Source organism: Ciconia boyciana, chromosome 7, assembly GCF_034638445.1.
Source record: "Ciconia boyciana chromosome 7, ASM3463844v1, whole genome shotgun sequence".
Taxonomy (NCBI): Eukaryota; Metazoa; Chordata; class Aves; order Ciconiiformes; family Ciconiidae; genus Ciconia; species Ciconia boyciana.
In genome coordinates, this window is record NC_132940.1 from 16,796,012 (window position 1) to 16,899,278 (window position 103,267).

Genomic DNA, 103,267 nt, shown 5'->3' on the forward strand with positions numbered 1-103,267 from the left:
TAAAAAAAACAAAAACCACCTTGCAGGCAGCGAGGACTCGAGGTCAGTGGCAGTGCAAGCAGAAGAGCGCTGCTGTGATGGCAGATTAAATGCAACAATGCTTGTATTCAGTGTCTCAAAATTATAACAGTATATCACCAAACCACTGCACTATCACAGTGACACCGTGAACCGTAACACTCCTCAAAATAAGGGTCGTCCCTGGGGGCTGTGCGGGCTGTGCCTGGCTGCAAGGGCAGGGTCTCCCCGATGCCCCCATCACCCCAGCCCAGAGCTTGCAGGGTCTCACCCCCGTCCCCACCACTTTGGGCAGCAAATGCTCCATCCCTGGTCACCCCGTCCGTGCTGCTGCCACGGGGCATGATCATCTGTGCTTCTGCTCCAGGTGTAGGCAAAATCTGCTGGTGAGGGCTTTGCCTTTGGGGGTTTCTTTATAGAACTGAACCCTCTTATTTTCTAGATCATTTCTCCAGTACATCAAGAACAATTTCAACTCCCAGCCTGTCCCCCCAAACACTCACAGCCCTTTCACACTTCGTATTTCTCCGAAGGATATAACCTGAATTAAAAAGAGAAAGGAAAAAAAAATCCTAAGAAAATTGTGAGGGTGACGAACAACTTTGCTGTGCCCAGGGCCTCCCCTGGACAGCATTTCCTCCAAGCTGTGCTCGGCTCTCTGCAATGGCGGTGGGGGAGAGAGGCAGAGGCTGGCTGAGGCCTCCCTGCAGCCCTTCGTGAGGTGGACACCCACAGCCCCCATCCCCCCGCAGTCCCACAGCTGCCATGGTGGTCGGGTGATGCTCACCCACAGGTCTCCTGCCAGGGCGTTACTGCTGAGCATACCGTACCTCCGCACCTGAGCACGGGAGCTGGAAGACAAGAGTCCCCCCAGAGCTGTGCTCCAGCCTCAGCAGGCTGGGGAGAGAGGAGCCCCATGGGCTGGACCCACTGGAGTGGGGGGCTTATACCAGAGCCCCCTGGGGAGCCCAGCTCCGGGGGTCATGCAAAGCCCCGGCTTCTGCTGGATTTGGCCTCAGGGGTTACCCGAGAAGTCTGTGCTTCCCATCGCTGCTCCGTGTGACTTCCAGGCAAGCAGCAAACCCACCAGCTCCCCGCTTTGCTGCTGCCGCCGGGTCGTGCCCAAACACTGCCTGCTGTCAGCTCCCCGTCACTTTGCAGCGCAAGGTACCAGGACAGCATTTAAACTGTATATTACATTTATGCCTGTCTTTCAAACGTATTCCTTTTGGTACTAAGGACATTACCTTTCCAAACTATAAAACTCATACATGTGCATCCATTGAAGGTACCAAAGCTGCTGGGGAAAGCAAAACAACACAGTTTTTACAGAATGTTCTCAAGTGTTTTCAAAAAATAGCCAGCGATTACCACTCTACCCCGCGTGGTCATAGGTAAGTGCCATTTTTCTTCATTGGCTTCTACTGATTTTAAGAACCAAAGCACTTGTTTCTCTTTTAATTAATTTACTGTCGATCTACATTTTTAACAACTCGGTAGGATCACATTCTGCTTTGCATTAACAAACCTAAATATAAAAATGAATGTATGGTCAGTCAGTAATAAAAATGGCTGGATGTCTGTGTATTAATTGGGAGGACTCTGATGAATTAAGGCAGGTAAACTGAGTGCAATACTATTTCTATTGAAATTTGTGCAAAACTCCTGATGACTTAAGGTGCCAACAATCTCATTGACATCAATGGTGATGTCTGCATCGTCTCCTAAGGCAGTTCTCTGAAAAGCAAATTCACCCAGCACGCATACTCGGTCTGCAAGCACAGCCTTAGGGACAAGCAGAAAACATCTTCCAGATCGGCTGGAATCCTTTGGGCTCCAGCGCTCACGGCAGATGAGCACGTCCCTCGCCGTGCCCACACAGACCTGCAGAGGGTGGGCTGGAGGCAGAGCCCACCTGCTGATGGTGGCCGCAGTGAGGGCTCATGCTGGGCGCGGAGGCTGGGGCATCTCACCCGAAGTGCAAAGGTCTGGCTCTGCTTCGGACCCTTTGGCAGGTGGTGTATTTGGGTCACTCCACCACGTCCTCTTCAAAGACCCCTCATTCACACCAGCTTCTCCGTGTGGTGCATCAGGAACATAACGTGTTCTAGACTCCCTCAGAGCAGCCTTGTCCAGTGGCATGAGGTTCAGGCTAATTCCCTGATCTTGGTGTTCCCTATGGCAGCTGGCACATCATTACTGCAGAGCACCACGGTGCTGCATCACACAGGGGTGATTGGTTCCTGCTCTGGCTGCACGGGATCCCAGCACCAGGGAAGAAAGCCCTGGGGGAAACAAGCAGGACCCTGGTACCACAGGTACCCAACCCATGTCCCCAGTGGGGCCTGACACAGCCACGTGCCTGGTGCACAGAAGACTGTCATAGACTCAAGAAGTCTATGAAACGGGGAGTGAGGAGCAGCAACCCAGGCCGCCTCTTTCCATAACCAGTGAAATAAGGAAGCCTTCATCAATTTTTCCATGCATGGATTTATTACGAAATCAGGTATTTATGGGCAATCACAACAGTTTCTACAATAATAAAGTTTAATACTTTAAATTACTTGGGAAGATTCCACACGTCCTTAAACAGTTAATTTAGTATCTCTATTATTCCTTAAGATGAGTTTTCTTACACCACACAATAAAAACATTAAAGTGTTTCTGTTTTTTCCTGTGCTGCAATGTACAGCTTCATGTACTGCAGTCTTCGTTCTCACAAGAACATGCTATGTGTGCTTCAACAGTGTCCTGCATATCCTCTGACTTCTGGTCGAACTTCGTCTGTTTGTCCGTCAGGCTGGTAGCCGAATCTGATAGGGAACAAGAAATGAAAAGTAAACAGTATACTTCAGAAGTAGGTTTGCAAGGTACAGTATTTACCATGCACTAGACATTAATTACAGCAGGCTTGGCTTCTCCCCACTGGCTTACATATTTATATTTGTCTAAGTCACGCAGAGATGTTCCAGAAAACCCACTTAATTAATAAGCCAGTTCTACATTGAAAACTACTATTTCCATGTAGAATTTTATTAGCAATATATTTTAGGAAAGGATATTTTGGTCTTAAAGGAAAAACAAACTTGGAAAACAGACACAAACCTATCATCTTTTTAATCTATATCTATCTTATCTAATCTCTTATAATCTACAATATAGCTATAAAAAAGACATCCTCCTATATCACTGCACCTGTGTGCAGGAATCCCGTCCACACCTGCCCTTCTATTGCCTAAGTCAGCTCAGTGAACTAGGATCACACCCAAAGGCAGCGATATATAAAAATACACAAGGCGAGGATCCCCGTTTCAGGGTGCTGCACATGATCAGCTGTGGCTGAATCCTCACAGACTGCAATACACAGGTTTTCAGCTGAATCACAGCGCTGACTGTGCTGTTATCCTGCCCTTACCCTGTTAGCTCATAGCACCATGAAGAGGAGTTCAGTTTAGATTTGAAATGCTGGTATCATGAAAAATATAGTAAAATTACAACAGCAAAACACCTCTCTTGCTAAAGAAAGTTTTACATATTAATGAAAACAGGGAAAGGTCTTCAGTCAATCCCCCAGTAAGTCCATCCCTACCTGTGGATATGTTAGATTATTCATACATTTCAAGTGGAATAACTGAGTCAAGGCACAATCTATTTAGACTTTTGTGCAGCTCCTATTCAGTAGGCTTTCTGTTGACTTACCAGCTGGGAGGCAGTGGAAACCAACAGTGACTGGAGTAGTCTTGGTGGCGGAGCATCCTTTCATACAGCGCAGCACGGGCTCTGTAGAATAGCACTTGGACTCTACACCCACAAGCTGAACTGTCTTCTCAAGCTTCACAAATGAGCGTCGCAGTTTGCAGGCTGTAACACAATCATTGGCGATAGTTTATGTGCTTTTGTACAAAATCTTCAGATCTCCCCAGACTGACCCGTCTGCCAATGCTGCCAATTTGCAGACAGATTTCCTCTATGAAAACTATATTTTGATCATAAGCAAAGCAGCATCCCTGACTGATAAACTTTTCAAGTCAGCTAATTAGATACGGAGCTACGGACAGTTAATTTCCAATGCAACTGGTTTGTTTCTAGATTAGCATGTAGAAACATAGTCTGATATACTTTCTAATAAACATTTTTCTAAGTAAACTGGCTCACAGAATAGCTGCAAACCCACATTCAGAAGCTTTGAATATTCAGCAGTGGAAAGAAAGTGGGGGATTTCTGAACAAGTAAAAATAGTCACTAAAGAATTACACTATTACCACTATCATTCAGAGTCAAAATTGCTGCGGAGAGAGACCAAAAGTCATTGCTGCCAGCCAGTAATATCGATCTTGTTTTGGATTCCCAGTACAAGCAGCTACAAGTGTGTGAGAAGCTAAACGGACCACCATTTATTCCTGACTATAAGCTTTATTCTCTAAAATTCCACCCATGTCCACCATATGTGAAATGGAAATACAACATGTGGTCACTACCAACCATATGAATATTATTGTGTACATGCATGTGGACTCCATATCCATCTAAAGCAAGTTTGACGCCCAGTATTCTTTACAAAGACATAGCAGAATAACAGTTGATGTACAGCTAAATGTGTAGAAGCCATCTCCAGGGACTGAGGAAGTCCTTCCCACCAGGACAAGTCTTCTTTACGAAGGCAACCTGCCTCTTCTCCTGGCAGCACTGTGGTATGCTGTTGCATCATAACCTCAGCTGAGAGCACCGAGCACACCACAAGATCCTAATCTACTGAAACACTTTACATACAGCTTTTTTATTTCAGCCATGTAATTAAGTCCTGGAATTGCTCACACGCTTGAATGCTTTGCTTGACAGGTTGCACTGGTTCAAAAATCAGGTGGTCAGCCAAGGTAAAATAATTACTAATCCCCATCTGATTTTTTGATGGATCAAATACTGGCTGGAAAATGGGGTTGTGTGTAAATCAAAGCATTCCATCTGAATTTGTCCTCTTACTTCTTTTTCTGATCTCCTTCTAAGACGCTTCAAAACTGAAACAAAGATTTTGTTTCAGCTTGGTTATTTAATTTCAACTGACTTGTGTTTTTTGGCTTGTTTGTTTAACTTGTAATTTCTTATTCCTTTCTAAACTGACAAATACTTTTTATACTTAATATAACTTAATAATGAGCCCTTTTAAAATGCTTTTTTCAAAATGTTTACAGATTTAAGATTTTCTAAGTAAATTCTACATTTTCTGTACAACTGCAATAGTATTATATTAAATTTATCAGAGCTTGCATACCTCCTGTGCAAGGCTTTTCTTCCAAAATCCAAGAATGCCCAAAGCTCACTGCATCTTTAGCTAGATATCCATTGGGCATCCGATATTCCTGTTCACATTCTGCATCATATTTTCCACATATTCCACACATTTTCCCTGCCATCCATAAAGCAACTTGAATCTTCAAGAAAAAAAATCAAAACCATTTCAAGTTAAAAAAAATAATACCTATGGAGCAGATTTTTGCTATGTAGGTCCCTTTCAGTGTAAGTTAATGCACAAACATTTAAAATCTCTTTGCTAAGAATTCAAAAGGGTCTGACAGTCAGATCCCAAACTCCCGTGGTGCTGCAGCATCTTTAACTGTTACAGCCTTTAAAACCTACTGTGCTAGTCCAGTATGTTACGTTATTAATAGTCTAGACTATTAATATGCTGAAGCTTTTGTCTGATGGATGTTTTCATAGTTTAGGTGACAGATACAGTATGGTTTACTGATTTCTTACATTCCTGTTTCACATGATTTTTAGTGCAGCCTTTGAAGCATTCATTCGTCTTAAAAGAATGGCTGCATTTTTGCTGATCTGAAGAACTATACAGCTGTAAGAACAGTGGACAGGAGCTGAAAACTCATTTTTCTTGCAAATGCACTGCTGACTCAGTGTGCGTACGCTCACAGGCCCATTTCCCAACACACACCTGTACTGCAAGAATAAGGTATTTTCATCAGTGAAAGATTTGCACTTCTCTCACTCAGAAGTAAAGAGCAGGACTGTGCAACCCTGCAGTGTCATCTTCCCTTTTGGGTTTTTTTGGGCCCTGCACACATTTGGTTTTGCCACTGTGTACTCTTGCATTATACATACAGATTTCAGGGAATCCTATGGCAATTTCTCAACACCCAAGCTTATGAAGAGGAAGAACGATACCCTGAACGTGTATCCATCAAAGTACAATTTATCAATGCCATAGGCTGGGGCAACAAGTACAAGCCCTTGCTTTTCACTGTGGATCCACAGAGAAGCACCTAGAAAAACACAAAATAAAACAAAGCAAAACCAAAACAGACACAATCTAGCTTCTTTAAGAAAGAAAAAAGCAACTGTCCTGGTTCTAACATGTTCTTTTCCTTGAAATTCCTCAACTGTACTATTCAAGAAACAAAACATACAGCAAAATAATGTAGAAGGGTGTATGCGTAGAAAATAGGTGTTTGTAAAAAGTTGGAAAACAATCTTTCTGATCAAAGATATATTCATTTTTCTCTGGGTTATTTTTCTTTGGGTTATTAACATAGTCATATCTATTTCTAGAAATGATTACAGAGCTGTCTATAATATCTGTATAGTTGTGCAGCTATACAAGACTACACTATGATACAGGACTACACCTGACTACACTATGATGGAGTAAGGAAATACAGAGGACACCGTGACTGTCACCGGAGCCATTTCTAGCACAATTATCACTTCCCAAGTACGTAACAAATAGGACCGAGCTCAGCACTGGCAGATGCTAACCCAATTTCAGCAAGACTTGGCCTGATTGGTATACTACAGCTCTACAGCCAGGAAACACCTGCATTGTGTGCAGCCCCTGGCTGTGTAGCACAGAATGAAACAAGCTCCTCCTGCGTCCTTTCGCGGAAAAAACCTATTCCTGCTTTGAGAGAAGCAAGCAGGCTATTTACCAGTTCTCCATATTTATTCCTAGCACATTTCAGAATGCTAGCCAAATTTATGACTCCAAATCAAATTAGGAAAAACATTGATATACAAGTGTGGTGAATTTTAGAAAAGCTCTACTTCAAAATGTTTTAATCAAGCAAGATTTTATAGTGTAACCGAAGCACTTCTCAAATTTGGAACTCCAGCAGGAGCTGCAGTAATGTATGAAAAGGAGGGATCTTCGTGTTAGTTATATCTTGCTTAGTTTGGCCACTTCAAGAGCTTCACACTCTAATCAGTCTTTTTAAATGTTCCTATGCAAGGGAGTACAATACATGTTCTTAAATATTAACCTACAACCAAAGGTAGAAATACATATTGAATACAAACTGGTGGAATCTCTTTGATAGATTTTTTTTTTTTTTGTCTTTCTTTCTCCTAAGACATACATGAAAATGAAACAACAGATGCTGCATCACTTACCAGCAGATATGTATGAAACATTCCTCGTGGGGCTTTCAACCCCATCTACCAGCAGTTTCACCTGTCCGTTCGCAGGATGCATATCAATTTCGCTGTTAAAGAGAAGAGCATTCATACCCTGTATCGCATTCACACACATACAATGACACAGGCACTTTCCTGCTCACTAAATATCACTGGTCACAGCATAAGCTCATTTCAACTACTTAAATTACATCGGGGTATTCTTGTCACCTAAGATGCAGGATAACATCATCGGCATCACATTCAATATGCATGGAAAGTACATAAGGGAAATGCTGAAATCCCATGGGCTGCTAACCATTGCAGTCAAGCTCAGATCTAAGCTCCTCTCATGTTAAATGTGGACGATGTAGTCCCTCACGCTCCCAGCATCTGGCAGGAGTTACTTACTGACTGCCAAGCTTGATGTTGATTGCTTTCAGGTTCATAGCTTCTTCAGCATTCCTCATCATCACCAGGAACTTAAGGTCAGAGCTGCAATCCTGAGCCAAGATGTGGTAGCAGTTTGCCGGCATTGTGTAGTTAAACTGAACTTCGTTAAAGGTTGCGATCATGTTGTGGGAAACTGAGCAGCGAGCTGGTTAAATAAAACACCAGTGAGTATTTTCTTTTCCATAAAAGAAAGTCATTAAATGGCAGATTTTATTTTTTGTGCTATATTATTTTAGCTTTATATTTTTTCCACTATGTGATATTTTTGTATGGATTACAGGGGCTTTTGGCTACTAAGCACTTATAAATTCTAAAAAAAGCATGGAAAATATACTCCTCTATCTAACAAAAAATAATTGCCAGAAAGTTTAAATGTTAACTTCAAATGTTTCAACTCCCAGTTGAACCATCCTCGCATTATTACAGCGCATTTCCCAATTAACTGGAGACGAGTAATCCCAGAAAAAATTCAGAAGGCGCTCAAGTAATTCGGAAGACTGAGGATATCATGCTTCTGAACCAGATTAGACCCTGACCTTTCAAATTCTCCAGCACTGCAGAGGGGGCTTCAGCAAAGACATTCCAGATGGGAGGCTGCAGCTCTGAAGCTGGTATCCTTGGACCTACAGGGAGTGACAGGGGAAGCCTCATGGCTTTTTCATAGAGGATCATCTGAAAAGGAATTCAAAAGCACATTCAAAACACATTTGTGCCAGCTGTTCATAGCAAACAGCTCACATCAGCTTTTTCTCCTATTTGGGAATTAATTTCAAATTCTTCTGCTTTGGTTGACAAAGAATTTGTGTGAACATAATTCATCTGACTCACCCTCTATGAGCTTTTTGTTTCTGCTTACAGTTTTCTCTCATGGTGTGGGTCATCATTCAGGTATTATTTGGGCGAGAATGAATTACTCCCCTTCAAAGGGGGTTAGGTGAACACTTATGGAGCTACTACAGATGGAAACGCATGTCATTATGAGTACCCACGGCACTCTCTTTTTCCATGAACAAAATCACTCTATGAATATTCTTGAATGTAATATAAAAAGGTTGAAAATAAACAAAAGTTGTTTTCATAATTTGCACACAAACTGATGCTTACTTAGTTTTTCTTTCTCAGAATTGACTACTGTAATTAAAATGCAACAGGCTCACTTTTCTACTAGGAAGAAATAGGAGAGTGATAATAATACTTCATAATTACATCAGGAAGCTTGATAACAACATCACATGTCCTTGGAGAAGTTAGAGCCACAATCATCCTGGCTTGTCGAGAAGGATTCTTGTCCGTTTTTTCAGAGAACCCCAGCATAAACGCAGCCCCCGGGACAAACTTGTAAAACCTTCAGAAATTCAAATCAGAAAGATCTGGTGAAATAGAGAAGCAAAAAGCAGCACACATCCCAACCAGGCCTTCTCACATCTTTGTGTAAGTAGCATACAGAGTCTTCAGGGTCCCTGGTTAGGTCCCCATGACCACTCCCTGCTTTCCTGATCAAGCCTTCAGTGAAAGGATCTGTTCCTCAGTTTTCAGTAATTATGTCAGTACAAAGAATTACTGTGCATTACAATAGGATGGCTATGATCTCCCACTCAGCTTTTATGTCCGAAGGCAGTACTCAGATCAGAGAATAAAATAATAGCCGGTACTTTAGCTGCTAGAACCTCATGGGTGGATGCTGATTTTTCCCAGTTGACTGATATCAGGAACGAGTGTCACTAAAGACTAAAATCTCACCATTCTGCTATGGATCTGACACTTGAAGGAACTTTAGGCCACTCCAGTTTCAGTTGTACAGCAGGGTGGGCAGCAAACCGCCCAGTTACCAGCTCAGTCGAAATCTTGTAGTCCTGGCAATTCCGGCCCCATTTCAGGTAAGCCTGAAGAGGTAATGGAGAGAGAAATGGCCCATTTTTAAATGCATGGAACATGGTTTTTCTGTGATGCATACAGCTTTATATAACTATTTTTGAGCCTTACCGCTGCCTTGTGAGCATTGAGGACTGAAGCATCAGCACAGAGCTTCCACTTGCTTGAATCTGTGAGGTTTGATACAAATACCTGCACCCGGGGCCTGATGGAGTCAATATCAGCATATACCACGAGCTGGAGGCCTCCTATCTTCTTATCGTTACGAATGCCATGAAGAAAAACAGCTAATACTGGTGTTTTAACATCTCCCAAAAACTTAGGCTAGGAAGAAGGGAGAGAAAGTATGAAAAGAATATCATTATAAAAGAGTTACCATGGAACATTTTAGATGCAAGATCTAGATGAATAAATGCAAAATAAGCAACTGAACTGCAAATATATATCAGCATATGTACCACACATATATACACGCCTATAAACTCTTATGCATATGTCTTTAATGTGCATGTGCCTCTGCATGCATAGATGGATTTTATCATTCACTGTATTTTATACGAGCCAAAATTTGTGCCATTTCCTGAGCTACAGCTGATACCATAGAAATATTCATATCATTAGGATACAGTATCATAGAATACCAGGTTGGAAAGGACCTCAAGGATCATCTGGTCCAACCTTTCTTGGCAAAAGCATGGTCTAGACAAGATAGCCCAGCACCCGGTCCACCTGAATCTTCAAAGTGTCCAATGTTGGGAAATCCATCACTTCCCCGGGGAGATCATTCCAATGGCTGATCGTGAAAAATTTTCCTCTTGTGTCCAATCGGAATCTCCCCAGGAGCAACTTGTACCCATTACCCCTTTTCTTTTCCAATAATGGCTATATGATTTGGGCTTCATTGTTAACACCCATATATTTGCCTGTGAATGAAAGAAAGTGGTTCAATCTGACTAACAACATCAGCTGTCAGTTGTACTCATCACTCATTCTCACAATAAGAACATCCCCCAGTCAGTGTCCTCCTATTTATCTGTCTGGTTGGTCTGTTGGCTTTCACCTCACACTTCAGCTGTGAGCTCTGTGGGGCAGGCAGGTTTTGTGTTTGCGCAGCACCCTAGCACAAAATATAATCCAGGACATTGTCTTCAACATCAAGAAGCTCCCCCTCCTGACAGCAGGGCCTTAAGTGCGGTATGACCTGCAATTCCTTCACTCCATTGTTAGACTTCATGACTTGCCCCAGAGAGCAAGCCTGCATGCATCAGACCGGGTTCTGGTGAGGAGCCAAGCTTCTCTACATGTCACCTCTGGAGCGTGCCTTCTGCTGAGGCTCCTCTTAGCCTCAGCCTCCACTACCAATGTCCTTGCACTGGCACCGCAACACCTCAACTTCCCTCCTGGTTGCAGAGGTCACAAGATCAGTCTCTGCAGGCATCTGTTGGGTGGGATTGCCATGAGGGAAGGGTCGTGGTGCAAGAAGGATCCTCACGTCACTGCAGAGGAAAGTGTGTGTGGGAACTATGGTGTGTGTCGCACTCTTGATTGATACCTGAGACTTGTGAGGTTGGTATTTCTCTCTTCCCATTATCCTGGCTGTACAATTACTGCAAGTGTACGGCCACTCTGCTGTTCTTCCAAGCTGTCAAAAACCCCTAAAAATGATGCAACTAACCCGGGAAGCAGCTCGAGATGAGGCATGACTGGATCTACTAGAGGAGTAACTGCTGCTAAGTCGGTCAGCTGGGAGTTTCCTTTTTGGGAACTGCAACAAGAAAACACATCATGCCTAAGAGAGTAACTTAAAAGCATGCTTGAAGAAATTGCATTAGGCAGTGCTGCAGAATACTCTCTGTCATGGCACTTGGTGTTGGCAAACTTGTGTTCCAACACTGAGCAGCTCCATGACTGGCAATATAATACACTTTGTCCTGCTTAGTACATGTGATCTGGCTCTGAAAAATCTTGTTCACCCAAATATATCTGACCCCTCATAAGAAACAAATAAGGAACATGTCTAGATGAGACTTTCCTGTGTGAAAAACAATGGACCAGAGCAAGTCAAATTGAACCAGCCTCTCAATTCAATATGAAAGACCAGAACTGATTCATTTTACTTCTGGAAGGGTCTGATCAATTGGAGGACATAGTGAATGGACCAACTGAATGGTAAGGATCAACTGAATGGACACACACAGCTGAATTTTTTTACTTTTTGAGGAACACTAATAACAAGTACACTGCTCCTGGCTGGATCACACCCTAGTAAGAATCTTCTGCTGAACTAAATTACCATAAAATAAGGTATCCTCCCACATTTGTCAACATAGCTATTCCAGTGTGTATCAACAGTGATTCCAACTCAAGAAACCAAGTGATCAAAGCCAGTCAAATGACCCAGGCTCTTGATGGTAAGATCTTTGTTCCTCTAAAGTGTGTGTCCCCAGTCCCTTGTACTGCTTTGGTGGAGCTTTGCATCTACTTTGCAGAGCCACAAATGGCACCATGCGCACAACACAAAGGACAACATAGCTCTCTGTATTTATGCATCTCAGAAGAACCACCACAGTTGATTTGGTGTTCTGAATGTTATCAGTACTGTAATTTTCCTCAACAAAGACAACAAGTTGCCTTTAAGGTTTCCATTTGACTCATGACAGATTCCATACTTAATTTACTGAGGAAAGAAAAACTCACCTCTTGTCTATGCGCTGATCTAAAGCGATGCTGATAAATCTCATGATCTCCCTTTGAAAATGATAAAAACAAGAAGATTAAAAGCCTCAGAAGAAAATAAATGTTGCAATTGCTTTGAAATCTGAGCACTGGGAATTAAGTAAGGATTTTACTAATTATCATTCATACATAGTTCTGTATGCTTAGTCACAAGCACGTAATGCAAGATGAAGTAGTTTATAAAAGCATTAATGTTCCTACCACAAAATTAAGACAGAAACATGCAATGTATATTGATGGAAAGTATTAAATTGGCGAAAAGTGGTTCCCTTCATATAACAAAAGTTTCAACAAACTTGTGGAAACTTTTGAGGTGCTTTGAAGTAGACATCTGAGCCAATGATTGCAGGTGTGTTTGCAGAATAAATTTTGCAATTTTATGCTGCTAAAATTTACTGTGTCAACTCATAATTTCCTGATTTATGATGCAAAGCCAGCTGCCATCAGGAATGTGATTCACAAACATTAGCAGCATCAGTCAATTTACTGACAAAGTTACCCATATTTTGGAATATGTGCTGCTGCTGCTGCTGCTGCTGCTGCTGCTACCTTCCAGATGTCCTGAATGATGCCCATGGCTATGGTGACTCAGTGACTTGCTGCTGCTGCTGCTGCTACTGCTGCCATTCAGATACCTTGAGTGATGCCCATGGCTATGGTGACTCAATGACTTCCTGCTGCTGCTGCTGCTGCTACTGCTCCTACTACTACTGCTGCTACTCTTGCTGCTGCTACTGCTACTGCTGCTCTTGCTACTGCTACTGCTGCTACTGCTGCTGCTACTGCTGCTTCTGCCGCTGCTACTGCTGCTTCTGCCGCTGCTACTGCTGCTGCTTCTGCCGCTGCTGCTCCTGCTGCTTCTGCCGCTGCTGCTCTTGCTGCTTCTGCCGCTGCTGCTCTTGCTGCTTCTGCCGCTGCTGCTGCTGCTCTTGCTGCTTGCATCTTTGTTTCTCACTTGCTTTACTTGATCATTCTCATTTTCATCCACAGCCTTTTTACGATCAGGAGAAGCAGCAGATGATGAGGAAGAAGAGGAGACAGTTGAGGAGGCAGAAGATGAGCTGGAGGGATTTTTTGCATTGGGGTCTGTCCCAAGCTCTGTTAGCATAGTGTTTCCTTTCTTAGAAGGTTGCTTCTTCGGATGTCGTGTTTTATTTGCAACCTGCAAAAGCAGTTCAAAGAGAAGTGCAAGAGAGGGGATACATCTGGTTCTGTATTTACAAAGTAAAACCTCTTTGGGTGTCAGACAAGCTGCTCACATCAGCCTTTCAAGGAACAACCACCTCCCTGCCTCACTCACTGCAGAACTCCCTTGGATCCACTTTGCCCAGCTGAAATCTAGCCCAGCACGAGGACCAGCCCCAGCTGGATGCACCCCATAGGATCAGTCCCTCCAGATGGGGCACTGGCTGACAGGGCTGGCCCTGGCACCTTTCAAACTAGCACCATCCTTGCTTTCCCGTGCCAGCTTTCCACACTGAACTTCAAACCCTTGGCTTCATCTATGGGAAAATATCCCCCCCTCCCATGCTCAAAGTCTCTTACCTTGAACACATTTTCAATGCCTAGAATCTTCTTCAGTTTAGCTTGAATGTCCTCATACGGAGATGACTCATCCTCTTCCTCAGACTCCGAGTTTACCACATGAATTATTTTGGAAGCTGCTCTGGATCCTGCCTGAATCTCCAGCTGAATTTTGTCAATATCAGCATCTGTTTGAACTACACACCAATTGCACACATTAGAAGGTTATACTGCTTCAAATAGCACCGACAAACCTAAGATGGCAAGGCTTGTGCTCAATATTGTACCTGGCATCAAGACTATTTTAGCTTCATGTTCTCCAATTAATCTGTGCAAATATGTATTTTTTAGGAAACTGGCATCTTGTGACCTTCTGGAAAAGCAGAGCTGACAACCAAGACGATGCAGTTTGACACAAATGTCTCGTTTATGAGTTTTTCTTCCTGTGCCACGGCGAGGATCCTCTTGAGAGCTAGAAGCATGTTTCCTTGGCATGCTGTCAGCTCCTTGCTGCATTGGAGATGAGTATGTGAATACCACTGGGAGCATATCATACACACGAGTAAAGCTGCAGACATGTGCATCACGGAGAGGGTAAATATTACTATATGAGCAAAAAGGAATAGATTACCATTGTGAAACCTTCACTGGAAGCTCTTTCTGATGGTTTGAAAGGTTCTTCCACAATATTTGACGAAGCACCTTCTGGGAGAATTGAGGTCCTCTTTTCAACACCTAGTTCTCCTATATTTCTTGATACAGCAGAAGCCTTATGTCTGTTGAGATATGCACAAAAAATGGTAGATTATTCCAACCCCTTGTCTTTGGATTAAATGAAATATGTCCCTGTCAGTATCATGTGACAGCACAGAGGTATGTTGTTTGAACGTAGGGATTGTATATGCAACTATAATTATTATTAAAGATAAATAAAAGTTCATGACAAACATCAGTTCCTTATATCACAGGAAGTTTTCAAAATCTGGATAAATTTAAACAAATGTCCAAAACATGAAAGGCATTCATTTAAAAATAAAAATTAAAACCCCTAAAAGACAATAAAATAATAAACAAATAAAAATTAAAACCACAAAATAATACTAAATAATAAACAAATTAAAATAAAAACTAAGCTCCTAAACAATTTAGGTATCTTTTAACTCCCCTATTTCTCTTACTTGCTCTTTATCCCAAAGGTTGTGCTACACACTGAAAAGTCACCCTGCCTATCTAGAAGCCTCCATAAGAAGTCAGTGAATAGTGAACTTGATAAGGTTTCAGCAACAGAAAGTATTCTGAAGTAATGCTACCGTACCTTCCAACCACTATCTCAGTTTCCTCATGGCATGGATTTGTTTCAATCTTAATATTTTTCAGTTTCATGTCTATCTTGGCATCAAACTTCATTGGCACTCTTGTCAGGACCTTGCCTTGAATTTCAACAGCATGTTGAAAGTATTCTGTGTTGACACCCATTGTTGCAATTGTATGTACGTATAAGCTGAAACAGAGTGAAGCGGTCAGATGTAAGAAAGGTGCTCTCTTTTAACATGGGGTTCTGCCTTTTCATAAATAACCTCCATCGTATGTAAAGCCTTAGAAACCTGCCATACCTTGGGTTTATGTCAGACCGAATCTGCATGGTGGATTCAAGAAACTGGGAAGGTCTAAAATCTCCAGTTAAAGGGGGTGTCATCTTTCCATCAACTGCAAAGGACAGAACAACATTTAAAAATGGTAGAAGTCAAAGAAAGGATTTGAATTCAAGCAAGACACAGTTTTCAGGAAGAGGTAATATTTTTGTTAATACAAAAAATATGGCTGGAAAACAAGACAGACTTTGGACTGCATGAGATCTTTTATGAGTCTGAAAAATACTGAAAATATACAGAAAGCTTGTTCTGTAGGCAAAGGTTCTGATGCAACATATTCAAAATGGAAATTAAAATACAATAAGAAAATAAAGAGCTGACCCAAATCGAAAGTTTGTTAATTAGTATAACATTAAAATTTCAGAAACGGATGAAGCCAGAAGACAGAGTGAAAGGTGCGCAACCAGGCTGAACAAGCCCAGCTCTCCAATCTTTCCTCATATCAAGTGTGAACATCTTTCTCGTACTGCAGACCCAAAACTGGACACTGTACTCCAGATGCAGCCTCAGATGTGCTAAATGGAGGGAGAAAATAATTTCCATGCTAGCTCTGCTCTTGCTGTTGCAGCCAGTGATGCAGTTGGCCTTCATCACCACAAGAGCACACTGCTGATTCACTATGCCAGCTTGTCCTCCAGGCCCTTTTCTGCAAAGCTGCTTTCTGTCTGGGCGATGCCCAGCCTACACAGTTGCATGGGTTACTCCATCCCAGGTGAAGGACTTGGCATTGCCTTTGTCAAATTTCACCATACTTCTGTCAGGCCATCCGCTCCCGCCTGTCAGGGTCCCCCGGGGTGGCAGCCTGACCCCCCAGTGCAGTGACTGCTCCCACCAATGCAATGTCATCACTGATGCAGATTTGCTGAGGGTGCCTTCTTTTCCAAAATTCAGATTGTTAAAAGAGACAATGAACAAGTGCTAATGATGGAAGAACGTTGCTCATAACAAGCCACCAATTAGACTTTCATCTGTTGACTGCTCTTGAAGATCAGCAGTCCAGACAGCCTTCACTCACTTTGTAGCCCATCCATCCAATCCATACCTCCCCAACTTGGCTACAAGGATGTTATTTAAAATAAATTTAAAAAAAGAAATTAAAAACACCCACAAAGCAAGGGGCAGGGGTTCAAAGATGTTATTAAAACAAACTAACAAACCAAAAACCAAGAGCAGCAAAGAGTGGGTACATACGAGACTTCTATAAAGAGCATGAGTACATGTAGTTCACCCTTCATTCCTTATGTGGTGTCAGCAAAAGGAAGGGTCAGTTTTGCCTAAATTAAAAGTCTGCTGCACAACAAACAGTATGATCACTGAACTAACTTCTTGAGTCTGAGTCGCACTTACATATTTATTCTTTTAAAATAGAACTCTCTGTCTCTTTTCACAAGCCCGCTTCTCTTCCTGCCTTCTCTAACGTTACTGGTAGTTCTCTTTTGATTGTCTTCTATTTTCGTCTCTGTTTAAATCACCATTGAATCTTGCTTAGCTTGTGTGTGCATCTCTGAGGAGCCACCCCATTCTGCCCATGTCTGCAGTCAGGTCCCCATGCAGCTCTTGTTGTTTCTGGCCTTGAATGCTGTGACCTTTCTCTCTCTGGTTTCCCAGATTCTCACCTCACCTTCCCTGTCTTCAGTCCATTCAAAGATGAGGCAGAAATCAGCTGTGTCCAGCTTCTCTACAAACATCTTCACTACCTCCCCTCCACTACAAAAATTAGTTCTTTTTCTAACTTTCTGGTTTTTCACTTCTTTCTCCAGCCCCTCTTAGCCTGTCCCTCTCATCCCCTGCTCAGAGCGCATGCAGCTGATCTCATGCGTCCCAACTCACTGTTGAGTGCCGCACGTGCCAGCGCGGTAGTGTATGACCCATACTCCAGTGGCAGACCGGTGCAGGTAGGAACGACGTATCGCAGCTCTCCCAGCCACACCGGCTGTGTCCATTGTCCTGCAATGCCATTGCGGATTTGGCTGGCGATTCTCTTCATCACTGTGTTCCTGTCAGCAGGTTCTAGCACAGTCTGCAGTAAAAGAGATCCAAGAGGTTGGGATAGAAAAGTAAGATGGTGTCAAATTTTGCAAAGAAAAGTAGAGGTCCCTGGTACCTTCATAGCCTGATGGAGGACTTCCTTATTGATGTTGATGTAGGCCAGCTCTTGGCCAAATAGTTTCCAGTAGGCTGATATCAAGGGGGTTTCTGTTGGTACTTCCTTCCATCCCAGCAGCTAGGGAACAGATAAAGAAACAAGCAAAGTTCCTTAACGCAACACTTTACAAATGGTAATTCAGCAAGATGATCAAATGCATCACTGACCAAGCTGCAACTTTCTGTTGCTGCTTGTGCTTCTTTGCTGCTTTGTAAATAGCACAGTGTCACTAATGCAGGCTCACTCCCCGTCACTGAGGTGCCCACGAGCAGCCTCCTGTCCAGTGTTTTGTACTCCGATGCAATAACATTTACACAGAGGGTCTGGGCCATTAGTACCACTAGACCCAGTTTGAAAGTAGAGCAACAAATCACCTTTTCTCTTGAAAACAAAGGTATATTCTTGTAAACTAAGTGAGGTAGATGAAAGGAGGGAGGAGGAAGCCTGCCAGGCATGAGACACACACCGTGCTGTGATGCCTGTCTCCCCACTCTCCTCCCGCGCTCCTTCTGCAGCCATACACGAGGTGGGGAGGAGGCAGGGCCAGAGCGAGAATTTGCAGAAGCTATCGCAACCATCGCAGGAGTGATGTCCCCTTCAGTCCCACTGCAGATCTCTCTTTCACAGAAATACTCGAGCTGACTGCTAGGTGGGTAGTTCACCTTCTGAGACAGGGCTTAACTAGTCCGAGAAGCCTCACTAAATACCCCTTCATATAACCCACACATTGCATTACTGAAAATACCTACAGCTTTTCCAATCTCCTTTATCTTTTTGTATGTGGGATATTCAGCAAACGGTGTATTTCGTTTCATGATGAGGTCTGTGAGGCCTTCCACGCGGACACCAACCTACCAAAACAGCATGAGAAGGAGCAGTCTGAAACATACTTATAGAAAGAAAACTTTGTGGTCAATTTTAATTTTCATTTGCTTTACTGTTGATTTAGGTAAATATTTACCTCCACCAAATCAGCCACTGACCCTGCAGAATATGCCATCAGCTTGGAAATTATGGCTGATGGGAACATTGTTCCCGGGCTGTTCATAACAAAGACTTCTCCAGCAGCACCAACTTTGTAGTTATCTATGGCAGAAGTAAACAAAAGACATGTCTTTTTTCTAACCATTCTGCTTATCATTCAAGATCATATTTCTGCAGCTTTTTCCATTACTGACTCTAAGATACATCATTACATAAATTTTAACTGTTTAGGCCCAAATTAATAAATAGTTACTCATGCACTTTTAAATATGCGACTGTCACATTGAATTCAATTTCTTATTGAAATGCAGAATGCCGTATTTCTCCAAAGGACTTCATGTCTCTTAAGAATGGATTTCTGAAGGGAAAGTTTCCTGGTCACTGAAACGCTTTTACTCACCAAAGTAACCACCAATACGCATGACCTTGCTATACCGATAGCTCAGCCTGTCCAATTTGGGGGCCAGCAGCTTAAGGGCGATATTGCAAGCAGAAGATCTAGACAAAATGAGAAAGGTAATGATATCCAGAAATAAGCTGCACCCCAGAATATAAACTGGATTCAGTTTGTCAGCACATGCAGTGCTCACTAACAAGAATGTAACAGAACTTACTATTTGCAGAAGATCTCCCACTTCGTTCCTGTCTCTACTTACATGTTGTACATGTACGGCAAACTGCTCTTTGACAAAGCCTTCATGTGGGAATACACGAAACTGGCCACTTGCAAATTGCTCTCCTTCATTGCCACATTAGCTATCGTTGTTATTAAAGGAAGGGCAGGCCTTGTCTCAAAGATAACAGCACAAGCCATCATTCGCACTTCGGGGGGAAGCGATTGGTCTGCAAGGATCTGGATGAGATATCCCTGCACCTGCAGAGAGAAAACACAGTGTCTGGAATTACCAATAATTGAGACTTTTTTGCAGACTCGATCCACACGTAACCCACAAGAAATATGGGAGAGGGGGTCATTATCCCTGCAGAAATGATCTTTTGATCTATCAAAAAAGATCTATCCCTGATCTTTTTTTACTTCATGGTTCCACACCATTTTATTAAGACAGCTGAAGGGGCCATGGAGGAACAGCCCCATGGAGAAGGGCTGGCATGGAATCTGAAATAAATGTCCATGTATCAATGTACTGGGTCAACCCACCACAATCAAAAAGACATCAGCATAGCTTTTTGCATTACTGACATTCAAAGATCAGTGAATAACTTCAGAAGAAACAACGGCAGATAATAAGATAGATTCATCCTTTGGAGTACCTCCACTGACTCGGTGAGCACGCTTCACTATTTTAGACCACTTTTAAAAGGGCAGTTTCAGCAGCTCACCAAAAACAGACTGAGTGGATGCTGTCTCATAGAGCTCCTATATCAAAACCATCTGAAAGGCAGGAGTCTTGCCCAGGCTCACCATATCAGAAACCTCAGCAGGAGGTCAGTGGTGACTTGTCCAACCTTAAGGGAAGGGTCTAAAAGAGACAGAGCAATGTCGACATTTTGCCTAGGAGGTCAATAGAAAGTCTCTCTCTCTCTCTCCTCTTCACTATCGAAGCAGGTTAAATTATATGTCTGACTTTAGGTGGCTAAATTTCCACCATATATAGCTAGCACAGGACTTAATTGGTTATGACAGATGACTAAAGAAACACAGCTGATATCCTTCTGGAATCTTCCTACTGACTAACAATTATTACAGCTTAGCAGAAAACACCAGCTGAAATATAAAATTGTATTGTGTCATTCTTAAAAATAATCCTTTTTTTAAAACATGCTGAATCCACAGACATGATACCATTAAATTCATTACCCTTTACAGTATGTATTCTCTAATTCACTAAAGAAATCTCTGACAGATCATACTTACTGTTTTGGGGTCCTTCCAAGCTATTTTTCTCAAGGCCATTATGGCATCAATCTGAATGTGGATGGGGATATCAGAAGCACTGGATGAAGATATGGGAAGGAACTTCAAGACGCGCTTGATGCTGGCTGGTTCTCCCATGTTACCAATGCACTTCAGAGCTAATTTCATTTTGTCTTCACGGCCCCTACTGATAGCTTCATCTGCCAGGTCATGGATGGGCTATAGGCAAAGCACAGTTCAGTCTTTTCTTCCTAATCTATAGATTGTCCACAGTGTCCCGTTTTAATAAAATTACTCAGTAATGGCTTCTCTCAGGATTTTACCTTACAATGTGAAAACTGTGTTTTCAATGACGAAGCAAATATCTACATTAGTAAAATGATTCATTGCCTTTGTTCTGAAGGAAACCTATGAAATGTGTATTTGTAAGTCCAATTGCCATTTTAATACTGTATCTTAAAAGAATTAAGCTAATGCAATGAACATTACTAAGCTATTAAGAACAACCTGAGAAAAAGCTGCTCACCTGAAGAGCTTCTTTAGGACAAGCTGAGGTCTGAGAACAGTATCTATTGACCACAGAACTGTATCCCAAGCAGGCAACTTGCTGAAGCGTGGGACTTTTCTGAATTCGAGAACTGGTCATTAAATCCTGTGGGAGAAAAAGGGGAAAAAAAATAATTTGGTATTTAATACAGTGCTTTACATAGCTTTCAGAGCAGGAAAATCATCAGAGCTTATCTCAGGGGAACAGTTTCAGAATGATTATTGTTCACATCCAAACAAATTAAATCAGCCTGTAGACATTTTATTTGCAAGCTTCACTTAGGAGCTTAATTCCCCACTAGTTTCAATATAAATAAGCATATATATAAGTTTACATAGCACCATTTTGATTTTCCTCAACTGAGCATAACACTGAACATACAAAGATTATGGGTAAACATCAATCTATAAATGGAATATCCTTAGAACAATGTGTAACTCAATTATATTAATGACGCATTCTCACATCATATCCTTTTTTCCTATTTGAGAAGAATATTGACTAGAGATGGGAAAAATCCTGCTCAGAATAAATGAGTCATTATAGTGTCAAAATATTTGATGTTTGCACTAATACTTTCACTTGCAGCGCTTTCCAGTTTATAGGAATAGCTTGCAATTAAAAGAGCTATTCAAATGACATAACACACAAATCTCCATTTGTTTCAGAAGTGAGAGATTGAAGTGAACAAAGTTTTGTCTGTAGAAGGCGTGACGTGATCCCAGCAAACTAAAATGGGAATTACTCTCAGAAGCTGTCATGGGAGAATGGCTTTTATATCCACGTAGCAAAATGAAGACATAGGACTGTGTCTCATCTCATGTATGTAGTGCCAGAAGAAATTAATGGTTCAACATTTGCACAAAACTGGTATACATGAGAGGAGAATCCAGTCTCTAATGTGCTTTATAATCAAAGGTTGTCATCAAGTATCATTCCTTTTGTTGTCAGATAGGAAAGATTCACACGGATTTACTCACTGCTGCTATTGGAACCGTGTGTTCATCAGCTTTCATTAAATGGAGAGCAAAAGAAACACTTAGAAGAGTCTGAAGGTAGTTAAGGTCATCATTGCGAATTCTGGTCTTAATGAATTTGAGTGCTTCTGTGGTGCCTGACGCAGAAACTGCACTCAGCAGCCATCGCCTGCAAGCAGGTTAAAAAAAAATCCTTAAGTTCAGCTCTCAATTCTCAAAAAAAGGAAAAGTTTCTTATAAGTTGATTTAACGAAATACCTGTAGCGGGATTTATCTGAAAATTGTCTCCAGATGGACTCAAGGCTATCAGCGCTTGCTATCCGGCAGAGCTGGACGAGCTCCAAGAATCTGTATGGAACATCGTCGTGGAAATCTTGTTGGTTATTCAGGACTATGTGTTGCAGTGTTTCTACTATCTATTACAAAACACAAGAGAGAGGGCGTACATAATTAAATCCTTTGGAATTTATGATCATTATTCTTTTATTAATTTTTTTATTAGGAAAGCAATTTGAAGACCTAAAAATACTATACCCGTTGCTCGGGGTTTTTCGTCTTGATTAGCTGCAGTGGCATCTGTGGCAATGCTGATGGGAAGTGGTAACGAAGGCTTCCGTAGCTCTGCATGGAAATGTCCGGGGCGCTCCCCCGTTCGCTTCTTACTTCAAGCAAGGTGAGTTGTTGTCTGTCAAGAGGCAAGCGTCATGGGAGGAATGAATTAGCTCTCTTCTTTCATCTGCCTTGGCTTTTTGTTGGTTCAGTGATACTGCGATGGTATCAGTTTAACTCTTTAATCATTTTTCTTATGACAGTAAAATCTTACAGTTTGCTAATGGATAAAGCCTTCCAACTGGAACAAAATAGTATTAGTTATCTATAATGAAATTTCTGAGGAGCTAAACCACTGTCTTCTGAATGAGAGCTACCAACACTGTAATCAATGATCTTGTTTCTATGTGCACCATCTTCCTCCTGACACTATAAATTAGCCCTTTTTCAGGACAGCGTAGTAAAGTTGCATTCGTATGGTATAAGCAAGCAAAAGAGCTTTTCTCCTTTTCTTCCATGTAATTGTAGTGCTAAGTTCACCAGGGTACACATAAAGAATGGTTCACTGAATTTTTAGGAGTGTGGAAACCCCAAGTATGAGTACTCACAGCTTTACTCAACTGCTGTGGAGCTCAATTCTCAATTCACTTCAACTGGGGGTGAAAGGGACTGCCAGAATCTATAATTATTCTCACTTTGTGAACCAAGCCCATGTCCCACCTACCTTGCTTCCATGACAGCAACACCGGTAGGTTCACTGAGTGGTGAGATCTGATACACCTGCTGCGACACCACTTCTGTGATCAAGGTACCACTGTCTGACTGCTTCAGTTTGTAGGAGAAAGCCGCGGTCCCTTTTATGAGCCTTCTCTTCTGGAGGAGGACAGAGAGACACAAAGAGTGAATGGGAACAGAATGGCCGTGCTTGTAATTAGGAAGATCTTTTCACATCTCACGTACCATCATGTCAACAGGACAAGGATAGATGTAAGCCATTCCAACACTCTTCATCACTTTTTCCTGGCAATTATTTTGGTCTATGGTTTTGGTAATAGAGACTCGGCTGTTCTTCCTGTCTTCCTGGATGACGTACCTTGTATGGCAAACACCTCCAATTCCAGCCTGTGCACATCAACAGAGATAGTGAGACTTCCCAATTATATCAGGATTTCACTGCATGAGAAGTTTTATTGAATGAAGATTCTGAAGGAGCAGTAGGACCTACTGAGGGACTTACTGAACAGTCTTAATTATGTTTTGAAACCTGTTACCACTACTCACAATTAATCCTATTGAACTGAAAAATAGACATGTGAACAATACTCAGTCAGGGGACTGAGTTTAAAATGAAAAAGTAATCAATTAATTAATATCAACAATGAAAAAATAAAATGGATCAAGCAGCTGTATCAGGGAAGCCATATAACAAATACATTCATAGCTAATAATTCTTTTTCTTCGAAGGATTGCATTTCCAGTCTTAAAGACAGGAGTCATAAAAAGAATCCAGCTCAGATAATTTGTTCAACACATATGCACACATTTTCTTCTATGTGAATGAAAATTTTGTTGATGAACATTTGAAAGTAGATGCAAACAAACAGAAATTTGAAGGAAGAGCATCTAAACAGAACACATCCCTTCAGTAAAGTAGTTTTAGAATGGAAAAAAACAAACCTCTTGCAATTCGTACACATTCTGTGATTTTTTAATGGTTATCTGCATCATGTTCAGTATTCCTCTCACTATGTTAATACACATATCGGGGCAGTCTTCTGGGCCATAAATGTTTCCAATCCGTCCACTGTTGTATTCAAACTTGAAGGGCCGGGTAAAACATGAAGAAACCATTTGGGTGATTTTGGAAGATCGAGTAAATGAGTCCCTGGGCCAGATGCCATTGTATTCCTCGAATTGTGGAGAGCGGATCTGAGAGGAAATTAAGAAGAGATAGTTATGCAAATAAAATTACTTTGGTACTAAATATGCAAACCGTTTGGAAAAAATTAACATAATCAGTAGTTTGATATGCTTTCCTTCCAAATATAGGCTTAGCAATTCATACAGCAGTTTATTCTTTTGTCTCTTGCTTACGCTATAGTAAAACCAGTATAAACTCTGTGAGCTCAGCGGTGTTATTTTCTCTTACAGAAGCAGTTAACATATTGCTAAACCTCCCAGGGACATTTTAAACGTTTTACTTGCATTAACCCTGAGGGAGAAAGGCTGATTCAAAAAGTAATTAAAAAATTTCAAATAAAATTCTCCCTATTTTTTCAACCTTAAAATAAATATTCTGCTTTTGGTGAAATTTAGCATTTAAAAAGTTTTATCATTCTAAATGTAAAAAAAATATAGTTTTAGAATGTTTCATTTTAACTCGTCCCCTTCCAAAATTTTTTTTTTTTTACTAAACTGGTTGCTGTATTTGATTCATATTTGTGAATTACTTAAATCAACCCTTTTTTTTTTTTTAAATAATGAACAATGTATTTATAAACCCTTTCTTTTTTTCCCCATACTGAGACACAATGTAAATCAGAAGCAACTTCAGTAACTTTGGCAAAGTTACTGCCGGTTTAGGTGCCTCAGAGCACAGCCTGGTGCACACCACGTAAGAATTTCAGCATGAAGACTATAGTGAGAAATGCAATCCCTAGCCCATAATTTTGACATCTTGCCCTCATCAATGAAAGATCTACAGCTCGACTACAACCAGTAAGAGCTCTGTCACTGAACTCTGCGCCCAAAAAGCAGCTCTGATTTGTAACTAAATTAAACAGACAAATAAAAATATTTTTCTGAAACTTATTTGTTTTGGATGGGTCAGGTCCTATCTCTATTGACGTCATTAGAGGCACGATTTCACACATATAGATCTTTTACTGCATTATCCAAACACTAAATATTATTACATGCTCCTTTTTGATGCCTTTCATTTCTTTAATCTTTCTTTTATCACTTATCACTTTTTATCTTTAGCTTTTATCACTTTTTTAAGTCTACGTTCATTAATTACCTGCATGACAATGATTTTACATACTCAAGTCCTGGCTTCCCGCAGAAGTTGTAAATGCATGTTAAGACTAGAATCAAATCTTAAAATCAGAGCAGGCTTGAGTGCCTTGAGTTGGAAATAAATGCTTTCTAACAGAACCCCTGATTTTGGCACCTCTATTTCTGGTACAAAGTCTTGAGGAACACCTGCTACGAATGATTTCCACAACAAACACCTTTGAGTGACTGGATGCCAAATCACTCATCACTTCTGAAACTTTAGCTTGCAGATCGTTCTCTGACATCTACAGCGCTAAGTCTCCAGTTTTGTTTCCTACAGCTTTCCTAAACCACAAATTAGCCAGATGCAATTATATGACTGTGATTTATAGTTCAGTATTGTATTGTATGTTTGGAAGAAGGCATGGTACCTTGAGGAGGTAAGCGTTCTCTGACAGCCCACTGATCTCTAGTTTGCTGCTCAAGCGCACGCCGACTTTGGCTAAATTCTTTTCTTGAAGCCCATTCAACACCCAGCCTTCGTAGCTGTACAAGTGGCTCTTTCTGCCACTGAATCCAGGGTCTGTGGGGAATATCAGCCATTTTCACAATACTATAAGCGTGTTCTAATAAATAAGCATCACAGCAAAGTCACTGAAAGGAGTTTACAAAAGGACGTTTACTTACCAATGTCAAATTTCTGGCTACCTGCAAAAAGAGATGGAAAACCAGATGAGTAACATTCAGTCTAGATCCAATTGTTTCCACTGAACTTAAGGACATTTTGGTAAACAGAGGTGAAGAAGGGATATGTAGGCTTACCTACAAGGGTGAGCGCTAGTGCAAGTATGATTCCCCTCATAGTGAAGGTGAATGGGGCTCTGCCGGACATGGTGAGACTTTTATGGAAGAAAGCTCAGGAACACGTGGCTGTGTTCTGCTGAATTCTCAAGTTTTTTATCAGTTTATGTAAACACTTCCCTTTTTGCAATCATACTTTCTCTTCAGATGGAATAATGGAAATCAAGTCATACCTTGACATCCCACTGATTTTCTCCTATAAGCCTTTTGCTGGATTGTTTAAAAGTTTCTACTTATCCTAGTAAAACAATTTTGCTAGGCTGTTTACAATAAATATACAATAAACACATTACTTAATTTCCTAGATTGTGTCACAGCTGGCTGCTGGTATTTGGTCCTGCCACAGATTAGGTTGATTTTGCCCAGGTTATGCTGACCTGGCATCTGGCCCAAACTGTTATCTAACTGATAGTGGCCCAATTAACAAAGTAGAGTCAGCGTCACACACGTTAACGGTGTTCTTTCTCTTCCCTCAGCATTAGTTTACAGCCACGCCTGTAGACAGGAGACAAGGACAGCTAAACTCTTCATATGTGCACCAAAGGACATTTAACATCCTACTGAAAACCTCTATATATGGAATATAGCTATTTATTTATATAAATCAGAGGCTCAGTGTGTCCTTTCATCTCCGGTCACACTGACCAGGAATATTTTTTTAATGAACAAAGATTTCATAAGCAATCTGTAAATATTTTATCTTCCAAGGTAAATGACAGCTAAATGTGAACAATTAAAACCCCCAGAGACTCTTAGCAGCAAAGCAGGGGGAATGGGAGTGCAGGTCAGCTAGAACTTTCGCATCTCCTAAGGAGCCAAATACAAAATGCAGCCAAGTACCTGAACTGATGTAGGCTTGCAGCCAGCTTCATCACTGATTTACACTGACAGCCCAAGAACACATTCACACAAGCGTTCTGTTCTAGAAATGTCGGGGGCATGGAGGCAAGTGGCGATGCACAAAACACGCTTGCCCTTTTTGAGCACGGTAATAGATTGATAATCACAAAACAGGAGGAGTGAGTTCTGGCCAAGCCCCGCAAAAAATTACACAGTCTTCCAAAGTGAGCTGGGTGGCAGCTGCAACAAAAAAAGGCAAGAAAAAGGCACAGGGGCTTCTGAATTGGAGGGTATTTCTGGAGGGGTAACTTCAGGTAATGCAATAAACTGTGGGCTTTAAGTCACACAAAAAACATGAATCCTATCCTAATTCAACATCTACGACATACTGGTTATTCAGTCGCTTTATTTCTGTTCCCACAATACCTGTGGCTCTAAGATTAACCACAGGAGCGTGACTTGGGGCAAACACTCTTTTAACGACCACAAATGAACATTTATTTTCTATTCCAGCAGTTTTGAGTGTCTCCTGCTAGCAGCTGCTCTTCCTGGGTTGTCAGTCCCACAAGTCTTGACTTTTTCAAATAGATTTCATCTGGGTGTAATTCCACCTGGGGTTGTGCAACCTCTATTTTGGGAACTGCCACCCAGCTCACTGCAGAAGACTACATGTGGGGGGGACATTAGCAAGAAATGTCTCCTTTTTCATGATTATCAATCTATTATTATGCTAAAGGGAATAAGCATGTTTTGTGCCTCAGGTGACAAACTTTTCACTATGAAGTTGGCAAGCTCTTTCATACAATTGTAATTAATTTTTTATCCTTGAACATTTCTTTAAAACAAACTTACCTGTTATGCATTCCAGATAGTTGCACATCCTGTAGAACTCAAAACTTGAATAAAGGAACATGAGTACTGTGTCAGTGTAAAAACTACAAACATGTAGACAGTGGGATTTTTTATTTTATTTTTTTAATGACAGTGCAACTTGCTGGGCATAATGAACATTAGAGGTCAGATGTATTGTCTGAAAGCAATAAATAAATCATCAGATATATGAACATTTCTTTTGGGACCAGTTTTTAGACCCAATTTTATCAACCTTTCATATCTTGTCATCTACTTCTCTCACAAATTAGATGGTGGAGGTGGAAGGGAAGAAGGTAAAAGCAAGATGTCTTACATGTCTTCACACACAAAAGCTTTGTGGTAACTGCAAATTAAAAGAAAAAGAAAAAAGCACAAGTAGTAGCTAAGCTAATTCAACATACACAGCATTGCCATTACCCTGCAAATACTTCTGTTTTCCTTTCAAGAACAACCTGTTTAATTGATGTTATCTTGGGGATTCATTAGTTACCTTAGCCCAGTTGAAGTGTACATAGAATAATCCCTGAGAAAAAGCTAGGATAGGGTCTGGTTTTTTTCATACACATGGGAATATTTTTGTCCTGCTGCAACTGAAATAGAGCAAGTCTGCAGAAGCGGGTGGAAGCAGTCCTTCAAATTAGGAAGAGGGCTGTTTTGTAGGGAGAAAGTTTACTTAAGTAAAGTTTTCATTTATTAATTTTTTGCTATACAGTCTGTTTTGCAAAAGCTATATTGTATGATCCTCAACCACTGGGGATGAAAGGGAAAAAAATTAACAGCTGTAATCTAATCCTGGAAAGTAAGTTCTCATACCTAATCAGACTGATATTTATGGTAAAAGCAGTCTCTCATCACGTAGGCTGAAAAAGCAGCAATGCATATTATATCTAAAGATTTTGTGAAATAAAACACCGTAGTTTAAGAGAACCACTCATCTTTTCAGTATCATGCATAGGTAGCTAACAATAGCTGTATGCTAATCAGTCACAAGTGACAAGAAGGAACTTCTTGTTCCTTAAGTAGGCCACTTGTTCCATTATCTCAACCATGCACCTGTGCATAGTGACACACCTGTATCACATTCCTGCAAACAGTCTCCCCCTTTGCTCTCCAACAGTTTGAGTAAGAAAGATCCTGAAGTTATTTCCACCACAGTGAAGTATTACAATGTCAGCATACTACCAACCAGACCATCTGCAGTATTCATACCATTATTAGCAGTAGCTTCAGATTTAAAAGCTTCCTGATCACTGCATATAGAGCAATCCAAAAAACTCTAGGCATGTTTTCTTTCTTTACAGGGACAGGACTGAATCTATACGCCAGACTTCCAGACCAGGTCTAAGAGGTCAGCTCAGGACTCAACTGCATACACACTTCTAGCACAGTTGGTTCTTCCACGGAGGCACTCAAATGAATTTCCACTTCTATAAGACAGGTTACAGAATGTTAAAGGAAAAAATGGGTACAAAATGTTTATTAACTGCTAATCATTCAATAGGCACAAACAAAAGATTAAATAGCTAAATTACTTCATTCTTCAAAGGCATTATTATCCTAAAAGTTACTGTCATGAAGAAAAACTGTCTAGTAAAGAAGTCCAACTAAACTGAATACATTTAAGTGTCCCAATAAAGCACCAGGGAGCACACCTTAATTACTTCAGAAGAGCAGCAGCCCCTAGTGGCATACTGGTACTGCCTCAGCTATGGACTTACAGGCCTGGAATAACCTACTAGCTTGAAAATAAGAATCCTACATGTAAAATACTGTTCTCCCACTTAATTGCCGATATATTAAAGTCTCCACTTGACATCTTTAAACATGTCTTTTGAATATTTATACTTATTCTTCCATAACTAAAATTCAGGCAAGAGCTGTCCAACACATTGTGGGGAAGGTGTAAGCCCAACAGGAACTATACATTGCTAAACCCTTTCAGTAAATGACATGACTGATCACCCATTTATTGAGGCGGAACTGGAGAAATATATTTTAAAAGAAATATGGTTTTATTTGTATTGTATTTCCAACATGACTACCTATGGAGCAGAAAGCTGACCAAGAATATCATTATATACACTTCTGCTTCTTTAAGGGTGCTATGCAAGAACCATACTACAAGTATCCTCTGCAGTTTGCATTGGCTACTACTTCATCTTAAGCTGTAACTCAATGTACTGAACTAATCAGCAGAAACTGCAGTTTTCTGTCTTAACTTCATGGAGAACTCCAGTTTTTCTTCCCTATGTTATTCTGTTGCTATTTTTCCAGGTAGTCCAATCACTCCATTACATCCAATTCTGAAGATAACAGGCAGAGCAGCAAGGCATTTTCAGTGAAGGATTCTAAACTTCAGAGCTAATTTCCTTCCTATGACCCTGAGAAAGGCAGAAGTTTCTTAGACTATCTTCTAAAACGTCAATGACACTAGGATCAGAGCTACACATGCATTCAAAGATGGATGAAAACCCAACAAGAGACAAAATGGATTTGTAAGGGGCAAGGAAAAGTGCATGCTTTGAGTCATGTGGAAGAGACTTTGAAACATCTTACCTCTACTTGGCTATTTTTATTACATTATAAACAAAACAGATTTCCCAAAGGCTACACCAAAAGATCCTGGATTAAATTATTAAAAGGAAAAGCTAACAAAATACAAAACCAGCATCAGGTTTATTGACATAGTGTACACCCTACAACCATGATAGCTTAAAAGTTTAGTGCACACAAAACACAGAACCAGGGTTTCTTAGAATAGAATTACACGTTTATTGTTCACATTTGAAATAATTTGGTTCCTGACTGAACCATTCAAAGTCCTAATGCATCTGTAAACTGAGTATCACTATAAAACAATTTAAAATGCCATGTAAAATAATATTATGTATGCATGTGTTTCATTTCATGGTTTCTCAGCATAATCACTTTGTCTATTTACAAATATATAAAGATTTTTGCGCTTTAAGTCATCTGAAATATCAAAGAGGTATTTTCAAATCACGCAACTTAATAAATATAGAACCTGTTTTGTTAAAAATCTACAGTATACTGTACATTCAAGTTGAAGCAAAAGAAGTTTTAATGCCAATTACACTTGAGACATAAATGAATGTTTCCAATAATTAAACAATTTCTAAAAGTGCTATCTCTGCCTGTGATGAAAGGTAACATTAGGATCCAATATGTCATTACAGTCAAAGTTTCAGACCATTGCTTCATTCACAGAGTCAGAGCTTCTGTTACTAGAAAAATATCAAAGCTTTTATATCATCTTAAATTATCTTCTTTCAAGAGTTGCAAGACAAAGAGGCAAAAAATGGTCTAAAAAATAAAAGCCATATGCACACACATACACACACACGCCACAATCCAGATCACCACATAATCCTCTAGAAGAATGATCAGACTCACAGCATTCTGTTTCACTTTAGAATGGTAAGTTTATGAACAAATCTCTAACAAAAAACCCAGCAGGCAACCCTAGGAAGTCTAAGGCAGGTGTTCTATGTGCAAGTTTCTACATAGCAGAGTGCCAACTCCAGAATCTTCCCATGACTTTGTGCATTACTCCGTTCCTTCTTTGTCACTTTCCACCCACTGATTTGACTTGCTGTCTCCAGTGGGTTTTTTTGATGCAGCACTGAAACTGGGAAAAGAGAATGTTACAATGCAAGTAAATTATGCTTCAGATAGAAACACAATACTGTTTTTATGATATAATGTTTAATATGTTGTTATATATCAATCGTAAGCCTTACATTAGGCTTTCTGTAAGTTATCACAACTTAGTCTCTGTGCTCTACATAGAGTTTAGCACTATAAAAATAATCATCTGCAACATCATTTCAGATACCTGTTATGTGTAATATACTGAGATGTCTGGCAAGGTTCTGCTGAAACAGGACCACTCAACATACAGTGAGGTTTTCTTTGCTGAGATGTAGATTTTGCTAACCGATTGTCTTGGTCAGAACCTAAGAGATACACAATCATTGGTTAAACTACACTGCAACCAAAAACATTTGAAAGACTTGCTTCTTTATGTCTTCTGCTTTAAAAAACCCCACATATTACGGCATGTCTATAATAATAAATCTTATTGTTATAGATCTGTGATAAAATTTCATAAGTACACTTAATGCTGTTGAATGAAGTTATGTTAAAGATAGGATTCGAAGTCTGAAAATGAAGCATTTACATACACAACCACTGCTGCAAACAGTCATATTGAAGTTTAAAGTCACTCAAATGTAAAGTTTCTCACTTTACAATTGATAAAGCTTTTTTACTCCTTAAGTAAAAACTTCTCCAGCATGCATATACAGTAATTAACACCAACATTAAAACTTGCAAACTTGCCAGAGTATAGAAAAAAATTAAAAGCAGTAAGTTAGATGCCTTAGTGTTTATATAAGCTTAACCATCACTAAAGTCAATGGAAAGACATGGTCAAACTTGGCAGGGCCAGATCAATCCCCACTAACTCTTCCTCATGTTTAGATTTCAAAGCTTTCATGTGAAGTGAAAAAAATACAGAATGATTCTGTATTCTACAGTATTCATCACAGCACTACAGAATTAAGAGCTTTTGGACAAGTGTTGTGAAAAAGGAAAGTTTAACATTAAACAATTCTAATAACCTGTGGAGTAATATCCAAATGGAGTATGATTCTGTGTGACAGACATATTTTTGTTTTTATTACTATTATCCAGTAGCTTAAGATTAGAATATGTAAGATTGAAGAATGCCATTTAGAAGAGAAAATATGGCATTAAATATATCCAGAAACACTAGAATTTGGAAAAAGGCAATTACAAATCAAAAGCTTTAGTGTACAATGAATGTTAAACAGATCTCAAGTTGCTCACAGATCACTAAATCAAGTTATTCTTCATGAGCAACAGCCAATCTCAATTCTGTTCCTAAAAATAAAAGTTTTCCTACTGTGGAAGATCATTTCATTTCACACTTACAGAAGTGCTACAGGAATTGCACAAAGAAACAAGGAGAACCCAGAAGACATGAGGCAGGCTACTTTAACAAGAATACAAATTCAAGCTATCTTTACTTGCCAGGTGTTTCACACATTTATCTTTAAATGTTGGCTGCCACAACAAGAATCTGTTTAACAGAGATTGCTGTTACTTTTTCCTCCCCCATCCCTTTTTTTTTTTGTCTCATCTTACTCCCCCACACACCTCAAAGTATTGAAGACTCAGTGGTGAAGACCAAAACACAGCACATGCATATTCAGGCATGAGGGGATGGGAAATAAACTTACCAACTTGAAAGAAAAGAGTTATAGAAGAAAGGAAGTAAAAAATACTTTCAATAAAAACAATATTCTGAACTGTATGTCATATAGCCATATTTGCATTATCTTTTCTAAAGAAATTATTCCTTTATGAAGACTTGAATCTTAAAATTTAATTGTTTATTGCTCTATTTTCATTATCCTCTTTTCACTATTTCTTTTTCCAAAGGATTTTTACTGAATATGTGTATGTATGTTTAATATTACCTCGTCTCAAATAATTAATGTGCTGTCTTCACATTATGATGCTCTTGTTTCCAAAACTTGTTTCTAATCTATACAGATCTCTATAGGTCACGATTTCTTCAACTACCTTGGCAATTAATATGCTCATATTTAATTTAATTTAGTAATTCTAAAAGTTCCCCATTCTTAACAGCTGTGCTGTCAGGTACTTGACATTCACCAGATCACTTCACAAATATAAATTCATTACATAAGTAATTCAGGGAAGAAAGTTATCACGATTCCCTTTTAAAAAAGTAGATTTTGAACCATCAGTTACCCTGACAGGTAGAAGCATACAAATACATGGTAAATTTGTCTTGGGAAGTTTTGGGTTTTTAATAGTTTTGTTCATATTTGCATCTTCTGGTTGAAAGGGGGAAAAGAAACACATTACAAGAACATAATTTGAACCAAATACTTGCTTCCTAAGAAGGCACTTGGAGTTGTCACATTTTCAGAGTGCTTGTAATCAGTAGACATGCTTAAGAACTGTTGCTTCAGCCACGCTCCTCTATCTTCTTCAAATGCCTTTCTCTAGGAAAATAAATGACAGTGTACACTTATGACCACAGGAACAACTTAGAATAGCATCAATTTAATGTGGACTATCTAAGAAAGCAAAAATTGTAACATGTCCATGTAATTAAGGAGAGCCAGCAGTTTAACACAGAATTAGTCACGTGAGCAAGCTTTTGAATCCAACAAGGATTAGCTGAGGAGGTATTTATTTATAAGCCAGACCCCATGGTTTGTTTCACAGAGGTCTCACTAATCCTCTCATTTTACTGTTCTCCACTCCAGTGACACAATCTCCTATCATTGCCTCCTGTGCTCCCCTTCTCCCTCAGTGTAGCACTACCTCTTGGAGGTAGCCCTCATTTCTGGGCAGCTGCCAATAAGGATTACTGCTTAATCCTCAGCCCTGAGCCTTTTCCTAAACAGATAAAAATGACATTGAAAATAGCACTGATTACTTCTGTCCGAAACTGGGGCAGAAAAAACAGGGTTGTTTCATTTTCCAATCACTCTGAGCACAGAAATGGAAAACAATGGCTAAAAGACAACCTCCAAAAGATCCAATGGCTCTGGAATCAGGCAACAAGCTATTTCATCTAAACCATCAGTGAAACAGGATGTCCCCATTGTAGAAAATTATTTCTACTATGTCAGTAGAAAATAGAGCAAGCTGAACTCCAGTGCAAACTTTCAAACACCTACAAAGCTCATAGCATTGCTTCTCTTTACCCATGCTTCTGCTTGTTAAAATGCTTAAGTATGAAGTTACACTTATGCTGCAATGTAGTCCTAAACATTTCTGGACAAACAATTATCATTTATTATCACTCGAGACTTTTAAAGCTGAATTCAAGGTCCAACATGAAATTCACAAACTCATTAAAATGCAAATAAAATTAAATGAAAATTTGAAGAATACATATCTGTATGTAGTGGTCTGAGTCAATATTTGTCACCATGTGAACTACTGTTGTGCCAGTATCTCAAGTAAAATCTGAAGTATTTTATGTTCTTTACAGTAAATTTTACAGCACAAGAATAAAAAAGCTGTCTTGAGTCAGACAAGTTGTCCATCCACCTCAGTATTCTGTCTCCAACAATGGCCACAAGAGATGCTATTTATGAGATCAGATGAACCTGGCCACTTCTGCAGTGCATTACCTCAGAGGTCCCCAGCCCCAAAAGTCATTTGATTAGAGATGTTGGAAGGCACCCTCTTGTCCCCTCCTTTTAGTATCCATCTGTGGATGTGTTGTTCATGAGCTTAGGCAACTGCTTTTTGAACCTGCTGGTATTGATTATCTTCACAGTCTCCTATGGCAGCAAAATCCAGAAGTCAACTACCTGATATATGAAAACGTACCTTTTTTGGATATGTTTTGGACTTAATTTCAAGCAGTTTCTATGAATTCCCTCTAGTCCTAATCTTGAGGGATTTGGTGAACAATAGTACTGCTTTTGTCTGACCAACTGAATCCACAGTTTTATAAATTTTAATTGCATCCCACTCCAACTTTCTCCTTTGTGTGTCAAAGCAAGCAGTTCTGTAAGCAATAAATCTAAAGTCTATTTCTTTTTTCCTTCAATGTCTTTTTTTCTTGTCATATCTGCACCATCATAGTTTCACAACCACATCATCATGACCTCCCTTCCCTGCTAAACTTGTAAGCCCCTTCATGTTCTTGGCCCTAACTATTGGCTAGACCAAAGGAGACACATGCTGGAGCTCATTTAGAGACACATCTACCGTGACTGCCTTCTAGTACGTGTACTTACTGGCCATCTTAACTACAAGAACAGAACAGAGAATAATCCTACTAAGGGAAAGGCAGCAATTACTTTGCGTTTCTGCAACAGTCACTGGTTTTCACAAAAGTTTAGGAATTGAGTACCTTTGAGAATTCAACCCTGCAGACAAGTCTGACTGAAATTTGCACAGGCCTTGCTTTTGTAGGAACCCAAACTTAAGCAGCATCTAATAAAGGATTTAGTGAATAAGTGGGCTGATTTTTTGAAGTACTCAGACATTTCAAAAGCTGAAACAAAAATGGGTTGTTCCAGTTGCAACCACTGTTTTCCAATACACACAAAAACCCTTGGTTTTCTTGAAACGCCAACAGAATGATCTCCTACAGTGACCAAAGATGTTTTGTACAGTATAGGAATGTTCTTCCTCTATAGGGGTTAGCAAACAGATATTGTTGGATGGCTGCACTTTGTGTAGAACAGTAAAGCTACTTAACAGTTGTAACTCATCTTCCATAGGAGTTCCCTTTTCTAATACCTTTCAATTATTCTAATACCTCAAGTCCTAGTCTAATAGCAGCTTCTGTAAAACTTCTTCGTTCCTTTTCAAAATTCTTTTTTTGTTCTCGAAATAGTCTCCATTCTTCCTGAAGACGTTCTCTTTCTTCCAACAAATAGCAGTCCTGTAGTAACAGAGTGGTGTCATCGTCACATGGAGACATAAGCTGCTGCTGCAGATATAAAGCAACAAAAGACACAAACATTAATTTGGGAGTGACTGTTAAGAGGTGCAGTATTTCCACAGGTTCAGTTGTATCAGAAAAATGCTTGACATTTAATATGGAAAAAATGTAGTAAGTATCAAGTTGGTGCCTGGTGAGGGAAAAGTTTCAGACAGCAAGCAAAATGTCCCTGTTCAGGCAGCTGACCTCATCAGCGTTCCTCACTTTTGTTTATGCCCCAAAATTATTCCTACCAGGATTACAAGCTCATTAAATTACTAACCAACCCACTAGCATACCTATACTCAGACCAACCATTAAGATGTTTTATTTAAAAAGCATTATCAAAGAATAGAAAAAGGCTCAGAGGTGAGAAAAGTGTCATATTAAAAAAAACCAAAAAAGCTTAGATTCAGTTGAGAAAAATAAGAAAAATTAAAGCCTACTACCTGTAAGAGCTGTTGCTGAGTTTTGATCATTTCTTTACATTGCTGAATCTCTAACTCTAGCTTTTCAGTTTCCAGCTCGTGGTCTTCTCTTGAAATGACATCTTTTTCATTCAAAGCTCCTGAATGTACACGTGACACTAAGGGGGGAAAAAAGAACTACTTAAAAAACAAAACAAAAAAATCCCTCATATCAGGGACTCATAGCAATAGCAAAAAGTTTTAGACTGTATTTGTTTCATCCTGAAAGACAGATGCACAGTGTATTCAAAAGCACTTCTATCAGAGACAAGAGATCTAGAATTGGTGCTACACATGTAATTATGCACACAATCCAGTTCAGAAAAAGAGGCAATGAAAACATAAGTGCTTCACAGTCCCCAAGGTAAACCAAGCGCCTGCACTGCGATACAAGTGTCACAGAAAAAACTCCACTTGTTTCAGCAGTTATTTAAAAGAAAAATCAGACAACTGAAGACTTCTTTTCACTAACATGCTGTTAGCCTATTCTTCTGAGCCTATTTTTGAAGGGCTTGTGTCTTCATAAAAATAAGACAGTAACTATATTTATCACAGATATAAAAAGAAAGCCTTTTCCTTCAAGTCCTGAGAAGGAGAAACAGAGCTAACAAAATTGTGTGCCTATTTTCATCCTAGTAAGGGAATGAATTAGAGAGGAATAAAATCTATGTTGTATAATTACATACTGCTTTATTTAATTTCATGTATAGCTATCACAGTGATTGTAATGAGCCAAGTTTTGATCCCCTGATGCCAGTGTTGAACATTAATTGAATCCTAAAGGACTAGACTACGGTCATCTCTATAAATCAAAAAAAAAAGTGACTCCAAGAAAACAGCAAATACTTGAAACATTTTTCCTGATGCTTACAACTATTTTTTCAGTTAGTTACACCAAATCAAGTATTACTCAAAACAAGTGTTCTTAAAATCCTTTCTATGGTATAAACATATTCTCATAGACCATCTGCTCTTTTATTTGCAATTGCATGTGTGACCTCAGTCTTATTCTTGACTGCAAACATCCCTGTGGTAGCAGCAGCATTTGCTTGCATGGGAAAATAATACTAGGAAAGAATTTTATATATTTTTAGCCGTCTTTTAATGCTGTTTAACAGCTGGAAATGAGGAGAGTCCAGCACCATACCATCAGCCAGTTCACTTTAGAATGCCACAAGAAGCCTCAGAGGCATGGATGTGGCAAGCCTGGACTCCTGAGAAGGATTTACATATTTTGCATCCAGTTACTTCAAATTGTTACATCTGCATTACTTGAACATCTCAAAAAGGTGAGGAAAGGCAACAAACATTACTACAGGGCATGTACTTTCAAAAGAGAAATAATTGTTTATTTAGAAAGTTGCTGTTTACTGTGTCAAACTATAATTGTGTCGTTTCTCATGATAACAGGCTTGGTATGCAATTGCTTCCCTAACTACCTACAATTAAAACTCACACAGAAAAATGCCAATCACAAGCCCTTTGAGAAAGTCTACCAGGTCACAATTCCTGCCATTTTAGCTTCCTTTTAGCTTAGACAGTCAGTAAAATAAATTCTAAGAGCATGATAGGAAATAGAATTATCAGTAGCATTTTACATGTACACGTAATACAGTTAAACGTCACCTTGGTTATCCAGCTTTTCAACATGATTTTTCAACATCCTCCATTGTTTCCTAATGCTGTTGGTAAGCTGCTCTCGCACAGTTTCACAAGACAGTTCCCACATATTCTCTTTATTTAACTCTCCAATGTCTTCCTCCAGGTCTGACAGCACCTGTAGAAGCAGAAACAAGAAGCTGCAAACCACTCCACCACTCCAAATACATGTATTTGTTAATTGAAATATGTATATGGATTGAATTTACTGAAGAGAAGGAAAACCCTTATATACAGGAAAGATTTTTCCATCCAGGGAAATTTGACTGTCAGGGAGTTCAGTTCCCTGGCAGCATAATGCTGAAGAGACAGAAGTGACCTGGCAGTCCCCAGAACCCCACCACAGAGAGAGTGTATCAGCTAGCAAGACTCACTCACTCTCACACATCTTCAAGCTAGAGAAGTTCAGACTGCTGAGTTCTACTGTCAAACTTAAGTGGTAGCTGCCCATAAGCTCACTGTGCAGCATGAACAGGATTTAAGACAAAAATTTTCTCCTGTTCAGAATTAATTTCTCTGCCTTATTTTTCTCCATGATAAAAAAAACCCGTAACACACTGAAGGTAGAGTGGAACTAGCACCTCCTTCTCCCACTTCCATTTTACACTACTGTTGAAACATCAAACCTGAATGCTGTCTCGAAGAGTTAAAACATAAGTCTAAACGGTTGAGAGAAGACTAGCCCAGGACAATTTCGTAGATTTAAACTGAAAAGCTATAGCTGTTTGAATACCTGGTATGAATACTCCACTCAAGTATCTAAACAATTCTATACAATCCCCTTTATCTACAAGCAGATAAGAAAAATGGCACGGGAAGTACAAAACCAGGAAGTTCAAATGCATCAAAGTAATTAATTTACATATGCAGTAAGCACTTTCTTTCAAACTTGGATCACAGGAGATCTTAAGGAGTGAAACAACAGATATAAAAACAAAGCAGGTATTTGGTTTGGGGTTTTTTTGGGTTGTTTTTTGTTGTTGTTGGTTTAAAAGTTTTATGTCACTTCATAAAGAAACATCTTATTCCTTTACTTATATTTATATATGCTAACACAATGAAAGCCCAGTCTGGAGTAGACCTCTGGCTAGTACTGCAATAATATGACAGTCTGGCTAGTATCATGGCTGTTATTTTGTGATAGGAAGCAAAGTGATAAATGATGCAACTACATCACTAGCTGCCACACTCCAAGGTGTATGTTTCCTTCTAAGAATCAATATGAATTAGCATTTCTACTTAGAAATATGATGTTTGGGGTTTGTTTGTTTTTTTTTTTATTCTTCAAGGGAATTCAATAAGAGCTCAGACTTCATACCAAAATGTTAAAAGAGCCACAGACAAGCATGAACTATCAGATGCAATATTTTAAACAGAAATTTGTTTTCAGACATTCACAAAGTAAACCAGTACTTCTAAACAAAAAACTAATCCATGTAAAATACACGTTGTGGGATAGACTAAGTCTTAAATATATAATTTATTTCTGCAAAACTATGATTTTTGGCAACATTTTTCCTGTTTATATTAATTTGACAAATGTAAAAAAAAAACTAAGCAGTATCCCTATCATGACAAAAAACTATCCCCAATTCTAGAGTGGCATGAAATTAGAGAAGGCATGAAATAAATTGAGGAAAAAACCCGAACCAAAACAAAAAACCCACCCCCAACAAACCAAAAACCCCACACCACCCTACAACCCTGCTGAAATAACTCCACTCGAGACTTGCATGGAGTAAGCACTTCTATTATTATTCTACTAATAGAAATTACTATTATCTAGTAAGTAGTTGTTCTGCTTAATTTGGTTAATTAGTACTATTACAAGAGAACTAATTAGAAGTTTCAGTGCAGGCTTTTAGTATTTTCTTAGTAGTCTATTAATGCTACAACAGTTAACAAATACTTGTCTAATCACCCAAGAACAGTGAATTTCAGAGCACTAAGTCCCAGTTTTTCTTCAAGTTTGTTTCAATACACAAGTTCATAAAGATCCCATTCCCACAGCTGGATTTTCACAGTGTACTCGAGTCTGTGCCAAACACTCCTAGCCTCACTGGAATCCTAGAAGCAGAACGACCATTTACAGAACTGGTACCAGATTATGCTTTATACTATAAGTTATACCCAACACCCATTACTGGAGATCAATTTCTTGTTGCTGAGCTATAGTAATAATTAGATCTATTGACATCCTACATGATGATCTTTTAAGGTAAAGTTTAACATACTGCACATTACTGACTACTTCACTAAATACACATGGGAGTAATTCTGTATAGTATAGGGGGCGAGTCATCCGGTGAAGTTTAAAAAAGTTATTCACATTTTACAAAGGAGTGGCCAGAGACAGTCTAGTACTTTTCTACACAGCACAGTCTGGGGCTGGACAAATGTACCTGAAATGGCTCAGAAATAAAGGAAGTAGTACAACAACTTGAGCAGGACAGGGGACCTTCTGAAATGGCAAGCTCTAGATTCCACAGAAACAGCACACTCTGGAAAGATCCATCTACACATATTCTTATGTACCAACATGTACTATTTACTGTAATAGGAAATACTTCATACTTTGTTCTGTAGAGTATCCATATTCTCTTAATATCCTATTACTAGTACACCATCGATCTTGAATGATTCCCAGAATCTAGCCTTTATGCGTGTTTTCTGTATTTCAACTCTTTCTTATGCCCAGGATACTCATTCTCTTCCTACTAAGAGAAAGCTCAAGTTAACCTTCTAGATTATTCCCTACTTCACTCTGACATCAAGACAGAACTGCAACATCTAGCAAGGAATCAGCAAAAGGAATAAACAAACTCTCTGGTAAACAATGAATGTGGAGTGTGCTGTTCCATAAAAATAAAGTATCCTGTGTAAACAAAGAAATACTTAAAACCTGGAAACAAAAACACCCCACAAACCATTTCACTTGAAATCAAACATTTTCCTTGAACATACCAGCAGTTCTGTAAGAGGCACTAACAGCTACTCTAATCCATGTACTATAGGAGCGCACCCTAACTACATTTCCTTCACCCCCATGGATTCTATGCAAAGCCTGATTTCTTTGCATAAGCACCTTGAAAGCTAGCATCAACATCTTAGTATGGAAGGCAGACAAAATCCAAAATGTGTTGTTATACAGAATTACATACAGGTACCTACTGCATTTAAAATTACTTCAAAGTATACTTTCAAGCTTTCCATTGACTGACTGGGAAGAATGCACTGGGTATTGTCCACAGACAGTAGAACATTTAAACATGGATGATTTCAAGCACAGCACTGGATGTGTAATCCACTGCAATACCTTCTTTTTTTTTTCTTAATGATCAAATTACTCCAGCACTATACCAAAACTACCACACAGATTTAATTTTACTGAAGAATACTTACTGGCCCATCTTCAGACCTTTCTTTAGGTTTCTGTTTCTGTGGAGGAAGAAGTGAAATAATATCTTTCTTCATTTGCTGAAGAACTTTTTTCAGCTCAGCATTTTCCACTAAAAGCTGTTTTTGGCGTTGTTCATAATCACTTAGCAGAACTTTGTACATTTCTTCTTCATTTCTGGAAGAAGAAGTCTTACAGTAACAATGTAACAGCCATAATATATGCTTCAATTAACATTGTTCTAAGACAACTACCTGGCTTCTGTCTTATCAGTCCTCCACGCACCTCTCTTCCCATCAGCTCTACCAACATAATTTAGGACTTCCATAGCTACAAATGAAAAGGATATTTCAAAGTGTGAAACATGCAAATATATAAATATTCAGATGACATTGCATTTACACGTAGTTATTGTCAAGAGACCACATTACCCAAATATCCCCCTCAATCTTCAAACCCATATGAAACCCCATTGCCCTGCTTCACAAAGTAAGAATAAGATAATCAAGGAAAGAAGATAATTTTTGTGTTTGGAAACTCACAAAGGGATATATTCTCATCCCGTCTTACCTTTTTTATGCATTTCTTAGTAACACCTTCACCCCTATTTCAGCCTATCTCCAGTTTAAAGTAAGCAATACTCTGATGTTTCACAAGGTGTTCCTCAAAACAAAGAAACTTCTCTGTCCACATTTGAATTAAAAAACAACAAACAAACCACAAAACCAACACAACAACAAAAACCCCAAAACAACATCACTACAGATTAGTGGCCCAAGCTCAATTCTAGTTAGCTATCAAGCAAACAGTAACTAGGTTAAAACCCTGTTATTTTGACCTCACTGATACTTGAGCTAGTATCAGCCAACTGGAGTCAAGAATGTGCCACAAGTTTTGCTGAGCTCAGGGTGAGGCTTTTAGAGATTACTGAGCTGATACCTCAAGACTTTCTGTAGCCAAGATAGGTGTTCCTGCTACAGTGTCCTAACCTGGTTTGGCTTACCCACAAGCCCTTTCAGAAAACTAAATCAGCAGAAAACCAACTTGGCAATGACATGAATAGTTTTCTTCTGGTTTAGTTCACTAAACCAGCTTACTAAAATACAACATGCACTACAGTTGGCAAACAGATGAGTGTTTCAGAGGTGGCAGGAGGGATAAGAGAGGAAGAGCAGGACTTCCCTTCCACTGGAGAAGAGTTATGTAAATACTCTAAGGCCAGTTATATGAACCAAAAGGTGCAGATACTTTTATCAATTACATAATACTGATAGCTATTTTCAGCAACACACCACAAAAAACTATACTCATGCTAAACAGCACTGATGAATATCTTGAACACAATTTTTGGGCAGCACAACATATGAGTACTCATATGATAAAGGAGATTTTTCTCCTCATTTCACATAGCACTAGATGCTATGTCTATCTTATGTTACTTCCTCTCTAAAATTTCTCATCGCTTATTGTTAACACAAGTAGACTGTAATATCTCAAGGGGAAAAAAGCTCATGCAGTGTTCCTTCCCGATTGTAACTGGTGGGCATAACACAGTGTTTCTGACACTATCCAAAGTCTTGTGATGGCAGCAGTAACAAGAAAGCAAAGGAGACACAGCTTTAGCTTAGGAATTAATTCCAAGTAATTGTCCCTAGTAAGAAACTCATTTTGTAAAGATCTCCATCTTGGTTTGTGCTTGGTAGACAATCTTATGGAACACAATATAAAAGTTCATTAGCCTTACACAGTCAGATAACATGAAATATTACATCTTATGTAAGATTTTAACATCTAAATAAAAGTCTACAAGAGGAGGGCCATATTGACTTTAAAGATACCTAGAACCAAATTTAAACATTTTTTTAAACTACAGAACATGCTATTTTGCTGTAGTAAAATTCAGAGCTTACTTACCTATCTTTTTATCCTTTTTGTTCATGACTAATTGATGTAAGCGTTCCTTTAATTTGTTATATTCTCTCTCTTTCCTCTTCATATCATGATTGTACTGTGTAGCTCTACTTGAAATTATGTTTTGTAACTTCTGTACCTAAAAGCAACCCCACAAAAACTGTATTTCTTCAACTAAAGCAAACACACATAAATTTCTTCAGAAAACCAAAACAAATACATGAAACAAAATGATGTTTCTATTAAACTGTATTTCTGGTGAAAGGAAGTGACAAAAGGAATCAGGAGAACTCTCCCAACCCATGGATTCTGACCTCAGACTTATCATGGGGAATTTAGTTTCTTTTCTGCAGAAGCCAACACCATAAGCAACATGTTATAATACTATAGCTCCTCTGACGTACAACTGAAGTAATGTTCTGGCAATTCATGTAACCTTCTTCAAACACTTTTATTGATCAGAGCAGAGGAAAGACATTTTTGGTTTCAGTAATTAATGTTCAGGATCTAGTTTAACTCTAAAGTATGCTTGTTAGGTTTACACTAAAAAAAAAACACCACCCCACAATAAACTCTTCTTCTTTTGGGCACCAGGATGCTGGAAGACAGACTACTCCATTTGGTCTAAAAGAACATTAAAGCATATCATAAAGCACATTCTTGGCCTGTACTATCAATACCTGGGTTTTTTTTTTTTTTTTGAATCATCAGTTTTAACCTTACAAATATACAGCACGTTCAATATTTTAAGCTGGAACTTTAGGATGTTCACTACATACAGAGAGTACTATGATTGCTAACTGTATGAATATGTTTGTGAACACAGAGAACACTCACAGAAACTTAGGAGCCAGGTAGAGTACAGTGGGGGGGGGGAAGGGGCACACTGGAAACAAATCCCAAACTAAGCAGTGTCTTGGATTTCAAAGTGTTTTCTGATCTTGGCTCTTCCAAGTCTCCCAAGTTTAATGAGACCATGCTTTTGGGCTGGGTTCCCCCCCACCTCCCTTCTTTTTGGTCTTTTGTTCTCCTCTACAATATAACCAAAAAAACCACCAAAGAAAAACTTCTATACACATAGGTTTGAGGATGTGACTGAATCCTGTTGCCCCCTCCTACTTTTTGGTATTTTTAAACATTCTAAGATAAAGCTATGCTCAAAAGTATAGAAAGCCTCAGAAAACTGTACATGTGCATTTCTGCAGTTCTCTCTGCCATGGTTGTAACTTAGACCTATCCCTTACAGAACCTATTTATCCCTATGTAACATGCCAATTTCACTTTGGTGAAAGAAAACATTTAAAGTGAACAATTACAGTACTCCTTGCAAAAAATCGTATTATTGAATATCTATGTAATGACTTGTTAATGTAGAAGAGAACTCACTTCATCCTTTTCATTTTTAAGTAACTGGTGCAAATTTCTGTTCTTGCTTTGCAGTTGTCTGTCTCTTTCCTGAAGTCCAACTATTTCCCTTTTAGATAACTCCAACTGTTCCTAGAAAAAGCATTGATAGTTCAGTATCAATAAGAACTGATAGCAAAGGATTAAAAAAACAAAGCCAAAAACAAAAAAAACCCACCCAAACCAAACTGCCACACCACCTCACTTGAAGTAAGTTAGCCTATATATTTGATCTCTGATGTTTTGGGGATGATCTTGCATTCTCAATGACAAGTTAGTTCTATTTTCTGGAGCAAGAGTCATGACTCTTCAGTACAAGAAACACTCCTGCCCCACAAGAAACAAAACTTTGGCTTGGTATTTAACGGATATTATTTTATACAGTTATTACTTTTTCATTAAGTCAGGATTCTGTAAGTATATCTATACTGTGATAATGAGGTGGATACTAAGCAACCTGTATGAATTTGGGACTACAGTATTACTGGAATGCTTAAATAATCAAGGGAACAATTAACACAGATATGCAGACTGTGACCATATCAAAGCAAATGGGACATTTCACATATACAGACTAAGGCCAGACAGATGATCTCATTATAACAGATTATGCAAAACTAGCATTTTAGAAGTTTTTTTCCACAAATATGAGACTCAAACAAACCTGAAATCACCAACTTAAATAACAGAGCCAAACACTACATACAAGCTCTTTTTCTTCGTACATGTAGTGAGCTACAAATGTGTAGAGATATTTAGGCAACAAGAACTTTTAAGCAAACCACATCGGAATATAGGTAACACAATAGTGAAGTCAAGAGGATTGCTGCATGGTATCTGAAAGAATTTGCATGGGAAACCTTACAAGCTGACAGCTAAATTAAATGCCCTGGGATTGAAGTAGTACTAACAAGTTTCCCCCCCACCCCACAAGCCATTTGTCTAGGGAAAGTAACTGCAGTGTTCTGGAACCCAACATTATATAGTGTTTGTATAAAAATTAGTGCAGTTACACATGATTTTTAATGTCACACTGACATGCTTCTACATGGATGACCAATCTCACCACAAAGACTATGATTTTAAGTATCTACAGCAGTATTTGTCAAGGAGAAAGTCCTGGTCAGCCCTAGTGAAAAGCAAGCCTAAAAGGCCCCAAATCATGCATTGAAATTATTATTATTTTCTTGACAGAATCAAGGGAAAGACAATACTTTAATATGACTGCACATACAAGTACCGATGAAGCAGCATAGGCAGTGAACTTCCAATATATCAGCTAGTTCACAGTGACTGGCCTCGTGCATGTACTTATCTTGTGATAAAACGAAGCTTAGTAACTTTGGTTTTGACAACAGCTTCTGAGCAATTCTTACAAAGAGTCTTTGTAGTCAGCTATCCAAGGACTCCAACAATAAAAAAACTACATGGAAAAAGCTACAGATATGGAGGAAGACTGATGACAACCCTGTCACACACACTAGAAGTGTTACCTACACTTTTACTGGTTACGATTATATTAGGAATTTATCTTTTAGAGCTGGGCGTATCCTTTTAAGTGATACTGAATGATATGAAATGTTTAACATTTTCACCCACAGCATACATTAACACTTCCAATCCAAACAGTCATCCCTCTTCCTTGATCAAAGAGGCCACAATTCTCAATAAGTTTTCAGTTCTCTCATTAATTCATATTTTGTTAACTTTAAGGAATTTTCAGCTGGAAGACTTCAAAAAACCCAAAAATGCAGATACAAATACAATTGCAGATTAGTACTGGGGAGAAAAACAAAAAAAGCACTCACTGTTAAGAATGTACAGTATCTGTTAAATATAAGTGCTGCATAATATTGGTGGAATTATCTTGTTTTCTACCTTTAATTTAGCATAGCAGTTCTGTAAGTGATCCATATCACTACCCAGTTTCAGATGCTGCATTTCTACTTCTTCCTGAGCTCGAAGGTTCTTGTGCTGCAGTACAAGCAATTCATTCATGCAATTTATGATAGATATTAAATTTAATTCTTTTCCTTTGGACTCCGCATAAATAGAAGGAAAGCCCAATGTTGTCAATTCCTGGTAAAAGACAAGGGGGATGGGGAATAAATAACTGGATCAATCTCTCACAATTCTCCAAGAGAGGGAAACAATTATCAGGTGAAATGCTAGGGCGGGGGGAAGGGAATCCTATTCCCCACCAACTTTGGCTTCTGAGCATTGAAAGAAGCCTTCTTAATCCAGTGAATCTTTACTACCACAATTGATTTAATGTCACCTTCACACAACCTCCAATAAACAAGATCTGGCTTACCCTGTTGAGATAGGATATACTCTGTTCAATATTCTCCTCTGTGCAGAAGGCACTGAAAAAGCTATGCATGCTTTTGGATGAAGGCAGTGGCAAGCGTAGCACTTGTGAGTTCATGCTTGGGGGAGATATCTTTTTTTCTGAGGTATACTGAAAAATATTTTTGCTATCTAAAAGTTAAAAACATTAAGAAACAAGTCAGGCATAATAGTTACACATCACATACAAAGAAAAAAAACAATCCCCAACTACTCAAATTATTATTTACAGAAGTTTACAAGTCTAGAGCTCAGAATTTCATCTAGAATGACATATGAAACAATTCACAATTAAAAAATTGATAAATTTCCACTGGAGATTTAAAGACTCAGTAACATTTTAAGGTATTATACCTTTCAAATTTTACTCCTCCACCAAGAAAAAAACTGCCCAACCTTTCTTCCTAATTGGCTTGCTACAACACAATTTTTTTTAACCACACGGATGTAAAAGCTGTGCATTTAATGAAATTCTTATAGAATGTATAGTATCCTTATTCATATTAAGTGTATGCTGTGATTTACTCTTCCACTAGGTAGAAACAGGCAAGAAAATATTTACTACTTTAATAAATTTGTAATCAATTTACAAGGCAATAGAATTTAGAACATGTAAAGAAACCTCTGAAAACAAGATATCCTGAAAGGTGTGATTAAAAAAAGTGTGACTGAAAAGTCTTAGAACCTTTATATATATGTGAAAGCACAGTATTTTACAGCAGCATTTCTGTAAGCACTCAATCCAAAACAAAGCACTGTATGTACTACACATTATTTAACATTCTGCTTAAGTAGTCAAGTATGTCATGCATGAAACTCCAATCTCGCTCTCTTTAGCAGCTATAACATCACTGGTAAAGTTAGCAAATCCACCAAATTCAAAATATTACTAGTTTACCTGATGACAGCACTGGCACAGTAATAGTCTTCCAATCTCCCATAGCAACAAAGACAGGCAGGGTACCTGAGCAACTGGTTCAGCAGTGAAGTATTTAGTACAATTGCTGGCAATGTGTGTTACGTAGGCATCTCCTAAAATAGCAAGAGCATTTTAGATTAACAATAGCAGCTCATACAGCTAGAAGATTAAACCAGGCATAGAAGAGTGACTATTGGACTTGAGCCACATGAAGTTTTTCTACTTCTTTACACAGCATTTGGAACACAGTAAGCACAAAGCAAATATTACGCTGTAAAAAATGATGCATCTATCTATATTTAGGCTTAAACTTAACTAAGTCTTGTAAATCATTAACTAAAGCTAAAATGCCACACACACATGAAAATAATAAAGACTCACACTGTAGATAACTCAGTTGTTTCTGTTGATGTACATCAGAGAAAACACAGTAAGCCAAATATTAAATATTTTCCTCCCATATAACCAGGAAGCAATGTTATTAGGATAAACTTATATGAAGTTTTAACATAAATCTGAGTGGGATTATTACTTAAAGAGAAGGATAATAAAGGCTCTAGACAAGATATATTGGCAGAGAGAGGGCAAAGGAACTTCTAATAAATATTTAACCATTTAAATGGTTAACTTATACATTTAGTTATATTGCCTTTCCCTTGCAAGTTGCTTGCTTCTTTTGCAGAACCTCTAAAATTGTTGAAGAAAACAAATAGGAGAAGCCTTACCCCGTTGGCACAGCCACTCAGTACAGCACTGGCCTTCTGGAAACCGAAGGAAAGTCACACACTCATAAGAAAGAACAAAGCAATTGTCCCCTCACCCTACCTTCACCTCCCAGTAAGAAGGCACATAATAGCATTAGAGTTACCACACTGCTGGAAACTTAAAATCCAGTTTGGATGCTTAAGATTTGGACAGTGCAACCCATCAGCTGTTATGTGAACAATGATACTTCAGGGAAACAAACTTTCCACCTGACAGGAAAGAAGGCCCCCTTTTTTCAGTTAACACTTTGGAACAAAATCTCAAGTCAGTTTTAGATGGACTCTGTAGACCTTTAGAGCACAGGGATGTTCTCCCCTAACCCTCTCCTCCCCCTCGCTAATGTTCCAATAAATGCACTCTGGATAAGCGACTTCTAAATTTCTGACCCCAAACCTTGTATTTTTAATCACTGTGGAAAAAAGCTATCATTTGGGGGAAAAAACAAGGTGTGTGTTGGGGGAAGCGTGCTCCGTTATCCATAAGGTCTCTTGAGAACACATAGACAGTAATAATCCTTATCAACATTTCAAAGCACGGAACACAGTGCCCAAAGTAACACCAAGTTTTTAAGAGATCATACGATCACAGTGGTGCACAGAATGCTCAGCACTAGGAAATAAAATATCCAGATGGATGAATATTTCTTCAGGTTCAAAAATTTATTTGGATATAAAGGGTAAGCAATTATTCTTCAGATGAGTTGAAAACTTGCAGGAACTACTAAATTACACATGAGAAAGTACACGTAAGGCAGCAAGAAAACACAGTCAATGCAACAATCTAGTGGCTGTTCTTGTTAAAAAAATGGGTTTTTCTGCTTTCTCTCTGCCCATATTCATTTATGCACATTTTTAAATTCTTTGCCCTGTAAAACCAAGATGTCCAGAAATGACCTAAGTGAATATTCAGATTCTAAAGACAATTGACTTCATAGCAGAAATCTGCAAGGCAATCTTTCCTTTTTTCCACCCATCCAAAACACCTGTGCTTTTAAAAATGGAATTCAAAGTCAAACTAAAAATTAAGAGGACATACTTCTTACATGTTAGCTTTGTTTGTTGGATCCATCAGACAGAGAAACCTGCAAATATAAGGGAAAAAGAATGCAAATTAAGCTACAAGTATATTCTCATTACTGGCGTCGCAATCCTGCATTCTAATAAGATATTTCAAAAGGTTGTTAAGAAACTCAAGACACACAAATTCCATTAAGGACTGTTGGAAAGTCCACAAAAATACTACTCATATTTCAGATATGCCATTACTTTCAAACAAACTGGCTTTTATTCCTTAAGAGGCTGCATACCCATTATGAGATCTTATCACCCACATTCCCTCAAAGTGCAGTATTACCAACCCACAGGTGTCTCTACACTGACAATACTATTCTGACACAGCATCTATCACCCCAAACAATGTTTGACTGGAAGCAGAAACAGGACTAGTCCAGGTGTGGGAATGCAAGTATTATCTAAATTTTAGCCCTGCAAGCTGCATGCAGATTCATTCAGTGCAGATGCTTTATCAAGACTACTCTCTAGTGACGCACTGTTTCTAGGTACACCAACAAGAGGACACAAAGAAAATTAATGCACAAACTCAGGCTCAGAAGGATGTCTAGTGAAGACAGAGACAGCAAGAACACATGGGCAGTACAATAAAGTCCAGATAATGCAACTATATTCTTCTCACATTAATCAACCTTGAAAGCTCTAGAGCCTTTTGTCTTGAAAAGGCCACCTGCAGTACACTGCACACTGTTTAATACATCAGAGTAAAAGCTGCCCACAGCAATTTCAAGATTTGGAAAGCACCAAACCCAAAAAACTTCCTTCAACTATTAAACCACTACCCCAAAGTATCTTAAAGTGTTATGTGTCATCAAAGAGTGTAGCTTTGAAGCAGTAATCATTTCAGAGAATGGTCAGCATTTTGTACTTGAATCATCTTTACATACTCTATTTAGAATTAAACTCAGATGTGCAGAACAAAACAATCACATCAGCTGCAAAAGGGAATGCTACAAGCCTTTAGTCCCATGCTAAGATCATCTCATCAGTTCCACATGGCTCCTACTGACAGTTCAGGACCTTAGCCATGACTTCTAAAGCTATCTAGTGATTAAGATCAATCAGATACATTTCCTTCCCAGTCTAGGCAGTTCCTCTGGAGCAACACGGCTCAAAATAGCCTCACTGAAGTATGCAAGAGCTAAAGATGAGCATTCCTGATGAAGACAGTGTGGATGGAAAATTAATTTAGATACACTGTGTTCAGAAGGGACTCTTCACCTTTAGTACGCTACAACACTCTCTCTAACCACCATAATACACCAGGGAACATATTCATGAAGAGGAAGAAAATATGTAACTCTGAAGCAGTATTTTGTGTAATTATGGAAGAATAATAAAATAATACATAAGATCGAAAGTACTTTAGGGATCTCCCTAGGCTATCCTAGTTAATACAGAAAAGCTTTAACCAAACAAAAGTAGTAAGAAGGCTTTGTGGTTTTCTGGGATCCCCTCCTCAAACCCTGGTTGGGAAAACACATACAATAGGAAGCAAAAAAAGTCAAATTTTGCTGTCTCCCAGCATCTCATACTAATGTCAAAAATCTGACAATGCGGGTGGGAGAGAAAAGAACCACTGAACAGCCAGAACTGCTGTAACTACTTAATGATTTTCCTTCTGTGCCCATTCTCTCTACACAGGGATTTGTTGCAGTTACTTCACCAACAGGTTCGATGACTTGCCCAAAAACCTGTAACAAGGCAGTGCTTGCCAGATGAAATTCTGCCAGTTGGCAGTGTCACTTCCTGTCCCCAGCAAGAAATTCCTGGGGTGGACAAGACCTAGGTGGATTGTCAAAAAATTAGTCTCTGGGACCCAATTTCACATGCGTGAGTACAATAGCAGGGCCATCCCACTGCAACTAAAAACTAAAACAAAAAACCACAAACACCCCCAAAAACGCTTACACTAAAATCACAGAGAGCTTGATTAATACTAAGAAAGCAGTAATCAAACCAAGGCATTCAAGTGCTTGTTGGAACAAGTGAAGTACAAAAAACCCCCCAAACTTAAAAAAAGCTATCATGGTAATAACATACCAGAACTTGATTCTTAGAAAGGCACATAGGGAATTTTGACAAAAAGCTACAGGAATAGTTCCACAAATTCCTACATGATTCATTAACAAACACATCTTTCTTTTCAAGAACAAGTTTAGAATAAAGTTCAAAAATAGTACATTTCAAAAACCCAGAGAGCTGAAAACAGTGGTTCTTAAAATTACTGCTTTGTGTTTTGGGGGACAGGGGAGGGATTGACAATGAATGCGGCAAGATTCAAGATAGAAATCTGATTAAGTAAGCCTGAGTTCAGACCATATCACAACTCAAAAATCACAAGCAGTAAGAAGTAGGATTATAAACTTTACACAATGCAGCATACTTAGAATTTCTTAATACCATGCTTAAACTTGAAAAGGAACAGTTGTAACTGGGTTTGTAAAACTCATTCAGACAATCAGAAGAGAATCGCTTGTCACAGCACTGTGCTGTGATCATATTACACCATCTGGTCATCTCTAACCTACACAGGGTGTGACACAAATGGGAAATGCAGTATCTGGTAACACAGAAAACTTTTCCCCCCTAAGGTAGAGAGAATAGGGAAAGGCAATTTTTGGAGAGGTGATTTCTACCTGCCCCCAGTGTCTTGGAAAAAAGTTTAAAAAGTCAGTATCATCCAGAAATTGTCAAACAAACATTCCTTCTCTGTATATTTCAAATACTACTACAAGTTGCAAGGTATATGTTTCAACTTGTAAAAACGGGGGGGGGGCACACACAGGGGGAGGCAGGGCATAGTTAGCATTTACTTAAAGGGCAATATGATTCCTTCTATAAATTTATATCCCAAAAGGAGCTGTGAATCTGCTTAAAGCTTTTACATTTGTCTAGTAATCCACAGATGCCACACAGATAGCTTTTATCCAGATAGACACATCAGTCTATGCAAATTTAGGGTACACTCATGACATTGTAGGTTTACAAATATATCCCTGATAATGTCATAAGACATATACTTGTTTTAATTCATGTAATCACCATGAAAGTCCATGCATTTCTCCCCTAGAGTTTTGACACTTATTCTCTCTACAGCTGTTTTAATAACACAGTTTACAATTAGCACTAAAATATGCATATCATATCCAGTGATAACTGTATAGTTGAAAGAATTCCTTCCTCTAAAAATCTATTACAGTTTTAGTGACCTTTACTTAATATTGTAATTTTAATGATGGGCCTTGCAATCAAAGCAGACCCCAGATCTTTCCTCCCACATTTATAAGACTGCAGCAATTTAATCGTTATTCTATTGACTGCAAAATGGGGGTGGGGGAATCCCTCCACTTATCCACATTCTATGGGAACTTTAAGTAATGTCAAATTTCCAGCTAAACATCTCAGTATTGCCAAAAGTGATGTGAAAAGGCAAGTCAAACCACCTAGCCTGCGGGTATTAAGCCTCCACTCCATTCTGAGCATATCATACTCAGAAAATCCCAACTACATTTTTCCATTCCATTTTACTCAAAAAAAACAAACAAAAAACCCCCAAGAGTTTTAAGAAAAGAAATGTTTATTTGATCTTCTCAACACATATAACCACACAAGAATATACGCTTGCATCTGACAAAATTCAGTATTCGATCACTGTTCTGTCATGGTCTTTGCCTCAAACACTCAAGTTAGAAGGAATATAATCTAATCTACCACCTCAAGATTCAACTCTACCTTTTACATATACAGATGACTGAAATACTGTTAATGCAATCACTGAAAAAACTGAAACACATGGAAGTGTTTCATCTGCCTCCCAAATTCCTATCCCCTTCTGAACTAACACTATGGATCTTCACATTAGCATTTTCCTGTTACTAAACAATAGCACTATTTCTGTTAATCTTCAAAATTGTATTCCTCTGTTTGCATTCACAAGCCACTTACTACAGGTAGCTGGAGCAGAACATTCTGCTACCAAACCTCCCCACATCACAGATGTCCTGCGGTTTTCCTCTTGGGTCTGTCTTCTGCAGTTCTTCCTCCTTTTCCTCAGATTTAGCTAAACTTTAGCCAAACTTTATAGCTTGGCTGTCTCTGCAAGCAGATGACTTTTTAAAAGAAAGAGAAAAAAAAACCACACCCACAACAAAACAAACCCCAACCTTACTAGTTCCTAAAGTTGGTAATATTTACAGGGCAGAGTCAGAACTAGTAGTCCAGATCTCAGAAATGATGAAACTCACAAGTTTCAGTAGCATGTAACCTGTAAGTTAAATCAGGCATGGAATGGAAGATGGCAACTGTAACTACTTTCTCTAAACATTGCCAGAGAATTCAAGGAATGGTTCTCCTGTAAATTCTAGGTTTTTGTTGAGCAAGCCAGAAGTGTCACAAAACAGACTTGGTAATTGCAAACAAATAGGACTGGTGAAATGTCAGCATATCTTCAGTGGAAGGAAGGAACACTAACAACTCTGCCACAGTGCTCTGGAAGAAGGAATGAGCCAATATACCTGGGCAAGACAGCATAATTGGATTTCCAAAAAGCTTTTCTCAATGTTTCCTACCAAAAGCTCTTAAACTAAGATGTCAGGGGATTTATTAATGACCAATTATAGATGGGGAAGGGCAAAGTGTAGGAATAAGTTAAAGAGGGGTGAGGAGAGGGTATAAAAGTATATTATATGAAAGTCCCAAAGAGACAAAAATTAGAGTCCCAAACGGGTCTGTGCAGGCATCTCTGTTGTTCAGTAAATTTAAAAAGGTGATGAGCAGGTAAGTGAGAAAGCTCATGTACTGTACAGAGTTATTCAGTCTGGGTGTTTGTTTTTCTGAATGACAAGAACTGCAGAAGGTTGTCCTCATACTAAGCAAATGGATGATAAAAGTCAGCAGCTGAAATTCCATGTTCATAAATGCAAACTAACACAATGAAAAAGACAACTCTGCTATGTACTTAAACCAACAGCCTCTAGTTAGGTATTTACATGCAGGAAGAGATCCCAGGGTCACTATGATTAGTACTCTGGAAATAGCAGCTCACAGGCAGCTAACAGAACATTGGAGCAGAGGACAGAAAACAGATCATCTTAATGTCTCTGTATGAACACTAAGCTTCCCCAGCTTAAATATCACACACAGGTACAACCTCCCTGTATAAAAGACAGAACAGACCTGAAAATGGTGCAAGAAGGTCAACCAACACTTTCAGACAAGAAACTAATAAGCTATGACTTTTCAGCTAGAAGAGGAAACAGCTCAAGAAATAGGACAAACGTACAGAAAATAATTATTCATTGCTTCTTTTAACACAACAGTTAAGTAGAATGAAATGAAACATTCAGCGCAAAAGCTGGAAAATAAGAGCATTTTTTCCACATAAAACACAGTTAAATTGTGGAGTTGCATCACCATAAGGTGCTGTGAATGCTAAATATATAAACTGGCTCCAATTCATTGAAAAACATCCATCAGCAGCTATTCAATTTAAAAAGAGAGATACAGCCTCTGCTCAGAGGTCTTTCAGCTCCAGACTGCAGTATCCTGGGAGGATACACAAATAAAAGCATCGCTGTACAACCAACCTATACTTACAATCTTTTCCTTAGCATCTGCTGCCAGCCACTTTCAGAGACAAGATATTGACCCCAATGAGTCTGGTATTACCCTCTCCTATGCTCTCTCCAGTCCAAATGATAACTCATATTAGTACCACAGCTTCCCCGCCCCCCCCCCCCCCCCGCAAAAAACAGAAAGAACATCTTCCCCCCTGAATACTTATAATCTGAAATCCCCATCAATGGTATCAAATCATTTCTCTAAGTTCACTATTAAAAATTACCTAATACATTCACATTTTACTTCACATACCCCCTATTTTAAGTCATTGCCCTGAAATTCCTATCATACCTCTGTAGCATATGGAGCCCCGTGTAACTATTTCGTTGACAGCACAAAAAGCAGCAGTGTTCTACACAAGTAGGGGATGCAGTAATACTACAAACTGATCTTGCATTATGATTTGATGTTGAAATTGAAATGGGCTTTGCCGCAAATAAAGAAAAAAATATTTTAAAACAGAATTTTAAAAGCCCAAATCCTTCATGGAACCTCTACTCTTACATCACATGAAACTACCAGCTAAACCCGGGCAGTCACAAATTCCCTGACTCAGTAGAAAGCTTTACGGCTCTCACCTCTTCGAGCATCCGCTGCTTGTAGCTCCACAGAGATCAACAAAACGCTGGGCCTTCCAGCGGGGGGTGGGGGGGGGCGGGGGGGATGGCCGGCAAAGCCAAGCCGCTAACCTAGCTCTCCCTCGTCCCTGCGGATCAGCCGGAGCCTGACAAGAAGGAGCACATGCCAAGATCCACAACATCGCCACGGCCAGCGGAGGCTCCCCCCTCGCACGCAGCCCTCCCCCGGCCCGGGCGACGGAGCGTCCCAGGGCGAGCCCAGACGGCGGGAACGCCGTTCCCCTCCGCCGCCCCACTCCAGGCTCCCACAGGCGCGGCGAGGGGGCAGAGCCCCGCGCAGCCCCGCTACCTGAGCGCTGCGGCGCTCCCCCACTCCCTCGCCGGCCCCGGCCCCGGCCGCGCCGCCCGCCCCCTCCCCCCCGCGCCGTGCCTCGCCAACGGCCGCAAGGCGCCCGTTAGCCGCCGCGCCTCACAGGCGGGACGCAGCCCCGCGGAACCCTCCTCCCCAGCCGCCGGTGAGGAGGAGAAGGAGGAGAAGGGGGAAGGAGGAGCCCCGCGCACCCATCCGCGTAGCACCACCTGCTGCGGCTGCTGCCGATGCGGCGGGGGCGGGGGAGAGAGATGGCTCCCGAGCTCGCTCCGCTCCGCGCCCCGCAGCTGCCGACGCCACCGCTCCGGCCCTTCGCGGGCCCCGCGGGGTTAACCCCCCCCGCCGTCCGCACACCCCCGCCCCGGTGCCGCTGCCATTGGCCGAGCAGTTGCTAGGAGACCTTCAACAAGGGCCTGCACCGCCCCGGCGGGCCGCGGCCGGTGAGGGAGAGCACGGCCCGGGCACGCTAGCTGCGCCTTTGGCACCTGTTAGCAGGGGTAGGGGCAGCAGGTCGGGGCGCGGGCCCCGCTGCCGCGGCGCCCGTGAGGGAAAGAGAAGACGGAAGACTGTTAGTTTGGCTGCGAGAAGTCCCCGTGGGCCGGAGCACTGCAGGTGAATGGAGTTATGTCTCCTTACCTAATGCTAGGCCTAGAATGTCATCGCCTTTCAGAGAGGACAGAGCGGTCACTGGTTTTGAAAAAGATCTGTCATTAAATATTAGCCTTTACCTTTGACTATATGTTGCTGCCTTTTTTGTCCCCGCAGGTGATTTCAGCGGCTGTACACAAAAGCGTAAGGAGTCCTTCCCTGTATCAGGTTGCTCTTCAGCTAGTCTAAAATCACATTTCTGTAGAATACACTTTAAAGAAGATAGACAGCTTCATACTTGATCTCAAGGGTTGTCTGGTGATGTCTGAAACAAAGGCATTGCTGATTTGAGAAATGAGCTTACACCAGGAATTCCTGGCACTCACCAAGAGCAAGTTTTGCCCAGACATCACAGAAACGGCTCCCTGTGGGAGACCTGACGTATCTGGCAGTTCCCTCTGTGGCTGCCAGTGGTGGTGGAGGAGCACCAAGACACCCAGCCTGGCACAAGCCTTATTGCCCAGAGACCATCAATTACATTGTCGAGCATTACCTCACTAAATATGTGAGGCTTTTAATAAAATTACCCAATAGAACTCAGTAAAATTGAGTAATCATGATCCATAGGATTTGATTACCTTCATTACTGGGGTTTGCAAGACTGCAGCTTTCACTGACTCGGTGACATCCTCATTGATTTTTCTTGATACCTACCACCTTCATACCCAAGTACACCAAATTGTGCGATCATACATGTGTATACCTGCAACATCTAATTCTCAGTCCTGTGTGTTGCTGTGAGTTTGTTGACGTCTCACATCTCTCTGTTCTTTTATTTTGGTACAGGAGAAGAGGTCAGTTTTTATGTTGACTTTCATAATTCGAAATTTTCATCCTAATTTCTTTCCAGGTTAATTAACAGTAATTTTCAATATTATCAACCTTATCCTGGTTTTGGTTTTAAAGATAAGGTAACCAGAACAGGTTCAGCTGAGTAAAATTACATTTTTAATACAGCAAACATTTTAATTTCTAGTGACTAATGAGCCTCTAAAGAATATTCAGCTCCATTCTCTGTAAATTTATTGTTATTGGTCCACTATTCTCTTTACGTTTAGCTTTGATGAGAGTATCCTGTTGGAGAATTCAGGGCACATAATCACAAATGTCTAAACATGAGAAAAGTGAAGAGATTGAGGATTATTTTTATCAATTTGTCAAAAGTTAGAGTGTTATAGTCCAGATCAAGAAATAACAAATTGATTACTGACAGAAAAGAGGCTTAAAATGCAGTAGACAGGATGGCTGTTACGACTGGAAAGCTACCATCACAGAGAAATAGCAGCAATTAGGACACAAAAGATTTATTTTTAATAGATTACATAGTTATATACCCTTTCATAAATTCAGTTATTCACCCAAGTTGGCAAATTTTTATTATTTTTGTGTGTTTTCAATTTAAGAAGGTGGTAACACAGGATACAGGCCATACATTAGCATTTTCACTGGTAGGGTCACCAAGTGGACAGAGCGATGCTCTGTGGTGTCCAACAAGGGGTGGAATCGCAAAAGAAAGTAAGTCTTGTAGGTTCTCCGGCCACAAACATAGCTGTGATAAACCGCCTTATATCTCTTACACACTGCCTGCTCTGCTTCCAGATTCTTTTTCATTCAGCATTTCTGTTTTTTAAAGGTCAGCCTGAGAATGGAAAAATGCTGAATAAGGTCAAAATCAGCCTTTCAAAATTCTCACCAAAATTTAACTCCCAGCAATGAAATATACTCCTGTCATCAGGACTGGAAGTAAGGTCATTTCTCTTTTTTGTGGGCAGACCGTAATTACTTCTCCAGGCAGATGAAAAAGAATTATATAGAGCTAGTAAACTGACCAGTTCTTGCTGTGTAGGAAGCACACTCCCACAGCTTGCAGAAGTACTGATTATTGTTTTGGCTTTTAGTACCTTTGCAATAACAGTAATAAATATTTTTAATAACAATACATTCTTTTTAGAGTTGTTTAGGTCATAGGAAATCATTCCTCCCAGCGCAGAAGAAAAGTTTCATTTTATGACTCAGGTTAATTGCAGAGACTTTGGACCTTTATACTGTAGCTTTGCTGCAGGTGCATTCTTAGGAGGAAGCAGACTTGTACAGAAAGTGGTAATACAGAATATGTTAGTGGTAATGGCAAGCGGGACAACAGACTTTGTTCACAGGAAGGATTAAGCTCCTGGAGCTTTAAAAGATAATACATGGGGTGGGTGGTGCTGAATTCCCTTTGTCCATTTGATCTTAGCAGCTGTTCCTGAGGTTGATGCTGTCCAAAAGAGAACTCCCCAAGCACTTTGCTGTGCATCATGGGTTGGGTTTGGTTTACAGTTGTTTTTTTTTAAAGGGCTGGTCAGGAAAGCAGAAGTCTTTGTGGGATGCTTTCAGGCAAGAGAGTCAGAGGAAATTTTACCTTATGAAAAACTGTAGCCCAACACAGTTCTTTATTGATAATGCACCAATTTGGTATAACAGAGTCTTCACAAACCACAAGGAGAATTAAAATCTTTCTAAAGTGGTTCCTAACAAGGTGGCATATAGGTAGGATTTTGGTGGAGGGAAAGGGTGGTGTCACTGGAGGTTTTGGTTCCTAAGGGATACAGTAGAGGATAACATCAAGTGTTTCTTGTGCTCTCTTAAGGAACATCATAAATACCCTGTAATGGATGTCAGGTCTTTGACAGTAACCCAAATTGTAAGAGTACAACTCCTTAAACAGTTTTTTCCTTCTTTACTTGGGTTTGCTTCAATCTAATTGATGGAATTATCTGGAGACTCACTTTCTTTTTCTTTATAATTCAGCAGTTTAGAAAAAAAACTTTTGTTATTTCATAGCTGTTCCTCTCTGTGATGTAGACCATTATCCTTAAAATTAATTTTAGTCCCATTTCTGTTATAAATTTAGTTTATAGAATAGATTATTAGAGAAATTTTGAAGATGTATTTATCCTTTCTTCTTTGTAATCCTTTGCTAAAAAGTGGATTAAGAATTATAATGGGAAAAATACTAAAGAACCAGAGGAAACTAGATGCTTTGGGAAATGAGATATACAAAATACCTCTAAAAACTTAAATTCAAGCTGGATTAAACTGTAACATGGACAGGAGGGCAAACAGGCTCCTACAATTCAGAGAGAGATGGACTGATCCACAGTTTGTTTCCATTTCAATTCAAACTCATCTTCTTAAGTACATTCAAAAATGCTGTTTGCTGGAGTGGTTTCTATAGCAGTGTCCTGCTTCATTAAAAATCAGCAGGGCTGATGAACCATGGACTAGCAGAAGCTCATTAAAATGTCTGATCTTGTTATGCAATAGGCCAGTGGCAGCCTGTGACTCCTTTATTGTCTCTTGATGTAAGAACTGTGTCTCGACAAAGCCCAGCTCATAGGGCTTTTCATGTCTCTTTGTGGAGATGCATAAAAATAACCGCATAAGCCAGTCTGTGGGCTGTGCTGTGCACTGGTAAGCACTTTAAGGTCTGTTCTCGGTTCCAGCTCACACATGAGACGCTCCAGTCACGCAGTGAACTTAACAGATACCTCTGTCTTAACAGATACCTCTACCTGTGCAGGGCCCATTGGAGGCTTCAAAGATGCAGAGACCTACAGCAGGATTTAGGTGGACTTTACATACTTAAGGCCACCTGTGTGATCCAGTCCCTCCTCTCTCCCCCTGCCCCACTACGTGACAGTCACTTGACTCAGTATCTAAAAGACATTCAAATTTTGTCTGAAAGTTGCCTCTGCTCTTGCACTTGGACTGTGAGATTTCAGGCTAATGCCTGTTAGAATACAAAAAGTAGAGAGAAAGATGCCTATCCTTCCCCAGGGGTTGACCAAGCACACCAACATTCACCAAACCATCCCCGGGATGAGATGGTGTTGCTGCCTGGTCAGAGCATCCTCCACCCCGGTCTTTGTGCCGAAGCAGTGCCACAGAAAGCAAACTGAGCATCAGGGATCCAAGATGATGCAACACAAGAAGGATGTTCACTCTGCAGCAAAGAAACTACAGGCAAAACTTTTGAACAGGAGTGCCTCAGGGTGAGTGACAAGGTGCCAACTAAATCATGTGCTATCACTGTTTCACTCCTCCTCCCCAAACTTGTCTACACTGTCATGCTTTTGCACTGGCCCTGGTTTTTATTGCACCCTCAGCCGAGTCAGTTCAGTTCACTATTTTTTTTTTCCCCTGGGCTAGTGCTCCAACAGCTTAGCAAGTGAATTGGCTCACAGAGGGTTCCACATATGCTAGAGCCAGTATAAGGTAATCCAGAGGAGGAAAGAGGGAAGAGAAAGAATGGGGAGAGGAATGGTACTTCCCCATTTTAGTGTCAATGAGACGTTAGATCACTCATCCCTTTCGTGGAGCTACACCCTCACATTTCTGTCTCTGCAACCTTATTTCTGGTTAAAGATGGGAGCAGATATTCACCTCATTTAACTATCTCCACGCATGATACAGGCACCATAGGCACCCAAATTTTCCTTTCCATTCTGGGAGGCAGGCACCAGGTAAACTTTTATTGGATTTACTCCAAAGTCCTTTGGAGGAGGATAAAACAGATGGCTACAATGCCTGCAGCAACTCTGGTTCACTTCTGAAATCTTTCGAAATATTGCTAGTTCAAGGGACTGCTTCCATGAGGGAAGGAGCAGCACAGACAATGCCATTTAATTCAACCGTGTTGAAGGGTTTCAGTGATGCAGATACTCCATGAAAAATTTTGATCTTAGTAACTATAGCAACTCATGCCATGAAACAGTTGTTCTTCTTCCCACCGTGTCCTGTGCTACACATACACCATCTTCAGAGAATATGTGCAGTATTTTGCACGTCTGCTTCAATCTCCATCTGAAAAAGCTTCACAAACATTTGTTCAACATCTCACACCCGTGAAATATCACTATAGGCAGGGCTAAGTGTCACTGAATCTCGTCCATTTAACTGCTCTCCTTCATTCGGATAGCTGCTGTGATATTTGAGCAAATGCCATTATGAAACACCAAGGTTCTCAGAAGTGTTTGAAATTGTTGTAATGTGTTTGTAAAGAAGGAAGAGCAAAAAGTAGCATCAGGGAAATGAAGAGAAGCTCCCACAGCTTGTGAAGAGCAGCAAAATAGCATTTTAGGAGAAAGCAGTGAATGAAGAGTATTAGTGTGGCGTCTGCAGAAGCAGTGTCTGGTTTATCTGACCTCTGCCCAGTCCTGAAAACAAGACTGGTTTTATTATCAGCAAATAAACATGTCTGTGTTGTTGTTCAGCACCTCAAAATAACACACAGAACCCCAAACTCTGAACGGTTATCAGATAAAAAGGAGCAGGAGTGGTGTTATAATTTTAAACATGTGGAAGCTGAGGCAACAAAGTATTAAGGGTGTTTTCAGGGAAAGTCCATTCCACATCCAAGGGCTGTCATTTATTTTCTTAGCTCCAATTTCAGATCATTAGGACTCATAGACTTTTAAAAACTAAATTTCAATAGAAGTATGCCCCTGACACTCTCACATGAGTTTACCATTCATTTTGCACTCCTATGGAGCAGCATGGGCCTCAGAGCTACCAAGAGTGACACTGCATGCAAGTACAAATCTTCTCATTCTGTGGGAAAATTTACTGCAGCATCATTTATTGACTGTAAAAAGAATTATACATGTGTCAGAAGAGAAGAATTAAAGCTTTCACCCAGTGCCACTATCAACCATACAGTGAAACACTTAGGAAAATAAAATTTCTACAATCATATTTTACCACAGTACAGTCCTTTCAGTGTGAGGTCCACAGAGTAACACTAAGTGTCAGAAGAGCAACATAACGTAATGGTTTCAATCCTATCTCTCTTCAGCTGGTCTGTGACTAGCTTGCAGAGCAATTAGACTACAGTTATCCACAGTGAACACAGCTGATACTCTGGTTTTTAAGCATCCTCAGCTGCAACTAGTTTCAAACGATGCCTCTCCCAAGAGAGGTGCTTCATGTCACGCCACTGGAGTATAGCCTGAGCTAGGGTGAGTTTACTGCTTAAGGACACAAATCAAAATCCTTTCTTTTTCATTTTAGGATGAGCTCAGCGAAATCATAAGGAAACAATTGTGTATGAGATTCTATATCACCCCTCAGTCTGGCAACTGTTGATGCATGAGTGCCTACATACAATTTAAACTTCACGTGCACAAGTACCATTACCTGTTAGAAAAAAAAGTAAATGTCAAGACAGATCACCAGCTGAAACTATTTTGCAAAAATGCAATATTCAAGTTAATATCTTAAAAACCAAATCAAATACTTACTGTTTAAAATAAATTTTAAGGGCAACAATATGGAAGTGAGCAGTATCTCTCAGCTCTGCCAAGGCATGCTGTCTCTGCAGATAGCTGGCATGCCTCCTGCACACTGCACCTGCAACAGAAAAGCAAAGACAGAACAAAAAAAGAAGAAAATATTTTAAAATCTAAATTTTTAAAGATAATGAGAAAATCTTGGTAATGTGAGTTATTTTCTCCTTAGTTCTTAATCTGAAACCTGCACAAAGAAACTTCTCATTCACTCGCACCGACACAGTTTAAACATCACAAATACAGCTAGCATAATGGTGCTCTGTCCAAAACCGGAAAGACAACGATGAGTTACTTGTTCTTACTGGTCTCTAGGGTAATAGTTAAAGAAAGGTTTTCTGTTATTTGAAGAAATAAAGTAAGCTGCTTTACAAACAGTTTGAGGCCAACAAATGGATCTTTAAAAATGTTCTTAAGTGAAATAGTTTTTGTAAAATTGTTATGAGGGATTGCATTCCAGCAAACACCTGAACATCCCACTCCGTAAGCTTAGGTTATTTCTTTGAATGTCTGTAAAAACAACGTCTAATGTCGTATGCTGTGGGCATGGTAACAACTGTGCTACACACCTCTTCAGTCACTGTTCAGGCTGTGACATGTGCTACTAGCACACTTAGATTATTATTATATCAGGTCCCTCTTAAATGAAAAACTGGTATTCTACACTGTACACTGGATTTACAAAAAGTTAAACAATGCCCTTTTGAAATGAAGGCAAAGAAATCTTTTTAAACAGCTGGGGTGGAGCATAAAAGGAATCCACAGTAAAAAAAGAAAAAAGGCCTTTTTTCAAATAAATAGTATCAGGAATCATGGTGGAAAAGGTTTTTTGTCATATTAAAATCACTTCAACTCCTGAAAATTGCAAAAGAAAAAATACGAGCCATGGAGAAGATTTGTTTTAGTTTGATCATAAATTATACTGTCATTTTTGTCTCCATATCCACATAGATGACAGTCACCTTTCCCTGGTGACTGAAGTACACTTGCTGAATTCTGAAAGGCAGTTACAAAATGAGGTTAGGGATCCCTCAGCTAGGATAAAGCAATCTTGATTTTAATTTCAAACACCCATTATTTTTTGTGTGTGTGAATTTGCCAACAGAAGAAGGAATGTGTGTGTATTTCATAAGAAAAAAAGCACCTATATTTCCCTTTTATACTATCTATAGGAAAGGGAAAAACTTCTTTTTAGTGCTACAATTAGGTGCCAGTATGTAACATAACTATCTGATTTAGTGCAGAGTTTTAGAGCAGAGGATTTAAGACATTACTACCTGCAGTTGTCATCTTTACCTCTTGCTGGAGGTGACTGCCTCTAGAATATCAACTAGAGCAGCTAAGAGGAGAACATCTATTTCTTCCTGACAACACACCATTAGGAGAATTGTCTCCTGGAAAGGAAAAAAAACCACAGTATGGCTGCACGGCACAGACAGCTGGGGATGAACAGTGTTGGTGTGTAGAGAGCTTGCACGGGAGAATGCCTGAAGGAAAGCTGGGAGCAGAAGGGCTCACAAGCAGCATCGTTGCTCATGCTTTCTATTACTACAGCCGGGCTCAGTGCCAGCTCCAAGTGGGAATTTAATCATGGAAAGCACCAGCGTGAAATAATACTTAGACAGATTTGGTGTCATGGGATGCAAGTGTGTGGAGGCTTTGGGGCAGCACTATCCCCTGTGGCTTATCACAGAGGTGAAAGGAAAGCCCTTCCCTTTTGGGGGGAAGGCTGCAGAGCCGTGGTGCAACCCTGGGGACACTTCAGCAGTGCATCGTGTCCTGAGAGCTGCAGGGTTTTCCTGTGGGCTTTGAGAGCTTGTAGATCTTGAGGAGCTGCACACGCAGACCTGCAGATGGTGAGAAATACAGCAATCCACGTACCATGTTTCTGCAGACAGAGGCAGAATTGGCCGGGTTTCAAATAAATATATATATTTTAAAATGTTAAAAACAGTAAAAAGTTTTTAAAAGCAAGATAACACAAAACCACTAATTTAGAGAAAATTTTGCATTTTTTTTTAACATTGTTTTCTTCCAGTCTTAAGGTCCCTCTGACATTCAACTCCAAGTTTACTACTGAAAGAGGCTCTGAGCTCCACTGCAGCCTCTGTCAGCTAGGGACCACCGTACCATGGGGCAGAGGGCGGATGAGCCACTCGCTACCAGTCTGCCTGACCAGCTCCCCAGTTCGGGTCTCTGATTTGTTGGGGGCCAATGTTAGGTCATTCATCTCTTCCTCTTTTCCTGCATAATGCCTAAATATCCTGCATGGCCAGAATGTGGATTTGAAATTGCGAGTCAATGTGAATGTGAGTCAAAAGATGGGAGTAACCTGCCAGGGCCTTTGAAGGGAGAGACTGGTGCTGTGATTCCTGCTGAGAAGGGGCTCTGAGCAAGGAGGAAAGTCAAATGTCTAACCACAGTAAAAGCAATTAGTAATTTCAAATCCAACTGCTTATTTTCTGCAGAAAATTGCACACACCGGTGCTGTTTAAACTCCCCTCTTCAGGGGTAGTAAGGAGTCAGAAGATGACAACACTACACTTTATTTCAGTGGAACAATAGTGGCATCCAGTGGTCAGTCAGCAAAATTCAAAGCACTCCTTCCCCAGGGTTTCACTGGGGTACTGTGGTCTGCTCGGGCACCTCATATTCTGTCCTTGATTGCTTTTATTTTTGGGTGGTGGGAAATAATACTTCCCCTTCAAAATGGGGTGTATTTGCACCTCAGTGGAAAGAGTAAAATACATTTTCTAAAGTCCAATACTTAAAAAGTTAATGCTCTGAGGCCCTATTGCAGTTGGCAAGTAATAGTAGGGAGGGCAGAATTGGCCTTGGTGCAAACACATTTGATCTAAAGGCCCTGTTCTTGTGATGAACGAGGTCAAACAAACTGTAATACATCGTTGCAGCTATGTTCTGTTTGGTTCCTCTGATTGTCTAGAGGAAGATCTGTGTGCAGCTTTATAAATCACCAGAAGTAATACTTTGGTTGCTCTAAATCCTTGGAAATTTGTTTTTGCCATGTCACTGAAGTGAGTTGCATCCTGTCTCCTTACTAGCCATCATTTATATTATGAAAATATCTTTGCATTGTGTACCTTTATACTATTTCTTCCTAGACTGAAAGTAAGTTTTAAGAGGAGAATATGATTTGTCATATTTGGTTTTAGAGTCTCACCTTTAAACTGTGGATGGAGAGCTTCCATTCATACCAGGCTGGTCACCTTAATGCCCATTGCCTCTCCTCCTGCACTGAAAAGAAAGGGGGTGTTTACTCCACCAGACCTCCAAGTAGATCATTTACATCCATCTTCTGCTACTCCATTTGGATTTCAGCTAAAGCAATGAACCTAACCCTACCTTGCTAATGACAAAAGTATCTGCTGCAGTCTCTTTCTGCAGGAAAAAAAATGCTGTAAATGAGATGCTGTGATACCTCAGGAGAAAAAAATGCAATTAAATTACCCTAAAATCTTGTAACAAGCATAATATTTTTTCCCCTCAGATATACTCCTGACAACTTAAAAGTTTAAAGATTCATCCAGGGCACTTGGTTTTGATTTGTACATCTTCACAGTCATTATGTATTTGCACAGCAACCAAGAGGAAAACTAAATACTTAAATTCTGGACTCAGATCTCTGCAGTGTAGATATTGATACACCATCCACGATTCTCACAAGTAATTGTGAATGCTCCAAAATAGTTTATCTTTCCAATTTCCACCTTAAAAACTAAATACAGTTTTTACTTTCAATCAAAGTAACATCATAAAATATGTATCAAAGCTTTCCATCTGCCTGTTTTCATAGCATCCATGTCTGGACTAAATATAAGTTCTACAGGGTTTAGCCTGTTACAGGTTTATACATTGCCTTAATGACAAGATTTGTGCTACTTGTCAAAAACATAAATACAATTAATTAAAATTATGTGTTGTGACATATGACAGAGAGAAACTGAGTGAACTTCTTTGAGAAGTTCAGAAAAGTTTACTACCCTTTAATTTAATTATATGGCTGTTGAGTGACAGAAGGGGCACCATATAGAGGGGAGGGGGGATGGTCAGTAGATGCTTTCTGCCAAACAAAAATGTCTTTCTGCCTAACAAAAATGTCTGCTATCTCAAATGTTGTGTGCATTTTACGTGGACTTATGAAATTTCCAATTCTGACTTTGTACAGGTTTGCCCCCCCTTCTTTTTCCCTCCCTCTCTTCAAATGTGTAAGGTCCCAACTCAGTCCCCATTGAAGTAGATGTAAAGACTCCCACTGACTGCAGTGGGAATTGGATTAAATCTCTAAAACAACAATTACATGCCTAATTGCTTTTTACTGCTCACTTAAAAATGCATTCTTTGAAACACTACCAATATTTATAAAGGCTGATAGTTTAATGTGCTGAACTATTTAGGTTATTTGGAGACCTATTTTCCACCAGTGCCTGGGGGTTTAAATAAATGCTATAAAAGAGTGTTATTTACATTCTGCATTTATAACAGAAGTGTTTATATTGCATCGTTATTCTTCATAGTGATTTTCCTCTAAATGCCAAAACTTTGCTCCTTTGAAGTCAGTGGAAGATCTGCCATTGACTTAATTCAAACTGAAACTGGGAGCAAACATGAGGAAAAGGGAATGCAGGTTTCAGATCATTCTGAAAGAGAGACAAGTCTTGTGAAAGACTCTTCCTAGAGCTCCATACTGACTGTCTCTTCTGGAGATCACCCTTACCCTGTCCACTCCAGTCCTCAATGTCTCCTGAGCTTCAAAAGACCGTGTGTTAGTTTGGCAGAGCCTGTAAACAGTACCTAAAGTGACTGTGCTGATTTGCTGATTTGACAGTGGCTCGGAGAACTTTAACCCTATTCTGCAAGTGGCAATCTGCACCAGCTCAGCTCTCTAAAATGCAATCCTGACTCTAAAATACAAGCCCCATACAAAAGTGGGTGTGAGAAGATTCTGCAGAAATTAATTAACCATCAGAGATCCTTTACTTGGCCTCTGAGACTGAAAAAAATAGTCACTGAAGGAAAACAGTGCAATCCTTTTCCTATAAAATCTACTTGAAAGAAACAATATAATTAAAATAACCCTGAGTCTCACAAGTATGGCCTGGAGGAAGACTATAAGATCTGAATTTGGCCGCATGCCTAATGACTTTTACTACAGAAGCGCTTCATTACCAGCATTCCCTCTGAATATGCAAACCCAATCTCTGCCACAGAGTTCCTTCTAACTATAATGGACCAAGTTTAGGCATCTTTTTAAACAAATATAGCAGGAACTCTCTGGATAGGCTTGGAAATAATTCTGAGTAATGCTGTTAGGCACCATAAGGAGGCAAGTCAGATTTTGGGAAATGGATTAAAATGGTTACAGAATTCTCTCTTTAACTTGACAGAGGATTGACAAAGGACATGTTGAAAGCAAATAGCCTCAAAACCCATTTATCTACCCACAAACCAGCTGATCAGTAAATAAAAATAAGCACGCCATGAGTATACAAATTAAGGTGGAGAGTACCTACACACTGTTAATTTCAGCATTATTTCAGTGTAAGAAGGCCAGATTTTTCCAGGAATTAAAAGCATACATCTCATTTTGCTATAATGTATTGATATGCTCACTGCTCAGATTTAAAAGCATTTCAAGATCGTATCCTAATATGGGATCAAGCAAACACTTCTGGCCTAATGGAAGGTGGTTGTGCAACAGGACAGCCACAATAAAATAAATGGTCAGTTGTGTCCATATGCCTGGTTAGTTAAAGCAAACAATCCTCCTTCTGAAATCCATTTTCTTAGCGATGTTCCCCCTGTTGCTGGGTCTGGGCAGTATCTAACCCCTGCAATGCTGTGGTCAGTAAGTGCAATATAAATGGGAGGGTTATATTTGACCAGATAATTCAAATACAAACATGAACATAACACAGCTATAAAATAAAAGCAACAAAGACTATATTCCACAAGCTGAGACGTTATTATTATTACTACCACTACCTAATGTCACTCCAGCATTTTTTCTATATAAGGAGTGATGATTTTACAGCCCGTTACCCAGCTTTTAGTGAGCCCAGGTCCATTTCCATGGCAACGGGAGATGCAGCCGTCTGCGAAGTTGTCAGAAGGCTGTGATGTTCGGTTCCTGTGCCGAGCATGGCTGATGGCAATCCAACAGCGGCAATCCACACATTTTTAGGAACTAATCTCCATTGCAATGCTTTCAGCTAAATGAAACAGAGAAATAAATATCCTGTTAACAGGCTGTGGGGCTTTTTTTGTTGTACAATTTCTCTTGTTAAAGATTTCGTAAAACAAGTCTTTTTAAGGCATGTTTATTGACTAGGAAATTCCAGTACCTACATTTTAATTATAGCACAAGCCTTTGCAGTCAGAAACTTCACCCGATTTTTTAATTTATTTTTTTATTTTTTAATTTTTTAAAAATTTTTTTTTAATTTTTTTTTTAATGAAGTGCTTTGTCCCTTTCTCCTCAGCTCTGACTTGCTCCCGGCCTTTGGCAGGGGGCAACAGCCCATGTAACACTGTGCATACACAGTGCAAGGTGCAGTTGTTTGGACAGGTTTATACACTGGGATGTGGTGACTGACAGTAGTTTGAATAGACTGAGGATGTGATGGGTCAGATGGTCTAAGGAAGAATTTGTCCAATTTAATAAAGTTTGTATGAGAAAAATACTCAAACCTCTGGAAGATTCGTAGGTGTCTAACTAATCCAAGTACAGCCCTCTGAAGATATGCACTCTGCACACATCGGTTAGGGGCTGAAGAGCAGCTGGATGTAGCTGTGGCCCTTGGAGCCGTGGCTGCCGCAGGGGCATGTCCTGTCCCTTCCCCGACAGCCAAAAGGCTGCCATAGCTCACGGTCCTGCATATTAACCCAAGTGGAAACCCTTCAAGGTCTAGGTTAATATGCCAGGGCATGAAACGTGGCGGCCGGCATGGAGCTGTACATCCCCTTCAGCCGCATCTCCCACAAAGACATTCGTCCATGGCGTGGGCAAGGCCGGTCACCCAGACCTTGGGGCTGTGGTCTCACCGCTGCAGCAGCCCCCCCCGCCCCCCCGAACTGCAGCCATGAGCCCTGACAGCGCTGCTCTTTGCCAAAACACTTCTGGCACACTCTCACCTTCCCCAGCTGCCACGGCACGGCAGTGATTGATGGCGCTGAGCATGCAACAAGCAATCGATGGGTTAGGCAGCTTTACGCTCCTAACAGGATTTTCTGCTTGCACAAGTGCCAGAAACACAGCACAGCCCGCCCCTACTTTGAGCATATTGAATTATAAGGAACTAACTAAAAAAGTACATGGGGAGGGTGGCATAATACTGTGCAGCATATGGATGTTCTGCTTTGCCATGCCCAAATCCTGTCTAGCATAAATAGGCTCATTTCCCACTGACATCAAGAGATACTGTCTTATGTTATTCCATACTGAAATCTAAAAGTGGATCATGATCATCTCCCACATTATCAAACAAAAACTAGTTGTCCAAAGCCAGGCAACATTCTCATAGCAGCTCTAGCATATGCCATCAATCTTTCCCTGAAAAGTGATTTTCCTCTCATTGCACTGACTGTTCTCTGATTCAGCAGAAGGTTATTAGCAGGACAACGTGGAGAATGTGCCTCTTCCAAATCCATGCAGCAAGAAATAACTCAATCCTGGCTTGCAGCTTGGTTGAAACGATGCCAGAGCTGCCCCATGCCCTGACCAGCCCCTCTCCAGCTGAGAGAGAATAAAACTGATGTTTAAGGGAGGTTGAAACTTGCTTTCTAAGGAAGTTGCTTCCAGGCACCTGGTCTCCAAGAGCAGCCATGGTAGGATTCAGCTCATGGTAGACATCCACTACCTCCAGCAGACAGCTGTGTGTGATGCCACTGACCTGCAAGCACGTTTGGGGATGCGGGGCCATGCTGACCACCTTTGTGCGATCAGCAGTGTCTCTGTTCCTCCAGTTATTCATGTTCTGCCTCCAGATAAGGGACCATACTTGCTTCTCTGGCATGGATGGTCTTCCCAGGGTGCGAGGGCTGAGCCTGAGGTGGCAGGGACACATGACAGCGTTTGGGCCCCAGGGTGCTCTGCCGCACAGCCCAGCTGTAGCACAGAGCCTCGCAAGCTCTGCTTTGCCATCAGACTGCAGCACTACATGATCACCCGTGTTTTTTCATGGCAGAAGGAAGTTTCTCCAGGAAATGCCATACTCAGGCATTCATATTTTGTGCATGCAGCTTTTGCCATGGAGTAAAGAGAGAAGCCACATCAGCTGTCAGTGAAACGTCCTTTGGACTGATGTTTTTCAAGTGGCCTGCTGTGTCAAGTCCCTAATTGCACTAATGGACCTAATGAACCAAGCCTCCTGGGGGAAGCGGGGAAAGCCACAAAGAGTCAGTTAAAATTAAACCAAACAAAGTGCTTGGGAATACATTGCTGGGAACAGCTCTGCCTCGGAGGCAGCGGCGATCCATAGGTCCTATTCACCCCCTGCCCATTTTAATCTCCAAGAGCACTTGCGATCCCCTTGGTGGGCAAACCCAGACCGACCTCCCCTGGGGCTGCGGGGAGCAGCCAGGAGGCAGCTCTGCACCACCAGAGCCACAGTGCCCACGCTCTCCTGGGGCGCAGGAGGGGTTTCCTGCACTAGCACCCTCTCCTTCCAGGATGTTCCTCGTAGCTTCATCCCATTCCACCCCACCTGACCCCACCTATGAGGTGCTGGTAAAGGGCAGGGCACCCCGGGACTCACCACTCCCAGTCCTGGTTCTGAGGAGATGACCCTTAACAACTCTGCCTTTGCTTTTTCTACTGGATTTGCTACTGGCGGTCATGAATCTCTGGAGATTTTCCAGCACAGCCTTGCACTAGCAGTGGGCTCAGCCCCGAAGAGGAGAAGCTCGTCAACTATGTTGTTTCTTCATGCCAAAAAACTGCAAATAAACAGGCAAACCTCTTATTTCCTAATGTACCCAAGCCTGATGATTACTAACTGGATGTCTGCTACTTTTAGTATCTGTTGTAAGCTATTTTCTATAATTGTTCTGCCTGAAATGGGAGTGTATAGTGCACAGCTTGCTTTATCGTCCTGAGGTGATTTTTAATTGATGAGTGGCCTAGCACTCGTTGGATGCTCACAGCTATCTTTTAATAACAAAACAGGTTATTTCTGTATCTATCTCCCCTGCCATAACTGCCTGGTATTCATTTCTAGAACTTTTTTTTTTAACTTGGGTAAAGAAAGAAGCAGGACCCAGCTCCTGCAGACCTCTGCTTTGGCTGAAACGCCGGCAGCCATCAAGACTCAGTGACCACCCTGCATTTTGGTGCTGATCAAAGTAACTGAGTGGAAGGGGATGTGGGGTTTGTTGTGCTGTGGTTGCCATAGAACTGCTTAAAAGGTATTTCATCCCAGGAAAGCAAACTTTAAAAGACAACAGAAAATCATGAGTCTCACATTTTTCTCCAGTTACTCTTGCTCCTGTTTGTAACTGCAAATATTTATATGTGAGCCAGGATAGTTTATCCCTCATGCCTTCTGAACAGCAACGTAGCATTACTTGCAGATCTTTAGCCCCACTGACACAGAGACCTCAGCCTGCTTCAGGAAAGAGAGTTTAGCTCTTAACCGTTTCAAGAAGGACGGGAATCGTAGCCTTATTACCTGCAGATATCACTGCTCAGGACTGGCAGTGGAACCAGAAGTGGAGTTTGGGAACAGTGGTTGTGCGGGTTTGTGCTGTGGCTGCCAGCCTGCCTTCCTCCCACCTTATCCTGCAAAACAAGAAGGGTGAAAATTTTACAGCCCCAACCAGATATCTGCAGTAACACAGGAAAGCCCCAGAACACAGCACTGGAAGAAACCTAAGATTATTCTGTCTAAGCTGATATACCTAACCATACCTGGGGGCTCCCACATACACACTGATCTCCTCTCTTTTTAAAACATTCAGTAATGGTGTTTATCCTCCCTAATGAGACAGGTCTAGTGCCCAGCTCTATTCCTTCAGCTTTTCCTCAGTGGTCATATTTTCTACAACTGCCAGGTGTGTTGCTGTCCTCTGGACACCTCCCAGTTTGTCCAGAAAGTTCAACCCAGTGTCCTGGATGTGGCCTCCCACTGTCAAGCAAAACAAGATACCTGCCCCCCATGCTGCTGGTGCAATCCTCCCATTAACGTAACTCAGAACAAGACTTGCATTTCTTTTCTCTGCTTGCAACAGCCCAATACTAGTGGTTTATATCCGGTTTGAGACCCAGTATTTTTCACTGGTTTGTTTTTGTGATAGTCCTTTCTATTTTTGCACTTGATTCTTCTTCCAAATGCAAGGCTTTCCTCATCTTTTCATTATCCTCATCTGGACCACATGCCCAAAGTCATTGTGGTGGCTGAGCACAGGCAGGAATCTGAGGCGGTGAAGAGATGTGTGTTGGGGAGGGAAAGGGCTGCATGAAAATATGATGATGGGAACAGAAAAAGCAGAGTCTGACGGAAAGAAATCAGAAAAGGAAAAAGAAAGCCTATAGAAGAAATGAAAAACATGTCATGGGAAAGAGAAGAAAATGAATAAAAGAAAAAGGTACAGACAATGACAGTGAAAATAATGTAGAAAAATTACACGGGGATTTTTGAGAGAACAACGCAGGCAAGAAGGGAAACAAAGTCTTACAGAACAAGAACTTTGTCCAATTTTAAGCTGTTATCAACCAGCTCCAAACTGAATTAATGTTTATATCCCATAAACAGCTGCTAGCTAGGTATGACCTGCCCTGGGTAGTAGAATGAGTCCTAACAGTAAGATGTATTGAATGCTTTTCGAACCTGTGTGACAGAGCTGTGAATCATAGCACAGTATGCAATATTTTAATTCTTGCAAAGAGAGGATAGCAAATGGCCTGGAAATGTGTTTTACCATCAGCCTTGAAAAAAATAAACTTAGCCCCTCTCAGATCTCCGCAAGTCACCGGAGAACACTGTTCTCCCAGATGAAAGCTCAGGTGGTCCTTGCTTTTCTTTATTAGAAGAACAAATTTTTGGGGCCTATTTTCTCTAGAAAATATAGCAAAATTACTGAGAGCAAAGGCTCAATGATAAGCCCTCTGTCTCTACAGTAAAATATAAAGATATCTTTGCAAGTCAGGACTCAGGATTAGCAGGCACCCATAGCCTTCAGGAGCATGGATTTCCCAAGAGGTGCGATATTTGGTGGCTAAGAGTGCTGAAAGCTAGCAGTGCAGATGGGGTGCTAATGGGCTGGACAGATGCTACTCAGTATAAACATTGGGGAGGCCAAGAATTTCTCAAAATTCTTTCTGTGCAGTTTCTTGGCCTTATTTTCCCTGTAAAATGAAAGGCAACTGCACTCAACTTTCTCCAGAGAAAGCCCAAGAGGTCTGCAACAGCACCAGTGCTTGGAAGCTGTGGCTGTAATCTCATACAACAGGAGGAACCCTCAAGAGAGATGCATAGCTAGTTCAAGGTTTATGTGCATCACAGAGCACCTTGAATAAGCTTTCTTACGAGTTTTATGCAATGTCAAATGCACTTTGATAGCCTGTGTACAGATGCTATCCCGTCCTGTGCAGATACATGCAGAGGGGTGACCCTAAAGGAGCAGCTCTGTGAGGCTCTGTGTGCAGAGCAAAGGTGAATGCTGTGCCTTGCCTCCAATAAACACCTTGTGGCTTTGCCTTTTTTTTTTTTTTTTTTTCCCCATTTTGAAGCTGTTCTTTGGCTCTGGACAACCCCTCCATGCACTGCTTGGGCTTTCCCACTGAAGGGCAATCTGGAGTTGCTCTTCACAGGAGGCAATTTGCCTGCCTGGGTAGTTTATGCAGCCTTTGAGGGTGCTATGCACTGGGTAGACTTGCTCTGATGCTGTTGTTTGATGCATCCCTCGCTTCTCCCACGTGCAGACAAAGGAAGCGACAGATCTACACCAGCCTTTCCCAGGCCTGCTGTAATGCACGTTTTTCACTCTTGACTTGCAACTGCTGCTCCATTAGGCAGCATTTTCTCCCCCACGCTTAGCAAACCTATGCCTTGCTCACCATCCCAGACTTCACCTCTTCCCCAAGATTACCAGTGCTGAAGGTCTATGCAACATCACTTGTTGCTGTAAAGGATTAGCCAGGGAAACACCTCTGCAAGCTTTGCAGCAAAGGCACGTTAAAAGCAGCCACACAGCCAGTGAGGGGGTTTGCAAAGGACTGCTCAGTGAAATGGGAAAAAATTTGGAAGGCAAAAGAAAAGAATGAATTTTCCTAGGCCAGCAATGCTGCAACTCTGAGAGGAGCCAGTAGACATTTAGACCCCAATGGGGAAGGGACTAAAAGACCTTCATCAGTTAGAGGAAAGGAGCATTTAGCAAACACTGGTGTTTTCATTCCCTCCTGTTTTAGCTTTAGCCTCCTGCTCATAGGATTCAGGCTTTGAGGTGCCACATTAACCTGACCAAAGCGTTGTCCCTGCAGACTGACGGCAAGACTCACACGCTCCCTTAGCTCAAAACATACAGCAGCAGTCCCAAAGTCAACATTTCCACACTTAGTAGCAGTATCCTCGGGATTTCCTATTCAGTCCGAGCCCTCTGCAGTAACTCGCAGCAGCTACTGTTTCTTTTTCAAGGACATGTTCACTTACAGGCACACGTGGTACCTCACAAGCACTGAAGCAGAATGTAAAATTAGATAAGACAGTCCTGATAAGAGATATTTCTATATAGGTTACAATTTTCTAATTGGAAACCAGCCCTTTTATTTTTACTTGCCCCTTCACTAACATTATAAAAACCTCCCTGCTCCCAACCATTAGCTATTTCATTTTAGTTAAACGTATCTGTTATTTTCAAATACAAAACTAAAGTCTATTTAGACAGGTGGAGTAGCCCATAAACCCTTCTGAAGCTCTGCCCCACGGCCTGGGAAGTGACTCAGGGCAGCAGCACAGCAGAGAGCTGGGCTGTCCATGCCCGTTTGGAGCCGATGTTTGATGTTCACCCTTCCTGCCCCTTTCATTACCATCTCCGTGAGGCAAGCACATGTGGTGGCTGTGACTTACCCCCGCATCGCAGCTTGACATCCGCTCCACTAATTCGGGTGGAGAAATGAGCAGCAGGAGGAGGAGGACCCTTGGCATTCGTGTTGCGCACTGACCCCCTCCCAAACGCACCAGCAGGACGGGGCACAGCGAGGCTTCTCCCGCTCCGGGGCGAAGGGTGCTGCTGGAGGAGAGGCGCCCGCTCGCCGGCTGTCCCGCCGGACGTCAGCGCCGCGTTAACCATTGCCGGGGGGACGAAGGCAGCCCAAACCTGCCGCTGCCTGCCCTCACCGAGAGCTTAATCATTTTTAAATTGGGAGAATTAATGCCACGACCTGCAATTATTCATCTTTTGTGTTGTTAGCTACAGCTCGCTGTGCTGTGCCAAATCACACGGTTTCAGACCGGTTTGCTGGTTGGAGCTTTATCAACAGCCCCATCTTCCCACTCCTCTGCCTGCCCTCCCCCGGAACCACCCCGTCACCCCCCAGCTCAGCCCCCAGTGAGGGGCTTGGAGGGGCTGGGCAGGATCAGCGCTGCATGGGAAAGCCCCCGGGGTGGTGAGGGAGCCCTCGGGGTGGCACACGGCCAGCAGGCACCAAACAATGATGCCACCGAGGCGCTGGGCCATCCCGGCAGGCCCTGGGTGAGGGGGGCCCCCGGGAACGCCGTGTACCATGCAGGGAACGTGCCGTGCCACCCCCCGGAGTGGCTCCCACCGGCCGCCCTATGGCAGCACCAAGGGTGCTAGCACTGCCGGGGAAAAGAAAAACAAAACAAAACAAACCACACCAGAAACATGCCTTACCTGAGAGCAGATTGCAGTTGTTGCTACCAGGAAGAGCCCAGGCCCCAGCACAACCCCTCCCGCCTCTGGTTTTAGCCCTAAAACATGTATTTCTCCAAGGCATTATTTATATATCCCCAGTCTTGAGCAGGAAGGTGCCCGTGCAATGCCGGGAGAGCTGCCGGTGCTGCCGCCGTGTCTTCCAGCTCTTGCAGGACTGGGAGCTGCTGTAGGGCGCCGCTCACCTCTCTGCCTCCACATGGGGCAGACCCGGCCCCAAGAGTAGCTGGTGGCCATCACAGCATCACCCTTGGCCCTGCTGGGCTGTGCCCGAGAGAACTGCGCTCTTCAGTAATTTTCCAGGTGGGCTGAAAGACCAGCAGGTGCTGAGCCCCTGGGGACAGAGGAGTAAGAGCAGCCAGGACCAGGGATGGGGTGCCCGAGCCTCCTGCAGACATGCAGCTTGTCTGTGTGCAGCACGGCAGAGCCACAGCATTGCAGAACCTCTTTGTTTTTTTCCTCGTGCTGGGCCGAGGCTGTGAGGGTCCCCGGGGAAATACAGTCCATTAGGCGATGCTTATTAATGGGATGCCCGACTTTAAGAAGTCTTCAGAACTACTCAATTAATATAAACAATGCTTCATTTAATTTGTTGTCCCAGTTATCACTCATATTTAAGTGCACTATTCACTACAGAGTTGTAATTTTCACTTCTAAGTGATACGCAGGACTTAGTTCAAAGCATCTCCTGCTTCATGAGCTATGCTTATAAATTGACTTTTGATTTGTCATTGGGGTTACACAGCAGATGGGAGATGGGTTTGGCCCAAGCGACACTTTATCATCCTGTGTGAAGCAGCCTGGTCATAGGTGCTGTCTCCCAGGGCTGGGGAACAACCACGCAGAATGCTGAGGCCAGATTTACACAGAGGTTTATATATTTGTACATGGGTTATAAGCAATAACGTAACATTGTTTAAACTGGGGATAAGCAAATAATTGTACTTAAAATTATAGATGTGTACAACCTCCCTCCTATGCAGGAGTAAAAATCCAGGGGTGCTATAAATAGCAACATTCCTAAAATCACATCCAAAGAAAGTTTTATTGTAAAACTTGGCTTATCTTTAGTGGTATCAGGTTTTTACTACTTTTTGAAGAAGACTAAATAAGACCTTTGACAGCTGCTACTGTCAGACAGTGGTATTTTTGCTGCTGGAACCATGGCATTTAACAGATGGAAAAGCAGATAATGTAATAATATAGCATTCGCAAGTAACATTTCAGAAGTGGTAGTCATGGTCTTTAAATAAAACTGGGCAAAGCAGAGCTGAGTCAACTTCGCTCCTGGATCAAAGAAAGCTCCAGTTGCTTCAACTTTGACAATGTCAAAAATGTTCCTTAAAAACTAAAGGGACAAAAATTTAAACCCCATAATTGGAAAGATGCGTTAGCGCCTGCGGACTCTCCAGGGAGAGCGGTGGTGCAGAACCTGCGAAGACCCCACGTGCGGGTGGGAGCCGGCTGCTGCACACTGACTGACCGGGACTCCATCAGCAAGGCCACCCACCGGCTCTCCTCATCGCTTCCAAAACGCGGCAGGAGTTGTAAGGAGCTCCCAGCTGCATTTGTTGGGCAGGCAGTCCTGGTCACTGCAGCATCTCAGGAAGCCCAAGGTCCTTTTCCTCGCAGCGACATCTCCCACTTTAACCTATGCAGAAGAGAGGTGCAGAGAAATCAAGTGAGCAGAACACAGCAGGGCCACCCCTTCACAGAGAAAGTTTTTAGTTTACTGTTCATAAAGGTAACGCATCACAAGCGCATTGCTTCTCTCCCAACCAAAGATGGAGACCAAATAAAGCATTAGCAAAAATCTGCTTTGCTGGGCTGGATGAGGCACTGGTTGTGTCATTTTTGGCATGTTGATACAAATACATGCTGCATCCAGCTTGCGTTTTGAAATAATAGCTCGCTCAGTCTTCATTGTGGGACTAAATGAGTCAATGACCCTTCAGGGCAGCTCCTGATGGAGCCTGTTGCTACCATTTGTATCAAATCAGTGGATATCAGCCCACAGGAAATTATTGTAGCAAGTCAAAATATTCAGTGTGACTGCCGCAGGAGAGGACAAACTGCTCATAACAAGTCCAAGTGTTATCTCATCCCTGGCACCTCTTCTAATCAACGTTTGGCTTTACTCACTGAAAGCTCTTTGCACTTCAACTCTGAAGCTCAGGCTGCTGCTGCAAAGGGTGAGAAGGGACAGAGGGCAAGAGAAGAGGGGACAGAGAGAAGTGAATTGTCATCCATCAGGGACTCCTGTCTGGCAACCCTCAGCAAGTCATTTGGGCTTAAATCCCTTGAGATATTGAGATGTCACTTCTTACTCTTCCTTGAAGCTTCCTACCCTCATGTCTGGGTGCTGAATGCCAGTACCTGGTCCTGCTGCCCCTGAACGTGGCAGCTGAGGCTGTGAACACCCACAGCACCACTGGGATGGCCCATTCCCATTCAGGCAGAAAGGGCTTACAACCACAGCTGTTAGTTGAACAGCCCGATGAAGAGTCAATACCATCAGGTTTAGTTAATAAGAGGAGTAGCCCTCCGCACTGGGAATGTCCCGTGACTGTCTGCATCCCCTGAGGCTCCCCCATGTCAATCAGTTTGGGATCTCTGGCTCATTCGAACCACTCCCACCGGACACAAGGGTCTCAGGATTCACACACAGAAGCAAATCCTTAAGCCATTTTGCAAAACCTCTGAAACTCAGCCATCACGAAGTGAACAGTCCATGCACAAGCTGAGCAAGCATGGGAGCCTGATTTTCCTTCATTTATAACTGTGTGTTTACAGATGGACTCACAGCTCTTTGCAAGTCATCCTGCTACCTTTTGGAGAACCACAAGCCATATTCATACTCCTGCAGAGAGAGGGAGTCAAAGCTACTTCACTTCAATAATTCCTTAACAATTTTGCTGGCTATAAAATGGGATAAAGACGGCAGATTCTGGTATTTCCCTGGCACTGACTGGGTGAGAAGATGAGTAGAGGCACAGTAGTGGTGGGATATCAGGGTGCTGGGGATTTGCTGTGAAGCAGCCTTGGGGATTGTCTTCATCCTCCCCCAGGGAGTCCTCACCTATGCACAGGCAAGCATAAAATTGCATCCATGACTTACATAGCTTGAACCAGAAAACATTTTATCCTGATTTCTGAATGGAATGAGACATGTGCAGCTCTATTGCTTTTCGCCTGACTAGTCCCTCATAATTTCTGAAATCATCAGTCACTTTCAATAAAACTTGGCTGAGAGGAAGAGATCTAAAGGTATTGCCCCACCACCAGGTTTTGGGAAAATAGGCAGTTGGGTAGAGGAGGGTCTGCTCCTGCCTCCACAGAAGGAAGGACTGTGGTGCAACCTCAGCCACTGCTGGGGAAAGGGGCAACAGCACTTGCCAGAAAGTCTCCAGCCAGAGCTCACGCCGTGTTCAGCAGAAGTTCCACCATCTTCGAGCTTGGTTTCGTTTCCGTGACTTAGCAAAGCTCCTGATGCCCGTGGAGACAGAAACGTGGGCTGGAGCTTTGCTGGGGGAAGGGGTTCAGGAGATCACCCTGCTGCCTGGATCCCCTCGCGCCGGGAAGGTGCTGAACGCACGTGGCAGCTTTGCTCCAGTTCAGAGAAGTCGTCAATCAGAAAACAGATTTATTCAGTTCTGCTGTTCAGAAAATTCACCGGTTAACAGTCTAGGACTCCCAACTCACATTTTAATTGCAAAAAATCAGTCATAAGCGTAGGGCCTACTTTTCTTTTGCCAAAGGATTATTCTCCAACGTTTTTAACTAATACATACAAGCATAACTTTTTTTTGTTATTGTTGGTATTCTGACCTTGCAAAAAACCAAGACTAAAATCTCTGCTCAACCATATTTATTTCTTTTTGTGGCTCTCTGGTCTGCGAAATTGGAGGGTTGCTCTAGGACCCAATACTGCTGGAATTTATCTGTTTAGAGAAAAGTGTGGTTTAATCTGTGCTTTGAAGAGCAAAGCAGAACACACAAAAAATTACATGGACTGTGCAAAGAGATTATAAAGAAGAAAACAGAACAAAACAATGTAGGTCAAATTTGGGACATAATCCAACATTGTAAATTTGTGCTTATGGGCCCAAATGTTTCCTCTAAAATCAACGATTGTGTCTGTGAGGGACTGGTGTGCGAGGGAAGCCAGCCTGCTGCAGCTGCGCCTCTTGGTAAAGGGACAGTTTCCCATATAGCAGAAACTTACAGTCTACAATGCGACATTAAATGTCTTCAACTCACAAATGCTGACACACACAGGACTCCTTTCACAGAACAGGGTCTACTGAAAGCAACGCAACTGTGCAGAAAGTTAAAGCTACGCATGTGGGTGAGCAATCCTAAGTTCCCAGTCTATGGGCCCTTTATCCCTATAGGCACAAAACCTTATGTTTCTAATTAAATTAACTCATTTATACCTGTGGGAAAATCCCAGCTCCGTATCACAGAGTGTGCTGCACAAACAAATACACTGACATTCGTAACAACTGATGCATTAACCGGGATTTGAATAGAATCATTTAAGCATTAATAACATTTCCATCTCTGGAGGTCAACCCTGTGCATTTTGACATCCATTAGTAACTGAACATATTCCTAATAGAAACCTAATTAAATCCAACACAGCAAGCATTTGTTTGCATAAATATAAACGGAAGCCTGAGATAAAATTAACCCTACAGTACTGTGAGAGTCTAGCATATGCTAGAGAATCTTAACATTTAGGGTCAAGACAGTAGATATATATTCTTAACTATTACACATACAAAATGCAATACTGGGCGAGATCAACAGCGATGCTCCCAGGCCAGTATCCCATCTCCTTCCACAGCAGCCTTAGGAGGAAAGCTAAAGAACCTCTCTAGATGAGAAGCACATCCCCAGGAGATCGCCTACCAAAACCCCAAGCAATTACTTGTGCTCAGAAACACGACCTCCTTATTTTCATATATATCAAAGCAAGTCAGGTAAACTAAAGGTTAGCAAAGATAAGTACACTTACTCCTGGACTACAGATATGCAGAATTATTTTTTCCAGTTTTTTTGTTTGTTTTGTTGTGGGGTTTTTAATGGGAAATTTTGTTCGTTTGTTTTGGGTTTTTTAGAGAAGTTAGACCATATCTATGGTTTCAATGAAGTTAACATTTAAGTTAAAATACAGCTATTGGTGAGAACAGATTAATAAGTTATTTGTGCTTTTCTTATTCTGCATGTTGATTTTCTTATAGGGCTGTACACCAGAGTCCTAAGTGCACAACTGGGATGCTAGTAAAGGCTAGTTCAGAAAAAAAAAGCTGCTCCTAGCACAGTTGTCTGTGGCAAACACAGCAGAGGTTAGTTTGAAAATTAATTTATTTCAACACACGCAGGAGAAGATGCATAGATGCATATATAAGACAATTCAAAATAGCATACCTATGGGCTGCAAAATAGCACTTCTAAGTAGGTTGGAAGAAAACAGATGCTTCTGCCTGCTGCAGTGAAAAAACACCCTCAATATTATAAAAAGATGTATAAAAGAAGCCCAGGGACCAATTACTACTTGAAAGATAAGCAGTATGTTTTGAAGAATGGCTCAAAGCATAGAAGTGTCTAAATTCCTTATCTTCTAAAAGACCTTGGGGGGGAGGAGACTATCATGACCTAATTCCTTGTTTCCAGATGGATTTTTTTCCTTTTCCCCTTGATAGAAGCGTGCCTAGGCACTGCAAAGTGTAGCATTCAAGGAGGACTGTATTTTACAAAGATTTCTAGAAAAAAAATCATCTGTGCAACTTTATATAACAAACCGAGGAAATAATGCAGCTGCTAGCTCATGACAAGTGGAAAATCTTCTCTAGTTATTAGCAATGTATACCATCCAGGGTTATTTTTCAGACCCATTACAGTGCACCATATGGTCTCACAAATGGCTGCACCAGCGTAAGGAGGGAGCGGGTGCATGGGGGAAGTGGGATCACTTCTTTGAAGTGATTTAAAACATTCATTAGAATTATAGCCTAGGATAAATAACTATTTCCCTGCCTTCTTCAACATTTCCATATATTTTCACTTTTTGGCGCTAATCTTGCAAGCACCAATTGCTTTGGGCCAGACCAAAGGCTGACCCTGCACTGCATCTGCTAGGAGAGCGGCCAATAGCCAGAACTATAGGGAAAGAGCACAAGAAATATGACAAGTTTAAAATTACCCTTCCTCCATCAGCTTCCAATAACCAGTAGTTCAGAAATCTTCATGCAGAGTTCACTGAAACCATGAAAAAATAATAGTAGAAGTATTGCTCCTATAATTAACTGCTACTTGGAAGAGAATTTTAAGTTAAAAAAACCCCAAACTTGTATAAATATATATAAAATATAGATCTGATCAGAGAAAGGCATCATTGTGTCACATAGGTGCAGTAATTACTGCAGTTCACAAATACGTGCAACAAGCTGTTACAAGCACAAATACAGATGTATTTCACCAGCCTGCAGTAATTACTAAAAAAAAGCCCCAAAACCCTACACTGAGGGAAAAGTAGTCATGATAAAGCAGCCCCAAAGCAGTGGAGAAGCCATGCTTCAGGGCCACTCAAGCTGTAGCAATTTGGCTGCTCTCCCAGAGGGACTCATCACCCACACCACCCAGGTCAACCGGACAGCACAGATACTAGAGAAACTTCTCTCCCACGCACAGAGTTATTAAACAATGATCAGTCTAGCTGCTTATCCGGAAAGATTCAAAAGATCTATCGTGTAAAATAAAACCCCATTGTTCCCGGCTTTTAATAGTAATTCTCTGAAAAGCATCTCTAATGATCGTGGCCACACTCTCCATGCGAGAGCTAACCACGGAGGAGAGACCATACATCTTTGCCCTGGGAAAAGCCGTGGAGCGTTTCTTCCTGGATCCACTGATCAACTGGAAGAGCAACTTTGGTTTGGGAGACAAGCAGCTGGAGAGGGGACAAGGAGAACACCACAAAGGTTTTCAAACCATAATTGCTGTGAAAATGTTGTATTAGAAGTATCTGCTTGATACTTACTGCAATACAGCAGCTCTCAAGGCTCTCTCAGACACAGAAAGGCCTCCAGCATCACCAGGAACACGCAAAACCTTGTAACTATCCAACTTAATGGTAACTCTACCCTTGCCTTCCTCTGCCTCCTAAGAATTAATGTCCTTGGGTTTCTGTGGGTGTTCCCCAAAAGAATTAATTTTATCTTGCACATCAGTACGCTGGCATACGTAAATAGGAGCAGGCAAAGTCAACAAATACCGGTATCTGTTATTCTGGGATACTAGTGAAAAAGGCAACAGGGAAACCCCATAGAACTTGCCTTCACCAACTGCCCTTTGCTTTTTTCTTTTTCTTTTTTTTTTTACTCAAGTACCCATGGTGCTTTAATGTTTTCCTTGAGACAAACTATTCTGGTAAATGTTTATGGAGTTAAAAAGAAATTCCCCACTACTTGAGTAGCTGGATGTTTAGACAGTTTGATATAGGAAACATTCTACAGTCTCCGCTGTAGCAGTTTGTAGGAAAGTTTGATGCAAGATCAGTTTCCTGTTCCAGTCATGTCACATGGTAATTTATAGTTGTAGACAATGAGGTAGCAGCTCTGAGGGAAGCATCATGCCCAAATAGAGGGCATGTCACTGCAAATAATACCATTTGCAGAGCACCGGTTTGCAAGCTTTTGGGGGTTGGTTGGTCTGTTTTGGGGGTTGTTTTGTTGGCTTTTTTTTTTTTAAATGAGGTAACAGAAAGAATAAGAGTGCAGGCCTCAAATCCTCCCACTTACTTGTAGCAGAATGATTGATAATACCTCTCAGATCTTAATCCAGATCAGGAGTCCACTGTAGGAGGTGCTCTACAAACAACACAGTCCTTTACCTTTGCAGGAGTCACCTTTTCCTGCTTACCTGGAAAAATCATCCACATGTCGTTATTTTGCAGCCCAAATCCCAAGCTCTGCAGGAGAGACCTAGTGTTTTCTCCACTGTTGCAGATGTTCCAGATCTTCATCCAAGCTCTCTTCAGGGCCTGATTCAACCAAGTATTACACAGCCTAGTATTGCTAGTAAACATGAAAATTTTATTACAACATTGCTCCCCCCCACTTCCCCGTGGTAACATGAATCAACGTTTCCCCATCTTCATTTTTATCTGCAGTTTGATCAGTTTTGGCTTGGATGGATCTGTGGAAGTGCATAAGAGTGACAACAGCCATTTACTGCTGACAGGTAATGTTCAATCACCATGGAAACAGGAAACAAAATAAGTATTTTATTTTGAAGTAGCATTTTATTTTCTGTTAGCTTTGTATACGGAGCTTCAGCCTAGTTAACACAAATTGTGCGCTGCAGGTAGCTGAAGGGACAGGAATGCTTGCATGCTGTGCCTTTGCAATGCCACCGGCTCTAGAAAGCACCACTTCACATACATACTTTTCAAAACACCAAACTAACGAAGTAGTATTTGCACAAGAACATTGCATTATAATGGCAAAAAAACCATGTGTAAACCTTTTTAGCATTACTCAAATACAGCATCTACCTCGGAATGTTAGGCCATATCCCTACAAGGTAACTTGTGTTATGGGAGAGCACTCTGAACAGGGGCTTGCTGTGTTTGTAAGCTAAGGCCTGCTATGAAATCCACCAGTGCCTTCTACAAAACTGCAACTTGGCCTTTGAGCCAAGTGCTGGTTCTGCTTTGACCAACACAGTCCAGATATCCACGTGCAAGTTGCACCAAAGGAAGAATTTGCCCAAACCACAGCTGATCTTTACCTTTCAGCCTCATACAACATGCTCTTGGTGGTGTTCTCCCACATTTCCAAGTGGTCAAAACTTCCAAAACTTTCCAAAGTGACCTCTGGTCATGGTCACCTTTAATACCAGGGATCAGACTTTCTCTAGGACACAACACAGGTAACCCCTCTTGAAATTAAGACAGGTAGCAGGGAGCTCACTGCTGTTGAAACCAGACAGCAGGAGCCAGGTTTTTAGAGTACTGAGAATTCTACATTCCAATTTTTAATTTTAAATGTAAAAACTTTACCCTAGAGCTTTGAATTGCTCCATTAGAACATACTCCATAAGTCAAAACTTCAGCTTTTTGGGCTGTGGCTGCATCGACACTAGACTTGATTAGTCACAATGCTGAAAGCCCTTCATTGCTTGCTGTTTCATGGCCTCTTCCTCAAGTACCTTCCAGTAAGATCTGCTTGCACATCAGAGGTTAAATGTGGTCCAGACAAGGTCAGACAATCAATGCATACTGTACTCTTGTCGGGGTTTAGGTTGGTTTCAGGCTTTTTTCCTGTAAATTAATTTCTATTTTAAATAGCTTGATTGAACCTGTATATACGTATATTTAAACTTCCCTTAAAAGTTCGCCCTCTTAAAACAGAGTTTTGGACTTCATTTCTCTCAGTGGCATAGCAGTTAAAGAGGGGTGAGCACACCCATTTGATGTCATCTGGGGAAGTAAGAAATGAGCATAATGAACACAGCCACACTGCTCTTCTGTTAATCTGCCCTCAAAGACTGCCTGCACAACAGCAGCAGCAGAGAGTGCAACGTATCTCCTTGCAGCATTCACCCCACTATGGAAGCAATAATGGCTTTTGCACTCACTCTCAGATCCTGACAATCCACAGTCGGACATACTCACGCACACTGGTGTCTGGTCTGGGCTTCCCATCACAGCCAGGTTTCTGGCATAGTTTTAATAAACCATCAGACTAACTATTTTGAAAGCAAGGTAAGGAGGAGGAAGAGAGAAGGTAAGTATCAACTATTTCATGAACTTTGTAAACCAAGAAAGCAGGTCACAATTCTGTCCAACCAAGCCTACGATCCTCCTCAAGATGCACAGAAACTGTTCAAAGCATAAATACTCAATGAATGCCAAGCCTGCACAGTGAGGCAGGTTTATTCTCCCTGTAGGAGCTGAAGAAGGGTCTCACTACATTGCTCACACTTTGCTTCCATGCACAAGAAGTCTCTGAGATGTATTTATTCCATTCATATGAAAAAAACAATTTCATGTACTTAAAAGAAAAAAAGGAGAAAGACAGCAGCACAGAAAGTTTTCTTCATTACAAAGTGTTTTTCCATCAGGCAATTATTTATAAGAACTTTTGTTAACACTGGAGTTTAGGCTCTGGAACAAAGTGGATATATTGTTTACTAGCTTTGCCAGTCAATCTTCTCTTACAAAACCTCTCCCTTCCCCCTCTCCTTTTCCAGCCAAGTCAGTTCCTTGAATAGCTCAGGAGTTTCCTTTGTCACCAAGATCTCCTTTTCCACAAATTGTCCCTTGAATAATGCCATCTTCAATGTAGTGCCCCGAGGTATCCGTGCTCCTGCAGAGAACTGTCGAGGGGATCCGTGACGAGCGTCTGTCCTGGCTCTTATCCTCAGAGGAGCAGCAAATCATCCTTTTCATGGTACCCCACATCTCATCATCTTTGTATGAATAAATTATTGGATTCATGACAGAGTTCAACAGGGCCAGGAGAAGAAACCACCTTTTAACATTCTGAATCCCACAGTAGGTGCAGTTCAGACCGTCGAGCAGTAAGACGACCAGGCCAGGGGTCCAGCAGACAACAAAGGCACCTAGAAATAAAGGAGACAAAAAAAACCCAACTTCAAACTGTTAGGGGTTTGGGGGTTTTTTGCATCTTACAAGATTATTGGGTTCATCAAAATTCTACAAAAATGATGAAAGCAGGAGAGGACAAAATTCTAATGACAGTAGCAAAATTATATCTACTACAGCTTCTCTGCCAAGCCCTGAGGACAAGGCAGGGCAGCTCTCAGAAGGCTGGAGGGAGCAAGAATCCAGCTGCTGACAGCATTGGCTCAAACACCAGTGGGGGAAGGTCATCACAACAGTGATTTGTCCACACTGATAAATGAACAAGAGCTCTGGAGCATTAACAAGCAGAGAGCTGGCGCTCTGAACACAAACTTCTTCTCTTCATCTCTCTCTTGTACGCTGGAGGAGAAGATACCAGGTGGCCCACTTCCACCACTAATGCAATATGATCCAAATAAGAGACATGCCTCCTGTCACACTACAGCTGACTCTGCAGAGCTATGGGCACACTGCCCAATTCATAAAACAAGAGTCACATAATTTAAACACGTCCTGGCTGGAAACCCCACAGCTAGCGTAGGATGCACGCCATTGTCTGCAACACACAAGCACTGCCGGCTCCCCAGCTGGAGCAGCAGCCCACCTCGCTCCACTGCTTCCTCCCGGGCTGTGCGTGCTGGGTACTTGAGACCCAGCAACTTGGACCCAGGAAACAAATTCAGTTGTAAATGAAAAGAGAGAAAGAAACAAATAGATGATTTAGCAAAGACGAACCAAAGGATGTAGCAGTCAGGGCAAAGAAACGAAGCAAAGACCAGAATAAAAAGAAAAAAAAAAAGGACAAAAAGGATGAGGAAGTAAAAGTGTAGTGATAGGGAAAGGAGAAGACTCTGCAAGAGGCATTTCCCCAAAACATAGCAAGAAACCACAGGACAAGCCCAGGAGCAGCACGGTTCTCCTCGTGTTTCAGCTGCGAGGCAGGAATGACAACAGCCCCCGAGAGGAAGAAGTGAGACACAAGGTGATAATAAAAGCTGAAAGAGACAAAGTAGGACAACACACTCGTCTCCCACCAGCCCCTCAAAAAAAAAGAAAAAAATTAAAGAAAGGGAGAATAAGGGAGAAGAGATCTTAGACAGAGCGAAGACAACATGAAGAAAGCATCAAAACCACAGCTTAGAAGGAAGTTCAATATTGCGTTTGCATCTTTCCATGTTACTGCACATCCCCACCATAAAGGCAGGGGTGTGGGCAGGACTGCTGCGGAGGGGAACATCGCGACCAAATGCAGCCCTCGGCCATGAGCTTGGGAGGGGCCCTGAACTGCCCCATCTGCCCTCCTGCCTCCCCCGGCACCGCAGCCTGCCATCCCTCGCCTGGAGCCCAAGGAAGGAGTAGCCATATGCATGATAATACTAACTTAGCACAAGCCACAATTGCTGTCTGACATACAGAAATAGAAAATTACAACTCTGCACAACAGTCACAGTTTGAACAACGTACTGAGGAAATTCCAATCATTTATAACAGCAGAGTTTCCCCTTTTTTGGGCTTAGAAAAAATAATCAAACAGATAAGGATGATAGCAGCTACATGCTAAAAAGCTCTCCAGGGGGTGTTGGTATCTGTTCAACAATTTTGGTAGGGAAAGCAAGTCCAGCTCATTTTTTTAAAGCCGCTGGTGTTCCCATATCTGAGCTGTGCAAGCAAGCAGTGAGAGGGCAGCCTGGCTCACGGCAGGACGCAGGCAGCACCGGCGGCAGGACGGACTCGGCGGCACCTCGGGCGTCCCCTCGGCTCTGCTGCGCACACGGGCTGGCTTCAGCAGCACTGGATGACATACAGATTTCTGTATGTCAGCACTTCTCCCCATCGAGGATTTTAATGGACACTGTGTCCACCTGATGGGCAGGCCATAATGGTACATAAAGTGAATTCATGTGATTTAGTAAGCATTAGGATTGCTGAAAAAAATGTATCCAGGACAAGGTATCACGGATCTTGCTGCAAATCTATGCTCCTGGAGTCCAGACAAAATTCAACCAACTGATTTACTATGTTCCAGGCAATATTGGACAGAACAGAAAGGCAAGAGACGACCTCCTTCAGAAACTGCATTTTCTACTCTGCTGTACCAAGATTTTTGTGATGCTAAGTACTAATTTCATGGTGTTAGTTTTGAGATACTGGTTAACATCAGTAACATTCTTCCATTGCCCACTGGCATCAGGAGCTGCAAGCTGCTCCCACAACACTTGTTTTCTCTGGTCAGTCTCTATACTACACACTGGTTTGGCTCCAGCGTGCTGAGTAAGCAGTCGTGACACCAGCTCTCTCTTACAGTCTACAATGGAGAAAACACTGTACTGATTTTCTGCCCTGGGGTTCACCAGCAAATCCCATCTGTTTTAATAAGCACTAGAACCAGACCACCCAGACAACAATACTGTGTCTAGTTGAGTGTCTCGGTAAGTATTTGGACAGAGAGCTTTTGCTAGCCACCATGGGTCACTGGCAAAGTCACCAACACACCAGCCCCATGCAGAAATTAAGATGGTAACAAACCCTCCTTAGAACAAGCACTGAAAGCATTTTGACCACTTGTACCACAAAGCATGCAAGGTCCAACCCTGCTTTCATGGAAGTCAGCAGGAGAAGAAACAGATCCCACAGCCACATTTAACAAAAGACACAGAAATCTCTCCTTCAAACAACACCCCAAGATTGCAGGCAGGATTAGTCTGTGAACTCCAAGGATACATCCCTGTCTACCTATACAGGCAAAACCGCAAAGGGTTTCAGTGGCAAAAGTAAGGGAAGATAAAAGACATCTGCAGCCATCTCTCTGCACATTTCCCCTGCCCCCCATGACTGAAGACAAGGACAGGGGGCAATGCAGTGACAGTGTCAAGAGTTACTGGCTAATGCTTTCATGGGGCTGTACCTTTGACTCCATGAAAAACACATTTTGCTGTGTACGGAGACAACACAAGCGATTCACACCCTGCTCTTAGCACCACAGAGATGAAAGAGAGGCATGGCTCAGACTCACAGCCTTGCTCTGATTTTGCTATTTTTACCACAGAGCTTTCAGAGGGAACCATGGTTAGGCATAAATATATACCTTTGTCTTGGCACTTTGGCAATTTTCTTGTTTGCAGACTTTTTATCCCGTAGGAGCTCCTCTCCCTGACAAAGTGCCACACTCCAAAAAGAATTTAATTTCTGGGACTCTCTAAAATTCACAGAAGTGACATGAAATATAGCCTGGCTGCAACATGGATCAGAAGAACAGCTCTGAGTCTTCCCACCGGATTATGGGAGATCAGGTGTCACAATGCCTCAAGGTTAGTTTGAGGATTTTCCGTTAGATTTAAACATGGATTTTCTTGTAGATTACATCATCTCTGCTTGAACATGAATTCCTGTGTACCTGGAAGCACTACCAATGCTTTGGCAGCATCATGTCATAAAACTCTGCACATCAAAGCTGTTCCTGAGCATGCCAACACTGAGGAAAAAAAAAAAAAAAAAGAGTGCAGTAGCTTCCAGTTGCCTTTGCCACATGTGCGCCCAAGTTAAAACAGCAAGTTACCAATTAAACTATAAATTCACTGAAACTGAAAATCATCCGCCCCAAAGCTGCTATTTCAGCAAGAATCTAACTGCCAAGTTCAGATGAGCTACCACATACACACCACCTGAAAATCACGTACCCGCACACCTGCAGCCACCCTTCTTCACAGCTAGGCTCACAGGCTTAGCTAGGACTATGCCACAAGGTCAGCCTAAGAGGATTTTAGCCCCTTTTGCTAGGTTTCACATCTTCCAGTTTCAATCGGATAACTTCCTACAGTTTAGCATGCCAAAGGGAAAGCCTTGTTCCTATCCTGTGATGGACCATTTTAGGGGTTATGGTAGAAAAAGACAGATGACAGGGACCTGAGTCCCAGCCTCTGGAAGCGGCCATCCAAGCCCAAAAGGTAGTGCAAAGAGCCACCTGCAGCTGTGATCACCACGAATCCATGAAGTCACACTGAAACCCAGACTCCCCCAGCTCTTAACTGTAGGACCACAGGAGGAGAACACCCAGAGACGACAGCAATGTTTTGCTGGAGGGGCAGCCAGCCAGCAAGCCCAGCCCCAGCCTCCCCAAGAAGGGAGGTGGAGGCCGGCGGGAAGAGCAGCACGCCAGCAGCACCCAGCTACACGCAGCCTCCTTCCACACAGCAGCGGGGCAGCAGGATTTTGTCCTGAACCTCCTATGAAACCAACAGAGCACATTAGCGAGAACTCTGGTTCTCATCATGCTTCATCCAGCAAGAGGGCATCTTGGAATCGCTTGTAGGTAAGACCGTATCAGGTGTGTACTCCAAAGCATTTTCAGATGTTTTGGAACAATAAAATGACTATTAAAAATAACTGCTTTGGGCAAAATCCACATGCTGCATATAGCTGTAGGTTGTTGCATCAGTGGATGTAAGCAGAATTTTGGAAGAATCACTTTGGTCACTTGGTGACTCCTTTAGTAATTGGAAAGCCCAGAAAACATGCCATTCAGTTTCTAATACATTTTGCACAGTGTGCTTGAATGACTTGGCCAAGAATGCACATTTCAAACTGTTTTAAAAAAATAAATTCTCATTCCTAGATATAAACATTTATTAAAAGCCTCTTAGAGTCAAAATTTGGAGAATTGATACGAAGGAACATGCCAAGATACACTTCCTCTGACACGGGAGTTTGGGGTAGATCTTGCACCCAGCAACGCATGCACTAATTCAACTTCTTTGGAAGCAGGCTCTGTTTTGGTTTTGTTTCTGACTGACAAAGTAAATATACAAAATTATGATCTCTGAAGTAGCACTCAGGCTTTTTAAGTTAAACTTGCCTGGCCCAGCATACAATATCATTAAATGCTTTGCCCAAATTATAGTTTAATCTGGTGGCTGAAAAGCCATATTCTGCAAGAGAAAGCTAATGCTGATCTTTAAATCAACCCATAGTCCTAAGGCCCCTCTCCCTAGTAAAAGAAAGAATAAGTTGAAAATGAAGTTTAAAGTGGGGTTTATTTCTGCACAGCAACACGGCCATGGTGGGCACTGAAGACCTGCCACAGGCTAAAGGACCGTGAGGGATTAGCAAACAGCAGCCACCATCACTGTCCTTCCAAATCCCGCATCAGCCGGCCGGGTGTCCTCCCCGGCACGCAGCCCACGTCTCTGCTCTGACCTGCCAACACGCACGGGTGGCACCGAGAGCTAACAGCGTTATTCCAACGCTCACTCAGCACCCTCCAACTTTGCCTTATACAAAACCAAAGTAATATTAACCATATAAATATACATATAAATTAGACAAGGCTATGCATGATAATTTACTGTATGTGACTTCCCAGAAAGCAGCCTGCAGTTCTGCCTTCAATAGACATACTCAGAGAACTGCTTTTTAAAAGTGCTTTTCTTTTTGTCTCTTTCCAATGCAGCAGTTAATTACAGTCTACCCGACGCTTATGCATTAGGGCAGGATCATATTTGGAGCAATTCAGAGTTTTTTCGCAGGGATTTTCTCCTTCCAGGTGGATGGTTTAAGTTTCACTGCACGAGAGCTTCAGGCGGGGCAGAAGATCGAATCTTGCCCCTGCAAGTCAAGGGGGGGACAGGAACAACCACCACATTGTCTCTCTATAGGTGCCATAAAATCAAGGGAAAAAAAGGAAGGACAACCAAGGAGGCATTTAGAAGGGAAAGGCTCTGGCAGCAGACAAGCCACCTTCAGAAGACACAGGAGTATAAGTGTATATACTTACACACTTGTACTTGCTTGAACCATCAGTCCACTTTCTTTTCCAAGGTCAGGCACTGTGAAGTTTAACTGACTGCAGCTTCTAAAGCATTTTAAAACATCATTTGGTAGACAAAGGTGTTGTGTACTACAGCACTATTATTTCAGGGAAAAAAAAGGAGAAAGAGAACCAGATTGTGCAAACAGCATCCATAGACCGCAAGGGGAAGAATGTGTCCTCAGCTTGAACTTCCTATGCTGGCAACTCCTACCTCCATGAAAAGTGACACTTTTCTCCCAGACCTCTAGTACTACCGTGCTGCAGTACGACACAACTGTGTCCCAGGTATAGATGGACACCAGCTTTCCCAAAAGCTCCAGCTTTCTTGTGCTGGCTCATACAACATCAGAACAGTTGTCAGAGCGGTAAAGCCATATCTGTGGTTTGAGAGTCCCCCGCTACTTGAGCCCAGCTTCACAAGTGTCCCAGTGTCCCCTCAGTTCCACCCGCAGCGAGCTGCATGAGCCACGCTCACATGATGCCTGGCTTCCAGAAAACATCTCACTCACATTCAAGTCTTCCTGGGGAAAATTGACTGCTACAGCTAGTATTGTGTTCCAGCGATCAATCATCCGCTCTGTGCATCTCTAACAAGCAGCTACATCCCAACTAGCTGATGAAGTGATCTGAGCTGCCCCAATACCAACAGTGTCTCTAGGGCAGAATCCAGGTCAAATCTCATGTTATGATCTAGAGATCCAAGGCCATACTGTATCATCATCTGAAAGTATTTTGCACTATGCAGTCTTCACAGAATGAAAGTGATTTCTCCCTTTGCAAAGCAAATCTCTGTCAGTCAGACCCACCAGGCATCCTCTCCTTTCACAAGGGAAGGTGTGTTTCCAGGGGGAAGAAGTTAGCACGTTTAGGAAACAGCCAAGAGGAAGAAGTGCAAAGAAAACTATCCACATCCAGCCATAGGATTCATGGCCTTGTGCAGGTATTAAAGAACATTATTTTGAAAATGTTCTTCTAGGTAGTTGTGAATCTTCACAAGCCTTCCTCCAAAGTGATTTTGTATTCCTTCTCTCCCCCAAAAAAAACCCTGCAGATAATTTGTGTTTTGTAACAAGCTGCCTACAAAACAGAGATACTTTTCTTCTACGTGTTGACCAGTCCCCTACTTCGCATTTCTGCAAGTGGTGCAACACTTATTTCACTATGTAAAGCAGACAGAAGTCTAAATGCCTCCAGCACTTAAAAGTTTGGTGAGGGTTTTTTTATTTTGTTTTGGTTTAGGGGGTTGGGGGTTTTTTGTTTTGTTAAAAAAAAAAAACAAGCAAAACCAACCCAACACACAAACCCATTCTTTGGCACTGCCAGCCTCACATGCCATGGTTTGTAGTCTCTTACCTAAGAGAGTCATGACAGTCTTCATAAGCTTCACAGGGGTTCTCCTACGGCTAATGGATCCACTAGTGTGTGACGACAAGACATTAGTTTTCCTCTGGACGTACATGTAGATTCTTATGTAAACCACCACCATAATGAAGAAGACGACTAGGTTTAAGACACTCCAGAAGACCAGGTAACTTCTGCTGTAAATAGGCGCCAGGGATGAGCAGGCGGTAATGTCACAGAGGCAGTTCCAACCCAAGGTAGGAACAGCACCCATGAAAATAGCAATAGCCCAAATTGATATAATTAAAAAGGTGACTCTCTTCTTTGTGAGATTGCTGTGGATCTTCATCCGCATTATCGACATGTGCCGCTCAACAGCTATGACGAGGAGATTCACCAGGGAAGCTGTCAGGCTGGTGTCCAGAAGACCCTGACGCAGAAACCAGCGGTTAACAGTTAACGTCTTAGACACTGGGCCAGTGTTGAACATCAGGAAGACATAGGCAATTCCAGCAAAAAAGTCTGCAGCAGCTAAGTTGGCCAGAAGATAGTAAAAGGGAAAATGAAACCTCTTGTTCTTGACCACAGCTGCTATGACCAATGAATTTGAAATGAAAATGAAGAGGCAGAAAAATGTCCCAAAACACAGAACAACAATAAGCTTTGGCCCTGTCCACTCATCTACTGTGTCAGTGTTTGTCCTGTTATAGAAAAAGTCCATGCGCTTATCATAGTAGCATTCGTTCATCCTGGATTAAAGCCCCTGCATCCTGGGAAGGGTGAAAGGGAAAAAAGAAAGAAGGATTAAAAATGAACTATTGGGCCTTGCTTCAATCACCATACCTAACAGCTTTTTTCTGGGGCGGGGAAGGGGAGGGGACAGGGACATGAGAGCGTATATATTCAGAGGCCTTAAGTAAAAAGTCATATTGTACAGTTAATGCAGAAGAAGATATTCTGTCCACTGGAGGACGGTAGTGCATGATGCTTGGATGAATCAGGAATTTTTAAAAGACTTACCTGCTTACAAAACCCCAGCACAGTCCCTTTGCATTAGCAGTCATAGCGTACAGGCAACAAAGCGGAAGTTAAGAAGTTAAAAGTGACTTTCTGGAGGTCACAGAAAATCTGAGCAACAGCCAAGCCATTCTTGCTGTGAAATCCCATGTTTGAGCCACAGCCCCATCATTATTTCCATTTCTCAATGTATCCAGTCAGGACAGGGAAGCATAAATCATAACTCTTCCATTTTACTGACTAGGCAATAAAAGGCCTATTACTGGAAAAATATTTTTTGGTTTTTCAATTATATATTAATAAATGTAAAAACATATGTATATATGCCTGTAGCATCTTATATATTCTGAGCACATGCCTGTTATTTACTGCTACAGGGTTTAAGTAAATGTGCTGAAAAGAGAAAAACATATTCTACATATTTGACTACTCTAAAGCCAGGGATTATTTTATTGGGCTGTCAACCCAGAGACCTGCGAGCACCACACAGCCCAATTATCTTCAAACCCAAAACACAGCTCCCTACCCAGCCACAGGATAAAGCAAGCCCAGCAACAGCAGCAGTGCTGGGGGTTTTTTCTTTACCCACTCAGCACTATTTTGGACACAGGGCTATTAAGCATGATGGAAGGGGGAGTCCGTGTTCCAGATTACATCACACTTCAGCTACTCCGGTGAGGTCAATGTCAGCTGCCTTGGCAATTTTACTGCCTTTATTATGAACCAAACTGAACTCGAACTAATTTACACAGGCAGATCTGACAGCAGCTACTGATGGTGACCAGACCCCGTGCGGGGTCTCACAGCCTAGCAGGGAGAGTTTGTGTCGGACCATCGCTAGCCATCACATTCGCTGCCAGTATCTGAATAAGGGTTTTAACAATGACTTCATTAATAGATATTGTATAGTTTCAGCAAAACCTAGGAACCCAACCATGGCACAAGATCCTAATCACGTTAGATATTATACAAAGTGGCAAACCTGTGCCTGACTCTAAGGACAGAGAGGAGGAAGTATCGGGATACAAAGCTGCAGGAGAGGCAGCAATGCTAATAGCTTTTGTAAGGCTCCTCGTGAGCCTCAGGCTGTCACAAGTGCCAGAGTGATAGACCGAGTGGGGCCGAAAAGAAAAAAAAACCACTAGAAGTGGTTACAGGCAGAAAGATATAAAAAAGCATAAGCTTTTCACCTCTGCAGCTAAAATTGATCACAGATAAAGATCAGGTTCACTTAGTCTATTATTACCCTGTGGTTACTTAACAGTTATATCTCATCTCTCCAGGGACTGGGAAACAGATTAAGCAATCCCCAGCAGGCTGGCTAGCAAGCCACATTTCTATTAAAGGCTCCTTCTAAGTTTTAAGATAAGAAGGTTCATCTTCTGTCATTTAAGTTATACTACTTGTCTTATTTCTCTCATGCAGTATTTGTATTATCTAATTTTAAATCAACTTGCACAAAATATTAATATTTTCAGCAAAGTGATTTATTTTTTTTTCAATATTTCATTTTTCTGAACTAGCTCCGTGGCCTTTTTTTCTTGGTTCCCACCCTACGTCTAGCAGTCAACGTGAAAGCAGGCCACTTGACGCTGCTGTCCATTTTATTACCCTAAAGAACCTAGGCAGCCACTTCTTTTATAAAATAATATATTACTTAAAGCATCAAATTCAAGTACATAGTCAGAACTAAGAACAATTACTTAAGGACAAGAAGCAGAAGGAATCAAGTAAATCATCCCTTGTGCTGAAATATTACAGAGCATCCCTTCACCTAAAAATAAAAAAGCCTCAGCAACTCAGATCCACCATAAGGAGTCAACTGGAATTCAATGCCTACCGCTCCCTGTTCAGGGCAATATGGTAGAGTTGGGCAGTCAGTACATTCCCCATTCTCACCTAGGAAGTACTCAAAAGTTAAATTAAGTCTGTAAGTGACCAGAAGGCCCTGAGGAGCTGCAGACAACAGCTACTCAAGCAGCCGAGTGCTGGGAACCCTGCCCAGCCGAGATGGCTCTGCTCTTACCCACCAAGGCAGTGAAGGACCTGCTGAGCTTGACATGAAGCTTTTACAGAACAGGCCAAATGCCTGCAAATAGAAGCAGCATTTTGGGCAAGAATGGCAGGAAAAAAAAAAAAAAATCTGTGAAAATTATAGGGAAGGTTTTCTGAACATGTTGTATCTTACTGTGTAATCATCTCAACAGATGAATCTCTTTTACTTGCAGTGACAGGAGAGTAAAGAGATCTGCAGATACTTTTTGCATCTCATCTGGAGAACAAGCTTAAAGAAATCCAAAATACCAGCAATGAACTTATTCTAAATACTTCAGCTTATTGAGATCCCATCGTCATTTGAAGTAGTACCCCCCCAAAAAAAAAAATCACACATCCATAATTCTCCACCAAAATAATCACACTACAAACACTCACTGTCACACAGTAGAGCTCAAATGACAAATGATTTTGAAAGAGATGTCTTGAGGTGTTGAGATAAGGCAGGAGGGAGTAGAAAAGCATCCAGCTGAGGTCTCAGGGCAGACTCTGGAGTTGTCCAAATGGAAGCTGCAAAGCGGTAGCTGAACTAGAGCTAGTTTGCATCCCAGTCCTTCAGAGCAGAGATGTTGTACATAGGCTGGTACAGCCAGCCAAGTGCTAAAAGCACTTGTCACGCCAGGGCCCTTCCAGACAGTGGTTTATTTCACACCTTCATTTTAAGTCCTCCCAGCAGAACTAGCCTGGCCTCAGGGGAGCTGTGCAGCTGCGACAGAGCTATGCAGCAGTATCCTCAGTGGTCCTGCCCCAGTCCACACCAGGCACGAGAGATGGGTGATAGGATATCCCATATTTCCTGGCATGTCACAATTCAACACATTGCGGGACTTTATTCTCCAGGTCTTCTCTTCTGCAGCCAAATCAGAGATGTTTATCTCACTCAGGGCAGGTTTAAACTTAAAAAGAAAAAACAAAAACAACAACACACCCTTAAACGTTACATGTTTCAGATTTGTTTGTTAAGTACACACAAATTTGAAGATTCAGGCAAAATATTGTTCGTCAAAGTTTTAAAAATAATAGAAACTGAAATAGTAGAAAAACAGCTAAACCGGTCAGCCCAGCCCTATAAAGACAACAGAGAGTCTTCTAGAGTCTGCAGCAGAGCGGTCCCCAGTTCTGCTACTCACTTTATGAAGGATTGCCTTCTTTTGCTTTGGGAGTGGCTCTCAAGCTTGATACTTCTCAGTTTTTTATGGGAAAGGACAGCAAGCAATCTCCATTCACCTCTTCTATGCCACTTGGTATTTTATAGCCCTCTATACAGACCTCCAAAAGCTTGACGGTGGTAACCACATATTGCGTATTCTACAGATGGGTTGAGCCATTAGCTTGCCACAAGTCACTCACAAGTAAATACATCAACACTTTGCAAGTGCCAAAAGCATACCCTTGTCAAAAAGGTTCTTTTCCTTATTTCAATCTATTTAATTACTTCAGTTCAACCAATAGCAGCTATGAAGATCAGAAACTGATGGACTGTGAAGTGTGTTTTCCTCTACCACTCTGACTAAACATAAGCTTTGAGTGGGAGAAATCATCTGTTCCAAAAATCTCAAAGGATTTGGTTCAGTTAAACTGCCTTCAAATGCAAAAGCGCACATTAAGAATTCTTCCCAGCCAGCAGATCTTGAGCTCTGTTTTCTTAAACACAGCTTGTATATTTTAACTGATTTTAAATTCCTCTATGTAAGTGCAACTTGTATCAAGTCAGAATATGTTCTTCACCATTCTTAACATAAAATTCAAGAATTTGCATGAGTATATAGGAATATATTATGCTAGCTGCCTAAATAAAGAGTTAGTGAAATAAAATATCACCTAGAGAATGTTTTGGACAAAAGCTTCAGATAGTTGCAAGCTAACATGCTTTAATAGTTGTTATTCAATTAGAATCTAGTTTGCTTCCAGAAAGTTACTAAAAATCTGTATATCTATAATGAAATTTATTATCAGTTATTTAAATCAAGGATTTTGCTGATTCAAACTGTGATTAAAATCACCTTTTAAGTGACTTTGATTCAAAATTAAATTCAGCCTGTAAATCAGCCCTAAGTTGAGTTACTCGTTATTAACACAGACATTTCTGAAGGAAACCTCAAACAGTATTTTAATGAGAAGGTCATTACAAAATTTAGTCTGCAAGCCATAATGTGACTCATGGCACACCCCCCTGGTTTTCTGCCTCTTTCCTGTCCATTAAAAACCAAGTTGTTTCAATACATTGGCCACAACCTTATTGAAGAGTTGGCATCAGTTTGGGGGACTTTGATGGCTTCTGCCCTGCTCCTGTATAAATGCAACAGGGAGGGAGCGGACAAGCACGGGTTGGCACAGTGAGCTACTGTGAGAGGATTCAAGCAGAGCTTGCAGCTGGACTGAAAAGTCCATGGAGCAGGACTGAACCTATAGGAGGACTATAGCAGTGAAGTCCTGTAGCAGGACTAAAAGTTAGCTTGGGTGAGAGGCAAGGGAAGTTTGCCCAGGCAGAACCCCAGCCTGGTTTACTGCTGGTTTTCCTGAGCTGGCACAGGGATTTCTGTGCAGAAATTCAGGGCAGTTCAGCATCCAAAGTGATACACTCTGCAACAGAAGGGGAGACAGCAAAGCCGGTACAGTCCAGGCAGGTCCGTGGGACAGCACAGAGGAGCAAGCTGCACCCAGGCTCAGCCTGCAAAGCGGGCAGGCTGCCAGCCTATGCTGGAGCACTTCACCTCCCTGCCTCCCCTTGTCCAGTAGCAAAGACGAGGTATCAAATACAGATCTCTGTAAGATATTTTGAAACTTATTACAAAAGTTGCTCTTCAGAAAACAGAGTTTATCATCACACTGACTGATCGCAGGCATTGGTGGCAGAGCAAGGAGGCAAGTCACTTGAAATACTCTTGAATAGTTGGCATTCAAACTGTTCCTGCAGAGAAGTATTAAGCAGCAGCAGTTGCCCATCTGCACATACTGCTTAGGCTTTTTAAACTTACCCTACCAGCAGCAGACGGCCCTTGACACAGTACCACGGAAGGAGGGTCTGGAGGCTTGCAGGCTACGCAGCCCCTGGCAAGGGTTCCCCATGGCAGCGCTCTTGCTTGCCTGCACCCTGTGCCGCAGGCAGACAGGAACACCCTCTGTCCCTTCCTCTTCTTCTGGATAAACCACCGGTGCTGCTTTTATTTTTCTTGTTACTGAAAAGCTCTCTCAGCTCATTCCCAAGAGGAAGGCGCAGGCAGCAGAAGGAAGCAAGGACGCCGAGCAGCCAAGCTATACATACAAGTAGTACCAGTTCAGAAAGGGAATCGGTTCCTCGTTCCCCTCCACACCCTGCGTACATGTATGGCCACAGAGGAAAACACAGCCAAATGACTGCACAGTAACCCAAGAAACCCATTCAGGTTACCTCAGCATAGAAAGAAATACCAGTGCAGAAAAGGGTGTGTAACACAGCAGAGGCCAAAAACGTTAATATGTAACTGTAAGGAGGAGTTTTGTGAGTTAAGTACTCTGGTTCACTTCTAATTGTCTTTAATAGTTAATTGATACTATAACAAAAATCAATTTAGAGAAAAACTGAAAGGAAGCACATAAAGAACACAAAGTAATGCCCAAATATCTCAATCTAAACTAAAGCTTTTTTTATCTGGTACTATTAGAGGATGCAATGGAAGCCAACATTCGTTTAACAGGTTTCACAGAGACGAATTGTCTCAGAAGTAACTGTTTTACATTTTTTTTATTACGGAAATTCTGTGGGCACTGCCTGTACTTGGAACAGCATGCTAAGGAACTGAGAATATACTTTTTAAAAACCATTTTTTAAAATTTTAGCTTTACAAATTGGAAAAAAGTTATTATTAAAAAAGTATAAGGCTCAATAAGTAAGTTTTTAATCCAGAGAACTTATTTATTAGCAAAGGAATCTACTTCTGGTTGCGTTTGGCTATATTTTTTTCTTCGTAACTTAAGTATCCCCAATTTCAGATAATTGGCTGAACTCAAGTCAAGCACGCACAAGCAGCATTATCCCACTATCTTGGTCTTCAACACCTTTTAGAATAAGGAGAGCCGAGTGCCACATCCATTTCCACTGCAAGCCTGCTTCATCTACATAATGTTAAGTACTTGACGGAAAGTACAGCAGTGCTCATACTTCCACCATGGCTCTGGTCATTTC

General features: G+C 41.3%; 3 protein-coding genes across 7 annotated transcripts; all 3 read right to left on the reverse strand.

Annotated features, from left to right (window-relative positions):
- Nucleotides 1-2,712: 2,712 nt before the first annotated feature.
- LOC140654353 (vitellogenin-2-like) lies at nt 2,713-26,624 on the reverse strand. Its single transcript, XM_072867567.1, has 35 exons — nt 26,555-26,624; nt 26,420-26,440; nt 26,164-26,315; nt 24,413-24,664; nt 23,696-23,857; nt 23,460-23,608; nt 22,721-22,871; nt 22,445-22,602; nt 22,190-22,355; nt 21,189-21,314; nt 20,663-20,881; nt 19,443-19,660; nt 19,187-19,284; nt 18,764-18,888; nt 18,552-18,653; nt 17,761-17,880; nt 17,487-17,676; nt 15,618-15,711; nt 15,320-15,505; nt 14,636-14,780; nt 14,292-14,514; nt 14,026-14,201; nt 12,980-13,642; nt 12,442-12,492; nt 11,420-11,509; nt 9,856-10,068; nt 9,613-9,755; nt 9,079-9,217; nt 8,409-8,544; nt 7,831-8,017; nt 7,417-7,508; nt 6,196-6,293; nt 5,288-5,447; nt 3,718-3,879; nt 2,713-2,831 (listed from the first exon to the last, which is right to left on the reverse strand). Exons 1-35 carry the CDS (start codon nt 26,622-26,624, stop codon nt 2,713-2,715), a joined length of 5,556 nt encoding a protein of 1,851 aa, XP_072723668.1.
- Nucleotides 26,625-31,064: 4,440 nt separating this feature from the next.
- On the reverse strand, nt 31,065-57,664 carry SSX2IP (SSX family member 2 interacting protein). 5 transcript variants are annotated; one of them, XM_072867384.1, is made up of 17 exons: nt 57,557-57,664; nt 56,978-57,123; nt 50,750-50,788; nt 49,668-49,703; nt 48,922-49,055; nt 47,989-48,155; nt 47,553-47,753; nt 45,657-45,767; nt 44,274-44,409; nt 42,614-42,689; nt 42,365-42,536; nt 38,930-39,080; nt 37,286-37,422; nt 36,672-36,845; nt 34,275-34,386; nt 32,163-32,283; nt 31,065-31,955 (listed from the first exon to the last, which is right to left on the reverse strand). In XM_072867384.1, exons 5-17 carry the CDS (start codon nt 48,962-48,964, stop codon nt 31,874-31,876), a joined length of 1,683 nt encoding a protein of 560 aa, XP_072723485.1. In that variant the 5' UTR covers nt 48,965-49,055; nt 49,668-49,703; nt 50,750-50,788; nt 56,978-57,123; nt 57,557-57,664; the 3' UTR covers nt 31,065-31,873. The 5 variants fall into 5 exon arrangements, with proteins under 5 accessions (XP_072723485.1, XP_072723484.1, XP_072723487.1 ...); XM_072867383.1 differs by having other exon boundaries at nt 50,743-50,788; XM_072867386.1 differs by lacking the exon at nt 56,978-57,123 and having other exon boundaries at nt 36,672-36,797; nt 50,743-50,788.
- Nucleotides 57,665-88,511: 30,847 nt separating this feature from the next.
- Nucleotides 88,512-96,778, reverse strand: LPAR3 (lysophosphatidic acid receptor 3). Its single transcript, XM_072867702.1, has 2 exons — nt 96,043-96,778; nt 88,512-88,861 (listed from the first exon to the last, which is right to left on the reverse strand). Exons 1-2 carry the CDS (start codon nt 96,776-96,778, stop codon nt 88,512-88,514), a joined length of 1,086 nt encoding a protein of 361 aa, XP_072723803.1.
- Nucleotides 96,779-103,267: the final 6,489 nt, after the last annotated feature.

Excerpts from the sequence above, each read along its gene's own strand:
- LOC140654353 (XM_072867567.1), bottom strand. The coding sequence starts at position 26,624 with ATGTCCGGCAGAGCCCCATTCACCTTCACTATGAGGGGAATCATACTT. Across the intron at positions 22,603-22,720 it reads CGAAAAACCCCGAGCAACGG|ATAGTAGAAACACTGCAACA; the intron begins GTATAGTATTTT and ends GTTTTGTAATAG. Across the intron at positions 22,356-22,444 it reads TCAGATAAATCCCGCTACAG|GCGATGGCTGCTGAGTGCAG; the intron begins GTATTTCGTTAA and ends ACCTGCTTGCAG.
- SSX2IP (XM_072867382.1), bottom strand. The coding sequence starts at position 48,964 with ATGGGAGATTGGAAGACTATTACTGTGCCAGTGCTGTCATCAG. Across the intron at positions 47,754-47,988 it reads GTATATCCTATCTCAACAGG|GAATTGACAACATTGGGCTT; the intron begins GTAAGCCAGATC and ends GTCTTTTACCAG. Across the intron at positions 36,846-37,285 it reads CTCAGCAACAGCTCTTACAG|CAGCAGCTTATGTCTCCATG; the intron begins GTAGTAGGCTTT and ends TTATATCTGCAG.
- LPAR3 (XM_072867702.1), bottom strand. The coding sequence starts at position 96,778 with ATGAACGAATGCTACTATGATAAGCGCATGGACTTTTTCTATAACAGG. Across the intron at positions 88,862-96,042 it reads GACTGTCATGACTCTCTTAG|GTGCCTTTGTTGTCTGCTGG; the intron begins GTAAGAGACTAC and ends CTTTATTTCTAG.